Raw genomic sequence first — 144,179 nt, forward strand, 5'->3', positions numbered from 1 at the left:
AATATATAATATATACCTAAAAAACTGCAAGGAGATGAGCCAAAATATGTTATACAGATAATGGTATAGTTAAGTAGTAAGATCTAGTGATATTATCTATCTAGGACATAGTCGCTGTGTGTAGAAGGATAAGGACCGTTAGATGACCATCTTTTGGAAAAATGCTATGTATGCTATAATGAATTATATTTGACTGAAAGAAAATTTATGGAATAGAACGAATGAAGCCGCCTTTACTACTATCTACTATCTGATTTGTAAGTTATATTATATGTGGTACAAAATAGATACTATAATAATATGAGGTAGATCTAGTAGATAGGTATTGTGTTATTTGTAATGGTACTTATACGCTTGCCATCTTTATTATTCTACTGTCGTAGGACTTAGGAGAGAGGTCGAAGAAAAAATGCTGACTAATTAGAATACTTACGTAGTTTTTTTAGGAAATTTACTACTGGAACTTAGGTCTATATGTGTTGTTGAACTTTTTGGCAATAATACTATATTAGAGTTTACGTTAAGGTACCACCTACACAAGTCCGCTTTAAATTTATTAAAATGTTTTGAAAAGTGAGACCTTGCGGTCACAGGCTTAGAGAGGTAAACCACCATATCCCTATGGTTAGGCAGCGTTCCCACTACGCCGGACCGGCAGATCTGCCGCGCCGGTAAATCTGCCGGAAGAGCTAGTGGCTGTACAATTTATATGAAGCTATTCACATTATCCCGGGTCCGGCATTTTTGCCGAGCCCGGCATTTCTACCGAACGTTTTGTCACTACGAATTCAAATTCATTGTCCAAATTCAACTGAGGACTGTCTGAATTTCTTCCGGGATCCGATGTAATGTGAACACTCTGTCCGGTGTCCGGTTTTCGGCAGATCTGCCGGTCCGGCGTAGTGGGAACGCTGCCTTACTCGTCGTGGGGATTGTGAATGTATAATGTTTTTGTTTAGAGGAATATAATACTTTCTCTAAAATAAAATATAAGGATCGTAAATTATATAGGACATATTTTGAAACTAGTAAGCTAGACATCTAGATTACGCAGATTTAGATAAATACTAGGTTACAGCTTACATTCTTGGTTTAAAAATCAAAACTGTTTTGGTTTAGAAATTAAAATTAAGGTAGTAAATTGGGTTCATACGTTTTAGGATTATTCAATCAATAAAGCGATATTTAAATGCCGATAAACAGTATATTATTTTCTGGTGGGTATATCGTTTAATTTTTATACATAGATAACTTAGCAAATGAAATACCTTAATCCCTTTATAAGTATAGGTACATATAATTCTAATTAGTTTTATTACATAACAAACATTTATACAATATAATACAAGCAGATCATTTATCACAGAATATAACAATTCACAATATGCGAAAAATTATAAGTTTCTTTATTCACACACAAGTTCACACAATGCACTTTAAAAAATAATAATTTAATAGCTTAATATGTAAAATAGAGAGCCTTGTAATTGTATGTAATCTCTGTGAGTGGTCAACAGTACAATACAATCTTTCATACAATCTTTGGTAAATGGAGCCACGACAGCAATTATTTTTCCCAACTTGGTAGGTATTTATAAATATTTATGATCCATTGAACTATTTTTAGATTATCAAAATTTATAGCTGTATAAAAATATAGCAATAGCATGAATACATAATTATTCTACTTTATTCAAACATGCATTTACATATTTATTTACTTAGAATAGCTATTTTGATGGTAGGTTGGTAGAGCGTCTATTACATACGTAAGTACTATAAGGTATTATGGCCTATTATACATATTGATATACCGATAAGTACAGTTGACTCCATTAACACAACTTGAAAAACAGTAAATGAACTAATTGACAGCATTTGAATTCATATTTAGGCAAAGATATACAATGTTAGTGGAATCAGCTGTATCGGTTTAGTATATTATAAAAACACCTCAATTTTAGGTGCATTTAAATTGTTTTCAATATTTAAAAAAAACTTAAAACTATTTACAACAATCGTACTTTTGTGTTCTTGCCACTGCTTAAAATTGCCCTTCAGTGTATGTTAATTACATAAAGGTAAGCCAACTCAAAATTGTCATGTTCCTAAATACTCTACTTTAAATAAATTATTTTCTTGTCTCTATTTATATGATTTTTTTGTCACAGTGATCCTACTAGCTCCATGTGAATTGTCGGTGTTTGGTGGATGTGATAAGGTTTTAATATAAACTGGCTGTGCCTGCCTCTACATTCAATATATTACCACAAAAAGGCCACATGTTAAAGAGGTCTTGTGCTTTCCAACCCCCGTAAAACTGGTTTTAACTATTTTGTGGTATTTATTGCAGTTTATTCAATTTTATATATCTACTTGGTGGCATCAACTCAGTGAAGCCACAAAATACTTAATCAGATTCCACACAGTGCACACAATCAATAAATATTATATTTTTTAAACAATAAAATAAATGCGAAAGTAAGGCTTCTTGAATGGCATAAATTTTATTCAACATTGATATGACTAGTTTTCTCTTTAACAATGATCAATTACTTTACAGGTACACATTTTTTGTAATTGTTATTTAGAGAACAAACAACAGTTTTCAAATTTCGATATGTCGTTATGTGTCCATTAACTTTGCCATAGATTAAAGTCATAATTATTTAAATATTAAACACATTGATAATACTGGCAATACTTTGTACTAGTTTTTGGTATATTCGTTAATTTTAAGTTGTAACACAATTTATAAGTTCATTATAATTTTATTTAACTTAAAGCTGCCATTTAATTGCCATTTTGGTATTAATTAAATGCCTTATAGAGATGCAATTCTTTTATCTCGGACATGCTGAACTCCAAAAACATCGGTTAGCACATTCAAAAACCATCCCTATAAATATTGTTATTACGGCTCACTTCCCACGGTCTATGTTGTAATGGGCTATCGGGCAATCGAATGCCATCGTTCCTACAATCGGTCGACAAGGCCTGGCCTATTTTAAATCAGTACCCCGTCCCCCTATAGCATATTAGTAAAATCAACAATCCATGAGCAGCACTGCTTATCTGTCAATGCTGCGGCCGCTACACGGATTCGTTATCAACGACGATAAACTCTTCGTGTTCCACCAATCACAGCGCCGAAATAATATTTATGGCGTAACCCGATATAGTGACGTTTATCTACTTCGATAACGAACCCGTGTAGCGGCAGCTGCTTTAGGAATTTTGATTGCCAATGCGTCGATGGTAATACCGTAACCAGCCGTGCTAACCCTTAATCCTTCTTCTGCACGCTGCACGGCATGTCAACAAAATCCGTTTTAACCCTTCACCGGTCTACTGCACAGCCGAAGTCATAGTAAGCAGATTTAACCCGTCTACTGCACAGCGTGCTGACAGAAGTCGTGCAGCCCCGTGCACTGCACGCTGGGCCGGTGCGCCGAGTCCCAGATGCCGGGCCCGCAGCGCTGGCACAGCCCCGCCAGCGAGCACGGGATGCACGAGAACTGCCGGAACTGGTGCAGCAGGCTTCACCTTTACATTTCGTTCATGATGGACACCAAAAATAACGTTCATTCAAAAACGGCGGCCGTTACATGGGTTATTTATCAACGTCGATAAACCCGTTTAATGCGTGTTCCACCAATCACAGCGTCGTATTTATGGCGAATAGCGATACAGTGACGTTTATCTACTTCCATAACGAACGCGTGTAGCGGCAGCTGCTTTGAATGTGCCGCAACACGTCATATTTAAGGCGAAACGCGATATAGTGACGTTTATCTACTTAACATAACATAACGAACCCGTGTATCGAATGTGCGTTGCCAATGCGTCGATAGTAATACCGTAATAAGCCGTTATAACTCTTCACCGGTCTACTGCACAGCCGAAGTCGTGGGAAGCTGATTTAACCCGTCTACTGCACGGCGTGCTGACAGAAGTCGTGCAGCCCCGTGCACTGCACGCTGGGCCGGTGCGCCGAGTCCCAGATGCCGGGCCCGCAGCGCTGGCACAGCCCCGCCAGCGAGCACGGGATGCACGAGAACTGACGGAACTGGTGCAGGAGCCGCAACCTTTACATCTCGTTCTTGCTGGACATAACGGCACGCACATTCAAAAATCATCGCTATAAATAGCGCCGCTACATGGGCTATTTATTGACGTCGATAAACCCGTTTATGCGTATTTATGGCGAAACGCGATATTGTGGGGTTAATCTACTTCCGTAACGAACCCGTGCAGCGGCAGCTGCTTAAAAAATGTTGATTGCCAATGCGTCGATGGTAATACCGTAACAAGCCGTGATAACCTTCCACCGCTCTACTGCACGGCATACGCGATAACCCTTCAACCGTCATCCGCACGGCATGTCAATAAAAGCCATGATAACCCTTCACCGGTCTACTGCACAGCTGAAGTCGCGGGAAGCAGACTTAACCCGTCTACTGCACGGCGTGCTGACAGAAGTCGTGCAGCCCCGTGCACTGCACGCTGGGCCGGTGCGCCGAGTCCCAGATGCCGGGCCCGCAGCGCTGGCACAGCCCCGCCAGCGAGCACGGGATGCACGAGAACTGCCGGAACTGGTACAGTAGAAATAACCTTTACATCTGTCCTGTCTGGACATCAAAATTAACGTTTCGCACATTCAAAAACCATCGCTATAAATAGTGCATGTCCCACGGGCATCCTACAATCTGCGGCCCCTTCATGGGTTATTTATCGACGTCGATAAACCCGTGTATGCGTATTTATGGCGAATCGTGATAAAGTGACGTTTATCTATTTGTATAACGAACCCGTGTAGCAGCAGTTGCTTTGAAAGTGGATTGCCAATGCGTCGATGGTAAAACCGTATAATAAGCCGTGATAACCCTTCAACTGTCTTCCGCACGGAATTTCAACAATAGCCGTGATAACCCTACAACCGTCTACCCCACCCCACGGCTTGCCGACAGAAGTCGTGAGAAGCTGATTTAACCCTTCTACTACACAGGATATTGACAAAAGTCGTACATAGCTTATTTAACCCGTCTACTGCACAGCGTGCTGACAGAAGTCGTGCAGCCCCGTGCACTGCACGCTGGGCCGGTGCGCCGAGTCCCAGATGCCGGGCCCGCAGCGCTGGCACAGCCCCGCCAGCGAGCACGGGATGCACGAGAACTGCCGGAACTGGTACAGGAGCCGCTACCTTTACATCTCGTGCATGATGGACACCAAAAATAACGTTCATTCAAAAACGGCGGCCGCTACATGGATTATTTATCGACGTCGATAAACCCGTTTAATGCGTGTTACACCAATCACAGCGCCGTATTTATGGCGAATCGCGATATAGTCAAGTTTATCTACTTCCATAAGGAACCCGTGTAGCATCAGCTGGTTAAGGAATGTTGATTGCCAATGCGTCCATGCTAACACCGTAATAAGCCGTGGTAACCCTTAACCCTTCTACTGCACAGCATGTCAACAAAATCTGTTTTAACCCTTCACCGGTCTACTGCACAGCCGAAGTCGTGGATAGCTGATTTAACCCGTCTACTGCACGGCTTGTCAACAAAAGTCTTGGGAAGCTGATTTAACCCGTCTACTGCACGGCGTGCTGACAGAAGTCGTGCAGCCCCGTGCACTGCACGCTGGGCCGGTGCGCCGAGTCCCAGATGCCGGGCCCGCAGCGCTGGCACAGCCCCGCCAGCGAGCACGGGATGCACGAGAACTGACGGAACTGGTGCAGCAGGCTTCACCTTTACATCTCGTTCATGATGGACATCAAAATTAACGTTTCGCACATTCAAAAACCATCACTATAAATAGCGCATGTCCCACGGCTATCCTACAATCTGCGGTCGCTACATGGGTTATTTATCGACGTCGATAAACCCGTTTAATGCGTGTTCCTCCAATCACAGCGCCGTATTTATGGCGAACCGCGATATAGTAACGTCTATCTACCTCCATAACGAACCCGTGTAGCGGCAGCTGCTTTGAATGTGGATTGGCAATGCGGTGGTTGTACCTAATACCGTAACAAGCCTTGCTAACCCTTCAACCGTCTTCCGCACGACATGCCAACAAAAGCCATGTTAACCCTTCACCGGTCACCGCGGGAAGTTGATTTAACCCGTCTACTGCACAGCGTGCTGACAGAAGTCGTGCAGCCCCGTGCACTGCACGCTGGGCCGGTGCGCCGAGTCCCAGATGCCGGGCCCGCAGCGCTGGCACAGCCCCGCCAGCGAGCACGGGATGCACGAGAACTGACGGAACTGGTAGAGGAGGCCGCGCGCCTTGCGCAGGATTAACTGGCCGTCCATGTACATTGCTGGAAGGGAGAGAATTGAATGAATAATTACTTAACTATCAAATTTAGGTACATCGGAGAGACAAGATTCAAATTTTTATAAAAAATTAAACCCCTTTTAACTTCAATAAGCAAAGAGATAAGTACCTATCAAATAAGTTATTTTTTTATATTGATAATCCGTCTATCAAATATTCATATTTTTTTATATCATCATCATACTTAATAATAAACAAGTAAAGACCTAAGATTAAGCCTTGAGGAACGCCTATTTCAAGAAGGCGGCTTGCGAGAATCAAACCCCTTACCCAATGAACTGATGTGCAGCAGCATCTCATCAGTGTTGAGATCCTGTGCGATGACGTCATCGGCGTACACGGCGATAACTTTGCACCTCCAATATTGCTTTCATCCCCCTAATCACACGCCGAAACGCTGTCCCAGACAAACAAAAACAACCACCTTATCTCCTTACCCAAAGAGCTGAAGTGCAGCAGCATCTCATCAGTATTGAGATCCTGGGCGATGACGTCATCGGCGAACACGGCGATGATGGCGAGACACAGGAACAGGTGGAAGTAATCGGTGAGGAAGTTGGCCCAGCACGCCTCCGACATACGCTTAATAATAAACAAGTAAAGACCTAGGAACGATCCCTGAGGAACGCCCATTTTAAGTTAGTGCCTTGCGAGAAACCAACTCACCTAAAGAGCTGAAGTGCAGCAGCATCTCATCAGTATTCAGGTCCTGTGCGATAACGTCATCAGCATACACAGCGATGATGGCGAGGCACAGGAACAGATGGAAGTAGTCGGTGAGGAAGTTGGCCCAGCACGCTTCCCACATGAGCTTAATAATAAACAAGTAAGGACCTAGGAACAATCCTTGAGGAACGCCCATTTCAAGTAGGCGCCTTGCGAGAACTCCTTACCCAAAGAGCTAAAATGCAGCAGCATCTCATCAGTGTTCACTTGTTCGTCCTGAGCGATGACGTCATCGGCGTAGACGGCGATATCTTTGCCCTTCCAATATTGCTCTCACTCTCATCCCCCTAATCCCACGCCAAAACGCTGTCCTAAACAAACAAAAACAACCACCTTATCTCCTTACCCAAAGAGCTGAAGTGCAGCAGCATCTCATCAGTATTCAGGTCTTGGGCGATGACGTCATCGGCGTAGACGGCGATGATGGCGAGGCACAGGAACAGGTGGAAGTAGTCGGTGAGGAAGTTGGCCCAGCACGCCTCCCACATGCGAAGTGCTACAGCTTCCGTGAACTCGCGTTTGAAGCAACTGCAATGGGGAGATTGGGTAGGTTTAACAACTAGCTCCAAACAGTGTAACTACGAGTGTATGTGTACATACGAGTACTATCCATAGGCCTTCAGACGCCTTTTGCAAGGACTATATACTATATTGATAGGAATAGGTGGAAGATCCAAGGAGAGCTTTGCCCTACAGTGGGCAGAGTAACCTGACCTCTCAGAAGCATTTGTTGCTCTGAAGGTTCAGGATTCAATACTCTTTTTACGATACACATTTTATATGTCCATTCTAGTGCAAAACAGAACAAAACATCCTGTTAACAAGAACTAAACGTATTGTAAGTAGTTACTTACAGTAGAATCCAGCGATGGCAGAATAGCAGCTCCATGGCGTCGACATGCTTCTCCAGGTGCTTGTAGAAGTGCGGCAGCATTATCCTGATCAACTCCCGAAGGTAGCTCTGGAAATAAACAGATTTATTTATCATTTTAACGTTGTCTGAACAATAACTAGTTCTTTCACATTACATACTTTTTCCTTTTTTTTTTGCACATCTTTGTACCAGTTTTCCTGCACCTCCTGTAGGTTGGCTGGTAGAAAATGCTCTTAGCAGCCCACCTTTTGTACATGTATTTTTTATATTTGTGCAATAAAGAATTAAATAAATAAATAAAATTACAAGTTCAAAATTGTCTGACTAATAACAATCACATTGTTGAATTTATTTCTGGTAAGTACATATAGTTCGTATATGTGTAAGAAACGTGAGAAATAAGATATCCGTTTAAAAAATACATCAGCCCGGCCGCAAGGCGAACCCGGGACCTTCGGCTTCGCCCCTTTATCATGTCAGTTACCGCTACGTTAAGTCGTATCTTGGCTACTTAAAAAACATCGCCTCGTATCTCTATCGCTCGACATGCAAATGCAATCAACTCACAAGGTTATTATCCATGTCATTATCCGTGGGCGTGCACACGAAGATGGCTCGCTGCATGAGCCCCACGAAGCACCAGAACGCCTCCGCCTCGCACTTGATCTCACTTGTCACTCATGCCTCGCGTTAAATACAAACTATCTATACACATAGATAGAATACTCCCAGGGCAAATCCGGTCCGCTTCATGCCATATAACCGGTGTACCGTTCGGCCGTTACCTTGACTAGATAGACACCATATGCTATATCAACTCACAAGGTTATTATCCATGTCATTATCTGTCGGGGTACACACGAAGATGGCTCGCTGCATGAGCCCCACGAAGCACCAGAACGCCTCCGCCTCGCACTTGATCTCACAGAGAACAGCGGCCAGTAAGTCACTCATGTCTTGCGTAAGAAACCAACTGTACTACCACAAAATTATAAACACTGTTTAACAAGTGTTTAAAACGAAATTTGACAGATTTCGTAAGCGTTTGACAGCGCTAAACATCTGTTAAATTTTTTTTATCTATCTAACTAAACACATATATATCTCCTTGGGCGGGACTCAAACCCGGGCCGCTTCGTGCCATATAACTGCTGCCGCTGTAGGTACCGTTCGGCCCTTACCTTGACTAGATAACAAAAACCTAAGGACATGTTAATTTAAGACACCATAAATGCTATATAAACTCACAAGGTTATTATCCATGTCATTGTCGGTGGGCGTGCACACAAAGATGGCTCGCTGCATGAGCCCCACGAAGCACCAGAACGCCTCCGCCTCGCACTTGATCTCGCAGAGAACTGGCGCGAGCAGGTCACTCATGCCTTGTGTGTAGCTGGAATGGGAGGGAAGGCTGGTTAAAAGCGTTTGTTAGTCATATACCTCGAAATCAAAAAATCCTTATAGCTTTTCACCTATTCGCATTTCGCCGCGATATCAAAATTTCTGAATAGATTTTTATTTTTGTAGTATATTTTTTGATCGCTACTGACAATTGTCTGAAAAAATCATAGTAGATTTACTTTCCTGCCTGTCTTCACTGTAGTCGCTTTTCACCTTGATAGATATTGGTTTGTAATGCATTATTAGGTACGGTGGCCTGCGCCTAAAAGTATACAGGCGGAGTTTTTAAAATAGCTCCCTGATGATGAAGGGACCAGCTACATCTGTTATAAATCCAGGGACGTGTTGTGTGTGATGTGTGTAGCAGTGGTGTTTATGTGGATGTGCTTGAGCAGCATGTGAGCTTGAGATCGCTATTTTAAAAACTCTGCCTGTATACTTTTAGGCGCAGGCCACCGTACATATCGCGATATTTCTTTTACACTACAACAATATGCGACCCAAATAAGATGCGACAAAAAAGAAATTACATGCTATTCAAAATATATGCAGCTTAATAAAAAAACTATTGATAATACATGCTTCATCAAAATTTGCTACTGTTGTGAAAATCTGTTAAAAATATATGCTAGTAACAAAATATACTACCGATATTATACGCTACAACAAACAACGCTATCACGGTGAAATGCGAATAGGTGAAAAGCTACAAGGATTTTTTGATTTCGAGGTATACGACTAACAAATGGTTAAAAGCTGATAGAAGTTTAAGCCCCAGTTTCACCATACTCTGTCAGATCAAAACCAGGTATTAGTTGTTGGACTTGGGGTGTTAATGATCTAATAGACTATAGTGAAACTAGGTTACATGTTTGCTAAATTATTTTGCTTAACTATAGGTAAGTATATGTCGCATGAGGCGGCGACCCATAATTTATAAGATCACTGTTAGTCATCATAAGGCCGGCAATTAATACCTATAAGTACTTATTAACTTAGCTATTTTTATCATAGTGTTTCCTGTAACTTTTCTACTAACTTGTGATGTGCCGACTCTATTATATTCTACGAGCTCACATAGGACGTAGTTGTTCTCCTTAGGGAAATTATATAAGATAGGTAGTTTCTAAACTGAATAATCAATTCACTTACCCTAGTTGCGGGTTATAAACGGCGTAGTTCAGCAAAATATTCTTCATGATTTCGATATTATAATTATTCTCTCCGGCGAAAAACGGGTTTCCCCTGTCTGTCCTCACCACGTCTTTCTCAATAACACATTGTACATTCTTCCAGAACACCGCATGTTGTTCCGGGGTCATTCTCTCAAGTCTCCTCCTCGATATCTCATCATATTCTCTCGTCCTAATTTGTAAGATAACCTCTCGTTCATCATAAGTAGAATTGTACGGATAGCAATGCAGCAAAAACGGCCACACCTCCCTTCTTAACTCTCTGTCTAGGCCGCCAAAGAACACGCATTTTCTCAAAAACAGATCATCCTCAACCACCCCTTTAGAGTTCATGAATTTCCCGTAGAAAAGCTCTGGAGTGATTTTAGGGACTTTCCCTTCTTCCGGGTGCTGTTCTGATTTCTGGACTTCCGGCCGACAGACCATGAAGTGCCGGTATGGGAGATTCTGGTCCTCCGAACCTGAAATTAAACCACCATTTAGGTTAATTATCTAATCGAGGTCCACTTAACATTTTATTGAAACTATCATTCATTTCTTCGACACCCCTTGACTATCATTCATTTCTTCGACCCTTGTATGAAGACAGCTGTAATTGCGTAACCTATTTCTATCGAAAATAGTGAGTTATTGGAGAACGGACATGGCCTGAATATTTGATAGGATGGCTACATGGCTACCCACTGCGCAAAACATAAACCACTCAAGAATGACAATTTACTTGCCCCAAATATTTCGCGCCCCTTTGTGCGAAAGTGTGTTTATTTATTTTATTGTGTCACTTGATTGCATAGTTATAATGTTCAATAGAAATGTAATACAATAGAAATGTAGTACAACAGTAACAATACAACACAAAAGAATAGCTACTTAGTACCTAGTACAATCTCTACATATACAAAAGTAGCCTTATCAGTATCAACTTATCATAAATCGATCATGCTCTCGTTTGACCTTTACGTCTCAGAGGAGCAACGGAAGCTGATGTTTTTGTATATGTATAGAGGTAATATATCTGACTATAAACTCACGAAACATAGTATTGTAATGTTATCGTTCGGAAGCAAAATGTTTCCGTAGTTTTTAAAAATGAGGTCAATTTTTCAGCAACCAGCGCAACGTTCTGAAAAAGTCTAATACAAAGGGTTGAATGTTTATGGGGATAGCTCGGCCCTCGCATTCCATGTCCGTTCTGCTACATTTGCATTCGGGGGTTGGTCATTCAATAGATTAGGTCAAGTGAATCCGGCAAAAAAATACAAACTTTATACCTGGCTGGATTCCTTTTGGCGCAAGTGGATAATAATAAAAAATTTGCACCTTATAGAGAAAATGTTTGCACAAAAGCCGATACACGTTCCGTATCGGTATATACGTACTATCTACATTAGTATGCCTAACTGCAAGGTGGACCATTTATAATGATAGAGATTACACGCTGAAAATTATTACAGAGGTCAGCTTTTAACCCTGCCTCGGGAAAAATTACCATAACTACTACCATCTACTACCTACATTGTGGTAGCAGACCGAGTTGCACGGCATCTTTGTCGACCTAGATATACTCGTTTAATGCACGTTCACCAACTTTATCATGGCGTTTAACGCAAATCGCGAAATATTTATTACTTTGTGTTGTATATCTACGTCGATAACGATACCGTGCAGCGGAAACCATGTATCCCAAATTAGGTCACCAAATACACCAATCCTCACCTGGAGTCAGCTTAATATTATGCAGCAGCGAGTGCCACCGGTGCAGCACTTGCGCCAGGTGGTCCAGCCCGCCGTGGTGGAAGTGCAGGATCTTGTACTGAGACTCTCGGGACGCCACCACCAGCTGCCCGCACGTGCAGTTGTCGTCGTTGAAGAACAGCCGGAGAGAGCGCATCTGGCTCAGGTCTACTGAGAAGCTGCGGGTGAGAGGGTTGCGGGTTATGGTGGGTGAAAAGGGAAAAATTTAATGTAAGTATCTATACGTGTACCTCCCGCGGCAAAGCATATCGATGTACCTTTATTAAAGTCGTTATAAATAGAGCGACATGATTGGTGGGACGTTAAATTAAAAGTGTATCTTCGTTAATAAAAATGCCATGCCGCGGAAGCAGATTAATAAAGCGAGCCCATGCGCTTGCAAACCTTGTAGAATAGGAATATCTTCAGATAATATCTACGCTGGCCTAGAATGTTACATACGGCTAGGGGTGTTAGGGAGCTCCGTAACCGTAACCGAAACTATCGGATATCCGATATAAAAAATCATCCGTAACCGAATCCGAAATGAAAGTTTCGGATAGGGGCGGAGCCTATTTGAGACACGTTATGACACGTTTTTGATCTAAAATTTAGATAATACTCAATATAATATAATTATTTATATTTATTTTTATAATAAATAGCTGTAATAATTACTCACAGACTGATTGTAATTCCTGCCAAAAACGAAATAAAACTACTTTATTATCTATTATGTAGTCTGAGCCTATCTGAAACCTAGTTAAACATTGTGAGATTTGGCGTCTCGACTTTCTCCGTGTTCGGCATCATAAGGGTCACAGTGACAGTTAAATAAAGTCCATTTTTCTCTCCACCTTTAGTTTCCAAGGTGCGGGTGCATATATAAATAGAGTGAGTCGCCCGCGCGCCTCAGTTGGTTTTTGATTTTTGAAGTGCACTTCGGCAAAATGGCTCAATGTAGCCACGGTTCTCGTCGGCTTCGCTCCGACGGGGAAAAATATAATATTGAATTTGCGGAGTCCTCGCTGCCGGGAGCTGTAGCGTGATGCGGACCAGGCGGCGCGGGGCGCGGCTGCCGCGACACGTGGCGTCGGGGAGCGGGACCTGCCGGCTGCTGCGCACGCAGCCATTGCTGAGGATTTCGCAACGAAGGTTTGAGTTGATAAGCCGTGAGTAAAATGCTATTATTTACTGCTTTTAAAAGCTCAGCCACTGGTCATAATGCTCCGGCGCTTGGGGTTTTTATCCCACGCAGTAGGGTCCGATTCAATAGTCGTGGTGATGATTGATCACATATTCCGGTCCTACTAGTGGCCCTTGAGCTAAGATACTTACATTAATGACCGCTTTAAGTAAAGCATATGTTAATTTTATACAGGAAAAAATAATAAAAATATATTTTTATACCCTCAATTTCTAATATTTTTAGAAAACAGTTGATAAAAACTTTGCTATTACAATAATGCACTTGATTATAGCTTATGTAAGGCTTTACAAACAGGAGCTTTCCAGGACCGTCATAGGATTTTTTACAGGAAGCACGTGGCTCCGAGTTTCAGTATGTTGGGACATTGTGGCATGTGCGGCGAGTAATGTGATCCGCCGGTACCTACCCGCTGAGGGTAGGCAGGCCGATTCGGTGAAATTGAAGTTTCGTGTAACCTGCACCCGGCCCTGTGCTCCTGCGCTGGCCGCCGTCTCGTGGCACCTGCATCGCAGCGTACACCCGGCCCTGTGCTCCTGCCCTGGCCACCGGTTCGTGCCACCTGCATCGCAGCATACACCCGGCCCTGTGCTCCTGCGCTGGCCGCCGTCTCGTGCCACCTGCATCGCAGCGTACACCCGGTCCTGGCCCTGGCCACCGGTTTGTGGTACCTGCATCGCTGCATAGACCCAGCCATGCACTCCTGCCCTGGCGGCTGTACACCCGGTCCTGGCCCTGGCCACCGTTTTGTGCCACCTGCATCGCAGCGTACACCCGGTCCTGGCCCTGGCCACCGGTTTGTGCTACCTGCATCGCTGCATAGACCCAGCCATGCACTCCTGCCCTGGCGGCTGTGTTGTCCCACCTGCATCGCTGCGCACACCTGGCACTCCTGTTCTGGTTGCCAGATCCAAACGCCCCCTGTCTGGGAAGAGATTTTATGCTCAGCGGAACCGCCTGCACTATTGCTAGCACGGTCATCATCATCATCAGCCATCATTATGAGTGACTTATTTAGAAGTAACGTGCGCTATTCATCAGTGATTTTGGCATATGCAGACGAACGTTTACTGCCAAGGTTGGTCATGTTAGCCATACAAGGGCACACCAACGAAGCCTGAGTAACCACCTGCAGTCGCCGTAGCCGCATCGGCATGGATGACGACAAATCGGGTAACGTGCACCGCTTCTAAAAGTGTTATAGCACTTCAATTTGATGCCTCCGCTGAGGTAGGGTATTCTATTAAAGCAGCTTTCTTCTGAACTGCCCAAAGTGACCTGTAGACTGCTCCTGAAGAAACTGTCTAATGCAGCTTTTGTTCTAAACTGCCTAAAGATCATTGGACTACTCATGGGAATGGTGACGCACGGTAAGTACAGGAGCGTTACTCTATACTGATGAGAAACGAACGAACGAGAGCTGTCGTGCAATCGGCACGTTTAATACATACAAACAGATAGAGCGGCTCGCGCCGCAGTGCACTGAAAGTTCGTTTTTCGTCATATAAAGTGACCCCCCAGACACTATCTTTAAGTGTCATGACACATCGGCAGATTCCAGCTCTGAGTCTTTTCTTTTCTCGGCTGTGAGCAAAGTGAATCCCACCGGCGAGTGTTCAACCTAAAAGCACTGAGCTAATTCCTGATTTCGTGAAAGTCGCTGTTGCTATACCATACCGCTTCACAAGTTACCGAATTTATTATGATCCTACTGTCGGGTGATCATGATCGGAGTGTCATCGCGGTTTCTGAGTGGCACCATATTAGCTGTCTTCCTTATGTCCCAGTGGATTGTGAGTGTGTGTCCGAGCTCTTTGTTGAAAAATGCGTGAACCTCCTACGCAGCAGCTGTCTACTAGTTGTGTATCGAATAAATCGAGTAACGGTGCTCTTGCACGAGACGACTACCTTTTGGTAAAATTATAATTTCCACTATTCTGGGAACATGCATAACCTACTGTGTACTGTGTATCACATCACGTGTAGCTGTAGCCCAACTCAATTTACTGGGCTAGATAATAAACAATGGCAGTCGTCATTAAATTTCTATGAATTTCGAAGGTCATCATTTGGAGCACAATTCAAAGGGTGAAAGTACCTATTCATGCCTAAACGGCTTCTCTAATGAAAATGTATTTTTAATTCGATTCTGGCGCAAACGTTTCATAACTATTTTTCAACACTGTATCTGTTGAAACTACTTAGACTGACTGGTTAAGATGCAGACGTGCCGTTTTCACTATTCCATTTTGGTTAAGTTTTGTGACGACCGAATGGCGTAGTGGTTAGTGACCCTGACTACTGAGCCGAAGGTCCCGGGTTCGATTCCCGGCGGTCTTGGGTGTGCCCGTAAAATGGCAATAGGCCCGCCCCCTATTACATTGGGACTAACATAACACTCTGGCGAAAAGTGGGTGCAGTAATGCACTTCTGCCTACCCCGCAAGGGAGTACATTAGTACAAGGCGTGAGAGAACTGCAATACCAGGTCGCTGAAGTAGGTAACCTTCCTTAGCTGGACAACAACAAGCCTTTTTGTTTTAAAGAATGTCACTGTTATTCGCCGTTCCACTGTCATATCGATGTCCAAGGACTTTTTCTTGGGTATAGCTAACTACCTAAGTTTACCTATAGATAGCCGCAAGCTATCTGCTGTTGGCGAACTGTCAATTAAAAGTCTGATTGATAAGTCAGGCTCGAGGTGGCTCGTCCAACTGTCCATGTTCCCGCCACCATGATTGTTGCTTCCACAGATTAGAGAGTCTATCTATGTTGGCTATCGTTGCATCAGGTCTGATCAGGTACAACTAACATCTTTACGTACCATCTTTATTTAATCGAGCTATATTATTTTGTTTTGTCTTGGTTGACTTAATGGTTTTAAAATCGAACCGACCAGAAAGCTTTGTGTATTCTACTTAACACTTCAACATTCATAACCTACAACTATGTAAGTAGGTACCTACGTACCTTTGAAATTGCAACAAGGCGAAGCCTAAATTAAGGTTTTGGCCGGGACCTGCCCTTAGTATTGACGAACATACCTAAAGGTGACCTTATTAATGTTTTTCATATGAAGTACTGAACATTTTACTTATACTGGTGGCATGACTGATCATTTACTTACCCAGTTAAGACATTTTAGCCGGGATTGTTGTGTTAATCAATCTTTATTAATTGATGTCATCTACCAAGGAATGCTGCCAGAGCTCATAATATTCACACATGATGAATGATAGTAGCCAACAAAATCGGTGCAAAGGCTTATAAAATAACTTTTTTTCCTAGTAGGACTGCACAGGAACTCGTTAACCGCCGAGTTATTTAGGATACAAAATTAGACTGTGTGTTACTTGTCAATCTAGAATATGAATATGGTGACCTGCATCATGTTTTGAAAAACTGAATACTTAGTTATCCGCCAGTGTCACAGCCTTCATCTAATCTTTTCCAGTAGTTGATGAGGCTGTGATATTTAGTAAAATTATCTTCCCTTCAAGCACCACTCCTCGTTCCAAGGACTAGATGCCGCGCCAGGTGTTGCAGGCCGTGTCGTCGTACGAGGCTGACTGAGCAGGTCCAGGAGGCTCCAGGGTCGGCTGCTGCATTTCTGAGGTCAGTCCAGAATTACATATCCTAGTCAGCATGTGCTGGCCTGAGCCCCAGCGGCCTGGATCGATATTGTACATTTTACAGCTTTTAAATATTGTTGCAAAGTATTTCACTAGTTCCATCCATTCGGCTAGTGTATGTTAAAAATATTGCCTTGACAATAACAAGATTTTGATTAATAATTACTTATAAGTATTGCTTTCGAAGAGGCACTGTGTGTATCCATATGTATAATACCTACCTATATGTATAGGTACATACCTTCTATAACTTTCTGACAAGTCAGGAATAATAAGGAAGTACTTAAGTCTTATGTATACTTATACCTTTCTTTTTAGTATATCTACTACCTAGAAATCTATGCATTATAAATTTATAGATTCAAATATTTATCTACTGATATACTCATCAGTAGCTTATGGGTCACAGTTGGTTTTCTCTCCACCATGCGATAATAAACACATCTCACAATGTTTAACTAGGTTTCAGATAGGCTCAGACTACATAATAGACGCATTTTTCCTGAAATAAAAATGACATATTATGTATCTAGCCTATCTGAAACCTAGTCATTTCTGCATGGTGATATTACAACTGAGGCGCGCGGGCGACTCACTCTATTTATATATGCACCCGCACCTTGCAAACTAAAGGTGGAGAGAAAAATGGACTTTATTTAACTGTCACTGTGACCCTTATGATGCCGAACACGGAGAAAGTCGAAACGCCAAATCTCACAATGTTTAACTAGGTTTCAGATAGGCTAGATACATAATATGTCATTTTTATTTCAGGAAAAATGCGTCTATTAGTATTTTACTTTTAAAATTCCTTAAAAATATAATATCCGTAACCGAAACTAACGGATAATCCGAAATAATTTATTATCCGTATTCGTATCCGGTATAATAATCATTCCTATATCCGTATCCAATCCGTAACCGAAATTTCATATCCATAACATCCCTACATACGGCCAATGCTCATATTATCGCAGTCGCCGCCTAGGCCTATAATATTCTATTCTATTTTCACGGGGGTGTAAGTACCTGCTCCTGGCTCTCTCGAGTGGAACCTTTGTGCATATCCCCAAGGTCTAAACTGCCTTCCTAGGCTTGGACCATTTCCCACCACGCTGGCCCACTGCGGGTTGGTGGGTTCACATATATAGATATGCTAAATCTAGGTATGCAGGTTTCCTCACGATGTTTTCCTTCACCGTAAGAGCGATGGTATACATTGTACTTAAGTTAAAAGAATTCATTGGTACATGTCAGCGCCGGGATTCGAACCCGCATCTCTTGCGTGAGAAGCGGGCGCTTACCCGACTGAGCTACCACCGCTCCTCGACTGAGCTACCACCGCTCCTGACTGAGCTACCACCGCTCCTGGAGCTGAGCTCCACCGCCGCCTAGGCCTATAACCACCTGAAAATTTTGTATAGATAACCCATGTACGTTCAAAAACGAATGTCACGTTTTTATTAATATTTATCAGTGAATAATGGCGAGATCTCTTCTATGAATGTCAATAGGATCGAATTATACAGAATCTTTAGTGCAAAACCTAGTCAAACCAAGTCACCTAACGCTACCAACCTAGTTAAACTACATATTGCTATGTAATTTGCGATAAATGCGTCTTGTTGTTATGAAAGGCTGAGGAGACTTCGTTGCAACTTTTTATCCTTCTTCGTCAGAAGAATAGTCATAAATGTAAGTACCTATATACCTATAATAGAACTACCTGTTTCTCAAATTATGCTGTTAGCTACACCGCTCATATTTTTTTGTTGAAGGCAATAAGTATTCAAAAGATTTGTTATTTAAATAATGTGAGCGGAGTTAGCCTTGAGTCGATCCTGAGCACAAAAGGTCGAATTTTCATGGATAATGGTTCGGTCTAGAGGAGAGCAATAATGAGAAATTCCTGTGCGCTTCGCAGATGATCTTGGAATCTCAGATGAGCTATGAGTTGAGAGTTAGACGCCTACTCTATCCGCGAGGTTTAAGTTAGTTCCATTCAATGCTTACATTCATCATAATACATAATAGATAGGTAACAAACAAACAAACCTATATACTTACTCGTGCAGTTCCATTTCAAAGTTATATTAGCTACCTACGTATAAGTACGATAAGTACCTATCTATAATAGCGTTCTACATTATGCATATGTTCGTAGAACGACATGCCTGAAAAGCTGATGCTTATTGATAAGCTGAAAATTTTTGTTTCAAGCCATATCAAATTAAACGTTATTAACTTTATCGATCAATGGCTGCGGCAACGTGTACGATAACTGGCTTCATTATCATTTTGTTATTAAAATTCCGTCAACAAAGAACATCGTGTGCCAATTTAGACAAACCTAGATAATTTAATTAGGACATCATCAACACCACGATATTAAACAACAAAAATGGTTCTACCTTTTTTGGCATAAGATTTTTTTGCCTAATCTCGTATTGCATAGTAACGTTTGGTCAAAGTCTCGTTACGCCGAAAATCGTATGGCATAAATCTCGTTTAGTAAAAAGTTATTTCGCATAACATTGTTTAGCCTAATAATGGTATGGCCAAATCTTGAATAGCCTAATAATGCTATGGCATAGGTTTATACAAAGTAATAATATTCGTTTGGCTTTAACTTTGACGGAGCGTCTCCCTACATAGCGCAAACTGGTGCCTTGTATTGTTTCCGCTGTTTGGAAAACGCCCCGCTCCGCTTCGCTGCGCTCCGCTTTGGTTTTCATGAACATGTGCACCTAACACGCTCCTCCTCGCTTGCTCGTCGTCGCACCTATTTTTAGGTTTCGATCTCATGGGGTTTGTAATAATTATATTGGTCGTTAACTTTCGATTTTTTGATCATACAATATCGTGAATTTCGGGATGTAGGAGAAAAATACCACAATTTGTACATTTACTACATACTTAATATATTATTTATTAAGATAACATTAGTAGAAACAAGATTATACATAGGTATAGACGAACATAAATTTGAGCAAACGAAACTTAGGTGTTTAAAGATTGTGCCTAAAGAGTTTTAGACGAAACGAGCCTTATGCCACATAAGTCTTGGCAAAGTGATGGTTCGGCCAAAAAAGTTTAGACCATACGAGTTATGCGAAATGAGTTTTGGTCAATAAAGATTATGCCAGATGAGCGGAACCCAACAAAAATATATTGGGCAACCAGTTAAATAAAACTGACAGACACACAGTAAAATAAAACTGGATATTTTTTGATAACACAGGCCGACTTAAGATTGGGAAACACTTCACTTTATTCGAGTCGAGTCTTATCAACATTGAACGGAAACAATTTAACAACAAATAGGTCCCGGGTCGTACCAGCAGCAACATACCATTTCAAACCGATTGTTCGCGACGGAATCCTACGTAGCTAACTAGTACCTAGTTAATTAACGTTAGTTAGAATTAAACAGTTCATAAGATACCTAGAGATAGTCACTGTAGTGTAGATGTCCTATATGTCCGATACACAGTCCATTAAAATTTAAAGTAGTTAACTAGGTGCTGACTTACCGGCGACACTTCATGGGGGCCCTCCGCTGCGGCGCGGGCGAGCTGTGCGCGCTGTCAGGGAACACCAGGTTGTGCTTCAGCGCCAGGAACTCCGGAGTGCTCATCCAGTTGGGGTTCCCCTCGTCGCACGAGCTCATCGACACCGACCGGATGAACCGCTCCCCCGAGACGGAATCCGGGGTCAAGTCCACGTTCTCTATGGTCGGGTTGGCTATAGTTATATTCACGGATGTCATGGACTGCGAGCGCGCGTGCTGCTTGTCATACACAAACACCTCGTCTTTAGACTCGTCGGACCGCGACTCGTAGCTGGCGGTCAGCGCGTCCTGCTTCTCCGAACCAGCTGATTTCACCGTCGGCTTTGAACTTGACGACAGATCGTCCTGCGTAGTCGAATTCGTTAGCATGTCACTCGATTTTAGGCTGTGTTTATCGGAGTTAGAGTTTAGACTGTTCGTTTCAGACGCGTCGGAAAATGCAGTTTCATTATCGCCGTGCTTTTCCTTGATCGCGGAGTCGTTTTTAGGTTTGTACGTTTTCTTTGGGTATATGAATTTCTTGGATGCGTAGCCGAGTTCGTCGCTAGTCGGGCTGGTTTCGACGGCCGACGGGCACCTCCTGAGAGTGGAGTTGGGGATCCAGTTGAGGAAGAGCGTGGGCCGCTTGGAGTTGTTATGCTGGTCCGTGAACACCTTAGTGGTGACGGTGAGGTAGCCGGGGTGGTGCACGATGTCCAGCTCGTGCCTGGCGACGGTCGGCGGGTGCACGCAAACATTGTTCTTGCAGAATAATATTTCGTTGTCGACGTAGTCTGGGGGTTCGTCGTTCTCGTCGAACTCTAGGCCGAGGAAGTAGCTGGACGCTCGCTTGATGATTTCCGGGAGAGGCATTGTCGCTGTGGCGATGGTTTACATGTTAGGTGATAAAGTGATAAGTGAATGCAGCGCGTAAATGCGAAGGCGGCGGGCTCGCGCGGCGCCTGCCGAGAACTAATCGCGGGGAGGCGCGCGCGGTTGATAACGCAGTATTGATCCAGAACCAGAATAGCTGCTAACCCACTCGCGCCAACGTCACGCCGACCGCTGAAACATAATAACAGATTCTATTTCATTGTCTTCATGTTATGAACTTTATGAAGCATGTATATCATGCGTAATACCTAACTACTTTACTCTAGAGGTACTTTATTTACTTATACGTATGTAGAGGCGTAGATATGCAAGTAGGTACCTATATAGGTCTTACTTAGGTATTACCTACCTCTAGTTAGGTTACCCTAGTGACCTTGCAAAAAATAACTTATGTTAAGTAGTTTAGGGGCGTCTTGCACAACAAAGTTAATTAAAATTAAATCTATGACCTCTTGCTCTGACACTATACTGTCAGAGCAAGAGACAAACTATTTAATTTTATTTAACTTTGTTGTGCAAGACGCCCTAGGTATACCTAACTATTTAGGTGAGTGACATTAGGTAGGTACTATTTATAAGTAACTAAGTACAGAATGTATACAGGATGTTGCAAAAAGGGTGTAATTAAAGTACTATAACATGCTGCACATACTGGTTTCGGCTTAGTATACCCTTTTTGCTTATCCCTGTATACTTATCCAAAACATATTGCCATCCTTTGGGCACAAGCAAGACTCCAAGAAAAAAACATCTGTCGGGAATCGAACCTAGGACTGGCAGAATAGTTAAGAGTTAAAGACTTGGGTTACCCAGTCGTCATACCTGCCTAGTTACATCAACGTACCTAACTATTTAACGTAGGTAAGTACCTATACCTACCTATGTACCTATTAGGGCATGCAATACCGTAATACCGGTATTCGTAATACCGGTATCAGGGACAAAATTCACCCTTTTTTCAATACCGGTATTGAAAGTTAATACCGGTATTGAAGTAATACCGGAATCGGACTTTTTTAGGCTATAATAAAGCGATTAAAATATAGTATTCCTATGTACTGTGAAAGCGCACTTGTTTTGATGCAGTTTTCGGCCGTTTGACATCTACTTTTGTCCATGCGTAAACGGACACTGGATGTAAAAATAATAATTTATTGTAAAATTTTAACTCTAATACTCAATTCTCGTAAAAATCTATTACAAAATACTGAATTTCATTGCTTTTTCTCGTTTTATTTTGACCTATACGACTTTAATCACAATATATGCCATTAATTACAAGGAAATCTAATACCGGTATTAATACCGGGATCCCGGTATTAAGTTGCAATACCGGAACTCAATACCGGTATTGAAAATAGTTCCGGTATTGCATGCCCTAGTACCTATCTATCGAGAGTTATAGTTACCTATTCATAAATATTTATGAAATCGAACTAGAGGGTATTGTAGAAGTTTCTATCACAAGATTGCATTACAATAGTTATGGTAACTATGTATACCTACATAGCTAACAAAGCAAAGTCGCGAGTTCGCGACGTACTTACCTATACGTAGTTAACTAACAACCACTTAACTAACTAATAACTAACCTACCAACTAGGCCTGACGTAAATACCGAGGAACTCACCGCTACTATAACTTACAACTGGAAAATATAAACATTGCGCAATGCTTTTTACTTTATCATTATCACTTTACACTAGTGAAGTTATAATAAAAACAATGGTCTTTCTTCAGTTTGATAAAAGTTACGTTTTCGTTTGTTTACCACTTGGAGTTAAAGCAAGGACACTACGAGATGGCGCTAGTGTATGGGTTTTTCCCCGGAATACGCAATCGTCAAGCGCAAAAAGTTATTATTTTGAGAAATTTATAATAATTTTTAATAAAGTTGCCATGTACAAAATAAATTGTACTGTGTAGTATAAATTTTGAGTCTCAAAGAAGAGAAAAAAATATGTATGAACCGATTTGGCTGAAAATTTCCGGGTTTCAAATCGGTTCAGAAGCAGGAGATGGACATAATACCTATTATTATTATACCTTATTGCACATGATTAAATTTACATACTTACGTACATAGGCGAACTTAATGCTAATAGCATTCTATACTTAAATTCCTCCTGCAGGTTGACTGGTAGAAAATGCTTTTAGCATTAAAGTCGTCGAAATATGTATAATTTGGACAGCTACACAAATTTGCTATTTATCCGTGATTTTATTTGATGAAATACAAATATACTGGCTTATTATTTAACGGTCGAAACGAAATCAAATCAAAATCATTTACTTATTGCAAAGAATGTGGTCACAATAAGCTGGTTTACAATAATCAGTGAAAATCATTGAGACATAATAATAATACTAAAACTACAGCACATTGTCAAATTTAGACATGCAACATTACAAATTAAAATATTATTTAAATTACATTCATATATTTGCTAAGTTTTACAAGAAACACACAGTATTAATAATTATGAGCAGTCATGTTTTCCATTTATAAATTCTTGCACGGTGTAGAAACATTTACAACATAGCCAATTTTTTACTTCTCTGATAAATATGTTCCATCTCATTGTCTTAAATCTAGCAGGTAACTTATTGAACATGCAAGTTAGCATATAGTGGCAATTTTTACCATGCAATGCAGTTTAAACGGCCGGCAGCACCAGATTATTTGGGTACCTAGTGTTGAAATTGAAACTCAGATATTGACCTTTTTTGATAAATAAGTATTTATGTTTTAGAACAAAGCAGACCATCTTCTATCGTAAGCACTACCAATCACTTTTTCAACATCACCAAAGGTTAACAGGTAGAAAATGCTGCTAGTATTAAGTTCGCCTTTGTACCAATTTACTTTGGGCAATAAAGAATTTAATAGTTAATAATAATAATAATAATAAAAAGAACTTTTGATGCACGAAAACTTACAGATTTTTAACGATTTCGATTTGGCACTGGCTGTCATCCCATACATTTTTTAGCTGTCCAATCGGAAATACCAAATTTAATTCAAATCTGTTCAGTTGTTTTGGCGTGAAAGAGTAACAGACAGACAGTCACAGTTACTTTCGCATTTATAATATTATATTTCAAATTCTCACGGGAAAATTTTAATTTAAGGCGCAGTGGAGATCGTAGGCAACAGCTAGTTTTAATAAATTTATATGAACCCAGACTCATAATTTAGAATTGGGTAGAAAGTTTTTTTTAAATGTTACAACATTGAATTTGACGCATGCGTACGCCAGAAATTTTATTGCAATCAGCTGTCAGAAAGAAGATAATCACGTAAAAAACAAAATTATTTGTGTCTTCAGATAATTCCCGTCAACATGGCGGGGCAAAATCCGGGCTCACCGACTGATTTTCAGTATTTTTACGAGGATGAAGTGTATAAAATCAACAATCGTGGTCAAGTTGTGTTCGGCCTGGTGCTTGAAAACTATGAAGCCAACTCCAGTGATCAAGAAAGCGACATTGAAACCCCCATACAAAAAGGCGAAATTCGGGTTGTCTGGCATCCTTCCGGCACCGAAAGAGTGGTGTCTGAAAAGACGGTATGTGTAAAACTTGCAAACTATTACATTGTAGGTATTATCGGCATGTGTAGCCGTTGATGTAACCAAATTATCGATAAATAATCTCCGGGTTATTTATGAGCACAGTAACCTCGTCTCACCTCCATTCCATGCGCAGTCCGGCGAAATTACGAATCGAAATCTGAATCAGGCATGGTCAAGTAGGTTAGTGTGTTCTCATGAAATGATTAGCTGTAAAAGATAAGCCAATTGTGTTTTTCAGCTGCTAACTGTACTAGGGCATTCTTAGTGCTCACTAGTACATGAAAACACCTTTTTAGAGTAACCAGCATGTATTGTCTGTTGAGGGTAGATTTGAATTTAATTCAGTTAACTCAAGATGATAATTTCTTTGTTAAATAGCAAAATTTTAACCATGTTTAGGGTCATTAAACAGATTATTAATCTGTTTAATATTGTAGCAAATGGTACATACATATGCATAAAAGTAAATTATGCTTGTTTTAAAAAATATTAGTAACAGGGGTGTTGAACTTGAATAGCAATGGTCTTGCCCTGTCATAGCTTTTTTCCATTTTCCAAATACAACAATATGGCTTTAATTTGTTATTTTATATTACTTTTAATTTCCCTCCACATAATGAATAGCATGTGGATAAAGTATAGATACATTTATCAAATTGACTCTCTATTTATGACATGAAGGATTTACATGAACAATTCACTGTATTTTTGTTGGCTGGAGTAAAGCTTATGACTTTATCCATTAAGCTTAAATATTTAATTTAATAATGAAGTTGCTAGAATTTATGATTAAAACCTGCATGCTATGTGTGAGTTTTTACACTATTCAATTAGCGGAGGGTAAACAGAAATTTGTATGAATTAGTAGAGTTGCCACCATTGATACACTATTCTATTCTATTCTCTGTGGGGGTGTTAGTACCTGCACCTGACTCTCTCGAGTGGAACCTTTGTACATATCCCCAGGGTCTAAACTGCCTTCCTAAGCTTGGACCATTTCCCACCACGCTGGTCCATTGCGGGTTGGTGGGTTAACATATCTAGATGTGCTAAATCTAGATATGTAGGTTTCCTCACAATGTTTTCCTTCACCGTAAGAGTGATGGTATACATTGTACTTAAATTTAAAGAACTCATTGGTACGCATCAGTGCCAGCATTCAAACCCAAATTACCCAAATCTCTGCCGTGAGAAGCAGGTGTTTACCCGACTGAGCTACCACCACTCTACTGATACACTTCTGCACCATACTAATTTGAAATCACTATTCCCGGTGAAATAATAGAAATAAATACTAGTAGGCCCTCTTATGGTTATGGCCTATTAAAATTAAACATTATTTGCCCTTGTTTGGATCAATTATGATTGTATGTGTACCATTCTATTAAAACACTGCCTGATGTTATCTATGTGGGAAAATTTTTGTAGCCTCCTTCTTACTGAGTCAGGGACAAAAACAAGAGCTTAACTCAGGTTTGTTACTGTGCTGAAAGAAGTGGCCAATCTGACTAGCATCAGTTACAAACTGTCCAAGTGGCTCGCTGTATAAAAACAAGGTGGCATTCATATGTCCCTTCAACAATTGAGGTCTGTCAGTGAAAAACAACACCAGTTCAAAAAATTGTCAGTGCAAAAACAATACCAGTTCCACAGTCTCCATCAGCTTCCATCACCCGCAGGTGGGCCTCGCAGACCGCTCGCTCATGCCGGGCGACGTCGTCCGCCGCCTGATCGCCGGCAAGGACACTCAGCGAGGCTACTGCCGCGACATCGTGATGACGGCCGCGCTGCAGGTGGTGGGCACCAAGCACGTGATCCCGGGCGTGGCCAGCGAGCGCCTGCAGCCGCTGGAGGAGTTCACGCCCGACCTGGCCGTGTGTCTTGAGTCGTGGGTTGGGACTTCCAAGGTATGTGAGGGTGGATGGTGTAGTTTTTTCTATAGGTAGATCCGCAAAGAGTAAAGTGAGGGTAGCGCGACGGCGAGTGCAACGCGATGACAGCGTCGCGCCACGCCTCGAGGGGGTTTGCTGTAGATTCCTCTCCAGGAAGTATGCAGTCGATGGGGCGTGACGGTGACATGATGATAGCGTCGAGTAAATGGCATTTAATTTGTTAAAACTCCGGCACGCTGGCGTCGCGTCGCCGTCTCGCGAGGACACGCAGCGCGACATCGTGATGACGGCGGCGCTGCAGGTGGTGGGCACCAAGCACGTGATCCCGGGCGTGGCCAGCGAGCGCCTGCAGCCGCTGGAGGAGTTCACGCCCGACCTGGCCGTGTGTCTTGAGTCGTGGGTTGGGACTTCCAAGGTATGTGAGGGTGGATGGTGTAGTTTTTTCTATAGGTAGATCCGCAAAGAGTAAAGTGAGGGTAGCGCGACGGCGAGTGCAACGCGATGACAGCGTCGCGCCACGCCTCGAGGGGGTTTGCTGTAGATTCCTCTCCAGGAAGTATGCAGTCGATGGGGCGTGACGGTGACATGATGATAGCGTCGAGTAAATGGCATTTGATTTGTTAAAACTCCGGCACGCTGGCGTCGCGTCGCTGTCTCGCGAGGACACGCAGCGCGACATCGTGATGACGGCGGCGCTGCAGGTGGTGGGCACCAAGCACGTGATCCCGGGCGTGGCCAGCGAGCGCCTGCAGCCGCTGGAGGAGTTCACGCCCGACCTCGCCGTGTGTCTTGAGTCGTGGGTTGGGACGTCCAAGGTATGTGAGGGAACTTAGTACGGAATACACCATCTTAAACGTGAAGAACAGGATTTCATGTTAATAAAGTAGTTTGGGGGTACCCGGTTCTTTTCTCCTGTGAAGGTTTGGGTAGTGGAGTAAGACACGTACCAATGTAAGTGGTTTTGAGCTAACTTTGTGATGAGGTAACAGTAAGCAATCGAAAGCTACATGTAAGTTAAATGGGCTCCATCGGATTTCGTCATAGATTTGTACCTTACCTAAGCTACAATTTAATAAACTTTTGACTTTTTGGACAACCAATATATTCAATCATGCTCCCCATATTTTACATACCTTACATACAACTTCAACCCCTACCCCACAGGCGGTGCACAGCAAACTTCGCCTAGTATCCTCCGACGGCTCCCGCCTCGAATACCCGGACCTCGACAGCTTCCCTCTAGAGGACTACTCCATGCGCCGGCGCCGCACCACCCCATACTCCTCGTCCGAGTTCTACCCGGGTCAGGTGGTCTACGGGCCTCTGGGATCGTTGGATAATGCTAATTGGTTGAATGTGACCAAGGAGATGAAGGCCGCCAGGAAATATAAGATGCATGAGCATAAGGTTGGTTTTTGCTGTCTTTTATCACTTTATATTTATATCACTTGTTGTTTTATGTGTAGATTTTGATGATAAATGCAGGTAACAGAGTGCGGTAGTCGGGAGAAGACAGCAGGACAATGGTTGATGATAATGAACTTATTTCATACAAGTTAGGTGTTCATTCTATTTATTTATTCTATTTATTTATTTATTCATTCTACCTCCTCTTATCACCCACAGTTGGATTAGAAAAGGCCTTGTACATACGCACATCGCTTTACCTAGCCACTGCTACCCCTCATAAATAAACAATTCTTATTCAGCCTATGCCTGCAGGGTATACGCATCTACCATCACGAAGTTAAATGGTGCTGTGCTACACTTATGCAATTTGGTCCGATCGGACCTCTTTGTCGGTGGTCTTCTGAGAGTTTGCCAGTTCTTTTCGCCACCCCTCGACATAGTATTTATAATAATTAATGTGGTAAATACTTTTATTAACATTCCACCTCCACCCGCAGTTCACAGTGGAGGCGGTGGTGACGGAGAGCGTGAGCGTGCACTGGCAGTGCCGCGCGCTCTGCACGCACGCCGCCGACGCGCCGCCGCAGCAGCCCAAGATACTCGTTGAAGGTATGTGCCCTAGGGTCGCTTTTCCTCTGAAGCGGAACATGGTGGAGTGGCCAGCGCAGCAGCCAATAGGATTTGAGGAGCGGAGTTTAGATGCAATTTAATTGGTCGGTTTTTACCTCGCACACTGCTTTTCTGCCTCGCCTCGCTCTGGGGTTCTGCTTGGCAAATATCTGAATATAAATAAGTGTGTGAAGCTTGATGGCCATAGAATTCATTGTACATATTTACTTCTGTATATTGTGCAATAAAAGTATAAATAAATAAATAAATTCACCTTTTGCGAGCTTAGAAAAAAAATCTGTCACAAGCAGCTTATAGATTTTTGGTAACAATAAAAAGTCTGATTTTGTATGAACAATGAACATTTTTACGATTTCAGTTCCTACAGGTATAAGAAATAAATAGCCAAGTTTAGAACTGTTTCTTCACTCACTGAACCAAAGTTTTTTTTCTCTATTGTTTAGTGTTTGAAGCTTGCATTACATTGAGCAAAGTTAGCAACTTGATTGCCAACTTGTTGAAGCAAAGTTACACAATCACTAGAATGAAAAGTCAGCTTATTATAAGTTAAACCCTTTCAATTTGAAATCACAGTGAGTACTTACTAAGTATTGATTTTATATTACGATGTTGGTAATAATATACAGTACTCTTATGTTCAATATAGATGTAAATGATGATATTTGCAAACTGAAACTACATTTTGAACTAACTAATTTGAACTCTGACTTTCGAATAGCTTTGATAGCATACCTATAAAGGTCATGCGAAGTTTCTCAATTTACTCGTGCAACATTTGTTGACACGTGCATCTAAAAATAGCCAGAACAACTCAATATGCTGAAGTTAAAATACTATTTAAGGTAGGGATTAATGCACAAGCCTTTTGTTTTTTTGCTGGATACTAACTTTGTAGTTAAACTACATAGATTACATATAAATTAGGAATTATAAATAAAAAAAAGGAAATATCCAACATACCTTGTTGAGAATGACCACTCCATCCACACTTTTCGTCTTACCATATATACCCTTATTGCTGCACCTGTATCTAAACAACCTGCCCATTATCCCCTCAGGCGAAGACCTGAAAAAGCTGAGTCTGCTGAACGTATTCGAACCCTGCACGCTGCAGGTGGGAGACCGCAACTTCCTCACCATCGGCGCCGACGACACCTTCGTCAGCAAGAAGCAGTGGCGCAAGCAGCAGAGTGAGTAGAGCTTTGTATAAAACAACACTTTATTTATTTACAAACAACTACCCTCTGTAACCATCTGGCAAAACAGCCAATCGTATAGCATAAAGTCACCGGCTTTGCCCCACGCCTTCGCGCCAGGCGTTCACGAGCTCGCGTTCTACTAGTTGACAGAAGAAAAAGAGGCGATCCCTTTTAGTAACGGTTATATGTGCGTTAACCATAAAGAGAGGCAGACTTTAGCTGTTTCGGCAATACCGTCGTGCAAAGTACAAAGCAAATATTTAGCTGTCATTTATTGTGTTTTTGTACGTCTTTCCATTGGTTAAATTTAACCATAAACTTCAATACTGATTATGTATCATTCCTACCAGGCAAGTTCTACCGCAACCACCGCAAGCAGACCCGCCCGACCAAGAAGGAAGCGGCCAAGTCCGAGTCCAACTCGGCCGAGCACGTGCCCTCCCGGCCCAAGAAGCGCGCCGCCGCGCACAGGAAGCTGAAGCAGCAGGATGTGAGTACTTACTTGCATACGTAGCATGGAGCGCAAGATATAGACAACAAGTCGTGTCAAGAGTTTTCCGTTGCGCTCGCTCTCGAGGCTTTGTTAAGCACCGAGAAACGTATAATGTACAACTTAAGGTGTATGAATGGAGAGGCCTCGGGTGACGTATCGACTATCTTATATGAGTCCGGTGCAGCCCGGGGTAGACCACGGCTGATAACATGATATCTTATCTAAATGGCTAATCCTTTCACCACAGTGACAACTCCAGTTCAGCTTATTTACCCCACTCTCTTTTGCCACCACCCACATTCTAATCCCCAATTCTCCCCCCAGCACGACATGGAGATCGACACAATGGAAGAGAAGCCACCCTCCTCCGAGCACGCGCTGCCAGCGGGCGGCAGCTGCCCCAGCATCAAGGTGGACGCCGGCGAGCCCGAGCCCGCGCACGACGACGCCGCCGAGGAGAAGAACGACTCCGGCATCAGGTCAGTGCACTCTCAGCATCACACGGAGATAGGGCTGCTGCCTCTTCATCGGTTCTTGAGGGCACGTTCATAAAGTCAAGGTAGTTTGGCGTATACACAGTCGCGCGCCAATCACAGCGACTAATTGGCGTCTGATTAACCAATAGGATGTCGGTGTAGTGGCTAACAAGCGCACCCTACCAGGTCCTCTACGCTCCTCACTCCTTCGACACCATAAAACGACTTATGGCGCACACCCCTTCTTTTTCAAAGAGATCTACGGGTACGCGTACTAAACTCACTCTATTTGTGTTGGTTATATGGTTGATGGATCAGAGAGAGCTCTTCAATTTGCGTGCTGTAGAGTAGATAATAGTGGGTGGATAAGCATCCGTAGATCGATATCAATATAAAGGATCGCTGGTGTATTTCTTCTACGTACGATTCTCCGCCGTCTATCAGTTGTAAAAGTTTTGTTGTTTTTGTTTCCAGTCCCGAGCCAACAAAGGAAGACAGCTCCCTACTGAATGGCGACAGCAAGTCATCTGAAACCGGTCTCAACGATGACGACTCTGACAACTGGGAAAACACCAGCAGTGAAGGCAGTGACACTGATAGGTATGTGGTCTTTCAAGTGCATATTGCATTAGGTACATAGTCATTCTCTCTTTCACACGGTCGGCTGGCGATTTATTGTGAATTGAGTAGTCGCCGCGCATCTTGCATTTGAAAGATATTGTAACGCTTTATAGGAAGACACATGGAAGGATGGAGTTATGTGTAAGTAACTAGCTTGTCTCCGGTAACTGCCCTAAAATGATTACCCGTAGAGCGTAAAAATTACCATGAAACTCTCAATTCAGCCATTTGTGAGTTTTGCAAAACCTATTAATCAGATATTTATAGTTTTTATGTTATTCTAACCTTCCTTCCACCCCCCAGCGGTGCCACCTGGTCATCCCGCTGCTCCTCCGCCGCCTCGGGCCGCGGCAAGCGGTCGCCGCAGCTCGCCGTGCGCTTACTGCGAGGCAAGCGCCTCAAGCGCACCGTGCGCCGCGCGCCCGCCGCGCCGCCGCCGCGCGTCGGTGACCGTGTCGTCGTCGAGACGCTTCATACTACTAGCCATGCTAATGTGGTCTGGCAGGTGAGTCACTTGCTTATGAAGGTCGATCAGCAAGCACAGAGAAAATCGGACGTTGACCTTTGCATTTATTTACAACCAATCGCAAATCAGTGCCGCCGGCCATCAAGGTAACTGTGCGAGCGTGAGGGCTCTATTATTGTGCGCGTGCAATGCCCGTTTTTCGCTGTGCTTAGTGACCGTGCTTTAGTCCTACATCACTAGATATAGATAGTATAAAACCGAGGCAAGCGCCTCAAGCGCACGGTGCGCCGCGCGCCCGCCATGTGGTCTGGCAGGTGTCACTCGTTTTTAAGTACAGAAGACAAGGAGAGCACAGAGAAAATCGGACGTTGACCTTTGCATTTAGTTACAACCAATCGCAATCTGTGCCGCCAGCCATCAAGGTTACTGATATAAAAAAGCAATGGCCGTTTTTCGCTCTGCTTAGCGACCGTGCTTTAGTATACTACATGACTACATAGTATAAATAAAGCCTAGGCTGGTGCGTACGGTACGCACGTACGGTGTTGGTTGATCGTGGTTAGATGCCTTGAAGAATTTGGAAACAAATATGAAAAGAGAATTAGAAAGCAGAACATTTATTGATCTTTAATAATATTTCGCGTTATTGCAATTCACACCCCTCTATATACACATCTTTGCCAACAGGACGGCACCATAGAGATGGGCATCCCGTCCACGCAGCTGTACCCGATCCACCATCTGGACGGGCAGGAGTGCTTCCCGGGGGACTTCGTCGTCAGCGGCGCCGCCTCCGTCGAGGAGAATAATCACGTAAATATACATCTATACATATGTCTTTATTCATTATTTTGTAATCGATTTTATGTTTACTAACTTTTCGAGGAATGTAGGGGTGCTTTTCAACCAGAGATATGCTTTGCTACGTTGGGGATGTGTTTGACATCCAATCATATTCATTGGTCCATCCATATATCATGTTAATCATGTATCATAGTGCAGGGCCTCGATCACGAGTGCTGTCAACTCAAATCGCTAGCGTAATTCGATAGCAATTTGTATGACAAGTGACGTTGGCGTTGTTCTTTTTACCCGACTGCCGAAGAAGGAGGGTAATGTTTTTACATATGTTTGTGTAGTATCGTGCAACGCTAGCGTATTGCCATGTTAGCCCGTGATAGACACACTGGTGAAAACGGATTTCTCTCACATCATCGTAGCATCTGCAAAGTACATATTTGGTGGAAAGGCACTCTTAGGAGGTATTCATGTCCCTTTGTTGATTCACCAGACCAGATTAGGTTGCCTTCTGTGCGAAATTATGACATGTAATATGATATCGTCCGTTCAATAATAGCGCATTCTACGAAGCCAGCTTCAAAGTAGGATCTTAAATGGTTTACTGCTATATCATACATACAGGGTGCACCGAAATGAGTATAGTGATTTAATAAGTAGATCTATTAAAAAAACGGGTAGGTAAATCTTTTCAATAATGAAATGAACCCAACTGAAGGCAAGTTTGTCTACTTTTTGATTATGATTACTACCACTTCGTTACAGCCTGTATTTGGTTTTTAATATATTTCTGCATTAACAGATTACGCAATTTATGAATTCAGTAAGTGTTGTTATGTGTTAAATGCCTGCTATGTTGTTGTTAAGTATATTATATTTTCTATATCTTAGACATTGTTAATTCGGCTGCCCTTCCTAACTGCTAAGCACTTGTAGGTATCTATCAATTTCCGTGCAAGAGACGTTAAATGGTATACCTCCACAATGACCGCGTGTCAGTGAAACAGATACCTCACTTGAATCGTAGAAAGGCCTTCTTCATGAGTATAATGACCCCTTTTCACTTGGAATAAATATTGGCTGGCGTAGTTATATTATATTTTTATTTTCATTGATTATGTTATACTTTTGTAAGTATTTTATAAAGACTTAAATTAATTATCTGATGTTACTTTGACAATTATTGTTTATTGCATGTAAGTTATAATGTTATGCACGAGTTCTAGTTTAATTATTTACACGAGAATTGCAACTGTTTATCTTGGCGCCCGTATATATATTGAATCAATTCAATATTTTCCCCTCATCAAGTTATAGTTACATTCGTACCTCCTTATTCATAGAAAAGTTACAGAACGTTTTAACTAATAAACTGTTTTGTCCCTCTCTGTGAAAGAATAATTTGTTCTTTGACAGAGAGAGACAAAACAGTTCAACAGCTAAAAAGTTCTGTAACTTTTCTATGAATGAGGGGATTAAATTACATATGGAAACGCCTTATTCAATTGTTCAGATGAACATACAACAGACAAACACTTTTACATTAACACTAGTCGGCGACTGTACAAATCTAATCTCAAATTCTTCATAATCAACAACCCTCCCAAATCGTGCCACAACATTCAATTCTAAATCACAGCAAATCCTAATACTTACAACAAATATTCCAAAACGCCAAACCCTTTTCAACTTACTATACCTTTTACAACACCCTGTATACTATGTGTTCCAGTTGAAGCACCGCGAGTATGGAGTGGTGCAGCGCGTGGACCACCACGGCCGCACCGCCGTCGTGCACTGGCACCGCACCTACACCACCAGCGACCACCCTGTGTAAGTTATCTTTACAGTACCTACTCATCACGTAACTTGACCAGTAAGTGTTGTTCTTTAATGCTCCGAAGTGTACGGCAGTAAAAGACCGAATAAACGACCGGATAAAGCCGTAGGCTAATGATGATGATGAAGTGTTTGGTTTGTTCTCCAATGATACCTACATCTTTTTTAAACCGACTAATGCCATAGGGAGTCAGGCAATGGCGCGTTTGGCAAAGAACAGAAAACTACGCAGAGGTCCTTTTCCTGACCGCCAACAAAGAAGTAGTGGAGTGGCACAAAAACTGTTTCAATTACCTAATAATTAATCTCTCCCGCAGACCCACAATGCTGTACGAGAGCGAAGTGTCCGTGTACGATCTGAAGGACCACCCGGACTTCCAGTACCGGCCCGGCACCGTCGTCATACGCGTCGCCAACTTCACCGGGGAGGACGCCAACTGCACCGCCGGACAGGTCTGTGCCTACCATCTAGCTCACCAGCACCTAACAACACTCATCATCATCATCGTCATCTCAGCCATAGGACATCCACTGCTCAACATAGGCCTCCCTTAATGATTTCCACCTTATCCGATCAGAGACAACCCGCATCCAGTGCTTCCTCGCGGACTTGACTATATCGTCTCACGGGGGGCCGCCCAACATTCACTCGTCTTAAACGGAGGCAAAAATTCATCAGATTCCAGATTAAATATTTATAAGTCCAGCATATTAAATTGTGCTGTCCGAGAAAGCATTATTTAATCCTATTACATATAATCCTAAAAGAACATTGTGTTGCAGGTGATCGATAACTTCCCGTCCGGTCGCGTGAAGGTGTGGTGGGTGGATGGACACACTAGCATGTGCTGGCCACAGGATCTGTACAAGGTAAGATACTACTTTTCTAATCTACTACCACATGGTGGTGTTGTTAGTTCACCTATCATAGAAGGTAGTATGTCATTCATGGTAATGGCACTCAAAAACGTGACTACGTGTTTTATAAAATTTAATTTTAATGTAATAATTGAAAAATTACGTTTCTTGCCACAAATGACTGATAACTCTTGTGGCTTCCTTTTGGAACTACACTAAGAAGAACTCTAAAAGCCATCCTCTTATTACAAATATTAACCAATGCCATTGACTAATAAAAGACAATCTGCCCCAGGTCGGTGAATACGACTCTGAAGACGGCGAGCTGTGGGGCTCCGAGGGCTCGGCTTCAGAGGACTCGTGGGAGACGCAGAGCTCAGCGCACGACGCGGCCGAGCCCCGCCCCGCCGCGCCGCCGCTGCCGCCGCCGCCCGCTGAACCCAGTAAGAATAACTTTATTTATGTTTCTGTAGGGTGATCTAGAATTCATAAGCTTTCTAAAGGTATAAGCCGCTTGTTGATACGATAGATAGAAGCAGAGATATGATAGGTCAAAGATACAGGTTAGTTAGAATCAAAAGACTCGTAGACGGTGAAGAGATCCCCGCCGCCGCTTGCGCTATTTTAATAGAAAAGCTATGATAAAAAGTCAGACAGTAAGGTTAGTTCGATGAGCTGTGGGGCTGCGAGGGCTCCGCTTCAGAAGACTCGTGGGAGACGCAGAGTTCAGCGCACGACGCGGCCGAGCCGCGCCCCGCCGCGCCGCCGCTGCCGCCGCCGCCCGCTGAACCTAGTAATTATAACTTTATTTATGTGTCTGTAGGGTGATCTAGAATTCATAGAAAGAAAGAAAGAAGAAAGAAAGATACATTTATTTGACACACTGAGACAGAATAATAAGACAGAAAAAGAAACAATAACAAAATAACGAGAATACTTAATACAGAACAAACAAACAAAAACCAAACAAACAAATAAAGGATGCTGTCCAGAGTGTCAAAACGGCACCAGCTCAGCATATGCTGTGGACAGTGAGGCCACAGCGCTGGTTTTCAGCTGGCCCTTGAGTTGACCTCAGTCACGAACGCGAAGTTGGTATTATATATATATTAATTATGATGGGTTGTGTTATGTGATGAGATATTAATAATTACATAGGTTATAAGTGTGGAAAGAAATAAATAAATAGTGGGTGAGTCAGTGTTTGTGTAAGGTAGGTATATAGATAAAAAAAATGTAATATGTACAATCTGTATCAAATGTATTAAGTAATAAATATTAAAAACATAAGCTTTCTAAAGGTATAAGCCGCTTGTTGATACGATAGATAGAAGCAGAGATATGATAGGTCAAACATACAGGTTAGTTAGAATCAAAAGACTCGTTGACGGTAATGAGATCCCCGCCGCCGCCGCCGCTTGCGCAATTTTTACCCGACTGCCGAAGGAGTAGGGTAATGTTTTATAAGGAAAGCTATGGTAGAAAAGTCGGTTAATAAGATTAGTTTGATGAGTAGTGAACCCCGAGGGCGGCTGCAGAGCCAGAAGACTCGTTAAAACATGTTAAAAATGCATTCTGTCGGCCGCACTTTAAACAACACTGACCTCCCCACTTCCTTCCAGAACCATCCACGCTGGTGTCACTCGGGGCGGGCGGGAGCTCCGTGCCGCGTCTACTGGAGCCGCGCGTGGCGGCGCACATCGAGCGCGGCCGCGTGGCCATGCGCCGCCTGGAGGACATGTTCGCCAAGTACCCTGCACTACAGAGCCAGGAGGTGAGTGTTCTAGAACCATCCACGCTGGTGTCTCTCGGGGCGGGCGGGAGCTCCGTGCCGCGTCTACTGGAGCCGCGCGTGGCGGCGCACATCGAGCGCGGCCGCGTGGCCATGCGCCGCCTGGAGGACATGTTCGCCAAGTACCCCGCACTACAGAGCCAGGAGGTGAGTGTTCTAGAACCATCCACGCTGGTGTCTCAAGGAGTGAGTTGGAGGTTCACGGGAGTTGACCAAAATAACGGCCTTATGCAGCCCAGAATGCAGCTGTATTTTGTTTGTTTTTAATGAACACCTAACTCTGAAAAATAAACAGTTATTTCGTCTATGCCGCGATGCAGCCAAGCTCCACAAATATAAATACGTGTGGATTAAGCACGCCACAATACTTGTTCGGGAGACTGATACCTCACCTTCAATTGCGATCAAAACGGAAAAAGACATTGCTAAAATTCGCTCTAAAAACTAATGTGTACTACGTAATTTTATATAACAGATATTTTTGTATAGTTATGCTGTTTGTTATGTTTAAGCTACTGGGTATAATTAATATTGTAACATTTATTTTATATCCTGAATCTATCTTTATTTACAAACTACTTCTGGGTTTGATATATAGTAGTAAATATTACTGTAAATTTGGATGCGAGTGCACTGTGTTTCAACTTTTCATGTTTCAGTTATACCTACTATTCTCCAAGCGCATGGGTCCTATCGATGGTGAAATTGGATCTGGTACTTACACAATAATTTATCTTAGTAACCTATTTCTATTTTTGTACTAAATTATAAAAATGGATGATAAACTGACTATTTATTACCAGAACTGTGGTGGGTTTCGTACTAAGCTCAATACGCTATACTTTAATATCCTCTCAAATAACTATGATATTATTGTTTTAACCGAGACTTGGCTCGTACCACATATTTCAGATAATGAATTTATTGATCAACGCTATACTGTTTTTAGATGTGACCGTGATCGTGTTTTGACAGGTAAAAAGGACGGCGGTGGCGTACTTATTGCAGTGTTACGTAATCTTCAACCATCTGTCATTATATCCTCGTTATCTCCTAATATTAGTGAGTGTCTAATTGTTCAATTGCCTAGCTCAACCCCTAAAAAATATAATCTAATTTGTGTATCATACATCCCACCGAAAACCCCCGAAGCAGCTTATAACATGTTACTCGACAAGCTGGAGTTAGAATTGGGTAGGCTAGACTTTGATAGTATTATACTAATAGGAGACTTTAACCTGCCCTCACTAAAGTGGAGTGTTAATAATACTCACATGGAATGTTTAACATCCGGCGGCCCTTCCCCCGGTCGCCATCTTGTCGACCTTTTATCAAGAATGAATATTAAGCAATATAATTCGATTTTTAACTCAACTGGTGGAATACTGGACTTGGCTTTATCGAATACCGAGTGTGAAGTTTATAAACCGAATATTCCGCTTTTGCCAGAGGGTAAGTTCCATCCATCATTCTATTTAATAGTAAAGTTTAACGCTCCCTCACCACCACTAAAACAAAGTAATTCTTTAACTAAGTTTAATTTTTATAAAGCAAATTATGACAAACTTAACTCTAGTATTTTGGAAATGTCCTGGTCGTCCCTTCTAAATCATCTTTCTGCAGAGGAAGCGTTAAATGTTTTCTACGAAAAAGTATTCGAAATAATTAAATTAAACGTTCCTCTCTGTAGTTCCAAAACACGGAACTTCCCGGTCTGGTTCTCGAAATCTTTAATCCATATTCATAAAAACAAAAGTAGATACTGGTTAAAGTGGAAGAAATACAGTAATATTTCTGACTATGAAATTTTTTCTCTGTACAGGAAAAGATTTAAGAACGAATGTGAAAAATGTTTTAATAAATATATTATAAGCGTGGAGGATAGTATACAGTTGTGTATGCCAACAAGTTCTGGTCGTATGTTTCTAACCGTAAACATAAGTCTGGGATACCCTCACAAGTTAAACTTAACAATAAAGTGGTAAATGATCCTGTATCGATCTGCAATATGTTTTCATCATTTTTCAAATCAGTCTATGAACCAAGTTCACTTGATACCAGCTCCTGGCAACCCCCTTCTGTTCTCTCTGATAGCGATGTTCATCTCAGTGATATCCATTTATCTCTGCAAAAGATTCAATATGAATTAAAGTATTTAGATGCTAATAAGGGACCTGGTCCAGATGGCCTCCCTGCCATATTCCTAAAGAATACTTCTGGAAGCGTCTGCACTCCTCTTTACATTATTTACAACAAATGCTTGAGGGAGGGAACCTGCCCGGCTTTGTGGAAAATGTCGAACATTGTTCCCGTGCATAAGAGTGGTAGCAGAAGTGAAGTAGATAAATATCGACCTATATCTATCATGTCAGCCTTGTCAAAGCTCCTGGAAAGACTCATACATTCTGTAATCTATCCGGCTCTCCATAAGATCATACTGCCCGAACAGCATGGTTTCGTCAAAAAGCGTTCAACAACTACTAACCTTATGTTATTTACTTCGTTTATTTTTGAAAGTATCGATAATCGAGAGCAGGTGGATGCTGTTTATACGGATTTTCAGAAGGCCTTTGATAAGGTTGACCATGTTCTCCTTCTAAATAAGCTAGCGTATAACGGAATTAGAGGTAATCTTCTACGATGGTTCTGCTCATATATCTCGAATCGAAGCCAGAGAGTTGTGGTCAACGGATTTGCCTCCAATTCTGTACGAGTAACATCAGGAGTTCCCCAGGGCTCTATCTTAGGGCCGTTACTCTTCGTAATTTTTATAAATGATATAAAAAAATGTTTCCTAAATACGAAATTCTTACTGTATGCGGATGACCTTAAAATTTATAAAACAATTCACAGCATTGCAGACTGCAATCTGTTTCAAGATGATCTCGACCGCTTTTCTAATTATTGCATCACAAATAAATTACATCTTAGCCTTTCTAAGTGTAATACAATAATATTTACCAAAAATAAAAATATAACTCGCTTCACTTACACTCTCTGTGAGGCCCCCTTGCGAGAAGTTACTACGGTGCGCGATCTGGGTGTTACCCTTGACTCTAAATTTAAACTCGACCAGCATATAGAACAAATCGTCAGTAAGGCCTTCCAAATGTATGGTTTTGTCATGAGAGCAGCTGTAGACTTTAAGCGACCTTCAACATGCCTACATCTTTATAAAACAATTATTAGACCACAACTTGAATACGCTGTGCCCATTTGGAATCCTTACTTCAAAAAATATATAAATATGATTGAAAGAGTTCAGCGTAAATTCCTTCGTTCAGTACACTTTAAATTTTTCAAATTCTCCCTCAGTTATCCTCAGTTACTAGAAAAATACAAAATTCTCTCTCTTCAGTCCCGACGCCAACTTTTGGAAGCCATGACTTTGTACGGAATCTGCCACAACAAATTTGATTGCAATCAGTTAACTAACAGTCTATGCTACTTAGTACCAAGAACCGTTCACCGTCGTGCTGTGCGCGTGCGACGATTGTTTGCCATGAGGACCAATCGCACCATTTCTGGTTCACGATCTCCCCTGTATCGCCTGGTTGAAACCTATAATGGAACTTTTGTGGACGTGGATATTTTTGCCCCTTCACCATCCTGCTTTAAAAACCATTGCACTCGTGTACTTATTTCTAATCAACAGTGTTTGTAAATGATTTCTTGTTCTCTTTCTTCTTGTTCTTGTTCTGATGTTTACACAAAATCCACATTATGCTTATAAATAGTGATTTATTTTTATTTTATTCACTGTTTGTATGTGTGTGTTTATTTGGTTTTGTATTTACTGATTTATGTTTAATGCTATCCTAAGTATATTCTTATAGCGTATCCTCTTTTATAAATATTGATTCTTTGTAACCTGTGGACATTGTCGTGGGTTGTACATTTATGTAAGTTTTTAAATTTAACACAATGTATTACACTTTAATGTATAACTGTTTATTGTCCCTAATAAAGTAAAATAAAATAAATAAATAAAAGTATTATCATTCATTTATAGCCCAATAGAGTCGTTCTACACTAGTTGTTACAATAAAATGTCTGTAAATAGTTTGTTCCAGCTCGCTAATTAATTTAGTAACTGTTTATCTTTACAGATTATGCGCAAACTGCTCAACTTGTATAAAGACTGCCGCTTCCTAGACCGTCTGATGGGCACTTCATTCTTCCACGAGGATCACTTTTTGGTAAGTAACCACATTTAAATACGCTATATTTTCAGCTTTATCAACCTGCTTTATTAACACATTTACGAGATCCTTAAAAGGTTGGACCCTTAATTCTTCCCAAAGTCCCTACTCTACAGGGTGTTACAAAAAGGGTATACTAATTCTGATTTCGATTTCGTTTCGGCCTTAGATATACCATGCTGCACATGTAGGTTTCGGTTTAGTATACCCTTTTTACAACACACTGTAGATCTTCAGCCAATGGAAACTAACCTCTATTTCTTGTGCCACAGGGTCTGCTAGAGCGCGTGCGCGAGCGCGGCGCCAGCACGCCCAGCGCGGGCGAGCGGCGCGTGCACGAGCAGCTCACCCGCCTGTTCACTCCCACCGAGGAGGGGCCCGGTAAGCTGTTGCTACTCACGTGTCTACCACAGGGTCTGCTAGACAGCACGAGCAGCTCACCCGCCTGTTCACCCCCACCGAGAAGGGGCCCGGTAAGCTGTTGCTACTCACGTGTCTACCACAGGGTCTGCTAGACAGCACGAGCAGCTCACCCGCCTGTTCACTCCCACCGAGGAGGGGCCCGGTAAGCTGTAATAATAATAAACATGTGGGGACATCTCACACACGGCCATCCGACCCCAAACTAGGCAGAAACTGTATTATGGGCGTCGCACAGCTGATATATGTACATAAATACATAGATACATGTTAAATAGATAAACGACAACCAGACAGAAGGCAAACACAAATGCTCTTCACACAAATGTTTGCCCTGAGCGAGATTCGAACCCGCGGTCCCAAGCTTCGGCGGCAGCTTGACTACCGCCTTAGCTACGGTGCCGTCAACAGCTATTTTACAACCTGCTTTTCGCTGTACATTGGCGTTACTGTTGTTGTGTTAAACTATACTTATAAATTTATGGACTTTTAGTCTAATCTAATAAATGATTTGAAATTGTACAAGTGTGTACCTTTTTTGTACTCACGTCGAGATGATACGATAGGTCCCGACCGTATCGCCGTTTTTGAACAAGTACGATGAACACTCGGCTACGATTCCTCAATATGTATAATTATTTTCCTTTACAGACAAGGAGCCGGACTTCTCGAAGGTCCCCGACAGTGCGGACGTGGAGGACACGATGCTCATCGATAACGAAGACAATAAAGCGGCCCCCGTCGCCGAGCCCAACACTGAGCCTATGGAGGTAAAAGTTAGTTCATTTCACTTGTGATTTCATTGGTGATTTTTTTGTAGATTTAGTAAATTATAATAGTGATTTCCCGTAAATGAAACAAGTTTTCGATTTCTTCTGTTTTTATCTCTATAAGCATAACTATTACTAAGATTCCGATTTGCGGTCATGAAGCTTGAAGCTAGACCGCGTACTTACTACAAAAGTACACGCTCGCACTTCTGGATGGTTTTTAAATATATAATTTATTTTGCTTCCATGATTACTTTAATAAATCTATTCTCTATAAAATTTATAAATCCTCTTTCGTCCATCGCTGCTCGGGAGCAGACGTGCGGCCAGTTTAACTTACAAAAATCAAATTTAACGCCACGTGAATTCAACCCCTAAATTAACCAGTGTAAAGCTTAATTTCTATCAACAAACAAAAAGGCGCATCGGCCTGATTACTTCTGTGCACGGCGACCAGCGGCCGGCAGACCCGCGCCCGCGCCCCTCCTCACCGGACAAAAGAGTTACGCGCACCGAGAGCACTGCAACGAAACTGCTATTTGTGCGACTCACGCGCATGCCTACACTTCGTGTCTAGAGCACTGCGCCGAATCAACTTCTACGAGTTATCTACCTACGGAAGGTGAAGAGGTACACTATATCAATTTAATTTCCTTGTACTACGCCTACATTAAAATGGAACACTCTGCAAGTAAATCACTCTCTACTTCAAATATAAATTTGATCGGTGAAGGAGATACAACTCCTACTGGATATGTTACTAATAGGATCATTAAAAGAAAACGCAGCGAAGACAAATCTCTAGACTTTGAGAACTTCAAAGAGGAGATGAAAGAAATTATTAAATCTTTTATGGTGAAGCAAGAAAGCGAATCAAAGACCGTCAGTTCATCGATCAAGGATATTCGTCAGACGGTGATAAATATAGAAAGCTCATTGACATTTCTGAGTGCCCAAAATGAAGATTTAAAAAAGAAACTCGATACTTTAGAGATAGAGAGAAGAAAGGATCGGGACTATATCTCAATTTTGGAGGATAGGCTTGAGGACTCGTTAAGACAAAATCGAAAAACATGCATTGAAATAAAAAATGTACCTAACAAAGAAAATGAGACGAAAGAGGATCTTCTTCAACTAACGTCAGAACTGTCAAAAACTGTAAAGTGTGAAGACTTCTCAAAAAATGCCGTCAAGGACATTTACAGAATAAAAACAAAAGAAAAGTCAAAAAACATAATCGTAGAACTCACCTCAACAATGATAAAGACAGATCTGATTGCTGCCTGTAAGAGCTATAACTACAAAAACAAGTCTGATAAATTATGTGCCAAACATCTGGGTTTTAAAGAAAAGGGTGAGACGCCGATTTACGTCTCAGAGCAGCTGACGCCCAAGGCGGCTCGTCTGTACTTTCTAGCTCGGGATCTCTCAAGAACGCAATCCTACAAGTTTTGCTGGACATCCTTCGGCAAAGTTTTTGTCAGAAAAGATGAAAAAACGCCCGTTATTCCTATCGTTAGTGAAGCCCAGATTCAAAAACTGTACCCTAAATGACTAGACATATTAAGAAAATGTTTGCTACTGACTATCTTACAACTTGCCTCTATCAACTATGTCAAAACACAAACATACAATGTAACACACACACCAAAATTACACACAAACTTACAGTCAAAACACTCCGTCGTATACTCACACACAATAACACACCACCTTTTACACTCACAGTACATAAAATCCATCAGTAAATTGCCTGTTTACTTTCCCACCAACATATACCATATTTACATACTCATAAATAACTCAATAAAGTGTCAGTTGATCAAGAAAACACAAAAAAATACAATGACTTCCCCTTTAAACAGCAACAAACTAAAAACTACTCTTGTCCATGGCTAGCCCGCTACTTAATTTAAATGAAATAGACCAAATTGAAATAGCTCGGAGTATTCAGTGCAACATAGAGGATCTTACGCAAAGAATATCTATCAAAGAGAATGATCTAAATATACTATGTCAGAATATAAGAAGTATTTATGCAAACATCGATGAAATAAGTTTAAGTTTAAATATTCTAAGCGCTACACCAGACTTAATCATTCTAACCGAATGCCGTCTGGACTCTGACAAACCTACTCCATCTTTGAAAGGTTATATTACTTATGAAACCACCCGCCACCTTAATCAAAATGACGGTGTTGTCGTATATATAAAAAATAATATTATTGTAATAAATATAAAAGAAATCAACCTGGAACATGCATCATGTATTCAGATTGATACATATAACTCTGTCATTCTTGGAATATACCGCTCCCCATCAAACAAAAATGCTGATAATTTCATACATTCTCTGGATTCACATCTAAAATCTCTTAAGTTCAACAAAAACATAATTATTACAGGTGACATAAATATTAATCTAATTCCAAAAGAAAACGAACAAACCTATGACAGTAAAAATAGAGATAGTTATCTTGACATGCTCTCTTTTCACGGTATAATGGCAGGTCACAACTACCCAACAAGATATGGAAACTGCTTAGATCACTTTATGCTAAGAATTGAAAAGAGAATCATATCTGCACATATAGCTATTTTAAATACTACAATAACCGATCATTCAATGATATTTCTTAACTTATCTCAAAATATTTTAAAAAACAGATGTAATAAAATTAAAACTGTAACAGATTTTAACAAGGCACTTAATACTCTCGCTGAAAAAAACTTACCAGAACTACTATACTGTAACGACCCAAACTCTGTTATAGAACAACTAGTAGCTAAACTCACTCAATCTTTGCGTGAAAGCACCACAACTCTTAAAGTTTCTAAAAAGAACAGAATAATAAAACCATGGATCACACCAGGCATATTGAGATGCATCAGACATAGGAACACTTTACAAAAAAACCTACATAAAGAACCACACAACGAAATCCTAAAAATAAGTTATAAAAGATATCGCAACTATTGCAACAATTTAATAAAAAAATTAAAACGAAACTATGACAGGAACCAACTACAAAATTCAACCAAAAACAATAAATTACTCTGGAAAAGCATTAAATCAATTTCAAATTTAAATAAAGTTAAAACAGAAAGTAAAAAGTTACTAAACATAAAATCAACTCCGTCTGAGTCAGTCAACTACGTGAATGATTATTTCGCAAACATTGGAAAAAAACTAGCCGAAGATATTGTTTCTACATGTAAGGAGAATACACCACCAACTTACCGAGAAACATCAAATAAGCAGCCTAACTCCTTTGTTCTCTTAGAAACTGACGTCCAAGAAGTACACAATATACTTATGAGTCTTAGGTCAGACAGTGCCCCAGGATGGGATAACATCCCAGTAAAGTTTCTGAAGCTAGCCAAGTGCCATGTTGTGCCTGTTATTTCTCATCTTGCCAACTTGTGCTTTACTCTCGGTGTCTTCCCTTGTGCTCTCAAACAGTCAATTATTACACCAGTGCATAAGGGTGGGGATACAGGCGATGTCGGTAATTATAGACCCATATCAGTTCTTCCATCTATCTCCAAAATTGTAGAAAAATTAATTAATAATAGACTCATGATGTATCTGAACAAATACAACATACTATCAGATTCACAATATGGGTTTCGAACTGGTATGTCCACAGAAGACGCAGTAACAGCTTTGACCGCCCATGTTACTGATCAGGTTGATAGCGGTAAAAAATGTATGGCTGTGTTTTTGGACCTGAAAAAGGCCTTCGACACCGTCTGTGTACCCATCCTTGTAAACAAACTGGAAAATATGGGCATCAGAGATACAGCTCTCGCACTCCTCAGAGACTACTTAAGCCAAAGAAAGCAGAGAACTAAGGTTGGACAAATCATTAGTGAAGACTCCAACATCGAATTTGGTGTCCCTCAGGGGAGCGTCTTAGGGCCAACACTGTTTCTAGTTTACATAAATGATTTGTGTAACCTTAATATAAAAAACGGGAAAATATTCTCTTATGCTGATGACACCGCGGTGGTACTTTCTGGCACAAACTGGGAGGAAACACGGCAAGATGCTGAAATATGTTTAAGTAAAATATTGAAATGGCTAAATTCATCCCTACTAACTTTAAATGCACTAAAAACATATTATATATGCTTCACTATGTACAATCGAACACAACCTAAAAACGACTTCGTTGTGAAAATACACAGTTGTAGCATGTCTAAGGAAGATCCTATCTGCAATTGTGTTATAATCAATAAAGTTTCCACCGTTAAATATCTGGGAGTCATGATAGACCAGAGATTGACATGGTTTGCACAAATTGATCTGATCAGCTCCAGAACAAGGAAATTGATATGGATATTTAAGAATTTGAGACATGTGGCTCCGCCAATACTACTAAAAAACATATACTTTGCTCTAGCCCAATCTATATTAACCTATTGTTTATCCGTCTGGGGTGGAGCAACAAAAACCAAATTCCTACAAATAGAAAGATCACAAAGAGCTCTCATTAAAGTGATGTTTTTCAAACCATACCGATTTGGTACACATGAACTCTATACCTTAAGTAATTTATTAACGGTTAGAAAACTATATGTGCTTCAGGCAATCATAAGAAGACACAAACATACTGCATACGACTCGGACTTCTACAAAAAACGCAGAACAGATAAAGCTATTGAGATAAAAACAACCAAATCCGCCTATGCCCAGAGACAATATACAAGTCAATCTGCTCATCTTTATAATTTAGCAAATAAAAGTCAAAATATTTATAAAACACTTTATTCAGACTGTAAAAAACTTGTTAAATTCTGGTTACAACCCAAAACATATGACGAAACGGAATCACTAATACAATAAAAAACAGGTTTTACTCATGTATGTCTCCAAACACTCACACATTCATTCGCATACACACATACACACAAACACCCACACACACATACACACACACACACACACACACACACACACAAACACACACACATACGCATGCATGCATGCATTGCATACATACCATAAACAACCAACATTTTATATTTTTTAATCTACGTTAGGTAATTAGTTAATTAATTTTGCATGCTAATAAAATTACATAATTATGTTAACAACAAATATAAATCAACCTATTCATTTATAAGTAATTCATTAATCTAAGGTAATTTTGTAAAAAAATTAGATCGTTAGTATTATCCATAAGTTAAATATTTTATTATTTTACCATTACGCGATGGATGTTAAGGAGCGGGGTCTTCTGGTACAGGTATTTCTTACTTAAAAGAAGGCCCCAGCCAACTCATATTTTTGAAATTTATGGTACTGCAATAAATATTTTTGATTTTTTTTTGATTTTTTTATTCTGATAACCGTACAATACAAAAGTACATTACATTCATTATTGTTGTTGCAGACGGAGGGCACTCCCAAGAAGCAGCTGCAGTTGAACATCGACGCAGCGCAGGCGCAGGCGGCCGCCGGCGAATTGAAAGATGCTGCCGAAAAGCCAGAAGGAGAGAACGGTATGAGCTTTCAGTCACTCTCTAGGTGATAATGCTTGAGTAAATCATCTTCTCCGCCTTTTCACTCCGATCTCGGTCTTCTTTATCAAACCTAGTGGTTAGCCGATAGTGGTTTGATAAAGCCTGTCTAAAGTAGTCGGTCTAACAGGCTGGAAGGCGTCCCACGCTACGTACTCGTAGAGTCAATAGAATCACCATATTTTATAAGTAGATGTCAAAAAAGTTAATTATTTATTTTGTTTAGTTATAAATTTAATTCAGAATCCTAAAGTAGTTTATCAGATATTTACGTTCATGGTCCTCATCACTGAAACCTCTATCTATAAAATGCTAACTTTATTTCCACCATCCAATGATTAAACCCCTCACCCCTCAGGTGCAGAGCCAGCCGGAGACTCCTCCGACGGCCAGACCCGCAACGTGTGCTACAAGCTGTGCTCGCTCATCCACACGCAGCTCGTCAAGGCACACGCCGAAGTCAGCCGGTAAGTGATGGGGTGGCTTAGATGTTGAATAAGGCTTTTGTGTGCGTGAAAATATTTGGACAGATTGAGTGGAAAAGTATGCTGGGGCATTAAAATTATACGGTTATAGCTCTAAAAAGTAAGTTTTCCAGTATAATGTTGGCGGCTGACTTTAAATATTAGCCCGATGTAAGAAGGTTGCGAGTCAAATATTTGTCATTTTATTACAGCGAGTGCCATGCTTCGTTTAATAGGACAGATAATTTGATTTAACACTAATGTCTTACACTTTTTTCCAGTGATATTTTGTTGGCAATGAAATAGGGTTGGACGTATTACCATGAGTACAACACATTTAATTTTAATATATCCTAAAATTATACACAATGTACAAAGAATACACGTTAATGTTGTGACATGTTCGGTGTTGCAGGCGCCGGCCGGCCGAGCTGGCTGAATTCCTAAACAGCTTAATGAAAAAACAAAACGCGACCGAAGAGAAGTTACCCTACCACTTTTCAGTGTGAGCCTACATTTTGTGTTTATTTACATACCTTTTTAACATTGGCGTATAACCTTTTCCCACTCACTAACCCCTTGTTCGCTGAGGAATTCTGTTTATGAGGTCAATTATAACAGCAATAATTTGGGCTTCAACAAAAGCATGCAGGGCATTGATTACCAACATTGATTGATCGGTTTCAAAATACCTGCTTTCAAAACAGAATTCTAGAGTGAACAGTCATTTTGTTTCTTTATTGTTTTATACTTTCTTATTTTGTATATTTTGTTTATCATCTCATCGCTTTAATACCTCAAAAAACCACAGACGAAATAGGTACAAGCTGATTCAAAAGTCCTTTTTGTCCTAAGTGTTGTTATGCTTATTTTCTTGGGTGTTATTCATGCAAATATAGTCCGTAAATACATGTCCGATGCTGTAGCGGCTAATACTACAATGTGAATGGAATCTAACTTATAATTATAATCATGTAAGTTTTAATTTTAATATTAAATTTATTTTGTAACTTAATTACATAAGTCTGACTCCATGTCTATGTGTCGCGCATGATAATCCATCGTAGAATAATCCGTTAGTCCTCGTGCAGATAGCACTCCCCGCAATACTTATATTAAACAAAACAGTTTCAAAATTCACGTTTCTGTGTACATTTGTTTCTAAAATCATTTTTCATTTCTTTTGTTTGATTTTTCTTTCAAATAACCCAATATTTTCTTTTATCTATCTATTGTTTTCAAGTTTTATTTTGTAGTAATTGCTCTGTAAAAAGTGGTAACTTAATTTCTCTGTTCCGTAAAGATTGTGAAATAAACCTTGTATCTAATGTAATTGGAAATTTTGTATTAGTCCAGTCGAATCCGTCGATAGAATCACGATTATAAAACTTTATATTTTTGTTTAATGTAAGTTTTGCGTAAAAACCTGGTTACTTTTTGTATTTATTTACCTGACTATCTATCCGTATCATACCCTTTCTTTGTGGAGTGATTTGCATGGTATTGGTATCAATGTTTTTATAACTATATAAAAAAAAACTCATGTAAGTATCATAACTGTATGTTATGGCGCCACTACAAGTCCGCGGATGCCTCAGACAGTGAGACCAGAATCGTCTTCTTCTCCACTTCTTCTTGATAACTCGACTGCGATGCAAACTCAAGTTGTAGTCAAAAGTACTAAACACATAAATAGCTGCAACGGCTGCCGTTTCGATGTCCATGTTTACGAGGAGCGTCTGCCGATATTCAACTCAGACTGACCGATCAACAGACGTGTGGTCGCTTGCAGAGATTTGTCTGCAGGTGCATCCGCGGACGTGTAGTGGAGCCATTACGCACAACGCAAACTTATTTGACAATGAGTCGTTATGTACATTACAAAGATGTGTGGGTCACCTTTCTATTCATTGGACAAAATGCTTCAGTCATGACCATAACAATCTTACAGCACAACTAACAACAAGAACTGGTGATGGTGCAACTACACCTACTAATGTAAAAATTAACACACCTCATTATAACAGGTGTTGGGAACTGAAAGGTACAGATAACAATAAGTGTTGGTTTTAATGTAATGTATGTGTTCGCAGGCAATACGGAGCTCTGGTCGTGAGCATGGCTGACCAGGAGGCGAAGGATGGTGAGCCGAAGCCAGTCGTCACTGAAGGAGACGAGGCAGCTGGCTCTTCTGCTACTCAAGGTAACTAACTACCAAGGTTACTGACATAGCTCTTTATCTGCTAACAGAAGTGGCAAGCTGATCATTTGACCGACTATTGTTGGAGTAGATAAGTTGATATATTGAAAATTATCATTGAATATAACAAATATTCTATGTATATTTTATCTGTTTATGTTATGTGTGTGTCTTATAAAAAATAAAATTGCCGAAATGTAGCCCGGATCCTTTATGAGTGCCATCTATGCAGCTATGATACTCTTAGTAGGTAGTACAGTAGTATTCTATGGTGGTATTGCCTATTGTAGAAAAGCTAACTCACTCAGTAAAGCGACACAAAAATGACTAGGTACATAAAAACGTTTCCTTCCGCAGTAGCACCGCAAGCGCCGCTAGCCTCCGCCGACGAGGAAACCGAAGTGATGGTCCCTCGCATCTCGCTGGGCGCGGCGCGCGGCGAGGGCTACCAGGTGCTGGAGGCGGCGCCGCCCGCGCACCGCTTCCGCCTGTCCATGCTGCAGCCGTCCGACCCGCGCACCTTCTACTCCGCCGTCAACCGCGAGATCCGCCTGCTCCACAGCGACCTGCCGCCCGGGGTAACCGTCTATACGTAGCCATGTTTACAGATACACTAGTCTAGTAACCGGTGTATTAAAAGGAATGAAAATACAGGATTCTAAGGGCGTCCTTGTAGCAGTATGAGAATCTCGCGTTTATTATTGAACGAATTAAAAGACGTATAGGGTCACTGAACTACTCTTGCTTGACAAACGACGTTGGATAAACACGCTGTGTTTGCTGTCTATGGATTTACAATATAGTACTGAGGAATGTAAACCCTGAATGCGTAATTTGTTACTGTACATTGAGTACATACCTACTCAGGTTATGGTGAGAAATTCAGTATAGGGCGCGTAGATAAAGAAACGAGATGAAAATGGCGGTCGCACTCATGCCTATCGGGCCCCGTAATTTAATGATCGTAGGTTTGTCAACACTCCTTCTATTAAAAAGACGCCATTTCTTTATGTGCGCGAGTAATATTTAGATACACGAATCATTATCAGTGGAATAACATTTTCATCTCTCTCCCTCTCAGGTGTGGGTGCGAGGCTTCGAGGACCGCATCGACCTGCTCTCGGTGATGATCGCCGGCCCCACCAAGACTCCGTACGAGGACGGGCTGTTCCTGTTCGACGTGCAGCTCGGCGGGGAGTACCCGCGCGCGCCGCCGCTCTGTCACTATCATTCTTATTGTACTGATAGGCTGAACCCGAATTTGTATGAGGATGGCAAGGTGAGTGATATTGTTGGTGGCGCCATCTAGCTAGTAGGTAGGGAGTTCGTAAGTGCGCCGCCGCTCTGTCACTATCATTCTTATTGTACTGATAGGTTGAATCCTAATCTGTATGACGATGGGAAGGTGAGTCCGATGTTGATAGAGTAGAGTTGCTTGTGCCATCTGAGGTCTGTTATTTTTAGCTCAGATACTAAATGGACAGATTCTGAACGGTTCATCTACAGTCGATTGTCCCGCGATTAAGTGACGTAACGTTCTATTGGCAGGAAAAACGACTGTTGATGAACTTAGGAATCTGTCAATTTAGTATCTGAGATTAAAAAACAGACCGCATCGACCTGCTGTCCGTGATGATCGCCGGCCCCACCAAGACTCCGTACGAGGACGGGCTGTTCCTGTTCGACGTGCAGCTCGGCGGGGAGTACCCGCGCGCGCCGCCGCTCTGTCACTACCATTCTTATTGTACTGATAGGCTGAACCCGAATTTGTATGAGGACGGCAAGGTGAGTTGCTTTTGTTGGTGGTGCCATCTAGCTAGTAGGTGGGGAGTAAGGAAGTGCGCTGCCGCTGTACAATACCACTCTTATTGCACTGATAGATTGAATCCTAATGTGTATGAGGATGGGAAGGTGAGTGGGGCTGTGGATATGGATTAGAGTTGATTGTGCCATCTAACTAGACCACCGCTGCTCTGTCACTACCACTCGTATTGCACAGACAGGCTGAACCCTAATCTGTATGAGTTGCTTTTATTGGTGGCGCCATCTAGCTAGTAGCTAGGGAGTTCTTAAGTAGGCCGCCGCTTTGTCACTACCACTACCATTCTTATTGTACTGATAGGCTGAATCCTAATCGATATGAGGATGGGAAGCTAAGTGAGGTTGTTGATAGAGTAGAGTTGCTCGTGCCATCTAAGGTCTGTTATTTTTAAGCTCAGATACTAAATGGACAGATTCTGAACGGTTTATCTACATTGTCCCGCGATTAAGTGACTTATCGTTCTATTGGCAGGACAATCGACTGTTGATGAACCTGTCAATTTAGAATCTCAGATTAAAAAACAGACCGCATCGATCTACTCTCGGTGATGATCGCCGGCCCCACCAAGACTCCGTACGAGGACGGGCTGTTCCTGTTCGACGTGCAGCTCGGCGGGGAGTACCCGCGCGCGCCGCCGCTCTGTCACTATCATTCTTATTGTACTGATAGGCTGAACCCGAATTTGTATGAGGATGGGAAGGTGAGTTGCTTTTGTTGGTGGTGCCATCTAGCTATGTAAGTGCGCCGCCGCTCTGTCACTTCCACTCGTATAGCACTGATAGATTGAACCCGAATTTGTATGAGGATGAGAAGGTGAGTTGCTTTCGTTGGTGGCGCCATCTAGCTATCTAGCTAGTAGGTGGGGAGTAAGGAAGTGCGCTGCCGCTGTACAATACCACTCTTATTGCACTGATAGATTGAATCCTAATGTGTATGAGAACGGCAAGGTGAGTGGGGCTGTTTATAGAGACTAATACCCCTTACTGTTAATGTTGCTGTTGTTACGAATACGTACTCTTTGCGTTTCGTCAGTCACATTGGTTGAATTTGTATTGAATTTTACTAAGTTCCTGGATAAATGTTGCCCTGGAAAAGCCTTCAGCCTGCGTTGAGCGGACATCCTGTTTTCTGCTGTGAAGCTGTTTTCTACTATTTTTGTCGCGGCGGAGGCCTTTTATATGGCATATATCCGTGCGCGCCTAGCTCTTTAATCCGCCGCGGAGAACCGGCACATCTTATTATACTTATTATTAACTTATCTAATCACTCGCAGGTGTGCGTGTCCCTGCTGGGCACGTGGTCCGGGCGCGGCGTGGAGGTGTGGGGCGCGGACAGCTCGCTGCTGCAGGTGATCGTGTCGCTGCAGGGGCTCATCCTGAACGCGCAGCCCTACTTCAACGAGGCCGGCTACGAGAAGCAGAAGGGTGAGCCCCCGTGTGTCTATCTAGATATGACGCTGATTGTGGCACGCACTATTTCGTTCATGACTAGCTGTTTCCGCGAGCTACGCTTCGCCTTAAAAAGTTTTCCCGTGGGAATTCCGGGATAAAAAGTAGCCTATGTGTTAACCCTGGGTGCCAGCTAACGAAATACCAAATTTCATTACAATCGGTACTGTCGTTTTGACGTGAAGAACAAAAAGAACAAACATACACACACATACTCACAAAATTTTCTATAATCTTTATAATAATTAGTAGGATAAATACTAATCCATAACCTTACTATCCCTACCAGGCACACAGCAAGGCAAGGAGAACTCGCGCATGTACAACGAGATGGTCCTCCTCAAGCTCGTGCAGTCCATGACGAAGATGCTCATGAACCCGCCGGAGACCTTCCGCGAGGAAATGTTACTGCACCTCCGTGCCCGCGCCGCCGGCCTGTGCCGCCGCCTCGAGGCCTGGGTCGCCTGCTCCAACGGAGAACCCCTCCACGAGGACATACCCCCCCCGGACTTCCCCCTCATCCCCGCCTCCCGCGGCTTCTGCCTCACCCTGCGCTCCTCGCTCGACTCGTTCCGCACCGCTCTGCGCCGCAACGACATCCCCATCCCCCCCTCCACCTTATAGCCAACCTAGCACGCACTAGATAGCACGTAGATATAATATTAAAAGGCGCCGTCTCTTCATGTATTCAGCTGGATCTCTCTGACGTCCGCGCTCGGTGTTCGTAGGCGGCCGCGGCCGGTAGTATTCATGTGATGTACTTTTCAAATATTATTATTATTATTATATAGATGTTCCATTCAGCGATAGGTGTTTAGGTAAAACTTGTTACTTTTATTCTCACTAATGAAAAAGGAATTCAATTTGTAATAGTGTAATGTTCACGTGTGAATGTTTCGGATGACGTAGTTGTTCATATTGCTCGTCTAATATGTTACTAACGGTCCTCGTAATAACTGTATTATGAATGTAATGTCTAAATAAATGGAAAATTTCGATCTTATGCGAATTCATTGTATTTATTTAGTTTAAATTGATAATTATAGGCTATTTTAAATATTATTTATTTTTCAAAGTAATTTGTACTTTTATTACCATCTGTTTTTGGCGGACTTTGTTTGTGCTATTGATAATAATTATTGTGTTTACTTATTCAAATTTTGTTATTTATAAAGCAAAGATGTTTGCTACTTGTAGGTACCTATTTATTAAAAGACATTCTGGAGATCACTTCCACAGGGATTAGTCGAATGTATTTCGAATTTCTATCATCATGTTATGTAGTTTCGAATTATATTTTAGGAATGAATGGTAATGTGGCGTTCAAGTTATTTATGTTTGTATTGTTGTGTGTAAAATAAATGCCAATGTTTTTATCTAGTTATCCATTTTATTTGTCAATTTTATACTTAAAACAGATTTCTTTTGTAAAGGATTAACTTTTTGCTGAAATTAGCGAAAACGCATGTATTGGTCTCAGAAATTTATCATATTCCTTTCTAAGATTTAGTAATTGGCCATAGATTTTATTAGATTTCGTTAGATATAGATGCGTACGTTATGCTTTAGTTTTTAATTGAAATTTAGCTATCGATCTACTTTTACGATTAAATTTTCACTCAAATAGGTAATTGTAATTTTAAAAGGTAAACATTTTTTCCAGTGATTGTTATTTTCTAAAATGGTATTGTGATGTAGTTGAGGCGGAGAGATTATTTCCTGGGAATCATGTTAATTTATTACTGTCGGACAGTTTCCAACCATGACCAATTTTGATGACTACTGAAGTGGTATTGGCAAAATTCTCATTTAATAATTTCCAAATCGATCTGTAAACCAATATAATTGCAAGGTAAAGATACAGATCACCACTAAACTTTTGAATAATACCATAGTATATTTTCTATCCTATTGCAGTAAAAATATGCTGAGATACTCTCTCTGGTCATGGTCGGTTTCTGCTCTAGCATAGAGAACTGGCCCAGTGTTCCGCCCATTCTGATATGTACCTACCTACCTATACAATTTGCACAAAACAATGTATTTTATGCCAAAGTCAATTGAGCTACGAAGGCTTTGCTCGCTTGTGTTCCGAATAAGTGACAACCTACTATGTATATGATGATGATAAATAAAATAAAGATAATTCTTCAACCTTACTTGTTTAGTTTGATTGACCGAAACCTTTATAATTAGCTACAAGATGACATGTTCCTTGGCTTAGTGGCTGCTAATACTTCGGAACAGGTATACTTAATACCAGAATTGCAGATTTAGCCAAGTTCCTACTTACAGCAAAACTAAAAATTTCCTATAATAAAATGTACTTAGATCGAAAAAGTTAGGGATGCATCGTGGTTCTGATGTTAATGAAACTAACTAGTTATGTATTTCACTGATTTTAAGTTTATTTAATATATAAAAAATATATTTACATTTCAAATTAATAAATCAGTCCTTCAATGTTATTTAAAACATGATTATAAGTAATTTAATTATGTTTTCAATCATACATTTTATCACAGTACAATTAAAAGTACCAATAAAACCTAAAATAAATATTATTCGTTACATAAATGCATCTATTTGCCATTAAGTACTTGAATTACTTCTGTATTCATGAAACGACAAACGGAAGACCTGTTTTGAGCTGCTGTAGTCAGATGAACTTTAATTATTTATGAATTTTCGTCTTTTATATTCAAAAGAGAGATATAGTAATTAGTAAGTTACTCTTAAATTCTTTAACGATATAAAAATACACACAATTAAGCACAATATTATGTAGTTTGACCACACTTACATATCATTACATATAAACAAGAAAGTATTTAATTTTATACGACAAAAGGAATTAATATTTTAAAGCGCATTCTCATTTCATATAAATGTAACGTTTATACACATATAACACATACTCTTACTCTCTGAACTTAGTTTTAGACTATGAAAGCATGAGATAACTAGGTATCCTTACATTGAAAAATAGCGACAAAAACTAGCTAATAAAGAGAGGAATGCTACCGTCATGACTTCTCAAACATGTTCACGGATACAAGAATAATACACATGAAAGACCACAACAATACGAACACCGCCCACGCGATGTTAGAGAAGGGGCTCTTATACTTGTTGACGACGCCGAGCCCCAGCAGGCCGGCACAGTGGCGCCGCGCAGACAGCACCAGAAACGTAGGAATCAGGTACTGAATACCCGTCCCAGCATACGACCCCGTGAACCTTATCAACATACTAATATCTTCTAGAAAATACGTCAGCAGCAACGGTGGAACCACCGCTACCACAGGAAACAGAAGCTTCCTCAAAACAAAATTATACGACTCCACGCGACTCGTATCCAAAAACATGCTTTGCAGGTTATTTCTTAACGTTATCGCTATAATAGGGAAACTAGTGGACAGTGTGAACACAGGGAACAGAGCTAGGAAGTACTCGACTATTTCTAAGAATACATTTTCGTTGTCTGTCGGGACGAAGTTAAGTGTGTAGAGATCGTTGAGGTTGGCGAACGCGAAGGCGCCAGTGAAGGCTAGAAGGAGATAGAAGATGGTGATGAGTGAGTAGTCTAGGGCGAGATGGGTGCCGAGGCGCGCCTTGCCGCGGATGGGGCTGATGAGGCCGGGCAGCGAGTGGTGGCACATGAAGGAGTAGACGCAAGCCCCGAACAGCGTGGGAAGACCGGTCACGTCAAATGAGGGCGGCTTGCCCTGCGGCCCGCTGCCGATCAACAGATGGATGGCCATAGTTATCATTATCGCGAACGCTGAAAGGAAACACGTATGTAGTGAATTCGGCACGGTGTAAAAAGACAATGGTGTGGTTTTAATGAATAATGACGAAAGATAAGTCAACACATGGACACAATTACACAATAGGTATGTCGAATCTGCGTTTGTACTTTGTATGCTCGTATATAGTGACGTCAATACTAGAATCCAGATGCAATACCTACAATATTTTTCATTATCAACACTAATGGTGCAGTAATTTGTACAAATTGGTTTAAATCTGGTTTTGAAGTAGATATATTTTAATTAATTACATGTGAACAATGCACGTAATCCTAAATAGGTATGATTCTTTACGTAAATGCCTGGATTTTAGTGTTTTTATGATCCTTGATTTTACCCATACATACTTTTTATTTAGAACGTAGCAAAAGAACATTATTTCAGATTTTCTTAATATTCCACCTAGAAAACAAACTCTTCACTTACCAAGCCACCTCATCCCCGAAGTAAATAGCTGCAAATACTTGGTCTTCTGCACATTGAAGAAGACGAAAGGCCCCATCACTGAGAAGAAGGTGAGCAGTGCCGTATGATAGCAGTCCAGGCGCGTGTAGACTCCAGGTGCTGACGTAGACGTGTTAAAACATGGCAGCGAGTCCCAGTCCGATGAGTTGGTGTAGTTGGATGGGACTGTTGAGCTATAAATGCAAAATTTCATGTTAGGGTTTGCTGTGAACTTGGCATTTAGATGTGAAGGAAATAAAGTTTCTTCTGAGTGTGTTTTTGGATCTTTCTGTTAGCTAAGCATATTATTATATTGATGGGTCAGTTAAACTGTTTTTGTAAGTGTTACTCAAGTTACTGAAAATGTGGTTATAACTGCTAACACCTGACTAAACAAATAGTAGGTACTGTAATAATTATAATCAGAGTTACTGTTTTACATATTTTAGTGTCTCATGTAGTATATTTCTATCTGTGACGTTTTGCTATCCTCCACATAGCAATTACAACCAACTTTTATTATACTGTATCATTTAACAAATATCACACATCTCTACACAATATCAGAAAATAATACAAACACACTTACCAAACAACATCCATAACCGACTTGGCAACAGCAGCTGAGTAAATAGAGAGGTCACCGTAGAGATACACACAGAGTGTAATGTAGAACATATTGCGGCCGGTGTGGTTTAGAAACAGATTGGCCATCTCTCCAAGTTCCACTCGGCGGTCTAGACTGTAGTAGCGGGATGGGATGGACTCTCCGCAAACCAGGGGCTCTTCCAGGTCACCAATGGAGTTGGAGTGATGTGGCCTCTCATCCTGAAGGTCATCTTCTGAATCTCCCTCATGGTTTTGAATCTGAAATCAATTAAAATGTTTAAGTGCACAATAATGTGTTACCAACTAGACAAGAGTTAGTGAAAGTTACAAAGTTATTGTGGAATGCTTGACATAGTGGAAGGTCATATCATTTTTATTGGAAAACTTAAACAGCACTAAGTTTAAATTGTTTAAGACTTTATTGAAATGTAGTAAATATAGTAATTGAGACCATTGGAATAATTTACAACAACCAATACCTACACTGTCTCTCTTGATAGTCTGCAATCTCTTCCATTTGAAGACGGCATTGGCGCAGGCCATGGTCTCTATGACGTAGGTGGCATTCATGAAGCTGAGGAAGGCCAGGAACACCAGGGATATGGTGCTGAGGCCCCATCCCGCGCGGGCGAAGGCGGCCGGCAGTGTCAGCGCCCCTGTGCCCACTATCAAGTTGAAGATGTATATCAGGCCCACCTGGATCAGAAAAATAAAACTTTAAAAACAAATTAGGGCATGCATCTTAGTTGTCATATGAAAAAGAGTTTTTTTTTAATGAATTGGTTATGTATGTGTTTAAAAACTTAGTTATCATGTATGTAAGTATTTATTAGCTGCCCAATCTTCCTACAATTATGGGTGATTAGAAATCATTTGTAAATAGTATAGTAGTTATGCTGTCTACTAACTTGTTTACCATTAACAAAAGAATATTAAAACTGTGTGTTTACTAGTGATGTAACGAATATTCGCATTCGCATTCGCATTCGCGAATATTCGCACTTTTTTGGATATTCGCATTCGCATTCGCATTCGCAAAATTTTGTGCGAATGTTTTGCGAATATCAGTAGGTACTTTTTAGAAAAAAACTATTTGAAAATAATGGTAGGTTAACAAAGTCAAAATCCATTCATTCATTATTATTTAATTATTTATTATTCATTCATTTATTTATCATATTTATTTACTTTGGAAAATGAAACATTAGATTTAGTTAATAGTTTCATAAGACCTAAAAATTAATAAACTCTTTAAACAATAAAAAGGCGTATTTTGACAATGTAGTGTCAGAGCAAGACAGCCATAGATTTAAATAAGGTACGTGCGCCAAAGATGGCACTATTCCTAAGATGGCCAATTTCAAAATTTCAATCTTTTAAACGCCCGGATAAGTTGTAATTTCGCTCTGATGTTTGGTTAGTGCCATAGAAAAAATAGCCTACAATTTACATCCTCATTTTTACAAACTTATAAGTATTTCTTTAAAATAAAAAACTTTAGTAGGTTCAATGGCATTCTGTAGAAGCTAAGCGCTGTTTGTTGATTTTCATTTAATTTAATTAGTTCTTGTCGCCTTGTTCCTATGAGGGCCCACCACACGCGTTGCCAAGATGTCCCGGGCCTTACAGGACTATACAATATCATAGTTTCTTTGGAACATGAAAGAGACAATGAGTGATTTCGGCTATATTTTTTATTATTATGTTATATTCAAACACTGAAACTAAACGTTACGATCTCTTAAGTATCTTCTTTCCAATTTAAATACTTATAAAATAAATAAAAAAATAAAAAATATAATCCTAATAAAGCTAATATTTAGATAATCATTGTTTTTATTTTTGTGAATTTGTAAAAAAACTTATTTTTACTTTAAAAATTGTTAGAATAACAGAAGAACATTTTTATTATTTTAATATCATGAAGATAGACCACCTATTACGTCCAAAAACCGATAGTAATTGACTAATTAACAAAGAAGTTCATATTTTTGTTTAAGTTTTAAGTAAAACATGGTTTTTGTTTTGATAGCATTTATAAATTACTTGATTAATATCGGGCCATGATAAGTGCCTATGTTCCTAAGAACTTTAAAGGTGTGCGAAACTGATTGTTTCCGTAAAGAAGCTTGATTTAATTTGATGATTTATTTGTTGATTAATATTCAAAAATAAATGCAGAATATAGTAGGTAATCATGTTTATATTCTTAAATTGTTTCTCATTTTAATTTTTTATTTCTTAAAAGAGGCACGTACCTTACGTTCAAATTTAATGTTTCGTCTAAGTCACCCTCAGAAACCGCACACAGTCACAATGAGTCGAGATAAATAAAGTATAACTACTTTAAAAAAAAACTGCAACTGGTATTGGCTAATCTGATTCGGAATGCGCCTAGAACGGAACGTACCTCGTTCAGTACGAGAATGCCATCAAACCATACAAATGACGCCAAATTTGAACACAAACTGAATATTCGCATTCGCATTCGCATTCGCGAATATCGATATCAGATATTCGCATTCGCATTCGCATTCGCGAATGTCCAAAAACACACATTCGCTACATCACTAGTGTTTACAATAAAACAGATATTTGTTTACATTCATATTAAATTACTAAATTGAGGACAGCCATAAAAGTAATCAGAGCATGAAGGCACGGGCATCAACCGTGCAGAACATAATAATATCTCATATGAAATTAAGCCATATGGTTACTTTAATTAATTAAAATATAATAACACTACAATTAAAATTAATATAAAATCAATAATTAATAAATGACTCACCCATATCGAGTACTGGTCCCCAGGCTCAGCGACGGGCATCCTGAATCGCCTCCTCAGAAACCAGAAGAATCGTGGCATATCACTCGCTCGCGACAACACAACATTGCTGCCCGCAGTCCGACACAGCAATGAGGCATAAATTATCACATAACTGTAATAATCAATTAATATCCGTGATAACGGAAATCAGCCGCAGTTTATGCAGCGAAGTGTTGATTCGTTTCGTGGTTTCGTGTCGTGAACAACAAAACTTTTTACAAAGGAAAGAAAACCAGAAATTGATCATCAGTAGGGTTCGAACGATACTTTCGATACCGAGTAGGTATCGATACTTTCGTTCGCGATACTCGATACTGAGTACTCGATATTTTGGAACCGATACTTTTTCGGTATCGATACCCTCGTCTCGATACGCAAATCGCTGGTATCGAGTACTTTTTCATCACATTATAATATGATAGGCCTCGAACGATCTACCTACTATATTTTTATGATTTTTTTATAGGAACACATACGTGCACTTAGAACTCAAACTATTCATTCTCAAAAGGTCTTAAAACAAAACCGATCCGTTAAAACCTCAGAATCTTGCATATTTTTTGTATTCATTTACTAGTATCTCCAAAACTATTTAAAAAATGCAATGGAAAAGTAGATATTCAAGCTGGTGAAGGTCCAAAATATAACTATTGCGCAAGTACTCGATACTGAGTAGTATCGATACTTTTGGAGCGATACTTTTACGGTATCGATACCCTCGTCTCGATACCACATGAGTACTCGGTATCGATACCGGACGCCGATACTTCGAACCCTAATCATCAGTCGATGCTGGAGGATCTGTCAGTGTCAGTTCTGTCACTGACTCACTGTCACTCCACTAACAGATTATAATTTGATTGTAATACCCATAGAGAAAAGAACACTACGTTTTAAGAGATGGGAGTACAAGGGAAAAAAAGAAAAAAATACTTGTATTATTTTTTTTTATTCACGCGTACTAACAGAGGGTACCAACAAAACAAAAATTATGACGTACAAAACTGCCAACATAGCCCCGCTGAAATAGTGATGTGCTTCTTATGGATATTTTTTATCGATAACTAGTAAAAAAAAGTGCGAGTGTATGTATTACTTTAATTTCAGTTTTACACAATAGGATTTCAGTGTTACACAATGACACCAACGTTAAGTCTCGGTTCAACGTTATGTTATGTTCCTATTTGAACACAAAAATATAATCCATAAAATAAACTCGAGATTTTCCGTTGACGTAAGTGCTATGATATAATGTTGAAATAAAATAAAAGTGGAAAAATATAATTATATTTATTTATTATAAAATAAAGTGTCTGCTGTAAGTCCCACACATGGAATTGTTTTTTTTTTTCAATTGTGTTCTTAAAATGTTGTGGTAGAAAATGATTGCCACAAATTCGTTTAAGTTGATGTAGCTTTTCAATAGGCACATAAACCAGATCCTCCTTACCGGTCATCTTAACCCACTGTTTACATCTGCAAACAACATTTTTATAATTATTATTAAACAATTAAATATTATTTAAGTAGGTATAATAAAAGTCACTGGTAATTTTTGTATGGAGATCCGAATTTGATTTTCGCTAATTTCCAAAACTAGTAGACAAAAGTTGTTCTGATTGATGAGCTGTGCGTACTAATGATAAATAAAAATATCGATATCGATAAAAAAAACATTCATGCACTATTGTTGGTTGTGCTGACCCTCCAGTTATTTTATTAGACTTTAACTTTTTTATACATATAAATAATCTAAATCCTATGCTTTAGCCTTTAATTATCCACAGTAATAATAATATATAAATAACTGTTAAATCTTAATTTATTTATGATTTAAAATTATTTTTCAAACTAAACGATTGACTGATTGACACTGACAGATGACAAAAGCCAAAGATGTCTATGATAGCGTAAAAAGTACTCTGTGAGCGGTGCTCGCCATTATTTTTCGTACGCGTTCCATACTTATTTTTTTCCAGAATGTCTTTCGCCAGACTGGTAATACCCACTTGCTTTCACTGTGATTTTGATGGTACCCCACTTTTACGTAGTGACGAATATTGATGGTGCCCCACTTTAACGTAGTGATTATTTGCTCAGTGCCCCACTTGGATATTCATTTGCCAAAATTTTTATTTTTATTTTGGCTTCAAACAGTCATATGGAAACAAAATATACATGCTATCTTAAAACTAAACTTATAGACTTGGAGGGCCGAAAAGTTAAACATAAAGTAAATAACAGGAGAAAACTTCATTAACTATGTAGTTATAGTAACATTGCAAAATTTTTAATTCATTGTGTGTAAGTTACAATTTTAGTATGTGTGTAAACTGCGAAAATCCGAGATTTGTTTAGGATGATACGGAGGGTTATTCCTATCATTAGAAAAATTATGAGCGTTGTTCAATTTTTTCAGACATAGCCTATTCAAGGAGTGTCCAACATCAACATTTTAAATCATAGTGTTTTATATATCAAAGGTTAGGTATACAATTCAAGGAGTGTCCAACATCAACATTTTAAATCATAGTGTTTAAGTATTTTTCTTTTAAATGAATCTGTACTGTCATTAAAAGGGTCAACATTTATATTGCCTTATTTGCTTCATACAAAAATACGGCAATAAGTTTGATACCCCATCCACACGCTCGGCGAACAATGGCAAACAGCAAACAGCAAACACTGACGTGTGGATGGGTGTTTGTCGTTGTTTGGCTGTTTGTGTTTGTGTTCGCCAGTGTTCGGCATCGGTGTCGGTTTTTCTTGCCAGATCAAAGGATGTTCGGCAAACAGTTCGCTACGTATCCACACGTCTGGCAGCGATCAGTACACAGAGTACATTAATTATTCTGAGAATAGAGCTATCAGTCACACGATGATATCAGCGCCAGCTGTAGATGTGCCCAGGAACTAAATTTCATATATGTATATATAGCACTAATGGTAATACATAGGTATTTTGATTTATTTCTAGCTATTTGTATCTATTAAATACCTACGTGAATAAAATAACGGGGATAAATTAATACATCAGGATAAGGTTTTCGACATTTATTTCTTTTTTTATAATACTCCACACATAACATTCCACCAATAGCATTGGTCCATTTTCTGAATCTTCCAGCATCCTTATCAGGATTGGGGAACCTATGTAAGGTACTGGTGGTTTCACCTGCAATAAAAACATTTATATTTAACCAGCATGACGGAGAGCCGTGGTGGCGTAATGGATACGGCCTCGTCCTCTCAATCGAGAGGCTGTGGGTTCAAATCCTGGCCTGTACCAATGATATGGAGTTCATAGTTTAATGCCGCGCGGGATACTGGTTTCTACTCTTGGTTTCGCTTGAGCGTCGATGAACTACGAACGCGATCCATTACGGTATCGCCGAGTTGCTATGAATACGGTATCAGGTCCATTCTTTTGGCAACCGAGTTGTACATAGCTTGATAAGCCGCCACTAAGCACCAATCCTTCAGCTAGATTACATCAAACTTAATTTTACGACGGTAGACACAACACTCGTCCAAAGTCGGAACATTAATTAGTGAATATAGGTACTTACGTTTTTCATTCTGGTCACAACCAGGAATAAAACACTTATGTTTCGACGCCATAGTACAAAATCCAAATCAAAAGGCAAATCAAGGTCAATTATAGTACTCGCAAAGGTCAGAAGGTGAGGAGGCAAATCAGAGTCCACGAAAAAGCTAGAGTTGTCGATAAAATCACAAAAATCCATAAAAGTTATTTGTATTATGGCGGCCGTAATAACAAATAACGTTCCGTATTATGCACACATTGCGTGAATGATATATACACACTGAAATATTTTAAAGTATGCAAATTCTATATTTTTTAAACATATTGATGTCAGTATTAGTAATATAAATATATATGTAATGTTTTATTTTATAAAATTTTCGTGAATGACTAGATACTAAAATATTTAATAACTATTATAGCAGTTGAATTTGACGTAATATTTTGACTGTAAAGAAACGTACCATTGCCGGAGTTTTAATAATTACCAGTATTAAAAATAAATAATAGTAAAATAATGTTGCCAGATATTATTTGGACTCAATTATCATTATTATAATTCTCATTACAGCGCCATCTATAGATGTGCCCACAAACAAAAAATTAGAGCTTGAAAAATAAGAGTGACATTTTGTATTAGCTGAAAAGCCCATGGATCAGTATGCGCGCTAGCATTGCGGGAGGCGGACGTATCAACTTGCTACACTTTTTCGTTGGCGCGCATTTTTTTTATGTATGTTCACCGATTACTCCGCCGTTAATGAACCGATTTTGAAAATTCTTTTTTTTTTGTATTGGGTTGAGCTCCCAGGTGATCCCATTTTTTTTTCAGAATTTTATCTCACCCCTAAGGGTGGGTAAAGGGGTAAAAATAGGGTATGAATTTCCATTTTGGACACATATTAACCGATTCTAATGAAATTAAAAACATAAATATAGTTCTTGTAACAAAAAAATATGATGGTGACCTTGAGCTGATCTGATGATGGAAACGGAAGGCAGTCAAGGGAACTCCTCAACGGTATATAAAACATTAAATATATTATAGCAAATACCTCGTGTTTAGGCTTGAATGATTCGTATTGATTAGTAGGACTTTTTGGTATCATTTGCATCTTACTTTTGATTAAAAATTATTGCAAATAAACTAAAAACTATAAAATAAAATAATAATTAAAAAGAAGTCAGTTTTTTTTATTATTATTATTATTATCCCACCATCGTCTTTGCTTTCTTCTTATTTTAATTTTTTCTTTCTTTTGCTTTAATTTATATAATAGACGCATTTTTCCTGAAATAAAAATGACATATTATGTATCTAGCCTATCTGAAACCTAGTTAAACATTGTGAGATATGGCGTTTCGACTTTCTCCGTGTTCGGCATCATAAGGGTCACAGTGACAGTTAAATAAAGTCCATTTTTCTCTCCACCTTTAATTTGCAAGGTGCGGGTGCCTATATAAATAGAGTGAGTCGCCCGCGCGCCTCAGTTGTAATATCACCATGCAGAAATGACTAGGTTTCAGATAGGCTAGATACATAATATGTCATTTTTATTTCAGGAAAAATGCGTCTATTATGTAGTCTGAGCCTATCTGAAACCTAGTTAAACATTGTGAGATGTGTTTATTATCGCATGGTGGAGAGAAAACCAACTGTGACCCATAAGCTACTGATGAGTATATCAGTAGATAAATATTTGAATCTATAAATTTATAATGCATAGATTTCTAGGTAATAGATATACTAAAAAGAAAGGTATAAGTATACATAAGACTTAAGTACTTCCTTATTATTCCTGACTTGTCAGAAAGTTATGGAAGGTATGTACCTATACATATGGGTAGGTATTTATACATATGGATACACACAGTGCCTCTTCGAAAGCAATACTTATAAGTAATTATTGATCAAAATCTTGTTATTGTCAAGGCAATATTTTTAACATACACTAGCCGAATGGATGGAACCAGTGAAATACTTTGCAACAATATTTAAAAGCTGTAAAATGTAGAATATCGATCCAGGCCGCTGGGGCTCAGGTCAGCACATGCTGACTAGGGTATGTAATTCTGGACTGACCTCAGAAATGCAGCAGCCGACCCTGGAGCCTCGTGGACCTGCTCAGTCAGCCCTGTACGACGACACGGCCTGCAACACCTGGCGCGGCATCTAGTCCTTGGAACGAGGAGTGGTGCTTGAAGGGAAGATAATTTTACTAAATATCTCAGCCTCATCAGCTACTGAATTTGTTGTATTTGTTGTTGCATTTCATCAGCTACTGGAAAAGATTAGATGAAGGCTGTGACACTGGCAGATAACTAAGTATTCAGTTTTTCAAAACATGATGCAGGTCACTATATTCATATTCTAGATTGACAAGTAACACACAGTCTAATTTTGTATTCTAACTAACTCGGCGGTTAACGAGTTCCTGTGCAGTCCTACTAGGAAGGAAAGTTATTTTATAAGCCTTTGCACCGATTTTGTGGGCTACTATCATTCTGTATCATCATGTGTGAATATTATGAGCTCTGGCAGCATTCCTTGGTAGATGACATCAATTAATAAAGATTGATTAACACAACACTAACAATTGTAATAGTTGATAAATGAAACCCGGCTAACATGTCTTAGCTGGGTAAGTAAATGATCAGTCATGCCACCAGGATAAGTAAAATGTTCAGTACTTCATAGGAAAAACATTAACAAGGTCACCTTTAGGTATGTTCGTCAACACTAAGGGCAGGTCTCGGCCAAAACCTTAAGGCTTCGCCTTGTTGCAACTTCAAAGGTACGTAGGTAGGTACCTACTTACATTGTTGTAGGTTCGATTTTGAAACCATTAAGTCAACCTAGATAAAACAAAATAAAATAGCTCGATTAAATAAAGATGGTACGTAAAGATGTTAGTTGTACCTGATCAGATGCAACGACAGCCAACATAGACTCTCTAATCTGTGGAAGCAACAATCATGGTGGCGGGAACATGGACAGTTGGACGAGCCACCTCGAGCCAGACTTATCAATCAGAACTGACAGTTCGCCAACAGCGGATAGCTTGCGGCTATCTATAGGTAAACTTAGGTAGTTAGCTATACCCACGAAAAAGTCCTTGGACATCGATATGACAGTGGAACGGCGAATAACTGTGACACTCTTGAAAACAAAAAGGCTTGTTGTTGTCCAGCTAAGGAAGGTTACCTGCTTCAGCGACCTGGTATTGCATTATGACTAATAATTATTACTTATTTAGAAAGTTTTCAGCAAACTCTAATAAATCAAGCAGCTACCATGTCACCGCTGCCCGGTTATAACTCTGTACTAGCTTAGTAGATATATATACCAGTTTTAGCCTTCAGCTAGAGGCCAGAGAGCTCCTAAATGAGATGCGAGTACGAGCATGACACAAGTAATTTTTTACTTGGTAACTAGTTACGTAACTAACTGAAAGATCCATAAAACAGTTGAGGATTACTCAAAATGGAACTGTGAAAACGGCACGTCTGCATCTTAACCAGTCAGTCTAAGTAGTTTCAGCAGATACAGTGTTGAAAAATAGTTATGAAACGTTTGCGCCAGAATCGAATTAAAAATACATTTTCATTAGAGAAGCCGTTTAGGCATGAATAAGTACCTACTTTCACCCTTTGGATTGTGCTCCAAATGATGACCTTCGAAATTCATAGAAATTTAATGACGACTGCCATTGTTTATTATCTAGCCCCGTACATTGAGTAGGGCTGCGGCTACACGTGATGTGATACACAGTACACAGTAGGTATATGCATGTTCCCAGAATAGTGGAAGTTATAATTTTACCAAAAGGTAGTCGTCTCGTGCAAGAGCACCGTTACTCGATTTATTCGATACACAACTAGTAGACAGCTCTGCTGCGTAGGAGGTTCACGCATTTTTCAACAAAGAGCTCGGATACACACTCACAATCCACTGGGACATAAGGAAGACAGCTAATATGGTGCCACTCAGAAACCGCGATGACACTCCGATCATGAGCACCCGACAGTAGGATCATAATAAATTCGGTAACTTGTGAAGCGGTATGGTATAGCAACAGCGACTTTCACGAAATCAGGAATTAGCTCAGTGCTTTTAGGTTGAACACTCGCTGGTGGGATTCACTTTGCTCACAGCCGAGAAAAGAAAAGACTCAAAGCTGGAATCTGCCGATGTGTCATGACACTTAAGATAGTGTCTGGGGGGTCACTTTATATGACGAAAAACGAACTTTCAGTGCACAGCGGCGCGAGCCGCTCTATCTGTTTGTATGTATTAAACGTGCCGATTGCACGACAGCTCTCGTTCGTTCGTTTCTCATCAGTATAGAGTAACGCTCCTGTACTTACCGTGCTTCACCATTCCCATGAGCAGTCCAATGATCTTAAGGCAGTTTAGAACAAAAGCTGCATTAGACAGTTTCTTCAGCAGAGACATCGAAATAAAAAATTGATTGCACAACTATCCCCAGGAGCAGTCTACAGGTCACTTTGGGCAGTTCAGAAGAAAGCTGCTTTAATAGAATACCCTACCTCAGCGGAGGCATCAAATTGAAGTGCTATAACACTTTTAGAAGCGGTGCACGTTACCCGATTTTTCGTCATCCATGCCGATGCGGCTACGGCGACTGCAGGTGGTTACTCAGGCTTCCTTGGTGTGCCCTTGTATGGCTAACATGACCAACCTTGGCAGTAAACGTTCGTCTGCATATGCCAAAATCACTGATGAATAGCGCACGTTACTCGATACCTTCTAAATAAGTCACTCATAATGATGGCTGATGATGATGATGACCGTGCTAGCAATAGTGCAGGCGGTTCCGCTGAGCATTAAATCTCTTACCAGACAGGGGGCGTTTGGATCTGGCAACCAGAACAGGAGTGCCAGGTGTGCGCAGCGATGCAGGTGGGACAACACAGCCGCCAGGGCAGGAGTGCATGGCTGGGTCTATGCAGCGATGCAGGTGGCACAAAACGGTGGCCAGGGCCAGGACCGGGTGTACAGCCGCCAGGGCAGGAGTGCATGGCTGGGTCTATGCAGCGATGCAGGTACCACAAACCGATGGCCAGGGCCAGGACCGGGTGTACGCTGCGATGCAGGTGGCACGAGACGGCGGCCAGCGCAGGAGCACAGGGCCGGGTGTATGCTGCGATGCAGGTGGCACGAACCGGTGGCCAGGGCAGGAGCGCAGGGCCGGGTGTACGCTGCGATGCAGGTGGCACAAGACGGCGGCCAGCGCAGGAGCACAGGGCCGGGTGCAGGTTACACGAAACTTCAATTTCACCGAATCGGCCTGCCTACCCTCAGCGGGTAGGTACCGGCGGATCACATTACTCGCCGCACATGCCACAATGTCCCAACATACTGAAACTCGGAGCCACGTGCTTCCTGTAAAAAATCCTATGACGGTCCTGGAAAGCTCCTGTTTGTAAAGCCTTACATAAGCTATAATCAAGTGCATTATTGTAATAGCAAAATTTTTATCAACTGTTTTCTAAAAATATTAGAAATTGAGGGTAGAAAAATATATTTTTATTATTTTTTCCTGTATAAAATTAACATATGCTTTACTTAAAGCGGTCATTAATGTAAGTATCTAGCTCAAGCGCCACTAGTAGGACCGGAATATGTGATCAATCATCACCACGACTATTGAATCGGACCCTACTGCGTGGGATAAAAACCCCAAGCGCCGGAGCATTATGACCAGTGGCTGAGCTTTTAAAAGCAGTAAATAATAGCATTTTACTCACGGCTTATCAACTCAAACCTTCGTTGCGAAATCCTCAGCAATGGCTGCGTGCGCAGCAGCCGGCAGGCCCCGCGCCGCCTGGTCCGCATCACGCTACAGCTCCCGGCAGCGAGGACTCCGCAAATTCAATATTATATTTTTCCCCGTCGGAGCGAAGCCGACGAGAACCGTGGCTACATTGAGCCATTTTGCCGAAGTGTTCACTTCAAAAATCAAAAACCAACTGAGGCGCGCGGGCGACTCACTCTATTTATATAGGCACCCGCACCTTGCAAATTAAAGGTGGAGAGAAAAATGGACTTTATTTAACTGTCACTGTGACCCTTATGATGCCGAACACGGAGAAAGTCGAAACGCCATATCTCACAATGTTTAACTAGGTTTCAGATAGGCTCAGACTACATAATAAAAATATGTCAACCCGAAAGTAATAGCTCGTCGTCCGCCGTGTTTGCCGGTTCGGAATGTTATGAGCGTTCGCCGAGCATGTGGATGGCTGTTTGTGTTCGGTGATTGTGGTTGTTGTTTGTGACTTTGTTTGCTGTTTGCCGTGTTTGTGACAAACAGCAAGCGCCGTTTATAATATACTCTATGAGCAAGCGTATGGATGGGGCTTGACGAATATACTGACCACCTTGACTTGACCACACATGGCAGTTTTGACAGATTGCAATGAAGATTTTTTGAAAATACTCTGTGTTAGAATTTTGAAAGTTGGATTTCATTTTTTGTTTTGTTCCATTCTATTTCTATTCTATTACCATCTATTACAGTTTGTAAACAAATTTGTTAGCCGAATACCAGGAAGAAATCACAACATAACAATGACGAATGAAGCCATGGTAATAGATCTGCGATCAGATACAGTGACTAAGCCAACGGACTCCATGAGAAAAGCAATAGAGGCGGCAGAAGTTGGTGATGATGTGTACGGAGAGGACCCTACAGTAAACAAACTGCAAGATACTGTTGCCCAGATGCTGGGCAAAGAAGCTGCCCTATTCGTGCCATCTGGGACTATGGCCAATCTTATTGCGAGTAAGCCTAGCAACCAAGATGACCAACTAACCAAAACTTTAATAAAAGTTAAAAAGTTGTAATGACATGTGTTAACTCCTTTACTTCCATTTTACTTCTATATTTTTTAAAGTCAAGCCACACTGTTTGTTTCAGTAATGGTCCATTGCCACAAAAGAGGTGCAGAAATGCTTTGTGGTGATCAATCTCACATTTTCAAAAGAGAAAGTAAGTAGAAAGTTTGTGTAGCATATTTTTCACCAAATAATGTACCAGTACAAAAATAATATAATATATGGCATCTTTGTGTATTGCCCCATTAATAGTTTTTTTTTTCATTTTAGCTGGTGGTGCCCATTTAACTGGTGTCCAGTTGACACCTCTTAAGAACCTTCCTGATGGTACCTTTGATCTGGATGACCTGGAGAAACATGTGCGAGGCTCAGACATCCATGAACCAGTGACTATGATGGTTGCGGTTGAAAATACACATTCTTACTGTGGGGGTAAAGTAAGTCAAACTCTTAAAATACAAATATTGCACCCAATATAATCCAAATTTTCAATAAAATATTATATTCCTCAAGCTAATGAAATGTAATGTTTGGGTAATTATGTTGCGGGCACTAGATCTGCAATGGCCGTGTTGAAATGCATATGTGATGAATATTTGCTTGATTAAAATCTGTATAGCTTCATTTTAGCATTCATGCCCGCACCCTTCTAGTTCTCTAATTCATCACAAATGAAAATGTTTCATGAATAATAGTGCTACAACTTCAGATTAATCTCTCACTCATGAACAGGTATTGCCACTAGCATGGATTGACAAATTGGCAGCAATAGCAAAGAAACGCTCACTCATGCTTCACATGGATGGAGCCAGGCTGTTCAATGCATCAGAACACCTCAAGGAAGACCCCTCTAGAGTAGTGAGGGATTGTGACAGTGTCTCAGTCTGCTTCAGCAAAGGATTAGGGGCTCCAGTGGGAACTGTCTTAGCTGGAACTAAAGGATTTATTGAGCAGTAAGTAAATACCTACCTTATCATTTCACTTTGAGACGTAAGCTATGTTTTCAATCAGTGTATAATAAGGTGATTTTTTTTCAGGGCTCGGCGCATGAGGAAGATGCTTGGAGGTGGCATGAGGCAGGCAGGGCTGCTGGCTGCAGCTGCACTGGTAGCCTTGGATGAAAGCCTTCCCTCCCTGTACTCAGACCACAGAAGAGCACAATACTTGGCTAAATGTAAGCTACTCCCCATCCAGCATATGTTTGTACTATAATTAGCCTAACCTTTACTTTAATCCCTCTAATTAATTTATTTAATTTCAGCCATAAAAGATCTGAAACTTAAATCATTCTCAGTGGATGTGGAAAACCAGCACACAAACATTATACATGTGATGATCAATGAAAAATCTACTGTAACCAGTAAAAAGTTGGTGGAAAGGTTGTTGATTGTGAGCCAGTCAGAAACAAACAAGGATTGTAAAACTGCTGATTCAAAGGGCATTGTTGTCAAAGCTAGCTCTAAGCCAAATGACAAAACTTTACGGTTTGTTCTACACCATGATGTGAATGATGATAAACTGAGGCTGGCTGTGAAAAAGATCACTTTTGTCTTGAAAGAAGTTGAGAGCAATGGATAGTTTTTTTTGTCACAGCTATGGCACTTGATAAAGACTAGAGTAATATGAGCAACATTGTACCTAATTATAAATGAACTGGTGCTGGATCTGATATAACATTGTGTTTAGAACTTTACTTATTATACTTTTTAAGGGATAATTGATATTCTACAATGCTTGGTTTCATTTATACCAAATACATTTAAAATCTAATCCTATTAAGGAAATAATAACTAGCAGAATTAGAAGTTTTTAGTTTTTATTGTCTTAACTGCTAGATGTTCATTTCTTGGCCTTGGCCTCGCGGGTGGCTTTCCTCTCTGCCGCCCTCTGCAGCTGCTTGGCGGGCTTCAGGTTGTTCTTCTTGCAAAACCTCTGGTTCCTCAGGAATTTAGGGTCCATCTGGAATGAGGATACAAATATTATAAATTGATGATAAGTATGAAAATTTCATGTATCTATGTGGGTTGCTAACTATACTTATTGTTATAAATTGGATTAACTACTTCATTTCTGGGAAATCAGACACAGTTGAAATTCTAAATGTTAAGTTAAATCAATACTGTTAGGTTAACCAACAATTCACCAAAAATAGCTGGAATTGGACAAAATTAAATGTTAATTAATTGTTAAGATGACCCACTACTAACTTATGGTTTACAAAATATTTGCACTGAATGCTATTTGTTTAGAAAAGAGTCCTGACAATACATGTAAACAAACTCTACTTACACCAAGGGTAGATTCGCACCTGAACTTGGTGGGCTTCTTGATGCCATTTCTGTGCGCTTTGCGGCCTGAAATAATACGATGCAGAATTAAACATTGTCGAAGAAAAGCCGATAGAAAACATACAAATATAAAAGGGTAGTTTACAATCTTACAACGGGCTTGGCATACAAGGTATCTTCTGTTCTTCTATATAACATATATATCGATTGAAATTGGTACTGAAGGAGAATACAGGGAATATTTACTCACTTTGGTTGTGGTTTGTGTGGTTCTTTGACTTGGCCATTTCGTCAAATTCGCTTGTCTGAAATTGAAAATATCAATTAAGTCACTCGTTACTACAAATTCGTTTTCACTAGCGAAACACAATTAGTTATAATATAATAGGATTTCACAGATATTGTTAGAAATATTGGCAATAAACACAAAACTAACCTAACGCGAAGGAAAGCAAATTTTCAAGAGAAATAATGACAGTTTGACAGGTTGTAACTGTCATTCGGCCATATCACCGAATGTTAGTCTGTGTTTTATGAGCACTCCTCATCGCAGCGTTGCCAGAATGTTACAAAAGTAACATTTTACGTTACTTTTGACCCTCTTGTGTTACCTCCATGTTACACGACGCAATATGTTATATTTGTGTTACTTTTTAGATTTTCTAGGAAATAAAAAAAATTCATGAAACGATCCCAAGAATGATAATTTTTTTTGTTTGTTACGTTGGCTTGTACTTGATTTTGTGAATTGACTAACGGTGTGAAATTCTTTCAACTTCGTCGTGCCGCATATTCACTTACTCGCGTGAGTCGAGTGTATTTCGCAATCTTCCATCCCGGTTTCTTGGCGTGCGAACAAGTGAGTCGAGTGAGGTTCACTCTAAGTTCTGTCTGACTAGCAGCGAATCGATCAGTCGGTACTTTTTTCAAAGTAACTACCTAATACTATGTGTCGTTGTTTTTTTTTTTGTAATTTGCGTTGTGATTTGTTAAGTAAATGTTACATTCATTATTTTAATCCAATTAATGAGTACGTTTTTATGGAATCAGTCATTTAATAACGAGTCGTGTTTGCAACTGAAATAAGTTTTGACTGACATTGACTGTATGTTTTTAGATTTTTTAAATTTTACCGAATAGGACAGGAAAATTATTTTACTTTTTGTATAATAAACTGCCATAATAAGTATTTTGTCGGTTTCCAAATTTAAAAAGGTCATGTTACTTTTCTCGGGAAAATGTTACTTTTTGATCTGATTCGTGTTATATTTGACTATCTGCCACTGGCAACACTGCCTCATCGTCATCATCATAATAAGGATTTGTTTGAAATTTGTGCCCAAACCATTGTGTTTCTATTTAGTTTATTACTTCTATGGTGTCACCACTTCTATATTCACCGCGGTTGCAACCATAGTAATAAATGCAGGTCTCGTGCAGGTACTTATCACTGCGGGTTGTAAATGGTCGAAGATCACTGCATATTTCTTGTGATCATAGAAGTAAATAACCATCAATAATAGAAATAAATAAACGCAAAAATTGCACTGTTCTGTTTATATTAACGATCTTCCAGTCCAGACGGTTCAGGATCATGGGACTTATATTTTTCGTCTTATGTGTAATTCGATTTTGATTGTGAAAAGCGCCCAATCGATTGAAAATTTATACACACAGGATAAAAAAAATGATAAAAAGTACAAAAGTTTTGTTCTGTGGTCAAAATCAGCAGTGAGTGACGTGACGAAGGATTTGTTTCGTGGACAAAAAAGAAACTCGAAAAACTGGCTAACATTTAAAAGAAAACACATATTTATCAAACTTCTGATCTATCCTCTAACAATGGTAGCTCTCGAGGGCGAAGCTGGGGACGGTAAACTGGCACCCACCGAAGAAACCGAGAAGCAAGATGAAGTCAAACCACCAACCCTGTTATCACTAGAAAGTATCCTTTAAAATGGTTTGATACAAGTTACTTCTTAACTGCCGACAAATTTTTAGTTACTTCTGGTCTTCGGACTTTAGTTGTACCTACAACCTTCACAAGCAGTTTTGGACGAGCTTTGTATCATGCTACCGGGCATCAGGGTACTAAGCAAGTCCAATTTCAGGCTTTTAGGCGCACCAATTTTTCCCGAAGGTATTCCGGAAATGTTATCGGAAAAAGTCAAATCACTTTTGACAGCTAAACAGCACCTTAAGAACTTGTCAGCACATGTTTCTCTGACAATCCTCCGCAGCTGCCTATCTATACCAAAACTCACTTATACTCTGCGCACTGCCCCAGTTTGGCTTTACAAGGACGATTCACTTCTCTATGATAATGCTTTGAGAGAAATATTACAGGAAATATTGAATATAGAAATGTCCTGGCCACAGTGGTGCCAGGCTGCGTTACCCATTAGACTTGGTGGTTTAGGCATTCGTCGCTTGCAGGACACCGAGCTTCCCGCATTCCTGGCCTCATCGCATGGGGCATCGGAACTCGTCACTAATATTCTTAACATTGATGGTGATGGGTTTCGTATCCCTTTCGTTGATGAGGCTTTGGATTCGTGGCGGGCTCGGTACCCTGGGAGTGACCTACCTGAAAAGCCAATGTTCCAGCGAAGCTGGGACGATGTGGCATCTAGAGCAAGTCTGGACCGGCTTATGGACGAGAGCAACGGCGCAGAGCTGGCACGCTTGCAGGCGGTCTCCAAGCCTGAGGCGGGTATTTGGCTACATGCTATGCCCTCTCCACAACTGGGAACCCTCTTAGATAACGATTCTTTGCGTGTGGCTGTCGGTCTGAGGCTAGGCTGCAAAATCTGCGAGGCCCATATATGTCGGTGTGGCGCACAGGTCGATACACAAGGACGACACGGTCTCCATTGCGTCCGGAGTGCGGGAAGGCTGTCGCGGCATCACGCCATCAATGATATCATCCGGAGAGCCTTAGTTTCGGCAAATATCCCGTCCATATTAGAGCCCCCGGGGCTTAGCAGAAACGACGGGAAAAGGCCAGATGGCCTCACATTGATCCCTTGGGAGAAGGGGCGCTGCTTGCTGTGGGATGCTACATGTGTTTGCACTTTTGCACCTTCACATGTAGCATCCACCATTGCAACTCCTGGGGCCGCAGCAGAACTAGCAGCCAAACAGAAAATAGCCAAATATAGCGGCCTCATGGAAAATTATATCTTTGTGCCCGTGGCTCTGGAAACTACGGGAATCTGGGGTCATGACGGCAAAACATTTATCAAAAGCCTAGGCCGTCGCATGAGGGACTGCGGGCTAGACATCCGCTCTGGAGCGTTTCTGATGCAGAGGATCTCTCTGGCTGTACAGCGAGGCAACGCTGCCAGCGCCTTAGGGACCTTTGCGTCGGATGCGTTCCGGAGCGAAGACACATAGTTTTATTTATTTTTTATTTATTTTATTTTATTTTTTTCTTCTTTTTTTTTGTTTATAGTTAGGCTAGGTATCTTTAGTCATAATTTTTCTTAAGTTTAGAATAAGTTACTTAGATTGTATTGTGTACATAGATATTTACAGTTTGATTAAATTATTTATCACAACTAAACGGAACAAAACTTCAGAAATGGAAAATATTATTTACTTATGTGTAACTAGGTATAATCAATAGTTATAATGGAGTAATAAATAGTTGTACTGAGTGTATTCCAGTTATAAAGATTTTTAGGTTATAAACAACATCTAGACCAAGTTAATTTATTACGCACCCCAATTGACTGGATAATCCACTTCTTCCGTAAATAACTATCATAAAAATATTCAAACATAATTTTCCCCTAGGCACTAGGAGAGACCCAATCTCTTTTCATAAAAAATATAATTTCCTTAACCAGTATATTCCAGTCTTCCGTATAATCAAGGAGGGTCAGCAGCAGCATGGTCTGCGGCACGGCGACTACCAGCGCTACCGCGGCTACTGCTCACGGCGCATCCGGCGCCTCCGGAAGGTTCTCAAGCTGCCACAGGTATGATTTTATCCCTGAATCAATGTCAGCAAATATGATAGATGTCAAATTCAAATTCATTTATTGCAAGTCACATTGTGGAATTAGGTGGTAATGAGTTCATTAGTTACAAATGTGACACCCTGTAAGGGCGCAGCAACCAGAGGGGCTTAAAATTACTTAAGTACCTACTTATCTCATAACATGCATTATATTTTGAATAAGGTAATAACAATTTTTATAAATAGCTATACAAATTAACAATATTCATCTAAAAATTATAATATCATAATAAATTATTAAAATCTTAAATAATATTGATAAGCACTACTAAATAATGATATAAATATACATTGAATTATTATAGTTAAAAAATAAAAATAAAAAATATCATCTATTAATCAAATTAACATTTAATTAAGAAGAGACTATTTATTAAATTACGACTACTTATGATTCACCATTATCATCAAAAAATTCTGTTATTGTATAGTAGATGTTCACTTGATACACACAAATTACACAGCAGTGACTGCCTGGCATGGTAGGGTGTACAAAAGAAGACACAGTTTGTATATTGCACATGAAACATAGCACACCTGGCTAGCTTCAAAAAATGTTTATGTACCTACCTATCAAATAATAAGGCTAAACAATTGTAAATTTATACAATACAACAATAGTAAAGAAAAAAACAGAAACTGATAAATAAACAAGACTATAGCAATAAAAAAAATGCATTACAGGGCGACAGGCGGCACTACCGGCGTCGTGACGTCACCAACACGCACCTAAACGCCAACAATGCAGAGAACCGTCTGCTCTGTGTGCCTCTACTGCAGGCCGAGAGAGCCTGGGCCCACGCCATGCAGCTGCGGCAGGAAGCTAACACCGAGCCCAGGAAGAGGTTCCACCTGGTTTCTAGGCTGAAGAAGGCATGTGCTCATGCGCAGACTCTGTTGCAGTTGAGCGAGGTAGGTTATGAGGCTTATGAGTATTACTGCCTGCTATAATCTTGACTGTAATAAGTAAAATCGGAGGAAGTCTACAGATTCAGATTCATTTATAGATTTAGATTAGTGTATCATAGTGAGCCATCAAATTCAGAAGAGCTCACTGTGAATGGAGCTGTTAAACATTCACTTATCCTCTATGAGTAGTATACAGTGTACCACCTGTAAACATAGTATTTTCCTTCAAATTTCAATCGATTACATTTTAATCCCACCTTCCCCCACCAGAGCGGCGCCTGCGACGCGCGCACGCAGCTAGAAGCCAGCGCTTACTCCGCCGTCCTCTCCGGTCTATTCTTACTGGAGCTGCAGCAGTGGCGCGCGGCCGCGGAGAGCCTGCAGCGCGCCTCGCTCGTGCTGGACAAGCTGTGCGCCGCGCTGCCCGACCACGAGCGGCATGTCTACAAGCAGAAGGTGACTACAGTATACAGGGTGTTGCAAAAAGGGTATATTAAGCCGAAACCTAAATCAGCATGTTATATCTAAGCCCAAAATAAAATCAGAATTAAAAAGTTTGCTACCCTTTTTGCAACACCTGTAGAGTTAAGGTGACTACAGTATAGAGTTACGTACTGCGCTGCTCTCCGGGCTGTTCCTGAAGGGCAGCATTTGCAAAGGGCTGCATTGCGCTCACTCATGCGCTCGCTCTTAAGGCTGCGCGATGGAGAACTTTTGTCACGTCTTAATTGCATCCCATAGCCCTTCTGCTAGATCCGTTTCAAAAGTTTATTGTGAGTGAGTAACGAGAATCTGACTGGAGATACCTTTCTCGGTGGCAAATCGTAATGAAGCTGTTGTGTTTGTCACCGACAGGATAAGAAGATGAACTGACCAAGTGGCATAGCCACTATTAACCAGCCCACTCCTCATAAATGTACAGTAAGAGGCAGATAAACCTGACCTCCCTCAGAAGCATTGTGCCTATGAGAGGGGGGGTCAGGTTTCTCTGCACCTGACCGTACCTTCTGCATTCAGATCCAATCCCAAATAGAGCTATTACATAATTTGAACATTTAGGGGTAATTTGTTTAACTATTATGTCTAATGAGTTTGGTTCTTATTTACCTATAAGATGTAATTTGGATTAAAACAACTTGAATTGTTAATGACCCATTTATTCACAATAACTGCATCTCAATAACAACAACAATAACAACAGCCATTGAAACACCTCCCTTACCCCCAGGTGGAAGAGCTGAAGCCGAGCCTGCGCTACTGCGCCTACAACATCGGCGACGAGTCCGCGGCCGGCGACCTGCTCGCCATGCGCGGGCAGGGGCTCATCGAGAACTTGGACACGCTGATGGCGCAGGCTAAGTATGGACTTAATTATGTAGTGCAAAAGATACCTCGTCTGTTACATTACCCGTTTACATTACCTTTACATTACCTGTAGCCAAATGGGATAAACTGGTGACAGATGATCAACAGTATATTTAGCAAATTTAGTCACATTATCCATAACCAGCGCCATAACGTTCCAACAGTTGTATCCAAGTATGAACCTTGTTGTGTAGTGCAAAAAAGCATGTTACATTACTACCATACCCCAATGGGACAGACTGATGATCGAAATGGCTATGAGGTAGTAGGGAATTCAGTCACATAATCCATAACCACCGCCATCACATTCCAATAGCAGTATCATAGGCCTGAAACGCGAGCTAATGTTAGACCTGTAGGAGACTTGGAAAATAATCTAGAACAAAAATCAACATTAGGCAGCTTATATACCGAGTGTATAATAAAATGTATAGGTAGATGAAAGCTCAATGTTAATAATCGCTAATATATTGTACCCAGGGAGACTCGCTCGGGCGTGATGCATGAAGTAACCTGGCGCGGGCGGCAGGTGGCAGTCCGCCCGGAGAAGGTGCGTCTGTTCCTCATCGCTCTCCAGGACCTGGACAAGTCCGTGGCGGCCGCGCCCTCCGTCGACGCCAAGATCGAGCTGCTCGAGAACATCCTCATGGACTGCAAGGACGCCATCTCGGCCATCAAGGACGAAATGAAAGCAGACCCCAAGCTGAAAGCCGCAACGGAATCCCACGAACTTTCCGGCATACAATACCTGCTCAGCTATCTAATGTATTTACGTCTCATGCGTACCATCGAGCGTAACAATCTTCTTGTGGAGCAAGCGGAGGCGGCCAGGAAGAGCAACGGCCAGATCGACGGCAAGAAGGTGCGGCCGCAAGACCTGACGCGGCTGTTCGAGATCATTCTGCAGAACTACGCTGAGCTGCAGCAGTTGCCGGGCTTCGAGAGCGACGCGGCGTACCAGCGCGAGCTCGACGCGCAGCTGAAGGCTTACCGCGCCTTCCGATGCTATTATATAGCTCAAGTTCTGACGGGACTTAGACGCTTCCGAGAGGCCCTGGCCATGCTCGAGCGATCCAGCGCATACACCGCCGAGTCACTGACCAGTGACCTCACCGACGCACAGCTTAAAGACAAACTGCAAGTCCTGAAGAAGGACATCGAGAGCTGCAAGTTTGAGGTCCACGCCGATTCCGTACTAGAAGACGATGAGGATGATGAAGAGACGAAATACACGTCCAGCGGGAAAGCGTACAAAGACAAGAAGCCGCTGGTTGACCGTCTCGATGACTATCGCGAGGAAACGCAGGTGCTTACAAAGAACCCCAATATATTCAAGATGCCACCCTCGATGGAAGCTATCCCGTGTAAGCCGTTGTTCTTCGACCTGGCCTGCAACTTCGTGGAGTTCCCGAACTTGGACGACAAGACCGGCGCGGCCGATAGTAAGAAGCAGGGCGCCGGTCTTACAGGGTTGGTCAAGGGTTTCTTGGGATGGGGAAAAGGTGACAAATAGTACGAAACACAAATTTATTTACATGTTTATACTACGTAATAAAAGTATACATATTATTGGCATTTCGTTTTGATGGAAATATATATTTTGCTTTCATTTTAAGTTTGGCTTGTTTATTTTTTGTTAGCATCAGCATCTTCTTAGTGTAGCTCCTTTACTTTGTTCTTGACCCAAAAATGTATACTTACTTATCTATTTTCACATCGAAATACAGTTTAATGTTTGGTTCATTGAATTGTAAATATACCTATTACAATGCTAGCCGAGTCTTGGAAAGCGTCCATAAGCTTGACGAAGATAACAGTAGGTAAATGACCTACATGCTTACGAGTTCGATAATATGTAACAAACAGTATAACGTAGTGTTTGATTTACTGTGCCCAATAGTACCTACAGCGTACGGCATTATCAAATCACATCTAGTGCCTAGAGTAATGGGCTAAACTAAAGTGCAAAACTAGCACTGGAAAGTACAATCTGGCTAGGCGTTTTGTAATACTCCGCGTTTGTCTTAAAATAGGGCTGCGACATACGTATGTTTATAGTGATGTGATCTCAGACAGTGTGATAAAAATTAATGAATGAAATAAAAATTATAGACACAGTTTAAAAATTATCATACAGATTTAAAAAACCGCGCTAGTTTATAAAATTAAAATTTTGTCACCAGTTCACACTGACTGAATCGTATTATCTCATATGGAAACATTGTATTATTTGATGTTTGTGTTGTTATCACTGTCAAAGAGCATAATCAACTCTACCGAGAGGTTGTTGTTTACTTTACTTTAGTACATTTATTTTAACTATTGTTACCTTCCTAGGATTGTGATGTTTCCCGTAGATAGACAGTCTACTGGCGTACAATTATTATGCAAATGATAAAGTTAGTGATAAAACAACAATGACTCAACCAACGCCAAAAAGAAAAACGCAATATTTAGCGGGTATTTGTGGTAAGTTTACTTTTAAAAAGGCGGGAAAATTTTAAATATTAATTGATAAGTTGTTTAGGATTCACACTATGTACCTAACGTCTATCTAGCTAATTCGCTACCTACATACCTAGAGAAGGCTCGCCAAGAACACAATATAATGTTCAGCATACTTGTAGGTAACTTACTTAATTTAAATAGACTACTTACCTGTAGTATTTGTTCATCAACTTCTGATAATAAAATAATCTACCTTCCGCTAGAAGCCAGACTGGCTATATCCCCGCTAGTACATAAAGGGCGCCTGCTATAACGTAAACGTAGTGTTTTTTTCTTTGGCGCCAAACTGCAAACTACATATATCCTGGTAATAAGTTAAAAAAACGGAAGCGGAAACTGAATAATTATTTCAGTCAGTTTATAATTTATTTACTTACCGAAATTAAACCCAAATCTATTACATAGATATTATCAATCGCTATCTTATTTTTACATTGTTTTTAATCATAGGTAAGTAAATGAGAAAATGATGAGTCTTAGCAAAATTAACAAAGCCGCCTTTTTAATATTTTAACTTATTTCTTGGGCTGTACGCCTTGTTGTATGATTGGATTCCTCACACTTTCTCATCGTTTACCCCTGCTCCTACACAGCGTCCTTGACATTCCTGTTCACCGGAGCGTCCAGTGCCTGGCCCTCACCAGCTTTGCCGAAATTAAAAAGTGAGACCACTTTAGTAGATGTAAGTTATATACGTAACGGTTTCATATTACTTACCTATTTCCTTTTTTAAATACTTAGGGCCTGTTTCACAATGTCTGGTTAGTGACTACCTGTCGGATAAAATACATGCTGTCACTGTCAAAAAAGTAATAACAGACAGTGACAGCATGTATTTTATCTCACAGGTAGCCACTAACCAGACATTGTGAAACAGGGCCTTATTCTGTTTTGTGTACTGGCTTACCTAGATAGGTAAGTAAACCTAGATGACCCAGACAATATGCAAATGAGTAAGAAATTTACCTAGAAGGTACCTAGTAGTAGGTAGTAGGCACATACACAAATAGATAACGTTATCAATCACGACTTCAGTTGATTTATTTTAGTATACTTAGTTACTTAAGTTTGTATAGCATATAAATCAAACTGATATTCGTATTATCTAATAATTAGGTAGGTACCTATACTGCATCCAATCTCCACTATTTTCCATCCAAAGGTTGACTCGTAGAATCGGATGAGATCGCTGCAAGCGATAAGAACGACTTTTTGATCTAGTCGTCGATTAGTTGACTGTTTCCTACCTATTATTCTTATCAGTGTTCAATTGAAGAGTATCATTCTATCTATCTAGGTATCTATAGGTACTTAAATCTAGTATACGGGTGTTATAATTTATTAATAATCTATAATTTAAGCCCAATTTACTCTACAATAACTACAGTAGCGAGTTACGTTGTTACCAAGTACCTAGTCCATCCACACGGCTGGACTACTACTTGTTAACTGTTAAACAACTAAACTCCCTACTGAATTAATTGAAGTGTAAATCGCTTTCTAGGCCCAGTTGTCATGGATAGTATCACTGACGACAATAGGCGGCCTGCCAGGATGCTACATAGCGCAAGTACTTCAAGAGAGATTTGGCCGGAAGAATACAATTTTTGCTTCCGCAGTGCCCAACATAATAGGCACCGTAAGTAGATACTTTACCTATGAGTTTTTCTTCAGTCCCTAACTGCGTAGGAAAGTTTTAATCAGGGCAATAGTTGTTTATGAAATGGATATCCATATGTTTTGAATATGTATTTGAGATTTGGTACATAAGTATCTTACCAATTCTATTGCCTAGTTTACCAGAAATGCAAACCGTTTTTTACAGAGTATCATACTACTCACAACCCGGGCAGAACTTCTTTACCTCGCTAGATTTTGTACAGGACTCGGCATGGGTATGGTTGCAGTTGTGAGTACATATATGTATACTTATTTAAATTAAGTACTTATGTAACAATATGTTTATAACACCGAAGCCGCTTTAAAAAAATATATGGCTGATTAATTTCCCAAACCATCATCAATTTCAGGTATGTATGATTTACATAACAGAAATAGCAGACAAAGAAGTCCGCGGTTCTCTGGGCATGCTTATCCAAGTGATGATGAACTTGGGTCTGTTGACCATGTACAGCATAGGCCCATTCGTATCGTATAAGACCTTGAATACGCTATGCGTGTGTCTTCCCGTGTTGTACGTGGTAGCCACAGTGTGGATACCAGAGTCTCCCTACTATCACTTGAAGGATGGGAGAGTGGCAGCGGCTAGAAAGGAGTTTATGGTGCTAAAAGGAGTTACAGATGAAAAGGTAAGCGATTCAAGCTCGATTCACGTAACTTGACCAAGAATGGCGAGACAATATTCTCGATAGCAGATAATGAGGCGAAAAAGGATGATGTTTCCATCCACGCTACATTGTTTTTATTCGCATATATCTGCCGACGCGACGGCTGCTTAAGCTTAATCTAAGTACCTTAATGGAATGGAATAATAATAGTAATGCCATAATTGGTCAAGTTACGTGGAACAAACTTTACAAACTGTACATTTCATGACTTCTAATAGTGGAAACTGTTTCATTAGTGATAAAGTCCACGCGGATAAGTCGTGGACATCAACCAGTTATAAACAAAACCTTGACATTCCAGTGGGTGGATGAACAATTGGGCATAATGCGGGCACACGTTAGAGAGAGCATGGAAAACAAGACCAGTATGAAGGAATTATTCACTAATTTGAGGTATAGAAGAGCTCTTTATATTACTGCAGGTAATTGAAATATTTTTAGAAAAATATAACCAATGTTATACATATTATTATTACCAATGTATGTAAGCAATACATGCAAATTCAATTATTCTGAGAACTAAAGTCAAGTTCTTGTCTCTCCAGTCAACATCCTATTTTCAATAAATATTTCCCGTGGATTTATCAATCTTAATTCATAATGAAATTTCATTTTCAGGTCTAAAGTTTTTACAGTACATGACTGGGAGTTTCGCAATACAATCGTATTTGGAACTGATATTTAGACAAAGCAGTTCAGTGTCGGGGCCTTTAGCAAGCATAATATACGGATTAGTGCAATTTACTACGGGTAAGATCCTCACAAGTGTTATTGTGCTCATTACAAAAATGCTTTACGCAAATTCTATAATAAAGATAGCAGACTGACTAGGTATTCTGTCTGTAGCCAAGACCCTGAACAGAGCCGCTTTCATCTGATCATTATCTACCCTTGTTTTAAGCAAATAGTGGCATCACGCCAGAGACGTTGATAAGATTACGTTAAGATTAGTATTAGCATAACCTTAATGAAGCTAAAAATAAGTATACAGACAGACATAAATGAAAAGAGAAAGAAAAGTATACAGTTTGGCTTAAAATTTGCATAAATAAACGAAGATTTGATAGTACGGCGTCAAAATATTTTTACTACTTATGAATCACATTTTATAGATTAGGTATATTTTTTTTAAATAGGCTTTATCATGTTTATGAAGTCTAAAGTCCAATGTATCAAACTTAGATCCTAATCTTACAATCAAACACTTCACTGCTACGATTACACATGAAACTATCTGTGTACTAAATCAAACATTACTTACATTGCAGGTATAGCTGCTACGTTCCTGACTCGTTACTTCGGGCGTCGCGTCCTCATGTGCACTTCGTCTCTCGGCGTGGGCATATCCTTGACCGTAGTCGGCACCTTCTTCTATCTCCAAGACTGCGCTAAGCTAAGCCCTGAGAGTCTCGCGAGCATCTCCTTAATGCCTCTCATAGGCATTCTAGGTTTCAACATTCTGTACACTGTAGGCATAGGAAACTTACCTTATGTTATGCAAACTGAGTTGTTCCCTATAAATGTGAAGACTGTAGCATCGAGTACAGCAACTATGTCTGCTTGCGTGTTCACTTTTGTAGTCGGAAAGAGTTATCAATTTGTCAAAGACTCGTTGGGGCATTACAGTGTATTCTGGATTTTCGCGTCCGTAGCTTATTTAGGTGTGTTCTTTGTGTATTTCTGTGTCCCTGAGACTAAAGGCAAGACGCTGGAAGAAATCCAGGACATGTTGAATGTGAAGCATTTAGAGGAAGCTCAGGCTTTAAGAAGTCCTGTCGTTACACCCGTTGTAGAAGTAGATGAATAGTAATTATATATTGAATTTTATAAGTGTTATTATACAGGTTTACCATATATTTTTATATAATATAGTCTAGCGAATTTTACTAATGGCGTTACCATTACCAGTGATACTTTAATAACTATGCTGTGTGATATTTTACGTAGTTTCGCATCCGTGCCATATTTTTATAAATAAACAAACACTACAAATATAAAATTAAAACCAAGCCACCTGTGACTATAAAATTGTATTTGCCCATTACAATACGAAATACAATAAGATAAACAACTGTTGTTTAACATCCGAAAGATTGGTGTAATACTTGGTGGAATTTCGACTGTATATGATTTTACTGTGCGGAGAGATACGGATCCCAGCACATAAAATATAAGCGTAACGTAAACGACTCGCCTTTGTTTCTTCTGTCAACCAGGCGTTCGCGAGCTCGCGTTCTACTGGTTAACAGAAGAAAAACAGGCAACCTTTAAGGTGAGTATAGATTACAACATTTTGTCGAGCTATGCTGTGTAATGTAACGTTCTTACGAATGGTACAATACAGGCAAAAGTACGATACAAAGTTCGTAAAAGGATGATGATACACAAGAACATATCAGAGAACGGCTCGTTGTTCTGTTACAAGTAAATGTTGTAGTCTATACTCACCTTTACGTTACGGTTATCAGTGCGGTGACCATAAACCTGTCGCTGTTCAGGATTAAATTCTCTTGGCGTTCCCGTACGAGTAGAGGGGGGCGAAGGGGGTGTCGGCGGGCTCGTCGCCGCTCTCCTCGGACGCGTCCGACTCGAACGTGTTGTCCGGGATGTCGTACAGCCGGATCAGCGGCTTGTTCGGGTCCTTCATTATCAGGTATTTGCCTGCAACAAAACCGACATCGTTGTTATTAGGAATGTAGGTAAAGTTAGGTTTATATTGATGTCGATTCTGAAACCAAAAATTCTAATTTTAGACCTGTCAAAACCTTAAATTCCTTTGTTTAGAATTCGATTCTATCAGTGGTCCCGTATAACAGATTTTTGCGAGAAAAATTTATAGTTTGACTGCGAATGCGAAAATTAGAATTTCTGCCTTCAGAATCGACATAATTATTTATGTACAATTTATAGTACATATATTGGTGCAATAATGAGTACAATAATATTTTAATGTTGAAGAAATATAATTATTTGTATTAAATTCGGTATTCTGAAGGCCTTTTCGCCAGACTATGTGATTGTAGTCAGAACAATAAACCAAATTTACATAACATTATCGATCTTTTATTTTTAAAACTTTTAACATCGCTCTCACGAATACCGCATCCGTCATCGTCTGGGTCGACAGCATGGCAAGGTTAAACTTAAATATGCTAGTGTGTGGTTCCTTTAGTGCATCCCATTTTTCTAGTTAGCACACTAAACACTGCCACCGTCACTGTCACGTCACCGAGAACGAGATGACGGCGCCGAAGTAGCGGTACATAATTTTTTCTCCATAGTCGGTTAGAGCATAATCAGGTATTAGTGGTTGACTTTTGACACATCTGTCAGGAATGTTATATGAAGTGACGTATACCTAATTGATTAACCAATCTTTGTCGGTTATATAACTGACTATGGAGAAATTGGCACTTATTCGCGTCTCCACCGCACATTCCTCACCGTCAAGTCAAATTAAACTCAGCCTGAAATAATCTCGTTCTCGGTGACGTGACGGTGACGGCGGCGGTGGACAAACGGCCTAACCAGCGGGGTTTAGAAATACAAATAGCCACGTACCATCCTTCTGCTTCATGCAGATGTCGATGATGCAGCGCAGGATGCCCCACGCGTTGTCCATGCTGAGGTTGATCTGCGCGGCGAACTCGTGCGGCTTGAACTGTTGCGTGCCGAGGATCACGTGGCGCGAGTTGTCGCGCACCTGCGTGCGGGACACGTAGCCGAACTTGATCTGGTCCGAGCCGGCGAGCAGGGCCTGTGGGGTGATAGATTGGTTAACACAGTAGTTTCGATTAGTTTTTGGTCACCTGGTGCCACCTTTTACGACATAAACATGGGATTTAAATAAAGAAAATCATCTACATTTGTTGCGGACACCAAAGAACCCCAATTTTTTTAAACATTTAATTTAAAATTTGAACAAAATATGACTAGATGGTAATATCCTAATGCTCTGTTAAATGTACTTCAATGTTGCAGAAGGCGTCATTAAGCTAGCCTTTTCAGTTTAGGAGTAATGTAATTTGGTGCGTTTCTCAGTGGAGCCTTTTCATTGTCCGTGAGTGCAGTTTGCATAGTTTAGCGCCTTCAAGGTTAGTTGCTTCATACCATCAAAAGTTCTTGTACCTCCTGTAGGTTGGCTGGTAGAAAATGCTTTTAGCATTAAGTCCACCTTTTGTACACTAACATTAAATAAATAAATAAAAGTGCCTCTAAGTCGAGTCACTTGACAAAATAACATCGAAATAATAATAAATAAAACTAAAGAATTAGTAGGTAGTGGATTCTAGTCCTAACCTACCGCAATCTATGCGCAAAATAAGACCTATAAATAACAAACAAGGCGCGAAAAAACACAGTTAATTTTACTACATGAAAATTCACCTGCGTATAATATAAACCCACCTGAACAGTCCACTTGGCGAGCTTGCACGAGTTGTTCCTCAACTCATTGGCTAGCACCGCGCCTCGCTGAGTGTCCAGCTTCTGCCGCCACTCCACGCCGTTGGCCAGCTTCGAGTCCCACTCGTTGAGCGCCTTGATGGTGAGGAATTGAGTCTCTCCTTGCGGCCCCTGCAGGACCGCGTCGTGCTCGCAACGCGCTACTAGAACCTGCGGGGATGAGGGGTAAATATATGGTGATGAGAGCTGTACTTGTTTGGGGTTTGTTGGGGAATAGAATAGGTGACAAAGAGTTTGTCAGAGAACTTAGACTGACAACTCTTAAATTCCATTGATAGTGGGTCAGCCACACCATCTGCCAAAGAATCTGGAGTAGAAAAGTTCTTGAGTTGAGACAAATTTAGCTTGGACTGCCTTTAATCCAGCTGGATGGATCACTTTGGTCAAGAATCTGGTAGTGGTTTGATGAGGAAGGGCAGTTTTGTGGCACTAATTGAGTGAATTGCATGTTTTTAGAGCCGTGGACCATTAAGGGTTCATCATGAATAAAATAAAGTAGGTCATCTTTATAAAGTGAAGATAGGAAAGCGTGGAGAAGAATATCTGTAGCCTAAAGCTCCACAGAGGATTAACAGGACTGTAAGTAAGTAAGTATCTTTCTACATGTCCAACACCGTACGGCCAACTGGCCAATAACTGAACAAGCTATTCTCCACTCACCACGCCATTGTTGAGGTTCCACTTGCGGTAGCGGTACCCGACGGAGGCGATATCGCCGTCTTCTTCTTCAGACACGAAGGGGTTGCCCTCCGGGAACTTGTACTTGGGCTCGGCCGCGCCGCTCTTCAGCACCTGGGGATGGGGAAATTTAATTAAGTATTAATTTATTGCAGAAAAAGCTTTTGGAGTTATCAACAGCGTTAATATTGCTTGGGATATTATACAATACATTATTTAATTTTATACTAACAAAGAAAAGCATTTGATATGAAAGAACCACAACCAACTTGCCAATAAAGGAGATAGTTTTATGAAAAAAGCAAGAGCCTTTTGTGTACTTCTTAATTTAGCCGTTGCCGGTACTCTTTAATTTGTTACATATTCTAGATCGTCAACTTCTCTTACTCAGTGATTAGTTAATTATCATCAACTACACACCTGCTGGCTGAAGTTGTGGTTGATGAAGGTGGCCTCCAGCGCCAGGTTGCGGGGCGAGTTGATGGAGCTGCCGTCGTCGGCCGGCGGCTCCACGGACGTCTCGTTCACGGTCAGCAGGTCGAACTCCGTGTTGTCGCGCTTGTCCAGGAACAACTTGTCACCTGGTAAGAGGAAACATGTTTTGTTATGTACTTATTGAACAGAAAGGAAATCTGTCTATCTTCATTTGGTCATAAGGGCTTATGGGGCGAACGAAAGAAACCCTAGCTTCGCAATAAGCAGGTTAGAATACTTGAGTGTTTTGTATTTAAATACTACTACTTTTTGATTTTATTCATAAGCACCTATGAGGTTCACGAAAGCAGCCTCTCCAAGCGACGTTATCAATCTTATTTATGTCTAGCGCACTATGGGCAGTTAGCGTTAGGGCCGGTGGTAAATAAAGAGCAGGTGTATCGCCACTCGAGGAGGCTCCTTCCATTCTTTCGTATTAACCTTTTGCGTCCTGTACTAGTCTACTGTCTGATTGTCACGGTATTCAACAGATTAAAATACTCAAATTCAAATTAATGCAGGTTGGTTACATAGGTCTTATATGTAAGTTAGAACATGCCATGCTTTGCATTGCACAATATATGTAATACTCAAGTTGTAAAGTTCATACCGATCTTCTCAATAACAATGTCCCAGGAGTAGTTGGAGCGGGTGCTGCACATGATGGTGGCGAGGATGGCGTCCGTGGCGTACACCGTGCCCGTCGTCTTGCTGAGCCGCCGGATCACCGGGTCGTCGGTGGTCGTCACCTGGTGGCAGATAAAACATCGTTGAAATATGCAGTAGGGCCACATGGGAATAACCCTCTAGTCTTGAAGTCTTGGAGGAGACTTATGTCGTACATGGACTAATTACGGGCTTATATTACACACTAGCAGTGTGATTTCTAGATATACATTCATACATTTTTGGTTTATCATCATTAGCCTGTAATGTCTAATGCCGGACATAGGCCTCTCTAAAGATAAAACAACAGTGGTCCTATGCCTTTCTAAGTCCAGCAGGCCGGAGGGTGTTTTAGATTGTTTTTGTTGTGTTTCATTAGAATAGGCTATATTGGGTATATAGACACAGAGAACAATATATAATTAAAGCTTACATCTGTAACATCCATTCCTGTTACAGTATTTTTTTATTGAAACTAAGAGCTAGTAGAAACTGAGTGACTTACAGTATGGAAGACACGGTCGATACGCTGCAGAACCTTCTCATGCTTCACGTTGACACGATCATACGCCTTGTCATAGTACTCCAGGGTACCCGCGCATACAATGTCTTCACCTGAAATCATTAAATAAGATGATTATTAAATCTATACCTATAAAAAGGGGAAGCAAATAATAAAGGGTGCCTGACAGCGTGAGTGCTAACTTACCAAGCTAATCTCACTCAATACAAATGCTGTATAGCATGCATAGCAAATCACATGTTTGCAAAATCATTAAAAAAATATATTAATAGGTACCAAAAAGGGATATTTTTATTCTTCTTAGCATTTCAACAGTAACAAATACTTAACATGGAGTTGGGTTTTTGCAGTAGTGAAAGGGTTTGATAGTCAGATAGGCTGTCAGTGGATATCAGCTTTCTATCACTTTCACTTTCTACACAATACTATCGGAGGCTCAATTTTCTTGTAAATCCGCACATTTCATGCATAAGGTATAATTAGTACATAATGACCAGATCTCTTACCTTCTTTAATTCCTGGCAAAGAAAGTTTAGCCAATCGAGGGAAGTCCATATCCTCGATGGTGACCCAGGTGGGCCGGACGGTGACGGAGGCATCCCTGATCTTCATGGGAGCACCTCGCTGACCCCATCTCTTGCCAAGCTTGCGGTCACGTTGTTGCTGTAATTAGGAATATTATAATAAATAAAAAATAATTAGTTATTGTAAGGATTGGATAAATCAGACAGGTTTGAGTTAACAAAACAAAAATATTAGTACAATCTGTAAAAGATAGGGGGCATGGAGGATGTTAAAAATACGATAAAATTCAGTTGTATCGCTTGGGAGACATCTGTGAGCAGCAGCAGTGTACACCGCTGACCATATTCATAATATGTTTAGTTTACATTTTTATACACATAATATATGATTTTTTTTACACAGTAAGCAGGCTACCTTGTTGAGCGTGGTCATGCCGCCGGGGGTGCGAGCCCCGCGCGCGCCGCGCCCGCGCTGCCCGCGCGCTCGCCCGCGCTGGTACGGGGGCTTCTGCACGCGCGTCGTGTCCACCAGGTGGAACGTCGACTCGTCCTCGTCGTGGTAGTACGCGTACGACGAACCGGCGCCGAATTGGGACGCGTACTTGTCTAGAAAGTAACAAAGTTTGCGTAAATTGGAACGACATAATCATAACCTCAACTTCAAAACTCACTTTCTACTTTAATTTAATGAAACTTGGTGCTATTAGCTATTACTCACTTTGGTACTTCTTATCCTGTACCATGGTCCAATCACTTATTTTACCCAAGCGATCCCCTTTGCTGAACGGCTGGTAGGGCATGTCCCGAAACTGATCCGGCATTTCGCAAGGACCCCATCCTGTTGGGTTGTCTTGAATGAGGGGCGCCGTGAAACGGATCGGCTCCTCGGTCGGCAGTACGTGTTCCGACATCACGGAATTGTTTCCAATCTATCCAATATTATAATTATTTTCGATATTTTAGAAACATGCCACACGACACTTTTATCACAGCTGTCAAGCGAAAGAAAAAGGAAATAGTGTTGTGCTGTTGTCTTGTTTTGATAGACTAAAAAGACTTGACGTTTTCGATTATGATTATGTCACGGATCTTTTAGTTGTATTTGGGATGATAATGTTTCTTATGTAAGTTATATTTAAATAAAAAGGTTTTAAAATACTATATTATATTAATTTGTGTTGGTAGTTTATGGACTGCAAAACACTGATAATAAATTAATCACAGAATAGGTAGCCATCATATTTATTTATACTCTGTGATTGTATTGTTTTTGTTTTGTGGTTTCGTTCTAAAGAATAATGTTATCAAATAAAGCATTAGTATAGAATGAGAACTTTCGAACACTTAATTAAAAACGTTTGTTTAAGTTTAGTAAGTATAGTTTAGCTATTTCTACATTATAATGCAGTTAAACGAAGGTAACATAACCTATATTTCACTTTACCTACATACAAAAAAACAAATAGGTCAAGTCCACAGACTACTAATAATAAGATTAAATTTATGATAAGTGGTCTCCTTGATAAAATCAGGGGTTGGCTTTTAAGAATACTTTCCTTAATAGGAGTTGCGTAAGTTGCAGAGGGGCAGGGAGAGGGATAGTACTCCCCTTCTGAGCCATCAAAAGTTGCCGGCGGTGCTTAGTTTTTTTTATATGATTTTTTAAAAAATTAACCTCAAAATGTATGGAATTTTGGTCTAGACGTCAAACACTAAGGAAAGATGTAAGTTGTCACTTTAATAATATTAAATATCTTAGTTTATGACTTTAATAATATTAAATATCTTAGTTTATGACTTAAATAAATGAAATAACTTAGTTTATAAACATAATATAATGACTTTTTTACATAAGTTTCTCAGAACAATAATTTGTCTATGCTAAAATGATGATGAAATAAAACGCAAAACCGCCATATTGGGTTTTTAAAAACAAACTGTCAAAGTTCATTCCGTTTCTTTCGTGGTTACGTGAATGTTCTCCCTGCTGTTTTTTGTGATTTCCACGTCAGGGGGTGCAGGGGCACGCCCCTGCTCGGGGGGGTCGGGGGGCGGAAGCCCCCCTCAATGAAAATAGAAATCAATATAGAAATCCTTTCCACCTAGTCCTTCTAGACACCGCCCTAGAGTGTATATAGAAAGCCGGAAGCGCGAAGGAGCGCGACGGCTGCGTGTGGTGAGGAGCAGGCAGACGAACGTAGCCGGAGCTGCTGAGGCTGGTCGCCGCAGGCGACCAAAAAGCCGAAGCGGCGAAGGCGAGTGAGGCGCCTGCGACGAGGTACACGCAACAAGCCGTCGCGGTCCGAGCGCTGGAGCCGTGGAAAAGTCATATTTTATGTTCATTAACTAAGTATATACGATACTGAATATTATTAAAGGAAGTAGTTACTATCTTTTCTTAGTTATAATCTGTTTACCAAAATTTCATACATTTTGAGGTTAAATTTTAAAAAAATCATATAAAAAAAACTAAGTACCGCCGGCAATTTTTGATGGCATATGGGGGGCGTACTACCTCCCCTCCCCCCCCCTCCCCCCCTCCCCTACCCCCTATTAAGGAAAGTGTATTCAAAAAAATTACCCACATAACGCCTAGGCGGATTACAAAATGCTTTCCAGCGGCGGCTGTAACGAGGAATTTTCAACCATAGACAAAAGCCGATTATAGTAGATGGTGCTGGTGAAACCTAGGCAGTTTTGAAAAAAAAACGCTTTCCAACCGAAGTTATGATTTCAAACTCGATTTCAAATCAAATCAAATCATATTCATTGACACCATTAGACACATGTTGAAACAGTAGGTATGTAGGTACCTAATAGTGGGATAAATAATTTAAGTAGTTAGGTAAGTACCACAAAGCAATGTATTTTCTTAGTGGTAAGTACATTCGTTAACACGGATTAAACAGAAGTAGTAAGGAGGAATCTCGCACTAGGCACAGCCTGTATCGTATCGCGAGAACCGGTAGGCAGAGATACAAAAAGGGTTGTAGGCACTTTTCTGCCACGCACAACTCACAAAATTACGCTAAGTTTGAGAATAGTACAAGAAGGTGTAGGTACTTAAGACTAGAATATGAAATTAAACTTTTTAATCAAGAGTTACACATACAGTTAAAATTAGTTAGGTACATACTAATCTATCAATATAGTTTACATTGTTTATAAATCAGTTAACAATAGGTGAAAATCTTAAGATATTAAGTCAAAAACAGTTCACTTGAAAAAAAAAAATCAATTAAAATTAAAATTTGTCCTTACACTTCACCGTAAAATGACTCCAATCAACGGCTGATAATTAAAACCTGTAAAAAGATGCAGAGCTGAAAGGTATGAAGGTTTCACTAGCGCCATCTATAATCGGCTTTGGCTATGGTTGAAAATTCCTCATTAAGTTACTGTATCGATATTTATGTAACTTGTTACCTTACTTCTTTTTCAGGTTTAGATAGGTGTATTTAACAGCTGTTATCTATGTAAAAGTAAACTGGTTACTATGATGTCTACGATTTGCCACCGGATACTTTGCTAAGATTAAATTGACAAACATTAAGGTCAAAAGCATCTGTACCTACCTACCTAAGTACATACTTACAATATGGAATCGGGTGACAGAAAAGTACAGTACATTACAACCTTCTGCGGTAAGTTTTGATCATTATGTTATACTTACGAGTTATTGTACTACTACTTATGTATTATAATTAAGTACCTACTTGTATAGGTACATATTATAGGTACTTAGTTTTTGTGAGCAAAGTAGGATAGGAAAGATAAAGATTGAATCATTTTGTGACACACTGACACACACACACACACACACACACACACGCACTCACGCCTTGTACTAATGTACTCCCTTGTGGGGTAGGCAGAGGTGCATTGCTGCACCCACTTTTCGCCAGAGTGTTATGTTAGTCCCAATGTAATAGGGGGCGGGCCTATTGCCATTTTACGGGCACATCCAAGACCTGAGAACAAATATCTGTGTTTAAACAAATATCTGCCCCAGCCGGGAATCGAACCCGGGACTATCGGCTCAGTAGTCAGGGTCACTAACCACTACGCCATTCGGTCGTCTTGATCACTGACACACTGACATCAACATAAAAAATACAGTATCGAACACCAACAAAAAAGAATAATTGTCTGTTAATAAGTACAAAATAAACAACACTACAACATGTTGGTGTCAAGAGCTTCAAAAAGGCACCAGCTCAGCATGTGCTGTGGACAATGTTCTCAATTTGTGTTCCAGTGTCAATCGCGTCACTGACGGTGGGTGTCATCACGGCCTGGTCCACCCCGGTCTTGATGAAGCTGCACAATAATGAGACCGATATTTCCATTACTGATGTAAGTAAAACAAAATGATGTCTCTTCATACACGCACGTCGGTTACGGAAACTCCTCTTCCCCATAATAAATTATTTTCGTCTGTCTTCTTTCATCCATCCTTTCAATGTGACCAAACTATCTCAACATTCCCTCTTAGTCCATTCATCCAAAGGTTGTCTGGAAGAGATCGCTATAAGCGATAAAACCGCCTGTTGTATCCTAGTTAAGTGTCTATGTAAAATTGTTCATTATTTCTTGGTGTACAAGTAAAGAGTACCTACTCTATCTATAACATTCCATTTTTGATTTTGGTCACAACGTCTTTTACTTACTCCAATTCGATCTATTATTACACTCGTTTTTCGTCAGTATATAGTAACCCTCATCTTCCTTTCAGAGGGAGATATCGTGGATGTTGGCTATGAACGAGCCGGGGTTCATGAGCGGCAGTCTGGCCACGAGGTTCGTGTGTGACCGCCTCGGCCGGCGCGCCACGCTACTGGCCAGCGCTCTGCCTTACGTTGTTGGTGCTGTGAGTTATGTGGAATATTCTAGATTGATTATTACTTAAGTAAACCTGCTCTCCCCTACGTTTCTGGTGCTGTGAGTTACGTAGATCTTATTACCTACTTTGGTAAACCTACCGTACCACACGTCAGCGTCGCTCGCCTGCCAAACATCTGTCACATTCAACCAAGTTACGTTAGATTTGAGAGGCGAGCGAAGCTGCTTAAATGGACGGTGGTGGGTGGTGGTTAGCGCACAGGTAAAATACTACATTATATTATAATATACTTACTTATAATGTACGGAGGATGTGGAGTCCGCGTTGCCATAAAGCTGTGCACTAGAAACCGCTTATTTTAGGAGTTTTACATTTTATTTCCTGCTTTTGCCGTAAAAGTTCAGGCGTGGCGCATACTAAACACTTGAATGAGCGATGGTGTGGGTTGTTTCAGGTGTTCGCATTATCCGCTGTTCAGGGATGGATGCTTTGCTTGAGTCAATTCCTCTGGGGCAGTGGAACTGGTATGATTGGAACTGTGAGTATGGCAACATTCAATAGATAGCCGTAAAAACTGGGACATGACAAAATTTAATTGTTTCATAGGTGTCCTATTCTACTATTAAGCCAATAAATAAAACATATAAAGTCTATAAAACGGGCATACCTAGGTGTAGACATTAAATCTTTGTATATTTCAGGTGGTGCCAATATACCTCGCAGAAATAGCAGACAAGGACATCCGAGGTACTCTGTCTCTTTCCACACGCGTCATGTTCAGCTTGGGCAGCCTTATGATGATGGCCATAGGGTCGTTTGTCTCTTACTACGTGATTAATTGTTTGCTTCTGGTGTTGCCAGTTGGATACTTTTGTGCTTGTTTGTGGATCCCTGAGTCTCCGTATTACCATTTGAAGGAGGGCCGAGTGGGTGCCGCTAGAAAGGAATTGGGAAGGCTTAAAGGTTTTCGGAATGCAAAGGTATTTTTATTTTGATTATTTTTAACAATCGGTTGGAAATCAGAGGTGTTATTTAGCTGTCTATGTTTGTAGTGTGTGTGTTTGGTTTAACTACATATCTGAATAATAGTTACTTAGGTACCTACAATCGCGTATGGCTGAGTAGATCACAACTAAATTCTTTATTTTATACCTACTTATTTTCAGACTCTCGACGAAGAACTGGCATCATTACAGGCAAATGTACAGAATGAAATGAAGAGGTCTTCCTCAGTCTGGGAACTGTTTACAGGACCGCAGTACAGGAAAGCTATCGTTATCGCGGCAGGTGAGTTCTAATCTAAATACTTACTAATAAAACATGAGTTTTGTACACACTACACCTACCTACCTCCGGGACGTAAATCAAACAGCGCCATCTGTTCACAAACTGAAGCTTGGAAGGTCGGGCTACTTACAATACGAGTGGATGCCTACAAATAGGAGTCTTGTAGAAGTAGTGTTTAATTCCATGTTATAACACAAGAGGACGTTACTTGTCACGTTTTTAAGTTATTATTTTCCATCATCAGACAACAATCATCCATTCCTGTGGGGTTACCATCATCGATCATCCTGTCAAATCTGACGTAATTTGTATGGATCTGACACATGTTTGACCGGCGCTGCATGGCGCATGGGTTGTTAGTTGCAAATGTTCGGAGGTGGTACGGTTGCTGGACATGGTGGTCAAGTGGTGTCAAAATACTCTGGCCAAGATGGTTGGAGGTCATTCTACACCCGAGAACTCATCTACCCCGGTGGATTTTGGGTCTTTATCAGACACAACCGAAATAATTTAATTAAGCGAACCAAATGTTTACAAAATCACGGTAACAAACAGGTTTGAAAATGGCGCAAATAATGAGCGGCGCGAAGACGATCCAGCAGTACCTGGGCCGCATCGTGCAGGAGAGCCGCGTGCGTCTGCCGCTGCCGACTGTACTCATCGTGTTTGGACTCGTGAGGTTCGTTGTAGGTGAGTGGTCACGATGATACCCTTGTTACACCTACCGAGTAGAGTAGCGAGACAGTATCCTCGGCCGATCCTCGATCAATGAACGGCTAGCAGTGGGGAAGAAAACCAAGTGAAACTTAAGCCGCACAATCGAGTGTGCCTTTCAGGTTCTGATTAATTACATTATTGGGGGAAAAAATGGCGACTGAACTAACTAATTAGAACTGGAGAATCGGGCCTAGTCGACAGTGGCAAGATCTGGAATTAGCTTTGCGTTTTCCTCCTCATTGACAGAGTGCTCGGTCGAGGATACTGTATCGGCCACTCTACTCGTTAGGTGTAACAAGGGATGAATATAAGAGATGAATGTTATTATCAACTAGCTAGCTGTTCCAGTAAACTTTAGTTCGTCTTAAAAAAAACTTGTTCGAATTCCGGGACAAAAAGTAGACTGTGTTAACAGGGTGTCAGCTTCCTACATACCGAAATTCATAAAACAGCTTCAGCTGTCTTCCTATGAAAAAGTTAACAAACTTCCATAAACTTTCGGTCTTATTCATAAAAAGTTACGGGAGACCTATAGGCCTGCTATAAGCAAATGTCAAAAAAACTTTATTCATAAACGATCAATAGCGCTAAAGAACTCTCCAACTGATTCGTAAAACCTTGATATGCTAAAGTTGGCTGGACCCTACTATACACCTTCCGTAAGCCTCCTCTTGTACAAAAACATGGCGGCCGGTCAACAGCTGTTCAGCACGGCTAGTATGGCCATAATAAGACAAGATGTGAAGTGACTGTTTAAATTGAGTCACTTTTTGATATCAGTCTTAAATGTTAGCATAGGGTGTACATGGGACTCGTTTTATTTGCGTGATTGGATATAAGCCACAGTGACATTGTAACTTTTCTGCTCTGTGCAAATAGGTTTTTCAAATGTTATTTTTTTCCGAAAATCTCTCATTTGTGGTTGTTGTTTGTATTGTCTATGGTTTTTTGACAATTAAAATGTCACCAAACGTCAAACTTGAAGAAAATTTTGACTGTTTGGTGCTTTCGAGAGTTTTGAGTGTAATATTTTGGTAATATTACTTTGCTTTGCGCTACCCCATGGATTCATATTGGCTCATTAAACTACTTTATTGAGTTTCTTGGACATCGTCTCATCAAATGATATACGACCAAGCTTGCTCCCGACCAGGCACGCTCAGATTCCTTGGGAGCTCCTGCTATCGGCACGATCACCGATGCACCGGATCCCTGAGACGAAGATCAAAAACAGCATGCACCTGACTGATGACCCACCCACTGTCTACCCGGACCCAGGAGCTAATAGGCCTTGAGAAAAAAGCCCGGGAAGGATCCTGACGGACGCAGCAGAATATCATTTTCGATGCTTGTCCCACGGCCTGACTGAATAATATTTATATAATCAATGGAAGGAAAAAACAGTAGGTAAGTGCCAGTACCAGTCACATGTTATTATAATTGGGCACATGCACACAAAACAACTCAAAAAACTTTTTTCACTTGGCAGTACTTGGTCAACTAGGCCATTCATTGGAAGGAAACCCGTACCCCAGCAGTGAGGACGTGATGGGCTATGATGATGAAGATGACAATAGGAGTCATAATCTTAGTTCATAAGTATAACTAAAATCTAATGAAACATTTTTGTTTGTTACAGAACATTGAAATTGGCTCGTAGGCAAGACGGAAGATGGTCAAAACCGGTCAGAAAATGATGGCCTAGACACGGTTGGAGAGCTCTTGTTGGCAGAAACCACCTGAAGATGGTCAGATGACATCAGCAACCTTGTGGTGATACAATGAACCGGAGCGGCACCTAACTGAAAAAGTTGAAAAACTTGGCATACATACTATGAGACCTATTTGATGACTGATATAAGCCAAGTTCAGACTGATTATTGTGATAGTTGATAACTAAGAATACCTAATATGCTTTTATGGTGTGTGAAATAGTATACTTTTTATAATTTATTAATTAAAAGTTTAATAAATGTTTTACTTACCTAAAGAAAATATTATATTTTTATAACCATTTAATTTAGTTGTACATGCTAGCATATCCACTTATTTTTTTATAGTTAGTGTGTTGTTGATAAATAATAAAGCCTGACTAGGGTTTGTCACTGTGGAGAAAGGATTAGCATCAGTCGCTGACTGCCCGGTGTGCCGGACTTATTAAATGTACAGTTTATATGATTTACATTTCTTGAACTCCACATTTAACATTCAAACTATTCAATTAGCCACTTCATTTTAGTTAGTGTGTTGTTGATAAATAATAAAGCCTGACTAGGGTTTGTCGCTGTGGAGAAAGGATTAGCATCAGTCGCTGACTGCCCGGTGTGCCGGACTTATTAAATGTATATGATTTACATTTCGTGAACTCCACATTTAGCATTCAAACTATTCAATTAGCCACTTCATTACCTACATACTTTGACGTGAATAGGCAAACTTAAAGTATATGGGAGACAACTGAAAATCAGTGGTTTGTTCCTAAGGGCAAACATATGCACTGAGTTGCTTCCCTTTTGGTCTGCTTCAACACACACATTTCTTAATTTAACTGTACAAATGTTTAAGTGGAACAAATTAATGTCTATCTATCTAACTTCTTAGCACATGTGAGCGACAGGATTTGAATCCACATTTCTTCCGTGAGGGGCGGGCGCTTACCCGTCTAAGCTAACACCGCTACATATAAGTAATATACTTAATGTATAATTTTAGTCAAATAAAAAAGAGGATGTGTGTTTTGACAAATGTTGTTTTTAAAGCATTTTCAACTGGTTATTAGAGTCCCGGATCATCCTTCCTATAAGTATTATAGTAATTTTCCTTTCCTGCATCTCTTCTTGTAGAGCAAGGATGAAATTAACAAAAACTAAACAAATAATTATTTGTGTCACATGTTATCACCACCTTCGAACTTGAGTGATATAATGCTACCTAAACAAATGTCAAACTGAGACATGTGTGGATAAATTGGTACACCCATGTTAGGAAATAAGACAAATCTTCCAATCTCGCTGTCAAAATTGTAACTCACATCTTGTAGTGATTATTTCGTGTTGGCCATGTTAGCGTTTGTGAGGACAACTGGTATCACACAATTTGTTGCAACTAGCTGTCATTTATATCTTGTCACCGCCATACTGTGCTACGCGTGCTGCTTTATTGACGATTTGACATTTGTTGTGAGTTAATATTTGCTGAAAATAAGTTGCCATGGTAACGTAAAAATTTAATTTTTTTTTGTGGGTTTTGGCTTGGCCAACTGCGCCTTTCAGCCAACGTAAACTTTTTTAAGTGCCGCGCCGTGGCTAACATAGATAATAGAGATTGATAAATGAATGAAAGTTTTCGCTATTTTTGTTTATGGTTTCGTCGGACCGGTAACTTAATAGGGTAAATGTCAAAATGTTTGGTCTGTGAAATCTATTAGCATCACTATAACTAGTTACTGAAGGTTTACGGAACTATTATGAATAGAGATTTTTACGAAACCTCAAATAGGCTTAATGTGTTCCGTAACTATTGAGCTCAGTAAACCTACTTTAAGGTTTTTTTATGAATAAGACAGACGGTCTTATTCATAAAAAGTTACGGGAGACCTATAGGCCTGCTATAAGCAAATGTCAAAAAAACTTTATTCATAAACGATCAATAGCGCTAAAGAACTCTCCAACTGATTCGTAAAACCTTGATATGCTAAAGTTGGCTGGACCCTACTATACACCTTCCGTAAGCCTCCTCTTGTACAAAAACATGGCGGCCGGTCAACAGCTGTTCTGCTTTATTGACGATTTGACATTTGTTGTGAGTTAATATTTGCTGAAAATAAGTTGCCATGGTAACGTAAAAATTTAATTTTTTTTTGTGGGTTTTGGCTTGGCCAACTGCGCCTTTCAGCCAACGTAAACTTTTTTAAGTGCCGCGCCGTGGCTAACATAGATAATAGAGATTGATAAATGAATGAAAGTTTTCGCTATTTTTGTTTATGGTTTCGTCGGACCGGTAACTTAATAGGGTAAATGTCAAAATGTTTGGTCTGTGAAATCTATTAGCATCACTATAACTAGTTACTGAAGGTTTACGGAACTATTATGAATAGAGATTTTTACGAAACCTCAAATAGGCTTAATGTGTTCCGTAACTATTGAGCTCAGTAAACCTACTTTAAGGTTTTTTTATGAATAAGACAGTTTGGCTTTTATAATATCGCGTCGATTTTAGTGTCTGCGCAGCTCTTGTGTTTTGTGCTATTCTAGATCGTAGCAATCAAATTAAAGAAATCAAAATACGTTATTAAATTTAATCTTCTCCTCAAACTAAGCATTTATCTTGCAGGCCTCATGTCCACCATGCTAGTGGATCGATTCGGCAGAAAACCTTTTCTCTACAATTCATTCTTCGGCACCGGACTTTTCCTAGCTCTTGTTGGGACCTATTTCTTCCTCAAAGAGGTCATAAAGATTGAAGATACCTTTCTATCCCATATTGCCTTTATACCCTTTGCTGGCATCGTCATATCAAATGTTATATCTACACTCGGCTACATCTCCTTAATCTTTGTAATACCAGCGGAAATATTCCCCATTAACGTTAAGGCGGTTGCTATGACATCCTTAAACATTTTCGGAGGAATAGTTGGTTTCATCACGACTTTAAGCTATCAAACTATTAAGGATGTAACAGGCCTTTATGGTGTGTTCTGGATTTTTGCTGGTGTCACCTTTTTTGGTGCTTTATTTGTGATTTTATTTGTTCCTGAGACCAAAGGGAAAAGTTTGCAAGAGATACAGGTTTTGTTGCAAGGAAATTTAGGTAAGGATGTGGATGAAACTGAAGAATTACATAAAGAGAGAAATGGTGCTGTATGTGCTAGTATAGACGGGACAGAACTACAGGTCCTAAATGATAAAGTTAATAATGTGTAAGCAAAATAAGTTGTGACAGTATCCTGCTTATCATGTTACTAAGCTTTTATGGGATGTAAATAAGTTTATAGGTATAAGTATGTAAACAAATGACCAAATTAGTGCATTTACATGCCATATAAATACATAAGGCTATTAGGTAGGTATAGTTTCAAGTTAATACTTTTAAGTTAACCTAACTATGTAAATATGTAATCTCAGTTTGACTCGATATGACATCAGATCTTCCAGGATGCTTACCAGATATTACACGGCATGTGTGTGTTCCCGGCATTCGCGGACTGCAGGATATTTGCCGGATTCTATAGACTTGCCGGATATAGAGATAGAGCCATGCCGTACAATATCTGCACGCACCTTTATACGAATTTATTATAGCCATGGATGGATCATGGACGATAGATAGATCCTATATTAATTTTAATTTCATTGTATGTAGGTAAATGGTTAACTGACGGAAATTGCTTATGGAGATTTATTAGAATATGACCGCTGAAAACATTATAGAAATTAAGTCTCAATGAGAATTATACATTTATTTTGTACTTATACTTTAAGAAATTAACTTCCCTTTTGTACTTATACAACGTTTAAAGATTAAGAAATAAAGTAACTTTTGGATACGCAACTGTTTTATTGATAAAAAACTACATATTTCCACTCATAGAGTTTGATTCAGATATACGCTGTTTATCGTGCGTATTATTAGGTAAATCCGATTGAGGTTGCTGACTAGGGCTATCACATGATGGAGGCTAATCAGCTAATCGCTTATGGAGACTCTGTGGCCGGATTACCTCCAGGATCCACCCCCAAACCGCTTATGGAGGCCGAGTGTGCCCCGCGGTTCGAATTAACCAGCTTATGGTCTGTCTGTACATTCTATACTGTGTGGTTGCGGTTTACAAACGTTTGACGGACTCAGCAAGGAACATCTTTTGGCTGCGTCAGAAGGTAAACTGTTTGCCTTCGATTGAGTTAGCAGCGCGGTTTAGTATGCCGAGTCTAGTGTAGCTTTGCGCTCACTTTACGCAATTACACGCCTCGTAACGAGTGAGCAGTTTGCCTTCTGGGAACGTAGCCTCCGTATCTAGGTCGGTGCCTATTTCAAAGCTTCCCCTAGTAGAAACTTTTTTCAGCGCCGTGAGATGTAGGTAAGAATTGATAAATTGCTGTTAATAGTGTACCAGGATTAGTTAAATATGAAGGGTTTAATAGGTAACTCTTTGGAAAGTTAGTCCGACAAAGGTTCGACCCCAGTAAACAATTCAAGAAGTTATATTACATAACACCGCTCTACAGAACTGTGACATTGAGGATATCTTATGATATAAAATAAACCATTACAAAGACGTACGACGCCATAACGTCGCACCGTACAAAGCAAGCAAAAATTTTATTGCCCAATTTGAATTCACTGAATGTGAAATAGCTATATTAATTTTCAGTGCTGTAGTTTGAAGATGAGATGCCGCTTTTATTTTCTTCACGGCGTCGGAGTCGCGGCGCGTCCGCTAAGCTCTCAATAAAGAAATATTTTTCTCGGTATTCTGTTTTGTAGGTTTTTGTCGCCTCAACTTCAATGAAATCATATCTGTTACAAGACTCGTTATGGAAGAGGTTCAGATAGTCTTACACAGTAGGTAGATTTGATTAAGGTATCTACTTACCTACCTAAGTATATTCTGAAAGTACCAATAACAAAAGTTTCCTATCAATGACACTAATGGAGTAAAAAAACCCAGCACTAAGTACCAACTGAGTTCTTTCTTAGGGCAATCTCATGAATATAATTAAAATAAAGTAGTTTTCGGAAAGTTGATGCAAATGTGTGAAGTTCGGAAACTCATGACTATTCAGTGAAACCGTTATCTTGATAAAGTCCTTCAGTGTTTAAGTTAGCCCATACGTCAATCGAGTTACACTAGTAGGGTGAGGTACCTACATATTGCCACATTGATGGTGGCCACCGTAAGGGTTATAGTGAGTAAAAATCTCACACATCTTTCGGAAGATTTCCCCTTAGTAAAAACAATATTAAACACTATTAATTATAGAAAACGTGTTCAAATGAAAAATAATTGTAGCTGAAAAGCACTCTTTAGCAGCTGATAGTTATTATTATTGGCGATAACAAAAAAAGGTTGATAAAAACACCTACTTATTATTTGACAACTCAGCACGTTAGTAGTCGGATTTGCGAGTCGATGAAACAAATCGAATAGCAAAGCAAGTGAAGCTCGATACCACTCGCTACGAGAATACTAAATGTGCATCAGACGTGTTCTGGAACCCAGCCGTGTCGTCCTGTAGACTAAACTGTCGATAAATATTTGTTGCTTGGTCCCCGCTCCCTGGGGGACAGTAAGAAGCCTCCCGGAGGCTCGGCAAACAAGTGCACTGTCCATTGTTTCTAGGACGATGGCCAAAAAAGAAGACTAACTGTGCTACCACAAAAAACTTTAAACACTGTTTAACTAGTGTTTAAAACGAAATTTTACAGATTTTGTAGGCGTTTGACAGCGCTAAACACCTGTTAAATCCTAACTAATATTATAAATGCGAAAGTAACTGTGTCTGTCTGTCTGTCTGTCTGTCTATCTGTCTGTTACTCTTTCACGCCAAAACTACTGAACGGATTTGAATGAAATTTGGTATACATACGGTCTAGACCCTGGGAAAGAACATAGGCTACTTTTTATCCCGGAATTCCCACGGGAAAACTTTTTAAGGCGAAGCAAAGCGCGCGGGAACAGCTAGTACTGTATAAGTTTTTGTGGTAAGGCCTTAAAAGCCCAAATTACTTGTCAAAAGTGGTATTTAAACTCGCCTAAGCTGTATTATAGGCTAGGAAGGCAAATTGTTAGCAATAAGTATAACTTTCAGTGTCCTATCCTTTTAATATGTAGAAAATGTAAATTCCTTTTCTTGTTACGGATTTGAACCAACTTCAATTATTCAAGTTAATGATGATAATGTAATTGATGGAACAATTAATTATTCAACCACAGAGATTAGCGAAGTACCAACGTAGGTTTTGGTTTTAGTGAGTGCATATAGTTTCACATACAACCACATAATTTCACAATTTTTGATTTCCATTTTTAGGGTTCCGTAGCCAAAATGGCAAAAACGGAACCCTTATAGTTTCGTCATGTCCGTCTGTCCGTCTGTCCGTCTGTCACAGCCGATTTACTCGGAAACTATAAGTACTACAGTGATGAAATTTGATGGGAATATGTGTTGTATGAACCGCTACAAAAATATGACACTAAATAGTAAAAAAAAAGAATTGGGGGTGGGGCCCCCCATACATGTAACTGAGGGATGAAATTTTTTTTTTCGATGTACATACCCGTGTGGGGTATCAATGGAAAGGTCTTTTAAAATGATATAAAGTTTTCTAAAAAACATTTTTCTTAAAGTGAACGGTTTTTGAGATATCAGCTCTCAAAGTCGTAAAAAGTATGTCCCCCCCCCTCTATTTTTATAACTACGGGGTATAAAATTCTAAAAAAAATAGAGGTGATGCATGCTAATTAACTCTTTCAACGATTTTTGGTTTGATCAAAGTATCTCTTATAGTTTTTGAGATAGGTTGATTTAACTGTAATTTGCTACGGAACCCTTTGTGCGCGAGCCCGACTCGCACTTGGCCGGTTTTATTTATAGCATTGAGATAGCATTACATAATAAAAATACAATACTTACCCATTCTGACAACACAATAAAACGTAGAATATAAATAACTAAGTATATAAATAATTACTTTTACGTGCACACAGCATTTCCAATATGTTCCACCGGGTTCTACCTTTTTTGGCATAAGATTTATTTGCCTAATCTCGTATTGCATAGTAACGTTTGGTCAAAGTCTCGTTACGCCGAAAATCGTATGGCATAAATCTCGTTTAGTAAAAAGTTATTTCGCATAACATTATTTAGCCTAATAATGGTATGGCCAAATCTTGAATAGCCTAATAATGCTATGGCATAGGTTTATTAGGTTTGTACAAAGTAATAATATTCGTTTGGCTTTAACTTTGACGGAGCGTCTCCCTACATAGCGCAAACTGGTGCCTTGTATTGTTTCCGCTGTTTGGAAAACGTTCCGCTCCGCTCCGCTTTGGTTTTGATGAACATGTGCACCTAACACGCTCCTCTTCCCTTTGCTCGTCGTCGCACCTATTTTTAGGTTTCGATCTCATGGGGTTTGTAATAATTATGTTGGTCGTTAACTTTCGATTTTTTGATCATACAATATCGTGATTTTCGGGATGTAGGAGAAAAATACCTCAATTTGTACATTTACTACGTACTTAATATATTATTTATTAAGATAAAATTACGAGAAACAAGATTATACGTAGGTATATAGACGAACATAAATTTGAGCAAACGAAACTTAGGTGTTTAAAGATTGTGCCTAAAGAGTTTTAGACGAAACGAGCCTTATGCCACATAAGTCTTGGCAAAGTGATGGTTCGGCCAAAAAAGTTTAGACCATACGAGTTATGCGAAATGAGTTTTGGTCAATAAAGATTATGCGAGATGAGCGGAACCCGTTCCACCGACACACACCTTCACCACCAACGCCCTGGAAAAACACATAAATTTATCAAAGCGTATCTCCCTACTGTCCCAGTGTCCGAGCAACAATACTCACAAGACAGGACACAAACACACTGAGAGCGGCTGGAACTACGTGACTTGGTGTCGGCTGATTTGTGAACTGACCTGCCCACTGCAGGCGCTGCATCAACTTACTGCTGTTGGCAACTCAGTAAACATTTTATTCCATGCCTTCCTCATTTATTCCATAAGTCTTTCATTCACCCAAAGATAGCCTGGAAGAGATCTCTTTTAATGATAAGGCCGCCTATTAAGCTTACTCTTACTTTGTAATGTTATATGTTGTGTTTTTTCAATAAACACGCATATTTGGGGTGCTCACCAGGGAGATAAGTATACCTAGGTTAGCTTTGTATTGCTGGGTGGAAACCAAGTGGTAAAAGAACTGTGGGACGCCCTCGAGCTGGACCGAGGTTTTGGGTAGTTGGATTCTCAGTATAAAAATGTAGGTACTCTGTGGGTTGGATGACGAAATCCGAAGATGTCGAGAGTTTATTTATTTATTTATTTATTTATTATAATAACAATAATGCTTAACAGCTACGGCCAACACGCGATTATTGCTAGGTAGTACAAAAATATATAAGTACTTACAAAAATTATATACAAAATAGAATTTAGCATTCACAACAAATACAATTAAAATTACACAAAATCAAACATAAAATACAACAAACATTTAAAAACAAAGAGAATTAAAATTTAAATAAATTGAGATCATTTTAAACAATAAATAACATAATAATATCTAGGAACTAAGTACAACTTTACATAGCCTAATAAGAGAAGGTAATGTAGTGTGATGTATGTCGGCATCCTGACATCGCTCTAAAAAGTTATTAATATGACGAATAGCCCTAACAGTGGGAGCATTCTGTCCACGTACTGTGGTGACCTCAACTACTGGTGCAAGGGCGGGCGGGCGCGCGCAGGCGGCGCGGCGCAGGCGGCCCCCGCGCGTCGGCACAAACAGCCCCACGCCGGTCAGCGCCGCCGGGTTGTCCACGCCGCCCCGCAGCAGGCGCAGGTAGTGCACCACGGTGTGCACCGCTCGACGCACTTCCAGTGTCTCCATACCTACCATGCCTATTACAAATAGAGACGGATATAGAAATGGATAGTATCCGTAAACCCTCCTAAATATATACCTAGCAAACTTACGCTGTAAACGCTCCATCATAACAATATACTTAGCCTCGTAGGGACCCCATGTAATTGCGTCAAATTCTAGTTTGCTACGGACAAAAGAAGTGTACAAGACCATGGCAACTCTAGTGTCGCTAAAATGAGATGCAGTGCGCATGACGTAACCTAGAACCTTGTTAGCACTCTTACAACATGCCAGAATATGGTTTCTAAATGTAAGTTGCGGATCAAACAACACACCTAAGTCGCGTATCTCTACCACTCTCTGGATAGGGCAACCAAGCAACGTATAACAGTGCTCAACATGGCTTTGCAGTCTGCCAAAAGTCATGAGCCTACACTTGTCCACATTGAAATGCATTTCGTTTAGTTCGCTCCAATGGCCAATAGCGTCGATGTCTTGCTGTAGTAATTCACAGTCAACAGTGCTTTTAATTGATGTGTAGATTTTTAAGTCATCAGCGTACATCAGGCATTTACTTACCTGGAGCACTTTGGGAAGGTCATTGACCATCAGAGCGAACAGAGTTGGTCCGATGGTGCTGCCCTGACTGACACCAGATCGCGTATGGTAGCCGTCAGAGCAGTAAGGTCCCAATTTCACATATTGCCTACGATTAGCCAGGTAACTAGCGATAAATTTGAGAAGACCTGTGTCAAATCCGAAACTAGCCTATTTAATTAAAAGTAAATCATTGTTGACTACATCAAACGCCTTTCGAAAATCAAAGAATGCGGTATCCACCTGATAGCCTGCGTCCATTTCGCTCAGTGTAGAGTCAACAAAACAAATATGGTTCGTGGTTGCTCATCGTCCGACACGAAAACCATGCTGAGAGTCATCTAGGTATGGTTCTATCTGACGTGTTATTTGTTTATTAAGAATGTGCTCAAATAATTTTGCAAACACAGACAAAATAGCAATGGGCCGATGCTCTGGCACATTTATTGATGAACTCTTCGGAACAGGTGTAACCCGTGATAGCTTCCAGGCAGTTGGATACTCACAACTTTGGACAGCGAGGTTATACAAATGTAAAAGGGGCTTAATTAATGCATGAATGCAGTCCTTTACTAGAAATGTAGGCACAGCATCAGGCCCTGGAGCAGCAGCAGTATTAAAACCACGCACGCTGTCCCGTATGTCCTTCTCGGTAATAGTGCTAATACTGACCGTGAGAGGAGCAGCGGTGGCGGCGGCAGCGCGCGCCGCGGCGTCCGCGTCCAGCCGCGGGACCCGCGCCACGAACACCGAGCTGAAGTAGTCGGCGAACGCGTCCGCCGCCTCCTGCCCGCTTACCGTAATCCCGTTGTAGGTAAACTCAGCGTTAGTTCTACTGTCTTTCTTAAGACCTTTAACATATTTCCAAAAAGCTGAGGGATCGTTGAGTTGTCGTATATTGTGTTTGGTAACGGATGGTAGGTATATTTTATTGATTATGACGGAATTACGTATAAACTGCAATTATAGGTCTGGTGCTCCTTGGCAGTCAGCATTTGACAACTTATCCGACTGGCAAATTTTTTCACACTGTGATAAAGTCTAATCCAGCTCTAGCGGTTATAACCAAAACAAGAAAATTGCATAGCTACTTTGTTCAGGAGTTCATACCACGTAAATTAATTGCATTTTGCATAATTACATTTGGCCCTTAAAGTAGTTAATATTTTAGCATCTTTGCTGTGGTATCAAGTTAAGTAGGTAGGTACTTAACTAAAATTAGGTAGTCCGTTAAGCGAGTTAGTTTCGTGCTACATCGCTGCGGCAAAACAACGGTTAATCGCGGAGAGAAATGAGCCGCAAACCTGGCTCTAATGAATATCGGAAAACAGATAATGGACTCCATTTGTTTTTTATGAAATTTCCCGTGCAGTTCTCGTAAAGGGTGCAGCTGAAATGTAGAAAGTTAATTTTAGCAAGCTCTTTGTTCGCTGTGGTTACGTAAGTGTAACAGAATTATGATTTTTTACATCTACACCGGTAGTTTGTAGATAAATACTTGATAAATACATAGAATAACAAGTAAGTACAGTCGTTATTCTATGATAAATATTACCTTTTTTCTAGGATTACAGAATTATAAACAACTAGACTAGTCATTATAAAGTAATCCAAGCCATTGGACACAGGCGTCTACTGTCAGTTACAATTTTTGTTCCGAAAACGTTTTTTTTTTACTGAAAAATTGATACCTACTTACTTACCATGTAAGTGTAAATTAAACTGCAGCAATAAAGGGAGTCACCTGACCCGCTAAGATAATAAAAATATGTAAAGTGAAAACCCACAATGAAAATGGCGGTTATCATCTTAAAACAGTTGCAAAGCTAGGTAAATATGTAGTTCCGTCAGCGTAGTTTGTTTGTTGTTTCATAGAGAAGCTTGTTGTGGTGGGTGGAGAGTGGAGTTACGTCTTTGCTATGTACATAATTATTAACAAGATGGTATCCTGGTCGAATTTTGACCACAGCGGTTAAAATAATATTTTTTTAGAACAACCGTTTTTTAGAATGACCCCCTGAGTCACCCCCTTTTGGCTTATACCATACCCTATACCACTTTTTTACATATTGTATAGTATGGCCCTCCCTTATGTTTGTATTTTATATTCCCGTAGTCTCGTTGTTAAATTCACACGTTTTGATATTAATTCAGGATCAAATCATGAAGAGATCTATTAGAATACGTGCTCAAGCCTTAGCCCTTAGGATTTAAATGCTGTTGGACATCGATAGAGGTTTATTTACAAAAAAGTAGATAAACTGTATAAATATTATTCTATTGACGTTCATTTGTTTAAATAGGTACAGGGCCACAAACTTATCTGTTCCGGTGAGAGCTCACGTAATAGTCAATTTCATAGAATTTTGTACTTAAGATATCTTGAATCAAGATTCTTGATGAATGCGCTGTCGGTAACGTTAGAAACTAAACAACTATTACAAACGCCAGTGAACCTCCTATGGAATTACTATCGACTAAAGTCGACAATATTCGTAATTCGCGCACACAAGTAGCATTTTCATTGTCACAGTGAGAGGGGTCGGTTTCTGCGTCCCAGACTGTACATAGAAGGCGAGCGTAAATATTTCGTATGCTAATACCGAACTCGGGATTTTACCTATTGCATTTTACAAGTGGCTACCGATTGGAAACGTGCCTACCCTTTCTTATCTATAGTAAACCGAAGATACATACGTATACTACTAAATAAATGATTACTAAATATATTTTACTTCATAGAGTAATTTCAGGATAATGGTACGTCTCATGATAAGCGTTGCATTTCAGCGATGTTTTTACATTATCATCTTAAATTTAGCCTAGTTGGTTACCTGAAAAAGGGGAACACCCAAATATTCCGAAAAACATTTTTCCGAATTTGATAACCCCGAATATGTAATTTACGAAATATTGCAATACCGATTTTTTTAAATACCGAATTATAATAATCACGAAAATTATAATTTCGAATATTATAATCACGAATATTGTTATTACGATTGTTAAATATACGAATGTTAAAAAATACGATTACTTTAATATACGAAAAATAAAATACCGATTTATTATAATCACGAAAAAGTCAAATCCCGATCGGAAATATGATAATTCGTGATTTTGACAAAAAAACATAAACGTCTTTAAAACTTTAGAACCAAAACCACAAGATAGGTGCGACGACGAGCAAAGCGAGGAGGAGCGTGTTAGGTGCACATAGATATCGAAAAACAAAGCGGAGCGCAGCGAAGCGGAGCGGAGCGTTTCAAATTTAGAGCAAAACAATTGCTAGGATTTTTATGGTGTTTAAACTTAAAAACCTTAGGACCTAAACCTAAAGATAGGTGCGACGACGAGCAAAGCGAGGAGGAGCGTGTTAGGTGCACATAGATATCGAAAAACAAAGCGGAGCGCAGCGAAGCGGAGCGGAGCGTTTCAAATTTAGAGCAAAACAATTGCTAGGATTTTTATGGTGTTTAAACTTAAAAACCTTAGGACCTAAACGTAAAGATAGGTGCGACGACGAGCAAAGCGAGGAGGAGCGTGTTAGGTGCACATAGATATCGAAAAACAAAGCGGAGCGCAGCGAAGCGGAGCGGAGCGTTTCAAATTTAGAGCAAAACAATTGCTAGGATTTTTATGGTGTTTAAACTTAAAAACCTTAGGACCTAAACCTAAAGATAGGTGCGACGACGAGCAAAGCGAGGAGGAGCGTGTTAGGTGCACATAGATATCGAAAAACAAAGCGGAGCGCAGCGAAGCGGAGCGGAGCGTTTCACATAATATAGCTTAAAAAATATTGTTTTTATACGCATTATGCTGCATTATTCATATAACCATTTTTTGTTATCTAAGAAACATTCGGGAATTCGTATTTTCGGAATATTAAAACTTCGGGATTCGTAATTTTAACAATTCGATATAATAAAAAATCGTACTTTTGAAACATCGAAATAATAATATTCGGAAAATTGACTTTCGTCATTTTAATAAAGGTGTTGTTTGAAATTTCGTTTATAAACTATTCGTGATTTTCGTTATTCGGAAACTTAAAATTCGGGATTGTGAATTATTCGGAACTATGAAATTCGAAATTTTAAAAATCGTTATTTTCATATTCGTAAAAAAGTAATTCGGAATTATGTAGTGTACCCCCTGAAAAAGGTATAATAACTCCGTCAAGAAAGTTGTAACTGTATGGCAACTGATTAATCATGATCAAGGAATCCAAACAGGGTCTAAAAACGGCATAGATTTGCTAAGTGGACAGTTCTGTTTGTGTGGTGTCTGCGGTCTCGGGATTTAGTGGAGGGTTCGGGCCTGTTAGGAATACCCATTTTAGTGTACTTACCTTTTAGTTACGGCAAAAATACTTGATAAGTTTTCATCACAAGAATTTATAAAACTCCTGTAGAGTTTCTACAACACGTATTTTTATTTTAAGGCTGGCGCATGCTATTCTGAGACAAAGAACTGTGAAATTGTGCGACAAAATAATTTATGGTGACTAAAATCTTGAACAAACAGCCTTCTGTATGAGCAAAAAGTGTTCATGCAACGAGGCGAGATTTTCCAAAGCGCTAAACCAGCTTTTCAGTTGCTCCGAGCAGGATAAATAAAAGATGGAATTTCTCGAACCCTACCGTGACTTGCTTGCATCGCTTTAGGAAATACCCAGTTGAATCTGTAAATGTGCTATAAAATCTAAGCGGCACAGTTTTACGATAGCTGGCAATTCTGAGGACGATGCGATGAATTAAACAGGACCTTTTTGCGTGTTGCCTCTTTTACTGAATTCTAAAAAAGAAGAGGATTCAGTTTACTCGATTCCAACTCTTTAATTAACTCCCGTCTCGGTATTTGTTGTTTACTTTTGACATCGGTTTTAAGTTCATTTTCTAATGTAAGTTAAGTATTCCCCGAATCTTTGAAGGTAAATGCAACAGTTTGCAACAGATGGTACTTAATTTCTTTCTGACAGTACCATTGTCTGCTTTGTATGCTCTCTGGCTCTGGCCGGCTCCCGAACACTGAAGCTTTTACCTCAGTGACGTTGTTTGGAAAGCTTAGCAAAGTATGAGCAAAGAAAGCTTTAAAACACGTCTTCCTTTGAACTGAACTTTAGGTACTTTATGCATATCTGGGCAGGTGAAATTTATGTGCAATTTTGAATTTTAGGTAGCAGATGTGCCATTTGTATGAGAAATATCTCTTTAATATGGATAAAACATAATTATGGGATATACTTAGGGCGTCTTGCACATCAAAGTTAAATAAAATTAAATCTATGACCTCTTGCTCAACAAACCTCTTGACAAACTATTTAATTTTATTTAACTTTGTTGTGCAAGACGCCCTTAGGTACACTTAAATTTCTTGTTATATGCTATGTTCAGCAAATGAATAATTTGATTTGATTTGTAATAATATTCATCTTGTAATTTTACACATACAAATATTTCGAAAACAATAGCATGAGAAGAAGAGTAACAAAGCAATTTAAGTGCCTTGTGTCTGTATCCTCAGCATAAGTCCGCGCCAGTCCAGTGAGCTAAGTGAATCGCATGCTAGAGAGACTGTAGCCTCAACGGTCTCGAGATGCACCCTACGTAGTTGAGTATGCTATAACATAATACGACGGTTGTCTTGTTGCATACGGCTCGCAAGTACATTACATTGAAAGCACAGCACAACGTTACTTGACCAATGCACAGAATATGCTTTATAATACGATAGCTTAATTAACATTATTTTATTTATAGGGAGACGGAACATAATGTGCATATATATTTATATAAGTACAAAAATATTCGTTATACCAAATATAAGATAAATTAAATATACAACTACTTATACGATCCATTATTTTTTTTTTGAACGTACCTTCTCTGAAATTAGTCGTAAGTTGTTTTAATTGGGCTGGGACCTAAGATTGAGCTGACCGTCTTTATAAAGAGGGTTGCCTTTTAATTACGCATAGGACCAAGACATCTATTTGGGCTTAGGACCCTGTAACAGCTTACAAGACAATGTACGACGTATATATGTAAGTGTTATTGCGCTATGTACTTACCTAACTAATTACATTTCAAATGAAACGTTTAGGAAGTATGTAATTAGTGTCATAGTCATTCCAAAATCAACACAGTGAAAATAATTCATAAGCATACGGTTTTGAGCATTTTTCAACACGCTGTATAAGGTCAGTAAAATGTGATAATTCATGCGGGTCACGCTTTACTGTGGCTCAATTCATTTTTAATAATACAGTTATAACTTCTATTGTGTACCTCCCTTTGTTACACATACAGAGTACCTACTCAGTACGTGTTCTTTTCATGTTTTGATTCTTTGATTTCGTTGTGTTTGGTGAGTAATGTGAAGTTTAGTTGAGCGCTTTTTCGTATTTACCAACATTTGTTTTACTTGAGCGCACACAATAAATGTTATGATTTCCTTTTTTCATGGTATTTTGAGTATGTATTTACTTACTTAAGCTTTATAAATATAAGATATTTTGTGTCATTATTTCTTGGCAAAGATATTGCTTTTTGCTATAAGTTATGGAGTATGGATCAATAAGTCTACCTCTATACGGCGGCCTTGATAACATGATAAGTCATGAAAAAATAAGTAAAAACAAACTGTATACATAATGCTTGCTAGATCATGTGTAAGATGTCCCCACATAATATTATCATTATATTAGAATACCACGGCTCAGACATACTTGGCTATTTTTTGAGCTTTTAGCTGTTCGGCCACACTTATTAATCCCGAGCCTTGAACCGACATGGAACAGACAGGGCACGGGGCAGGCGGGAAGAATGTGCGTATTTAGGTTGTTTGGTGGCGTGTCGGCCCCGCAACTTGGCTTCGTTTATCAGCCGGCCGCAGAAGAATTCTGCGAGGCCATGGACATGCCTGTAGGGCGGAAATGGAGGCTAATGGAAAATTTGTGATGGTTAACAAATTAGAATATGCGTTTGAAAGTTGGAATATTTTTTATGATGGCTTAGAGTCCCTTATAATGTTTTTTTATCAGTTAAATGATGAAGTAAGAAATATGTTTTTATTAATACTGTAATGTTTTTGTTAATTAGCGATTGACAAGTAAAAACTGTCTGGTATCCTTTCACTGTGGCGGCGACACACCCCAATCCATCTCTAGTGTTTGTCACCGACAGAAGATTGTACGCACCAATTTTTCCATAATCGCTTGTCGCGTGGGTTCATGGCACACAGCCTGCTGTATTACAGGATTACTTCGCTAATTATGTGGCAGGGGGCTGATAGAGGGCGGTTCTTTATTCCTCACGATTCACAATGCCTAGGAGAATAAGGAATGCTTCGCAAATTACATCTACTTTCGGCGTCTCGTGATATATAATTATAAATTGCAAAGTGTTAAGTACTAAAATTAAGTCTAAATGGTAGAATGTAATAAATTCTTATACAAGTCGTTGCAAAAATTGTATACTTTTGGAGACTCTGAGATGCATTATGCATTTGCTGTATATTTATAAGACATTTATCAATTCCGTGGAACTTGGACTTTTGCAACAGCCTAAGGAGAATTGTTTTATTATAAATTGTCGATAAATACTTCTTGTATAGCAAGGTTATACTAATAATTAATTCTTAATTAATTAATTTCAAATGCTGCTACGACACGGCTAATGGGTTACGAAGAATTTCTCTTTACCAGCGTTTCTATGACGATATTATGTCTTTTACGTCTTCCGATTCATTATTAATTACTACAGTCTTTGAGCTCATTATAAATACATTACCGTCATTATCACGAACTCTCAGTGTTCTCTGAGCTTTGGCTGGATTGTACGTTAATTAGGTATTATTTACCCATTCAAATATATAAATCAAAGGTTTTCTTTTTTCAAAAAATGATTTTCCATGAAGCTAATTATAACGCAATTAATTTTTCTTTTAGATTTGTCATATCAAAAATTGGCATACCTTTATTTAATTCAAATATTAGAGATGTATAAATACAAATTAACATTAGAGATGTATAAAGTGTCTAAACTTGTAAGAAATTATGAGAATAGCTGAGAGAAACGTATTTAGGAAGGCCTAAATACAGCGTAGGGCCATTAACTGAAATATAAATAAAGGCAGATGCTAAACGTGGGATGTCCACACAAAGTTTAGGGTAACAAACAAAAGTTAATTTTCATGATATAAATTATTATTGTTTGTAAATGTTAAAATGCGTGAATTTCTAAACACGCCCAGGTCACAAAAGGCGCAATTTACATACGAATTTCCTAGAAATTTGGGCCAACGAGTATAATAATACCTTTGTATACTACCCGTACGATTAACACACGATTCAAGGTATTAAATAATGCCAGAAGTAGATACAAGTAAATCCGTTACAGCTTGAACCCTTTGTGAATAAGTGAGCGGCTATTTTGTTTGTGAATAATCTCAGTGACTCTTATTGTAAAGGGTCGGCCGCAAATATTCGGGGCTGGTGGCTTCTAAAACCTGCGGCCAGCGTCCACTAAAAACAAAAGAGAGAGTTATTATATCAATCTATCATCATCATCATCATCATCATCATCGTCATCGACCCATTGCCGTTCTGTGGTTGAACCTATAATGGCTCAATATGGCGGCGTTGGAGCCGAGATTCACACTAATTAAAACCCACCCTTTTAGAATGTCACAGAACACTGGAAAACCTAAGCATTTCAAATAATGTAACAGTACAGTGGATTAAAAGTCATAACGACAACATAGGAAATTGCGAGGCTGACCGACTAGCAAGAATGGGATCAAATACCCTACCAATAGGGCCAGAACCATTTATTAGTCTGTCATCAAAGGCAATAAGGCAATGTCTCACCGATAAAACACTATCTGAACACAATCAGGAGTGGAAAAATCGTGTAGATTGCAGACAAACTAAAGCGTTTATTGTATCACACAACCACAAACTTACACGCTACTTACTCAACCTGTCCCGTAGTAATATATCATTAATGGTAGGACTAATAACAGGACATTGTTGCGTGAATAAACACTTATATACCATAGGTAACTCAACTAGTCCCTTATGTAGGACATGTAAGGAAGTAGATGAGACGGTTGAACATATTCTGTTAGCTTGTCCACCTACTACAGAAACAAGATTATCTATTCTTGGACCAACAGAGCGCCTACCTCAGCTATTACAACACCCAGGCCTGCTACTCCAGTTTACCCGGGAGCTAGGCTGGCTGAGCTGAAACCAAGGGGATATGTACAAAGGTTCCACTCGAGAGAGCCACGTACAGGAACTTCACCCCCTATGAGAATAGAATAGAATAGAATAGAACCCACCCTGTGTATCTATCTATCAGCTCCTAAATATTACTTAGATACATGCATGTAACTAAATATTTCAAAAAAAAAAAAAAAACTCGCACTCACGCCTTGTACTACTGTACTCCCTTGCGGGGTAGGCAGAGGTGCATTGCTGCACCCACTTTTCGCCAGAGTGTTATGTTAGTCCCAATGTAATAGGGGGCGGGCCTATTGCCATTTTACGGGCACATCCCAGACCCGAGAACAAATATCTGTGTTTAAACAAATATCTGCCCCAGCCGGGAATCGAACCCGGGACCATCGGCTCAGTAGTCAGGGTCACTAACCACTACGCCATTCGGTCGTTGCATGTAACTATATATTTCATCGTATTATTATGTATAAATAAATCGTCGAGTAAATAGGAGATGAGATTAAGTTAGATAAAAGAAGCGGAAATAAGATTCCCCATGCTCACGGGCATTTTTGGTTTTAACAAATGGCGGCACTTCGTATAAATTGAGGAAAGGTTGATAGTGAGTGGTACGTGGTAAGCACAAACGATAGTAACCAGGTATTCAAAAAGTTTTTATAACTTCAGGCTAAACAGTTTTACAGGTTTGTGTGACTGAGTAATACCATTCTGAAAATAAATGTACTTATGTTGGTCGGTGATGAATTAATAAATAGAAACTCCCCTGCATTGTATATTATTCCTTGAATATAAGTAATTAAATACAGGGTGTGTAGATGTAGGAATCAACAACTCTTTGTTGAAGAGGTGGTAAATAAAATTAATAGGAACACAAAAACGGAAAGAGTGGCCATTAATTTCTGGATAGCATCAGAGCGTTGGATAAACCCGCATTCGGTTCCACGATCTGTGCCGAGCCATTTTAATCCAACCTATTTAAATAATTACACAGCTTTCTCTCGATTATACGGTTTAAATTCGTACGCACTTATTTTTTGTTTATTTACCGTGGAGTGGGGGCGTTAGCGTGGGAAGGAAATCACCATTTAAAGGACGACTAGCTTTTTTCTGCGCTCTTCACTTCCTCATAAAGGTTAATTAATTCGTTGGGTTTCAGGAAAATAACAAGTTAAGGGCAAGGTCTCATTGATGCAGTGCGTCGCCGACTCGCCGAGTTGTTTTCCATATATTGTTATATGACATGACCCTGAAAAATATATGGAAAATAACACAGCAAAGGAGCCTCGCCAAGCTTAAAAAAACCAATATGTACCTACTGGCTATGGGTTCCGGTACGGATATAATCTCAAGTATCCGAGACCGACGAAATTTCTTCTGACATGTTTGTACACTTCAAATCTACACTTTGCCAAACTTATGGATTAGTACTTATTAAGTCCATGGTTAAACTCAACCAATGAGTCTATCAGGTCACTGAATAATATCTCTGTATCTCCGGAATCGCTCCGGTCCGGATGCCGGATCACCTTACTGACATAAGTACAGTAGCAAAAGTTTTGTCGTCCTCGGGACGCTGGGAGTGGCGCATGGAAGTAGCAGATTATTGGATCGAATCGAATACGAAATGCAATCCGACTAATGCACCTCCCGGACGAAACACATTCCATGCTCGTTTTGATGGATTACGTACCAACGGAGACTTTTGTTTAGATTTAACTGCTATGCCTTTGTCTATCTGTATACATATAAAAATAGGTGGTCTGAAAAGTTTCCGACCTCAACGTGAAGATGGCAGCACACATCAATTAAAGTCAGGGAATGTAATGGTGCATCTTTTGACAGCAACACTTCAAAGTTTCAGCCATTTTTGACGCGCGGTTTTTATTTGACAGTCGCTTGAGTGAGTCGATGTGAGTGGCCTTGGAGTGGCCTCATTTGCAGAAAAAGAAAATTCTGTTTCACCAAAACAACGCCCCGTCTCTCACCTCAACGGTTGCCATGGCGAAAATCCATGAACTACTAAACTAACTATTCAATAAAGTACATCCAGCCCAGTACCATACTCTAAAAGTCACCAATTTAATCAGTAAAATGTATAATGTATCAATTAACTTAAATGCAATCAACTAGGTATTAGAAAAAGTTTAAAAGTATTAAAAACAAAGCTATAAAAAAGTCAATTTCGCTGATACATTTAAAAGTTTAAATTGCTAGATTTGAGTTTTAAAATTGTACGAACGGAAGCCGTTGACTGTTAAAAATATTTACAATTCAATTTCATTGAGATACCTCCTCAGTCAAATAGGTCGGACGGAAATCTGCAACTTTAAAAAAGTTTGTTTCCTGTTTTATTTGTAAGCGTTTTTACCTCAAACAAAAAAAAGAGTTGTGTATTTGGCCCGTATTTATATAATTTATGTAGAAAGTACCAATGTTCTCTATGTATAACTATTTCACAGGTGTCATGAGCAGTGGCGGCTGGTGCCTCAGATACCCGGTGGTGCACTTTATGGGTTTAGTATTTTTTTGGAGAAAAATAGATTAACTATTACAATAAGAAGTAAAAAAAAAAATAGTATATTTTACCTTATTATTATTGACGCGAAATAGCTTCTCCGCCGAAACGAAAACAACACACGGAGAGCAAAATAAAGCATTTAGTCTCTCACATCCACATAACCATTTCTTTTTATTGAACATTTCACTTTTGAAAATTCAGGTAGGTACTTATAAGTTTCATTTTTTGTTTTGCACTAAAGGCCGAGGCGGCCCAGCAGATTTAATGTCCAGTCTATTTTGCAATGTCCTATTGCTTTTTATGAATTAATATTGTATTTTGCACTCATTTTCACTCACACATACAAATACACACTCACGAAATCTTTACTACTTTCTTAGTTAATAAGTAATTAGCAAATTAATAACGTATTCGCGCGCGAAAGGTGAAACTGACAATGACATCAATGACATGACATGACAAGTGCATCGTTCGTGGGTCACGCCACCAGTCAAGGCCACCGCCCGCGCCTCCCGACTTCCGAGTCCCGTGGCGTCATTCGTATTATTTCGGCAATTTCCGGCCGCGTGCGGCGCACGAATTTATCCTAGAACTGCATACAGTTTGTACTGAGCATGTTCCGTCTCACGCGCCGGGCGATTTCCATCCTGTTTCATACTACATGTAGGAGCTCGCTCCGTGCGACAATCCGAGCGCACGAAGCCGTTTATATGTTCAAGCAAAAATAAGATCTAATTCTTTCGCAGTAGAAATCAAAATAGGCTCTCTCTCTCTCTCTCAGCCTTCTGTAGTCCACTGTTGGACATAGGCCTCTCCTAACGATCGCCACCCCAAACGGTCACCCGCCATCTGCATCTGCATCAAAATAGGCTAGCTCGATTTAATTTAACTCGTAACGATAATCAGATTTATGTAATTTCTGTTTAGGGTAGGTATTACGGTTGTTATATTGGTATTTTTTGTGAAGTTTTTTTTTACACGTACCTAGTATGGTATAGGGAGAAGGAAGGTACATATTTAGAAGGTTTTTAAATGGTAGTGCGTTGCACGGGCGCACTTGAGGTGCAGCCGCCACTGGTCATGAGGCGACTCATGATACCGTAGTGGTAAGGAACTAGTAATAGAAGGTGACTTGATGCAACTTGCAATCATAGATTCAATAACTGGTTTAGACAGATATTAATTATTAGCCTGTACAATAACCTAAAAAACATGTAAGTAGTTTTACGCTGAGTTGCAGAAAGGAACTTTAAGCTAATGTCCACCTTAAATATATTGATGCCTTGCTTTGACAGTATATGCATAGAAAGAGATATAAGTACATAGATTTAATGCCGACATTAGCTTAAGTTCCTTTCTGCAACTCGGCATTAGTCATTTTAAATATGAAAATCGCAGGTTTGCGTCCGCCCTTACACGTCCCAGAGATCCTCTCACTGTTTTTATTTGCAGATACTTCGGTCGCAGCCGCGATACCTCCAACGATGACTTTAAACGAAATTGAATGTTTTGCGGTCGGTGCAAGTCGCTTTTTGCATTGGTTATACATTTGCAAAACAATTTCGTGACAAGAACACTGCGAGGTATACAAGTGCAATAATAATGTGATACGGGTTATTTTGTAGTAAGTATTTTAATGTCTAGTTATATTTGAAGCTGAAACCTACTGGATAGAATCAATGATATTTACCAATTAGCTAGCAGCGAATTTTCTTAAATAATATTTTTTGTATTTCGGACTGAGTGAGTCATTGAAACTATTTAAAAACCCAGTAAACAATAGAAAAAAAATACAATACGCATCATTAGGCATAGCCTCTTGCGAGGTGATAACAGAGCAGGAATGAATACCCTCTGATGTCAGGGTGTTAGGGCCGGGGCACACCTAAATGCTTCCCATTTAAAAGTGTTCCCGAGGCTCAGCGGCGTCTTAACCTCATTTACTTCATGTCACTGTGAAATACGGTAATGCCTCTCACGATTTTACGGCTCACGCAGAGTCTGAGAGAATCAGAGGAAATTGTGAGAGGGGCAAATGCTGGCAGGCATATTTAATGATGTCGTGATTTTTAAAAATATGTTGGTTTAGTTAACGTTTGTTTATGATTGCGGATTAAAAGTGTGCGCTACAAGCGCTAGGAATGCACAGTGCTAAGATCTTCTGCTACAACCGTAGCGCTACGAGTTGCTACGACCGTAGCGCTACGAATGGCTACGACCGTAGCGCTACGAAAAGCTACGAGCTACTGCAGAAGTTTGCGTTATTTTGCTATGTTTTATTTTATATTTTTGGAACGTGGTTGATCTATGAAATCTTTAATGAAGGGAGAGCTACCATTATCGCTCAAGCGGAAGCTCCTCGACTCGTGTATCCTGCCCGTCCTAACCTACGGCGTTCAGACTTGGTCTTTGACGGAACATCAGAAGTCTAGGCTGAAGGTTTGCCAACGAGCGATGGAGCGTAGCATACTGGGTGTGACCAGGCTAGACCGCGTCAGAAATACCACACTGCGCTCCGCCACTCGCATAAAAGTCGTAGGTGCACAGACCGCTAAGCTGAAGTGGGCCTGGGCAGGCCATGTCATGCGAATGCACCCGGACCGGTGGGCAAAAATTATAACCGAGTGGGTGCCGAGCGACGGACGCAGGCGCCCAGGTAGACCTAGAAGGAGATGGCGGGATGACCTGGACAGATTTTTGCCGGATTGGCGTCAGGTGGTCGACAATAGAGACGTGTGGAGTAAACATGGGAATGCCTTTGCCCAGCAGTGGGACACTGAAATGGCTACATAAAAAAACGTGGTTTTATAATACAGGGTGTTGCAAAATTGGTATACTAAGCCAAAACCTACATGTGCAGCATGGTATATCTAAGCCCGAAACTGAAATCAGAATTTGGAAATTCGCGAATTTTTATTTTATTTTCCATAGTAAAAAGTCACGTGACCAACAAAGTTGCTATGGGAAATGAATTTTTTTTCGCGAATTTTCAAATTCTGATTTCAGATTCAGGCTTAGATATACCATGCTGCACATGTAGGTTTCGGCTTAGTATACCCTTTTTACAACACCCTGTATAATAATTTTAAGTAGGTAGTTATGTAAAAGCACCTATTATAGAGAAAAGAATGAAGAAACTAATAATATTTGAAATACTATTAACTCATTCTCATTGTTGCAATGTGATATTAAATAATTTAGAATATTCCAAAAACCCTGTATTAATAAAACGTTTACGGGTAATTTGATTAGATGAAAAGTTTAAAGAGAACCGATCCTATCTTAAATCCTTGTAAACCTCGCTATTTCAATCCGATTTTACTTACGAGGCGGGAGTAAAGTATAAAACAAATGAAAGTGTACCCCAGGTGCGCCCGGGCGGTGCCCGAGGGCTGATAGACCCTGATTGAACCGACCCGGCGGCCCTCCAGAAAACTATTCAGAACTCTTTACCATAGAGAATATATCGATGTATTGACTAGACTAGACTATTACAATACAAGCGTATTAGAATAAAATAGTGCGTTGATATGATTATGGTACCTATAAATGTATATTAGAAAGCTGTAGTTCTTAAACGTTCATCGACCAACCGAAAAAAATCAGATATATTATTCGAGGGCAATAATCTAAGAAACTTTTGTAGTGTGTCTTTGTCCGTTTATTTTTAAGTAGGTACCTCAGATATAGCCAAAGAAGCGTGCACTCTCAGCTTTTGAATTTAAAAGTTTTATTTTATTGTAATGGCTGGATCCCGGGGCCGGCTCCGTTGATTTACTGCCGGTGAAACTGAGATCAGCGAATCGTAAAATATCGTTTTATTGTTTGATAGCTCGAGCTGGAAATTTTAAAAGAAAATATCATTTTTCAAGAACGAGTTTCATATTTAAATGACTTTCTTCAATTGGCGGGAGAAAATTAGTTTCAAATGAATTTTACTATCACTTAAAACTTTTAAAAGTAAGTATTCATTTGATTAAATGATGTTGATGATGATGAAAATAACATTGTCACGTAACACGCTAAGTAAGAATTCAAATAGAAAAATATATTGGGAAGTATTATATGAAAAACACGAAATTCAAGCAACATAAACACTACTCCATATAAAATGCACGTGTTGCACAGCTATAAGTGAGAAGTTATGCAAACTTGCACTTCAAATTAACCAGAAAATATGTGCTAGCCTTTTGTTAGCCAGACGAGTTTTCGGTAAAACCTAGATCTAGATACAATTCAAGCATTTAGGAGTACGCAATGTTCATTTCAAGTTTGGCCCGAGTTGGTCGGCGGCCACGAAACTTTCTTGCACTCGACTCTACGATATTAAATTAAGTACAGAAGCACTAGGTCAAGATTCTGAAAGCTAGTCGATATTGCGCCATTTGATTATTTGATATTTATCTCGCATGTACAGTCAGCTGCATAAGTAGCTATACACATTCGAACCTTGTCAACCTAACAAACCGCCTATCCATTCATTGAAGCATTGACGGTTCGTCAGTTTGACAAGCTACAGAAGTGTATAACAACTTATGCAGCTGACCGTACCTACATGAAGTGACACTACCATAATTTTTGCGATATAAGAAGCAATAGAATAAATGTATTAGTGTAGGTTATGATTCCTACAACCAACCGGTTTAATAAAAAAATAGTGCACTGTCAGTCTACACTACACTGAAATAGGTAAACACTTGTATAGTATAATAGGAAACCAGAAGATACACTATCGTTATAATAATACTAATCCTTACTGTCATTAGTCAGCAATCCGGTTCAGTCGAGTCGCAATCGCCACTAATCCTGAGAATAGGTCCAAACAGAGCCAAGACTCATCCCGGTACATTAAACGTCTCCAATTTAATATTTAAGTTTAGCAGAACTTGCGACAAATATAATTAAAATTCGTAACCTAAATCGTATTTATTTTGTCTCGCCTGTTGTTTGTTAAGGTAAACCTTAGACTATGCTTTAGTTTTTCATGGTTTTGTTTACTTAAGGGTCGTCTAGGACACAAATCCAAGGTCTGAAAGAAGCTTACTTATTTACAGACGTACACTATAAGTAATATAAATTCCAAATAAATTATTTCCGTATACATTTAGACCAATTGTAGCATAGAAATTTAATACCTTCGAGAAGGCTGCTAAGATATTACACGCTTTTATTAAGTAGGTATATTACAATGACTGAAGAGATTCTGTTTCTTAGAAATATGAAATAACAAACGCTTTGAAATGAGCTATGATTCTATTGTTACTAGTTTAATAAAATACAGGAAAATACTAGTTTAATAAAATATTAAGAGGTGGTATAGGCCTGTAAGAAGTGCTAGAGTTTCAGGTAGAATAAAAACAATATCATTATGTATTAGGTATACCTATTTATAATTATATATTACACTCACGGGCATTGAAAAGGTTCCACTGAGAAAAACACCAAATTACTCCTAAACGGAAAAGGCTAGCTTAATGACGCCTTCTGCAACATTGAAGTACATCTGACAGAGCTTCAGGGTCGTTTGGTGTCGGTATTTTGTGAGTGGAACTTTTTCATTGCCCGTGAGTGTATATTTTTTTATTTACTATAGGCCTCATGTTGGTTGAAAATAAACGGTTATTATTATTAATATGTTACCTATACCAGCAGGGATGGTGCCTACACACACGCATCTAAGCTTATAGCACGCTCAGATACTCAGATGTATAGTCTACAATCGAAAAGTAAACATTTAATTCATTAAACCGTCGCTAATTATACTGTTTGTGTTTATTCCATGAACGTAAATAGATTAGACTAACTTAATTTTCGGCTCACTCCGTATAATGTTTGCCAAAACGAAATAACGAGGCCAAGTTCTCAGAATTTAATTAGAGTTTTTTTGTGTCTATAGGACACTCACGTCCCACGAGAAACTTTCTGCTTTTGAACTGCCTATACTGATAATTGGGCCTGACAATGTTATTTTTCTACCCTAGTAAATATACTTAATGTAAAAGTTTCTAATCTTATCTAATCTTAATCTCTAATCTTTAATCTCACGGAATTCTGACAGTTATCCATTTTTGACATGTCAGAGATCACAAACCTTTTTTGACTGGGTACTTTTTTCAATACGAGTCTGAACATCAGTTGTATCCGGCATTTTTCTATATTATATTTTTAAATATTTAGAATGATGGTCTTTACGTTAGGCGAAAAAAACAAAAGGACGCTTCTTTCTGGGAGGCGTGTTTTGAAACTATACAAGGCCAGAACGCACCCATAGTGTACTAGCAAAGTATAGTTTCAAGTGAAAAAAAAAAATTACTTGAAAATATACACGATTTGTGCGTACTAGTCGCGTATACTTTCAAGTTGGGATTTACTGAATCGTTCTTGAAAATATACATTGCTATTACGCACATTACTTAATTGGCGTATTTGTCGCATATAATTTATACCTACATGCTGATTCTGATTTACTTAACTATTTCGGTAAATGTGCATGACTACAATTTACTTCTTCTGCCCCTCATACTTTTAGAATGTTAATAAATAATGATGAACAAACTCTTATTTGATTGATTAATTGATATTTATAGCATACTTGCAAGTAAAAATCCTAATATCTTATTATTTATATGAATATTTATTTATATTAATACTTACTACACTCACGAGAAATGAAAAAGTTCCAGTGTCGATAGCTCCTGAACGAAAAAGACTACCTTAATGACGCCTTCGGCAATATTAAAGTACATTTAACAGCGCATCAAAATATTATAACCAACTAAAAACGTAAATTTTTATAAAATTCTACACTAAATTTTGGTAGGTACTTGGACTTCATTGCTCGTGAGTGTAGAAGGTGATATTACCCTATAGACCTATTACAGAAATATTTTTCATCACGTTTTGAAGTCACCGCATGAAAGAAAGAGAGAGCAACAATTCAAAAGGGCTACCTGGTAACTAATCACGTATAGTTTCAAGTGCTCGCATTGCCGCTTGGCACTTGAAAATATACACGATTAGTACGCAGTGGTAACTGCTGCAGTATATTTTCAAGCAATAATTTTGGTCCAACTTACTTGAAAATATACGCGATTAGTGCGTAATGGCCTTGTATACTTTCAAGTAAATCATGACACCATTTTAATTTGAAAATATACGCGAGCAGTCCCACCCTCTGCGTTCTGGCCTTGTATAGTTTCAAAACACGCTTCTGGGAGAGAGAAAGTCTAACTCTTGTGCTCTGTCAGATGGGGCCGCTTCCTGGGAAGGAAGGGTTCCTTGCCCTTTCAGGTTGTGGCTCCATAACGTTTATAAAAATAAACAAACTATCACAACGCCTAAGGTCAACGATAAGAAAGCGGCCAAGTGCCAGTTGGACTCGCGCACTGAGGGTTCCGTACAAGTCTACTTACCTGAGATATTTTTCCTTTTAATTTCATAATTATGTACATCTATATGAAATATTAGCTTGATATCTTTAACCGTTTCTGAGAAAAAGGGTGGTGACAGACAGACGGACAACAATAAGGGTTCCTTTTTTCCTTTTCAGGTACGGAACTCTAAAAAATAATAGTAACAATCGGATCAATCGTTTCCGAGATATTCGTGGACAAACATACATACCAACAAACATATAAACATACTTATACAATAAAAAATTTCATATTTGTTTATTAGGCTTAATGGATTGTCATATGTTAATATGGTGCAGTTCCAATAATCTTACATAGGTACCTATATACCGAACATAATTATTATGTACTTACCGAATTGAGAATCTTTTATTTGAAATCTATTAAAAAGGTTTGTTATCCCTGAATTTAGTAGCAAGTGATGCCATGCTAAAGAATAAAATAAAGTAAGTAATTAAAATTAATTCGATACAATGGTCGTGAGTCCTGATTTTACTTAATATTATAAATGCGAAAGTTCGTGAGTATGTGTGTATGTATGTATGTACCTTTGTTACTTCTTGACGTCAAAACAACTGAACCTATTTTAATGAAATTTGGAATGGAGTTAGCTGACACCCTGGATTAACACATAATAGCTTATGTGTTGATCCAGGGAATTCCGCGATAAAAAGTAGCCTTTTTATCGCGGAATTCCCACGGGAAAACTAATTAGGTGGAGCGAAGCTCGTGGCAACAGCTAGTATTGAAATATTTGTTATTTTTGTATTAATACCTACCTACTTCACTTGAGCAAGTAAATATTTAGATTTATGTTTTTCTATGAAAACATAAAAAATATTGGTCTTAAATGGATCCAAATTTTACCTTTTTTCGGTGAAGAGCTTTTTTAGTGGTATCACTTATGAAATGTCAGAATTCCGCGGAATTAAAAATTAGAGTATAGTAAGTAATCTTGTACCTACAAATAATAACACCACTGTTGCAAGTCAACTATGTCGGTAGTTGACTTGCAGCAGTTATTTTGGCAGCAGAGTAAGTCCATACACAATCCAAGTTTGCCTAAATCACATATTTCCTGCACTACACATGCACACACCGTACTTCACCTTACAAAGAAAGGAAGCCTCGTATTTTCAAAGCCGACAAATAAAAAACGGCTGCCCCGGTAAGCCAAAATTGTTCACCTTCCGTGCGCAAAAAAGAGCCAATGGACATCAAAGTGAAAAAGTCTGTTGATTCGGCGCCAAAACGTCACGTAGCTGTGGAATTCGAGTACTTTTATTGCGCGCATTTTTTGTGCTTTACAATTAATTTTTTGGCCGCGCGCCAGCGTAGGCGTATGTTTTGTCAACAGCGCATGGAGTATCAAGTTGGCTGGGTGTATCCGTTTACCATAAAGTTGAATTGGTCAAGCGCGAATCCTGTGTGGGAGGGACTAGGCAAGGCGCCTCTAGCCGGTTGATTTAGAACTTGCACTGAGAATTGACCAGATTGCGGGTAGAACTGGATCCTCCTCTTCATAAATTTGAGAGCCATTTAAAACGACTATCTGTTCCACTCCATTTAAAGACGAAGATGCAACATCTAGACAAACCCCCCTATTCATAGAAAAGTTACAATACGTTTTAACTAATAAACTGTTTTGTCCCTCTCTGTCAAAGAACAAATTGTTCTTTATCGGGGGCTAGACTGTTAAAAAATTTTGTTAAAGCTACATCGAAAAATTTGTATCGAAAACAATCATGTCTCCTCCAGTACATAAGGTGGAAAAAGATTGGATTATGTAAATATTTTTCGCCACACAACGTCTCCGGAGCGTGGCACTGCGTCATAACATCTTAACGTCGTCATATACAACGGCAAACACAATCCAGCGGAGAATTACTCGCTTTACTTCGACAAAGCTTTCGTACTTTATGTATTCCAATCTCGAAATCCAGAGACAGTTTATTATTTACAGAAATTATGTATAACGTGACAATCTTCACGCTCTGAAAATAAAAATGTGCGAATTCATATTACATTTCATCGCACAACGTTCCCGAGTGTATTTTTGTTCTAAAACGCTGTAACCGCTCTATTATTGGAGCGGTAACTTTTAAACCTCGTGAATAGGGGCCTAATGACAAAAGTTTTTTTGAAGTAAAAAAAAAACTGAACCCCGAATAGGCGGGATCGGCTAACGTAATTTGGCGAAGGCAAATGGGTACGTACAGTGAAAGGAAATAAGTTTCCGTGAGCCGCACTGAATAATAAGAGCCGGCTGTGTGGGAGTGGGACCTATTTGTTGAACGACAGACTTAAGAATTAGGACGTTTATATTTTGCGATTTATAGTAAGGCCTTCGGAGGATTAACTTTTATAAGTTACAAGAGAGATCTGGAATGGTTTTCATAGTTTTTTTTTTTATTTTCCGTGTAGGTATTGTTTTATTTTCATATATTCTTCTGCTATGGTGGTGTGTAGGCCACTACACACCAACACGATAAAAGTATGTTTGGATAATAAAGATGTGCGGCTTTACAATCTGTATGTATTGTAATTTAATATGAATGTTAGTTGAGTGTATTTTGAAAATCCGTATTGTAAATGCGACGTGCCTTTGTACCTAGCTACACCGATGAATTGCAAAAATCTCAACCGAGATCAATGTTTTCTTTTACGTTCTCGTGGCGAAATCGTAAAATCCTCGGTCGGCAACCGACGAGAGTTATCGTATATCATGTCGGCATCAGGTAAACGATGTAGCTCAATAAAAACGCTGTAATACGCAGTTTTATTACCGATACGTTGAGCTTGGCTCCAATGAAATGAGATTTTTGGGGCTGAAGTCACATTATTGACTGAATAAGTAATAGAACGTTTATAAGTAAGAAGATCCTAAAAGTTTCATCTTCTTCGAGACGTTATTATTAGCCTGCCACCTGCACCACCCCACCTGCCAGTGCAGCACCCTCTCGCTCCAGCGTCCGTCGCGTACTCGTGATATGTTTGTTTGTTTGTTTCAATGTATTTATTAAGTAATCATAAAAAACACAGTACAATTAACAATGACTCACAAAACCAGTTTACTGGTTTGTCTGTGGATTCAGACTTCACTCTTAATAAACTAATTATATTATATTCTATTTTTAAGAAACTTAGTGCTTAACATTAAATTTAACAAGTATCAATTGTTTAAACATCAGACAATAGGTATCTATATTTTACTTAACAAATGTTTTTTTAACAATCTTGAGAATCTTGCCTTATTTGTTTCATCCCTTATTTCAGTAGGTAGATCATACATGCCATCTTTACGGCGTCAATTAAATTGGTTTTTCGTCTGATGTCTACAGCTCTTACTCTGTATGTTAGTTTTAACCCCAACATGCTTCGTTCTGCGGATCTTTGAAATACTTTCAACTTGTTGATGATAAGCTTTGTTAACGGTCAAGTCTGGCAGCCGTAGAGCAGTGTAGGGAGAACCACAGAGTCGAAAGCTTTCTTTTTTAACCTCAGTGGTCTCTTCGAGACGTACAAATACTTATAGTGCCACAAACTTATCTGTTCCGGTGAGAGCGAACTAAATTGGTCCATATAATCTATGTCATGTCAATATGAAATTCATTAGTAAGTAATGAGGTATGGACCAATTTAGTTCGCTCTCACCGGAACAGATAAGTTTGTGGCACTATAATTGTTTTTAAATTGCAAGTAATTATCCAGAGTACATGTGTTTATTTATACAGGTTGTCAGTTTCCTGCCAATATACATGAAAATCAGTTCAGTAGTTTTACGTGAGAGAGTAACAATCACTCTAACAAACTTTCGATTCACTTATTATCATAATTAGGTCAATTTAAAAAAGTAAGTATCATCTCAAACATGTGAGTTAACTAAGGGAGCCAGCCACAACTATACGGGCTCACCCTGTATACTGCATAGCTATCTACCGGCTAACTTTTAACTTAGTACAGACCACAGCAATTACTGTTCACTGTAGTTAATGTGATAAAGAAGTTATATCGCGGGCTGCGGGTGCTCGACAATACTTCACTAACTTTTGTTGCCAAGTCCCGAATAGTTAGCTAGTTCAGACGATCGTATTTCAGAATATTCATAAACAGGGTGGCGTTTTATCACTGTACTGTCCCTTGGCTCGTCCTTTTAAACGACATGCTGAGCAACTTTCATAAAAAGTAGCTGTCCCACATCTGTGTGTGTGTGTTATGGGAAGTGAAAACGTTCCACCCTGTGCTAGCGACGTTATTAATAATGACATATACCTACCTAATGTACATCATACAGCCCTGCTCGTTTCCGTCTCTATTCCATCAAAGGAGGATTTGGATCCCTCTCCAACGCTGCAATCGGATCGTATATCACTGGCTTGCGGCGGCCAAATGATCCGCAACGTTTAGCGATCACCCTTGTTCCACCTAATTGTGCTAAGACTGGGTAAACTGTGTGTACTTTGCGGTCACAGTGACAACTCCACAAGATATCTATAGCTGATACGTTCAAGAGTCAATGAAATGGCAGTATTCTGCTACGAAAATGCGTTTGTATTTTGATGTGCTACGCATTGAGTTATAGTGTACTCGATTCTATGGATTACGATCTTCTCGTTAGAGAAGTATTATGTTCCTTGATTACGATGAATGCTCGACTATAGTTACTACTTCAAACAAATAATAAATTGAAATATTTTTATTATTTGACAACTTTGAACACTTATATGTACATAAGAATAAAACACTCATATCTTCTTAGATCAAAATAAACATGCATATAAATTGTCACTCTCGCTTCCCCTAGTTAAATCATAATACGTTCAGGAACTGGACTTCGGGAGAAGGGCCATACTAGGGCATAGTACCACCGTGTACCGAACACATTTACCAGGTTTTCTTTCCAATACTTAAAGTCCCTGCGTTTTCTCAGCTTCATTATTTCGTAGGTCGTCAGGTCAGCTGCAGCATTTATCAAGTGGTAGAACGCCACATGTATTAACCAAAACCAAATTAAAATATTAAGAATGAAGTAGCTGGTGCAGATATCTCTGTAGCCGACATCTCTGTAGCCGACATAAAACACGAACATTATCCGGAAGAATGGATTAATTAAAACGGCGAATGAAACAAAAGCTTGAACGAAAGATTCAAATTGTGCCCTAACAAATAAATAGTTCCAGTATAGGGCGTAGGTTGTACCCAGTGATGTGTAAAAAACCCCGAGAAGGAAATATCGATAGTTACGGCGTCCAATGCAGCGTGATAAGAACACGCAGTGGTGATCTCTCCTCAATATGCAAGCGTTGCACAGTTTACAATGCCAACATTTCTCCGGCCGTATCGACTTGCACCATTTACAATAGTTTCCTGTTTCTTCATGAGCGTATGTGACCTCGTTCAGGTTTTTCGCCAAGCTTGTATCGGTTGTGATGCACAAACCTAAGTTTCCGATCACATTGATGAATAAAAAGGTGGAGAATAAAACGTTGGCTACAACAGCAGAGGTTGAGGTGTGGTATTCTTCGTCGATGGCGGGGCGAACGACCAACATCTGGAAGCCATAGCATCCAGGTATAACCACCACGTTTATCACAAAAGCGAAAACCTTCTCTAGACATAGTAAGTATTTGATTTTGCGAAGCCTCCTCAGCTTTTTCATGAAATTGTTGTTATATATTTTTAATAAGGCAACACACATGTTTATAGATAAGTAGTAGTACAATTTAAGGCTTATTAAAGGTTTTATTGTAGTTTTTGTTTTAGGTTAGAGGTTAGGTATATTTTTTAATACATGGTTCCTACTCTGTGAAGCACCTAGTTTTGACAACTTTTGATTGCTCCTTCTTATATTTATGAAACATAGGCAGATTAGACAGTAACTGGCGCTGAAATTGAAACAAGTCAGCGCAGCGCTTACTTAAGTTAGCAATTTAAAAATATTCATATGCGAATTTACAAATCAGCGCTGACTTCCTGCCACTGTACTGACTTGAAATCAATTAACACGGTATTTTTTTCAAGTCAGCGCTGACTTGTTTTGATTTGTTTGTCTATGAAAGAAAAAAAAGGGTTTCACGCGGTAATAACTATACTCTAATTTTTAATTCCGCGGAATTCTGACATTTCATTAGTGATACCACTAAAAAGCTCTTCACCGAAAAAGGTTAAATTTGGATCCATTTAAGGGCAATATTTTTTTTAATGTTTTCATAGAAAAACATACATCTAAATATTTACTTGCTCAAGTGAAGTAGGTAATACAAAAATAACAAATATTTCAATACTAGCTGTTGCCACGAGCTTCGCTTCAACTTAATTAGTTTTCCCGTGGGAATTCCGCGATAAAAAGGCTACTTTTTATCGCGGAATTCCCTGGATTAACACATAAGCTATTATGTGTTAATCCAGGGTGTCAGCTAACTCCATTCGAAATTTCATTATAATCGGTTCAGTTGTTTTGACGTGAAGAAGTAACAAAGGTACACACATACATACATACTCACAAACTTTCGCATTTATAATATTAAGTAAAATCACGACTCAGGAGCATTGTATCGAATTAATTTTAATTACTTTATTTTATTTGCACCCCAAGCCGTAAACCTGAGCAGACGTCTAGAAGCTTCGAAGTACGAAAACTCCGCGACCCGGAATGGCGGGAGAAATTCCGCATATCCCTTCGGAATCAGTACGAACTTCTAGAAGAACTCGAGGACGAGGAAATGGATGGATCTTGGACGCGCATAAGGAACGCCTACACAAACGCAGGGGAAGAGGTGCTCGGTTACTCCAAGCCTCAAAGAGAGAACTGGATGTCGCAAGAACTGTGGCAGGCAATTGAAGATCGGCACCAAGTCAAGGGCCAACTACTGTCTGCAGTGGAGCCGGACGCATCTTGCCTAAGAAGCCGATATGCCAACCTTCGCTCACAAATTAAGAGGACCGCACGTCGAGACCGCCGAAGAGCCGCAGACGAGTTGGCGGACCGTGCCAACGTAGCCGCTCGCCACAAGGACATGCGTGCGCTATACGACGTGACGCGACGCCTCAGTGGAAGACGTACACGACCTGCGAGGAAGCCACTCAGAGCCAGCGATGGCAGTCTATTGTGCACCCAGAGCGAGCAGCTGCTGCGATGGACGGAGCACTTTTCAAGTCTCCTAGAGCAAGCCCAGGGCACAGACCTACAAGAGCCCACCAGCATGGATAACGACAGCATTCTTCTGGATATACCAACAGCGCCACCCTCTTTCGAAGAAGTAGTTGCAGCTGTGAAGTCACTGATGCCGGGGAAGGCGCCAGGTATCGACAATATCCATGTAGATATGCTGAGGGCTGATGCTCCAATGTCTGCTACTTTACTGTTCCCCCTTTTGACCCGTATTTGGGAAGCCGGACAAGTACCCGCCGAGTGGAAACAAGGACTCCTGGTGAAAGTTCCAAAAAAGGGGGACCCATCGCGATGCGACAACTGGCGTGGCATCACGCTACTGCCCGCTGCCGCCAAAGTCTTAGCTAAGATCCTGCTAAACCGCATCGCGCCGAAAGTAGCAGTGACCCTCAGAGATGAGCAGGCTGGCTTTCGCCCTGGACGCTCCTGCACTGACCACACCAACACCCTACGGGTCCTTATTGAGCAATGTGTCGAATGGCAGTCGGAGCTATCTCTGGCCTTTGTAGACTTCGAAAAAGCCTTCGACACCGTGAAGTGGACCGCGTTGTGGTCAAGTCTACAACGCAGAGGCATACCAGCCTGCATCATCCAAGTGATACGCTCGCTATACGAGGGCAGTACATGTAGGGTCGTACACGAAAAAGAGCTTGGGGCCCCAATACGCATTTCAGCTGGCGTCAAGCAGGGATGTCTCCTGTCACCGCTCCTATTTGTTATTCTCCTTGACGATGTGATGAGGAACGTGGTTGCTATCCCGAGAGGTATAAGCTGGGCTTCAGGTGTCCTAGAGGACCTAGACTACGCGGACGACATCGTGCTGATTTCGCCAACTCTCGACCTATTACAAGAGAAACTCGCACACCTGCAGGAGGAAGCCAGAGTAATGGGTCTGCGAATAAACCGACGCAAAACAGTCGATATGCGTATCAAGGCTAAAACCTCGGACGCCTTAATACTCGATGACCAACGCTTGGACTCGGTCGATGCATTTACTTACCTCGGAAGCACGGTCACCCGTCAGGGAGGAGCAGATGAGGATATAGAGAGCAGGATCAAGAAGGCGAAGGCTGCGTTTGCCCAGCTCAAACCTGTTTGGGACTCGAATGTGCTCACAAGGCGGATAAAAATCTCCCTCTTCGACTCCATCGTGAAGTCCGTATTGCTCTTTGGTTGCGAAACGTGGAGAGTGACGAAAGGGCTGACGAACAAACTGCAAGTGTTCGTCAATAAGTCCCTCAGGTCGATCCTACGCGTTTTCTGGCCGAAGACAATACGTAACGAAGATCTGTGGAAGCTGTGCCGACAATCTCCCATCGGCAAGGAAATTGCGAAACGAAAGTGGAGATGGATTGGGCACACTGTACGAAGAGGAGCTACGAATGCCGCAACTATAGCCTTTGACTGGAGGCCACCAAATGGCAAGCGCGCCCGGGGACGCCCTGTCCAAACATGGCGCCGAAGCGTGGAAAACGAGCTGCGAGCCGCTGGACTAAGCTGGAGTGAGGCCAAAAGTACAGCCGAAGATAGGCGGAAGTGGCGGACGTTAGTGGAGACCCTCTGCACCTCTGGGGTGCCATAGGACTGCAACAACAACAACAACTTTATTTTATTCTTTAGCATGGCATCACTTGCTACTAAATTCAGGGATAAAACACCTTTTTAATCGATTTCAAATAAAAGATTCTCAATTCGGTAAATACATAATATGTTTGGTATATAGGTAACCCATGTAAGATTATTGGAACTGCACCATATTAACATATGACAATCTATTAAGCCTAATAAACAAATATGAAAAATTTTATTGTATAAGTATGTTTATATGTTTGTTGGTATGTATGTTTGTCCACGAATATCTCGGAAACGATTGATCCGATTGTTACTATTCTTTTTTAGAGTTCCGTACCTGAAAAGGAAAAAAGGAACCCTTATTGTGGTTCGTCTGTCTGTCACCACCCTTTTTCTCAGAAACGGTTAAAGATATCAAGCTAATATTTCATATAGATGTACATAATGATGAAATTAAAAGGAAAAATATCTCAGGTAAGTAGACTTGTACGGAACCCTTAGTGCGCGAGTCCAACTGGCACTTGGCCGGTTTCTTATCGTTGACCTTTCGCGTTGTGATAGTTTGTTGATTTTTATAAACGTTATGGAGCCACAACCTGGCCCTTCCCAGGAAGCGGCCCCATCTGACAGAGCACAAGAGTCAGACTTTCTCTCTCCCAGAAAGAAGCGTCCTCGTGGTTCTTTTGCGCCTAACGTAAAGACCATCATTCTAAATATTTAAAAAACTTTTGCCCCCGTTTTCTTTCTGCAAGACATGATCTGGAGACATCGATAAACAGGAACTTGGTGGAGTCGGAATTAAAAGATATTCTGGCAGACACCAATCACAGACCTCATTTCCTATCATACGCAGATCGAATCTTCCGAGTAGCAGCAAGGAGAAACAGCACAATTTCTCGCCCTGAAGCCCAATCAACATCAGTATTCCAATCATCAAACCCGACCATCTCAGCACCACAACAAGTGACTCTAAAAGCAACAGCGACAGCCGGGTTGACCAGCTGGGCTGCCTAAAAGCCTCAAAACAACACGAAATTGTTGTGTATGAGGACAGAGGTGAAGACCTAAGCTTTCTCAGTGGACACATACCCGTGAGGAACAACAACCACCAACAAACTGAAGCGGTCACCGGATCAGAACGCCTACAGGAGAGGATGGCTTCCGAGTCCGTCGCTGCTGCTGAACAGCAGGAAATAAATATGAGGATGCAGAGCAGAATCTCGCAGGGGCGCGCACAAGGGTTCCTTCAGGCATTCAAATCAGCTGCCCAAAGCCTTATGGGGAAACCACAGAGGACACCTGAGTGGCGCCAAATCCCCAAAGGCCCCATCCGAAAAAGAACGGCCCAAAGAACCATAACAAGAGCCGACATGGGTCAGGTGGTCCGACCGAAGCTAAAAGCAGCAACCTCCCCTAAAGAGCATTTGGAGAATGCCGTCATAGAATTTGTGGCAATAACAACCGCCACAAAGCAGGTAAACCTCTTGTCGTGCAAAACCATCATGCAGACCTACAGGCAAGAAAACGAAGGCCGGCTAAAAATCCTACTCGAGGAGGCCGAAGCCTGCATATACGATAACAGTAGTTGCCAAGTCCTCAGAGGCAAAATGACTGGAGCGTATATGGCGGCTTATAGCGAGGAAAGCGGATTTGTACCCTGGGAATGCAACTCCTCAAAATTTACTGTGCCACACAACAACCAAATAGTGGTCGTCGCCCAGTGCACCAGGATTATGCTAGAGGATAAAATCCTAGCAAAAGTGGAAACCATCAACGCCAACTGGAATCACTGGACGATGCCCACTATCACTTGGGTGAACGGGGTACCTGGATGTGGGAAGACAACCTGGGTGATAAATAACTTCGATGTGAGCAAAGACACCATTATCACAACAACAACTGAGGCGGCCATCGACATAAGAAACAGGCTAGCGCATCGTATTGGTGACATGGTCAAAACTAGGGTGCGTACGATGGCATCAGTCCTGGTAAACGGCTTTAGAGAACATGTCGGTTGCCAACGCCTGATAATTGACGAAGCCCTGATGAACCATTTCGGGGCAATCGTAATGGCCGCCCACCTGTCTCGTGCCTGTGATATTGCTCTGATCGGAGACATCAATCAGCTACCATATATCGACAGAGAGAACCTATTCGAGCTTAGGTACAATCGCCCAACACTGGTAGCAAACATCACCCAGGAGCTGTTGTGCTCATACAGAAACCTCATGGATGTTGCATACGCCCTAAAGGAAGTATACTCAGGCATATACGCAGCCACAGCGCGCATCCAATCCCTGCAGCTGAAAAGGTTAACAGACGCAGTAATTCCCAAATCCCAAACCAACACTCTGTTCCTGGTGCATACACAGGAAGAAAAAGAGACCTTGACCAGCCAAGGGTATGGTGAAGGAATGGGCTCACGCGTCCTAACCATACACGAAGCACAGGGATTGACGTACGAATCCGTTATTATCATAAGAACAAAAGATAAAATAAAGTTGCACGATAGCATACCTCACGCAGTAGTGGCGCTGTCGAGGCACACCACCGCCTGCACCTACTATGCGGATGACAACGAGGACGCTATCGGCAACCTCGCTAAAACGGCAATAACAGCGCCAAAGAAACGCATCCTCGAGTACAATCTAAAAATGGCAGTTAAGAATCGAGACGAAGAGGTCATTGCACTTTCTGGGGAAATGTTAAGAAGGCAAAACGGGGCGGAATAAAACATAAAATATAATTTTGGTTAAGAGCGCAAAATATAGGTCAAATTGGGAAAATAATTTATATAACTAACCTATTGATTATTATATCATAACTAACAATTAAAATAAGTTATCTTTAAGAACAGAGTCACACACTAACATCAGGCAAAACATGACCTATAACGACTGAGGGGCCGAGCCATTGCCAGGTGTCCAGGTGCCAAGTTCTCCGAAGACAGCTGGCATTGGCCCTGTCCTTGTTAAGTTTGTTGCCATTACTAATGTAAGTGTGACTCTGAAAACCATTAATTAAAAAAAAAAGGAAAAAAAAAGAAAAAAAAAAAAAAAAAAAACTTGTATAATGAGATATACGGCTGGGGGTTTTTAGTCGGTTAACGCCCGACACTACCTGGGTCCTCTTCCCAGGTGTCCATGTGGATTTTCCCCCAGCAGTGGAAAAAAAAAAGAGAAAAAAGAAAAAAAAAAAGAACAATATATATATAAAAGATAGAATATATATATATAAATGAAACTTCCTTACCGAGTAGAAAGTAGATAAAAGAATTAAAAACTATCTCATAATTCTAAAAAAAAAAAAAAAAATATTTAAAAATATAATATAGAAAATTGTCCGGATACAACTGATGTTCAGACTCGTATTGAAAAAAGTACCCAGCCAAAAGAGGTTTGTCATCTCTGACATGTAAAAATGGATAACTGTCAGAATTCCGTGAGATTAAAGATTAGAGATTACAACCTTACCCCCTTATTCATAGAGAAGTTACAAAACGTTTTAACTAATAAACTGTTTTGTCCCTCTCCAACAAAGAACAATTTGTTCTTTGACAGAGAGGGACAAAACAGTTTATTAGTTAAAACGTATTGTAACTTTTCTATGAATAAGGGGGTACGAGTATATATTTCCCATAGACTTACCCTCGGTTTCGCAACTGAGTATTTGAGGTTGAGTCGTTCTCAAAGCCTACTTAAGTTCATACTTATTAAATTTCTGTTTCTGAATTGAGATTTCTTATGATTGAGTTTGGTTTGAGCAACAGAGCTTGAGAAATCTCAAATTTGACAGTTGGCATGCTTAACTTCATGCTTAGCGTCAAAAATGCGTTTCACAACGCGTTTGACAGCGCTCAAACCGTACTTGCTCAAAGTTGAGTCTGTCAAATTTAAGTAACCAATTTCAGCTACTTAAACCTTAATCAAATATTTTTACTCTTGATTATTGTGAAATATCAAGTATTATAAAAGAGTTTTGTTTGCTGTACAATGTCCAGTGTTAACTTCGTTAATCTAATCTTATAACACCAATCATAAATGCAGCCATACCATCACAAGAAGCATTTAATAGAGTCCAGAACCCAACAAGAAACACCATTGAGTGATGCTTTGTGGTGCTAAAGAGAAGATTCCCATATCTACTTTATGGAATGCAACTCAAATTGCAGAAGGTTTACAAGGTCATTATCAGATGTTGCACAACATGTCTCTAGAACAAGACGATTATACTTGTGGTTCTGGACAATGAAATAGAAGAGGAACCATATGCTGTGCAGCCTTTGCCTCAAGAACTGCAAAGTTTTGAAAACAAGAAGAATATGCTGTAAGAACCATGTAAGAACAGCACTGGTGGAGACATATTAAATATTTATGAATGTAAGGACTTATATTAGATTTCATGGCTATAAATAAAAATATTTGTTTAAACTTTTATATTATTTAATTAATAATATTTTTTATCAGGAAACAACAAAAATCACAGTAATCACTTAGAAATCAAAATAATGCTCCGGGTTTGATTTGTTGTTGTTGTTGTTGTTCTAAGGTACCCTGGTGGTACAGAGGGTCTTCGCGAGAGTGCGCCACGCCGTCCGGTCCTCAGCAACCGCGCTGGCCTCCGTCCAGCTCAGGCCTTGCGCTCGCAGCTCGCCGTCGACTGTACGCCGCCATGTGTGCACGAGGCGACCGCGTCTGCGGTGGTGCGTCCCTTCTGATAGTGTGGCCGATCAATCTCCAATTCGCCATGCGACTTCTTACTCGATATGTAGTTGGTTCATCGATCCCTTAGTCACAATCGAACAGCAGAAGCGACTTGACCACGGAGTAGAAGAGGGGTTTTTACGCAACGCTTGAGCATGTTGGAGTCTCACACA

The 144,179-nt window shown here is 40.0% G+C and overlaps 10 protein-coding genes and 2 long non-coding RNA genes across 17 annotated transcripts; 6 read left to right on the forward strand and 6 right to left on the reverse strand.

Annotated features, from left to right (window-relative positions):
* Positions 1-5,546: 5,546 nt before the first annotated feature.
* LOC105383138 (TBC1 domain family member 16) lies at positions 5,547-23,346 on the reverse strand. Of its 5 annotated transcripts, none has more exons than XM_048626887.1 (9): positions 23,189-23,346; positions 20,648-21,729; positions 12,259-12,455; positions 10,502-11,003; positions 9,197-9,341; positions 7,929-8,035; positions 7,421-7,602; positions 6,276-6,331; positions 5,547-5,737 (listed from the first exon to the last, which is right to left on the reverse strand). In XM_048626887.1, the coding sequence occupies exons 2-9, from the start codon at positions 21,535-21,537 to the stop codon at positions 5,600-5,602; spliced, it is 2,217 nt and encodes a 738-aa protein (XP_048482844.1). In that variant the 5' UTR covers positions 21,538-21,729; positions 23,189-23,346; the 3' UTR covers positions 5,547-5,599. The 5 variants fall into 5 exon arrangements, with proteins under 5 accessions (XP_048482844.1, XP_048482841.1, XP_048482840.1 ...); XM_048626884.1 differs by lacking the exon at positions 5,547-5,737 and adding an exon at positions 8,516-8,602 and having other exon boundaries at positions 6,063-6,331; positions 9,284-9,341; XM_048626883.1 differs by lacking the exon at positions 5,547-5,737 and having other exon boundaries at positions 6,063-6,331.
* A 1,464-nt stretch (positions 23,347-24,810) lies between these two features.
* Positions 24,811-56,618, forward strand: LOC105383164 ((E3-independent) E2 ubiquitin-conjugating enzyme). Its single transcript, XM_048626892.1, has 28 exons — positions 24,811-25,127; positions 26,813-27,057; positions 27,365-27,440; positions 27,688-27,840; positions 28,190-28,432; positions 28,933-29,044; positions 30,124-30,255; positions 30,615-30,754; positions 31,082-31,236; positions 31,708-31,833; positions 32,158-32,359; positions 33,008-33,133; positions 34,851-34,951; positions 35,275-35,410; positions 35,741-35,827; positions 36,111-36,258; positions 37,438-37,754; positions 41,717-41,806; positions 42,082-42,190; positions 42,881-42,999; positions 48,399-48,507; positions 48,884-48,992; positions 49,405-49,494; positions 51,083-51,192; positions 51,547-51,767; positions 52,271-52,468; positions 54,285-54,435; positions 54,749-56,618. The coding sequence occupies exons 1-28, from the start codon at positions 24,903-24,905 to the stop codon at positions 55,081-55,083; spliced, it is 4,365 nt and encodes a 1,454-aa protein (XP_048482849.1). The 5' UTR covers positions 24,811-24,902; the 3' UTR covers positions 55,084-56,618.
* A 224-nt stretch (positions 56,619-56,842) lies between these two features.
* Positions 56,843-62,355, reverse strand: LOC105383137 (transmembrane protein 104 homolog). The gene is made up of 5 exons (XM_011553153.3): positions 62,116-62,355; positions 59,808-60,020; positions 59,305-59,582; positions 58,698-58,909; positions 56,843-58,243 (listed from the first exon to the last, which is right to left on the reverse strand). Exons 1-5 carry the CDS (start codon positions 62,191-62,193, stop codon positions 57,486-57,488), a joined length of 1,539 nt encoding a protein of 512 aa, XP_011551455.1. The 5' UTR covers positions 62,194-62,355; the 3' UTR covers positions 56,843-57,485.
* Positions 62,356-65,193: 2,838 nt separating this feature from the next.
* LOC125489778 lies at positions 65,194-65,904 on the reverse strand. The gene is made up of 2 exons (XR_007267235.1): positions 65,724-65,904; positions 65,194-65,329 (listed from the first exon to the last, which is right to left on the reverse strand). It is a non-coding gene; the product is annotated as an uncharacterized LOC125489778 (long non-coding RNA).
* A 6,308-nt stretch (positions 65,905-72,212) lies between these two features.
* Positions 72,213-74,291, forward strand: LOC105383135 (probable low-specificity L-threonine aldolase 2). The gene is made up of 6 exons (XM_048626953.1): positions 72,213-72,510; positions 72,646-72,717; positions 72,834-73,000; positions 73,296-73,516; positions 73,601-73,737; positions 73,825-74,291. Exons 1-6 carry the CDS (start codon positions 72,297-72,299, stop codon positions 74,139-74,141), a joined length of 1,128 nt encoding a protein of 375 aa, XP_048482910.1. The 5' UTR covers positions 72,213-72,296; the 3' UTR covers positions 74,142-74,291.
* A 71-nt stretch (positions 74,292-74,362) lies between these two features.
* Positions 74,363-75,379, reverse strand: LOC105383136 (60S ribosomal protein L29-1). The gene is made up of 4 exons (XM_011553152.3): positions 75,288-75,379; positions 75,102-75,156; positions 74,853-74,917; positions 74,363-74,522 (listed from the first exon to the last, which is right to left on the reverse strand). Exons 2-4 carry the CDS (start codon positions 75,136-75,138, stop codon positions 74,403-74,405), a joined length of 222 nt encoding a protein of 73 aa, XP_011551454.1. The 5' UTR covers positions 75,139-75,156; positions 75,288-75,379; the 3' UTR covers positions 74,363-74,402.
* Positions 75,380-76,555: 1,176 nt separating this feature from the next.
* On the forward strand, positions 76,556-82,764 carry LOC105383134 (signal recognition particle subunit SRP68). The gene is made up of 6 exons (XM_011553151.3): positions 76,556-76,796; positions 78,713-78,834; positions 79,560-79,787; positions 80,055-80,240; positions 81,013-81,143; positions 81,630-82,764. Exons 1-6 carry the CDS (start codon positions 76,694-76,696, stop codon positions 82,660-82,662), a joined length of 1,803 nt encoding a protein of 600 aa, XP_011551453.2. The 5' UTR covers positions 76,556-76,693; the 3' UTR covers positions 82,663-82,764.
* Positions 82,765-83,394: 630 nt separating this feature from the next.
* Positions 83,395-88,014, forward strand: LOC105383133 (facilitated trehalose transporter Tret1). The gene is made up of 8 exons (XM_011553150.3): positions 83,395-83,618; positions 84,251-84,339; positions 85,162-85,296; positions 85,483-85,566; positions 85,688-85,966; positions 86,307-86,427; positions 86,624-86,755; positions 87,274-88,014. The coding sequence occupies exons 1-8, from the start codon at positions 83,567-83,569 to the stop codon at positions 87,810-87,812; spliced, it is 1,431 nt and encodes a 476-aa protein (XP_011551452.2). The 5' UTR covers positions 83,395-83,566; the 3' UTR covers positions 87,813-88,014.
* A 5-nt stretch (positions 88,015-88,019) lies between these two features.
* LOC105383132 (eukaryotic translation initiation factor 3 subunit D) lies at positions 88,020-94,348 on the reverse strand. The gene is made up of 10 exons (XM_011553148.3): positions 94,053-94,348; positions 93,750-93,940; positions 93,317-93,473; positions 92,793-92,902; positions 92,232-92,370; positions 91,568-91,728; positions 91,130-91,261; positions 90,413-90,619; positions 89,567-89,762; positions 88,020-88,666 (listed from the first exon to the last, which is right to left on the reverse strand). Exons 1-10 carry the CDS (start codon positions 94,243-94,245, stop codon positions 88,506-88,508), a joined length of 1,647 nt encoding a protein of 548 aa, XP_011551450.1. The 5' UTR covers positions 94,246-94,348; the 3' UTR covers positions 88,020-88,505.
* Positions 94,349-94,580: 232 nt separating this feature from the next.
* On the forward strand, positions 94,581-106,053 carry LOC105383163 (facilitated trehalose transporter Tret1-2 homolog). Of its 2 annotated transcripts, none has more exons than XM_048626712.1 (9): positions 94,581-94,705; positions 96,777-96,978; positions 97,593-97,690; positions 98,070-98,204; positions 98,632-98,715; positions 98,879-99,157; positions 99,344-99,464; positions 100,020-100,154; positions 104,514-106,053. In XM_048626712.1, the coding sequence occupies exons 2-9, from the start codon at positions 96,933-96,935 to the stop codon at positions 105,101-105,103; spliced, it is 1,488 nt and encodes a 495-aa protein (XP_048482669.1). In that variant the 5' UTR covers positions 94,581-94,705; positions 96,777-96,932; the 3' UTR covers positions 105,104-106,053. The 2 variants fall into 2 exon arrangements, with proteins under 2 accessions (XP_048482669.1, XP_048482670.1); XM_048626713.1 differs by having other exon boundaries at positions 94,592-94,752.
* LOC125489762 lies at positions 101,040-102,176 on the forward strand. Its single transcript, XR_007267223.1, has 2 exons — positions 101,040-101,588; positions 101,821-102,176. It is a non-coding gene; the product is annotated as an uncharacterized LOC125489762 (long non-coding RNA).
* A 29,188-nt stretch (positions 106,054-135,241) lies between the features above and the next one.
* LOC125489792 (probable palmitoyltransferase ZDHHC24) lies at positions 135,242-136,366 on the reverse strand. Its single transcript, XM_048626877.1, has one exon. It carries the CDS (start codon positions 136,256-136,258, stop codon positions 135,365-135,367), a length of 894 nt encoding a protein of 297 aa, XP_048482834.1. The 5' UTR covers positions 136,259-136,366; the 3' UTR covers positions 135,242-135,364.
* Between the last annotated feature and the right edge of the window lie 7,813 nt (positions 136,367-144,179).

Source organism: Plutella xylostella, chromosome 17 (assembly GCF_932276165.1).
Source record: "Plutella xylostella chromosome 17, ilPluXylo3.1, whole genome shotgun sequence".
Lineage (NCBI taxonomy): Eukaryota > Metazoa > Arthropoda > Insecta > Lepidoptera > Plutellidae > Plutella > Plutella xylostella.

Bases quoted from the DNA above. Each gene is read 5' to 3' on its own strand.
- LOC105383138 (XM_048626887.1), bottom strand. From the start codon at position 21,537: ATGCCTCTCCCGGAAATCATCAAGCGAGCGTCCAGCTACTTCCTCGGC. The intron at 12,456-20,647 runs GTAAGTCAGCAC...TCTCACCCGCAG, and splicing joins GCCCCCATGAAGTGTCGCCG to CTTCTCAGTAGACCTGAGCC. The intron at 7,603-7,928 runs GTAAGTAACTAC...TCCCCATTGCAG, and splicing joins TGCCATCGCTGGATTCTACT to TTGCTTCAAACGCGAGTTCA.
- LOC105383164 (XM_048626892.1), top strand. From the start codon at position 24,903: ATGGCGGGGCAAAATCCGGGCTCACCGACTGATTTTCAGTATTTTTAC. The intron at 32,360-33,007 runs GTGAGTCACTTG...CTTTGCCAACAG, and splicing joins ATGCTAATGTGGTCTGGCAG to GACGGCACCATAGAGATGGG. The intron at 51,193-51,546 runs GTAACTAACTAC...TTCCTTCCGCAG, and splicing joins TGGCTCTTCTGCTACTCAAG to TAGCACCGCAAGCGCCGCTA.
- LOC105383137 (XM_011553153.3), bottom strand. From the start codon at position 62,193: ATGCCACGATTCTTCTGGTTTCTGAGGAGGCGATTCAGGATGCCCGTC. The intron at 60,021-62,115 runs GTGAGTCATTTA...TTTCTGATCCAG, and splicing joins GGGACCAGTACTCGATATGG to GTGGGCCTGATATACATCTT. The intron at 58,244-58,697 runs GTAAGTGAAGAG...GTTTCCTTTCAG, and splicing joins TTCGGGGATGAGGTGGCTTG to CGTTCGCGATAATGATAACT.
- LOC105383135 (XM_048626953.1), top strand. From the start codon at position 72,297: ATGACGAATGAAGCCATGGTAATAGATCTGCGATCAGATACAGTGACT. The intron at 73,517-73,600 runs GTAAGTAAATAC...ATTTTTTTTCAG, and splicing joins ACTAAAGGATTTATTGAGCA to GGCTCGGCGCATGAGGAAGA. The intron at 73,738-73,824 runs GTAAGCTACTCC...ATTTAATTTCAG, and splicing joins AGCACAATACTTGGCTAAAT to CCATAAAAGATCTGAAACTT.
- LOC105383136 (XM_011553152.3), bottom strand. From the start codon at position 75,138: ATGGCCAAGTCAAAGAACCACACAAACCACAACCAAA. The intron at 74,918-75,101 runs GTGAGTAAATAT...GTATTATTTCAG, and splicing joins CCACACAAACCACAACCAAA to GCCGCAAAGCGCACAGAAAT. The intron at 74,523-74,852 runs GTAAGTAGAGTT...TCCTCATTCCAG, and splicing joins GGTGCGAATCTACCCTTGGT to ATGGACCCTAAATTCCTGAG.
- LOC105383134 (XM_011553151.3), top strand. From the start codon at position 76,694: ATGGTAGCTCTCGAGGGCGAAGCTGGGGACGGTAAACTGGCACCCACC. The intron at 76,797-78,712 runs GTATCCTTTAAA...AGTATATTCCAG, and splicing joins AACCCTGTTATCACTAGAAA to TCTTCCGTATAATCAAGGAG. The intron at 78,835-79,559 runs GTATGATTTTAT...AATGCATTACAG, and splicing joins AGGTTCTCAAGCTGCCACAG to GGCGACAGGCGGCACTACCG.
- LOC105383133 (XM_011553150.3), top strand. From the start codon at position 83,567: ATGACTCAACCAACGCCAAAAAGAAAAACGCAATATTTAGCGGGTATT. The intron at 84,340-85,161 runs GTAAGTTATATA...ATCGCTTTCTAG, and splicing joins GTGAGACCACTTTAGTAGAT to GCCCAGTTGTCATGGATAGT. The intron at 86,756-87,273 runs GTAAGATCCTCA...CTTACATTGCAG, and splicing joins ATTAGTGCAATTTACTACGG to GTATAGCTGCTACGTTCCTG.
- LOC105383132 (XM_011553148.3), bottom strand. From the start codon at position 94,245: ATGTCGGAACACGTACTGCCGACCGAGGAGCCGATCCGTTTCACGGCG. The intron at 91,262-91,567 runs GTGTGTAGTTGA...CCCCATCCCCAG, and splicing joins ACCACAACTTCAGCCAGCAG to GTGCTGAAGAGCGGCGCGGC. The intron at 88,667-89,566 runs GTACGTGGCTAT...GTTTTGTTGCAG, and splicing joins CTGCATGAAGCAGAAGGATG to GCAAATACCTGATAATGAAG.
- LOC105383163 (XM_048626712.1), top strand. From the start codon at position 96,933: ATGGAATCGGGTGACAGAAAAGTACAGTACATTACAACCTTCTGCG. The intron at 98,205-98,631 runs GTGAGTTATGTG...GGGTTGTTTCAG, and splicing joins TGCCTTACGTTGTTGGTGCT to GTGTTCGCATTATCCGCTGT. The intron at 100,155-104,513 runs GTGAGTGGTCAC...TTTATCTTGCAG, and splicing joins ACTCGTGAGGTTCGTTGTAG to GCCTCATGTCCACCATGCTA.
- LOC125489792 (XM_048626877.1), bottom strand. From the start codon at position 136,258: ATGTGTGTTGCCTTATTAAAAATATATAACAACAATTTCATGAAAAAG.